Here is a 139,100-nt window from a genome sequence, read left to right as displayed (position 1 = left end):
AGACTTGCTCTTTGGGATACCTAGGCATTAAGGCATGTTGAATGAGCTTTAAAATATGCAGAAAGAAAACAGGTGAAATTTCTTGTTTAATTCTCTTATATCTCAGGAGGCAACTCTCCCCCCACCCACATACTCAATTTCCCATCCACCTTGAGATGGAGACGGTACTTCCATCCAACCTGATGACTTGGCCACATTTTTTTTAGAGAACTTTTATGAGTTTATTTTTAAATTTTATTTTGATTATGCTATTACAGTGGTCCCAATTTTTCCCCTTTTGCTCCCCTCAACCCAGCACCTCCCCTCAAGCAATCCCCACACCATTGTTCATATCCATGTGTCTGTCATCCATGTAAGTTCCTTGGCTACTCCATTTCCTTTACTGTACTTAACATCCCCATGGCCATTCTGTGCTTCTTAAACCCCTCACCTCTTTACCCATTTCCCCACATTCATCTCCAATCTGGCAACCATCAAAATTCTCTTTGTATCCATGATTCTGTCTCCTTGTTTTCTTAGTTTTGTTTTCTAGATTCAGTTGTTGACAGATATGTATTCTGCCATTTTATTGTTCATAGTTTTGATCTTCTTTTTCTTAAATAAGTCCCTTTAACATTTCTTACAATAATGGTTTGGTGATGATGAACTCGTTTAGTTTTCTCTTGTCTGAGAAGCTCTTTATCTGCCCTTTGATTCTAAATGATAGCTCTACTGGGTAGAGCAATGTTGGTTGTAGGTTCCTGCTTTTCATGACTTTGAATATTTCTTGCCAGTCTTTTCTAGCCTGCAATGTATCTTTTGAGAAATCAGCTGACAGTCTTATGAGAACTCTCCTGTAGGTAACTAACTTATTTTCTCTTGCCTTTAAGATTCTCTAATTATCTTTAACCTTTGGCATTTTAATTACAGTGTGTCTTGGAGTGGGCCTCTTTGCATCCATCTTGTTTGGGACTCTCTGTGCTTCCTGGACTTACATGTCTATTTCCTTCATCAAGTCAGGAAAGTTTCTTTCATTATTTCTTCAAACAGATTTCCAATTTCTTGTTTTTTCTCTTCTCCTTCTGACATCCCTATTATACTAGTGTTAGGATGCTTGAAGTTGTCCCAGAGGCTGCTTACACTATTCTTAGTTTATTTTGGATCCTTTTTTCTTCTTGTTCTGATTTGTTGGTTTTTGCTTCCTTAAGTTCCAAATTATTGATTTGATTCTTGGCTTCATCCACTTTACTGTTGTTTCTCTGTAAATTGTTCTTTATTTCGATTGATATATCCTTCATTCAGACTGGATCTCTTTATGCTGTTGCAGTCCTCACTAAGTTTCTTGAGCACCCTTATAACCAGTGTTTTGAACTCTGCATCTGATAAATTGCTTATCTCCATTTCACTTGGTTCTTTTTCTGGAGTTTTGATTTGTCCTTGCATTTGGGCCATGTTTCTTTGTCTCTTCATTTTGGCAATCTCCCTGTGTTTGTTTCTATGTATTAGGTGGAGCTGCTATGACTCCCTGTCTTGGTAGCATGGCCTAGTGTTATAGGGTTCCTGCAGGGCCCAGTGGCACAGGCTCCCCTATCACCCAAAGTGGATACTCGAAATACACCCTCCATGATAGCTGAGTACACCTTCCTCTTGTAGTTGATCCTTGATTGCTGTTGGCAGGTCAGTGAGAGGGATTTACCTTGGCCAGTCAGCTGCAAGGACTGGCTGTGACCACTGACCACCAACCTCCACCTTCTGTGGAGGATCAGCTGTGCAGGGGCAGAGTGGCGGTGCTCCAGTGTGGTCTATAACTGTCCACTGGGTGTGCAGGCTCTGGAGTTTCCCCAGTGGTGTAGACCAAGGTCAGCCCCCACCAGTGTTCTGCCATAGGCCACACTGCCTGAGCTATAAAGCAATCTGAGATGGATGCTACTTGAGCTGGGCTGGGAGACTCCCATAGGAAGCCAAGTTGTAAATCTAGGCTGGCTGCTGCTAGTGCCTGTCTTAAGGCCACTTAGCAAGAGGTATGGGGGTGGGGTGAGGGCTGGGGGTTTACTGAGGCCAGCTGTAGCTTGTTTGATGGATTTATGAAATTATGAAGCAGGAGCCAAGACCAGCCATTTACATGGAAAAGCTACTGTTAACAGTTAGGGTGGACTGGTAAGTTGGGTGGGACAAGCCTCAGGGGATCTCCAGGGCAGGGCAAACAGTGTTAGCCAGGTTGATGGAGTTTTAAATATGGCTCCTGTCTGTTGGTTCTGTGGCTCTGTTGGGGGAGGGTTCCGAAAAGGGACAGTGGCCTCTGCCTGCCTTTCTGTCTTGGGAAAAAGCTGTACCCCAGATCCTGTCTTGATACCAGATACTTCGGTTTCTCCCTGTTTGTTACTGGTGCCTTTCAAGCTGCTACCCTGGTGTTGGAGCTCAGAGGAAGTGAGTCTGAGTAAGTCTGTGTGTGGGTTCTTTAAAGGGAACTGCTTAGGACTCCAGAAGTTTTTTGTATTGACTCAATCCCCACTGGACTTTGCAACCAGAAGTTATGGGGACTTAGCCTCCTGTAACTGGAACGCTGGGCTGGGGGCCTGGTGAGGGGCTGAGACTCCTCACTCCCATGATATCCCTCCTAAATTTTTATCCACTACATGTGGATGTGGGAGCAGCGCATTTGGCATCTCTCCCCCCTCCCGGTTTGGATGGATGTGGTTTTTTAAATTCCATAGATGTCAGACTTCCATTCAACTCAATTTCTGATGGTTCTGAGTGATAGTTGTGCTATATTTTAGTTGTAATTTTGATGTGGGTATGAGAGGAGGCGAGCCATGTTTACCTATGCCACCATCTTGGCCAGAAGTCTTGGACATATATTGTACTGATAAACGTAGGAAGGATATTTAAATCATTTAGATGTTTTCTACATTTCTTTTGGGGTTTTTGTGGGGTCTTTTTTAAGACTTTATTTATTTATCTTTAGATGGGAAGGGGGGAAGGAGAGAGGGAGAGAAACATCAATGTATGGTTGCCTTTCGTGCGTCCCCTGCTGGGAACTGGCCTGCAGGGGACCAGCCTGCAACCCAGGCATGTGCCCTGACTGGGAATCGAACCGCAATCATGTGGTTTGCAGTCCGCGCTCAATCCACTGAGCTACACCAGCCAGGGCTCTTTGTTTGTTTTGATATATAACAGATCAGCATAAAAGTGCACATAATAGCTGTATACCTCAATTAATTATTTTAAGTGAACACTCATGTGATCATCATACAGGTCAAGAAACAGAACATTATTAACACCTCCAGAAGCTCCCATTGTGCTCCCTCCAAATCATTAATCCTTTCTCTTTATTAATTAATTAATTTATAACTCTATAATTTTACATGCTTTTGACTTTTATATAAATTGGGATACACCTAGGAGTAAAATTACTACTTTATGTAGAATACATACCATCAACATTAGTAATTATCAAACGATTTTTCCCAAAGTCACTGTATCAGTTTACGCAGTCACCAGCAGCTTATGAGACTTCCCATTGTGCCATATCCTTGTCAACACTTGGTTTTGTCAGTTTTTTAAAATTTTAGACATTAAGTAAATATTTTAGACCCTAAGATTTTAAGATGGCCAGTTCTGCAAGGAATTCCTCCCTTAAATTAAAAAAAAAAACTTTTAGTTTGAAATAATTTTAGACTTGAATAGGAGTTGCAAAAATAGCAGAGAAAGTGCCCATGTTCTCTTCACCCAATCTGCCCCATTGATAACATTTATAATTATCAAAACCAGGACATGGAAGTCCTGGTTGAGTAGCCCAGTTGGTTAGATCATCCCAATACTCCAAGGTTGTGGGTTGAAACAATCAATGAATACATAACTAAGTGGAACAACATATCAATGTTTCTCTGTTTCTGTCTTCCTCTCTCTCTAAAATCATTATGTTTAAAAAATTTTGGTTTTTAAAGATTTTATTTATTTATCTTTAGAGGGGAGGGAGAGAAATATCAATGTATGGTTGCTTCTCATGCGTCCCCTGCTGGGAACTGGCCTGCAACCCAGGCAAGTGCCCCAACTGGGAATTGAACTGCAATCTTTTGTTTTGCAGGCCCATGCTCCATCTACTGAGCTATGCCAGCCAGGGCTAAAAAAAACTTGTTTAAACCTAGGACATTGATATTGCTACAAAGCTATAACTAAACTATGGACCTTGTTCACAATTCACTGATTTTTACATGTATTCATGTGAGTGTTCATTAAAATTTTATTATGTACAGGTTTGTGTTATCATGAGGTGAGTAAATGGGTCTTATGAGATATAGGAAGATAAATGCTATGCTCATGTCAAGGGAAATGCTAGTAGAATCTATAAAACTAGACAAAATGTCATTTAATATATTGTATAAGCTGCTTTAAAAATTATCATCAAGCCCTGGCTGGTGTGGCTCAGTGGATTGAGCCTGTGAACCAAAGTCACTGATTCGGTTCCCAGTCAGGGCACATGCCTGGGTGCAATGCAGGCCAGGTCCCAAGTGCAGGGGGACGCATGAGAAGCAACCACACATTGATGTTTCTCTCCCTCTCTTTCTCCCTCCCTTCCTCTCTGGCTAAAAATAAATACATACATACATACATACATAAAAATTAAATTATCATCAAAAGCCAGTGAAGGGAAAGGAGGCTAGTTGTCATAGCTAAATACTCTCACACTTTTTCACACTCTACATCTATTTGTTAGGGTAGCTGTGGCCATGGGTAGAGTCCTAGGGTCACTGGTTGAAGTCCACTTGTCATTATGGCACACTCAGAAGTAAAGTGTGATGACAGTGATATTCTCCAAAGCAGCAGACTCTTCAGTCCCACCTTATGTCCACTTTTTACTTGAAGACAATTTTGTGTAGATGAAGCAGAAAATAATGAGGTAACCTTTTGCTGATAGTCCTACAGTGATTCCTCATTATTTTCACCTTTATTTTATATAATGTCAAGATGATTTCCACCCCAGGCCTCCCAGCCCAGAGTTCCAGGGCCAGGAAGGGAAGTCCCCATAACTTCTGGCTGTAAAAATTATCAGGGATGTGGCTGAGTGGGATGGAAGGGTTCGAAAGTCCCAGGCAGTTCCTTTTAAAAGGCCCACCTACAAACTTACTTGGACTCACTCCCTTTAAGCTCAATCACTGAGGCAGCAGCTTGAAAGGAACCGGGGACATACAGGGAAGAACTGAATAGTCTGGCATCAGAGCAAGAGCTTTCCACCAGACGAAAGTACTGACAGAGGCCATTGTTCCCCTTCTGAGACCTACCCTCCAGCAGAGCCTGTAGGTGGGCACCGAGTCTCCATCAGCCTGGCTCACACTATTCACCCCGCCCTGGTGATTCCCTTAGATCACACCCCACCCAGCTTGCAGGCTTACCCAAGCTGTTTCCAGTGGCTTTTCTGTACAAATGGCCTCTCTTGCCTCATGCTTTGGACTTTCCTAAAATTTCTAACAGAAAGCAGATAGCCTCTGCATATCCTGTACCTCTTTTTAAGTGGCCCTAGGATGAGCACTGTCACTAGTTCACAGCTTGGTGTCTCCAGGGCACCTCCAAGCCCAGCTCAATTATTAGCCATTTGCAGACTGCTCTGTAGCTCATGCCAGGTAGCCCCAGGCAGGGCACAGGTGTGGCTGACCTTGCACCTCCCAGGAGGCCCCTGAGCCAGTGCACCCTGTGGAAACTCTAGACCATGGCAGATTACAACCCAACCACCTCCATGAGTGATACACTTAAGGGACAGACTTGGTGAGCACTGAAGCCCCACTGAAGCAAGTCCTGCTTTGTAGGGATGAGCTCTGCATAGTAGCTTCTCACTCTAGTTGCAGCTGTCCTTGAAGCCCTTTATCCTAAGGGTCAGTCCCTCCCAGTGACACCAGCAGCAATCAAGGCTCAACTACAACAGTTCACAGAGCCCACACAGGGGCTTACCTGTAGCATCCAGCTTGGATGACTGGGGACGCTGCACCACTGGGCCCTACAGGACACCTACTATATGGCCACTTTACCAAGACCGGGAGACATAGCAGCTCTACCTAATACATAGAAACAAATGGGGAAGTAGCCAAAATGCAAAGACAAACAAACAGGTCTCAAATAAAAGAACAGGAGAAATCTCCAGAAAAAGAGTGAAATGAAATGGAGGCAAGCAAACTACCAGATACAGAGTTCAAAACAATGGTTATAAGGGTGCTCAAGGAACTTAGAACTTCAAGGAACTTAGCAAAAACTTCAACAGCATGAAAAAGGACATAATAATCATGCAAAAGAACCAGTCAGACATGAAGGATACGCTAACTGAAATGAAGAATAATTTAAGGGAATAAACAATAGAGTGGATGAAGCTAAGAATCAAATACGCATTTTGGAATATAAGGAGGACAAAACACCCAATTGGAAATGAAAAAAGAATTTAAAAAATACCCCACAAAGATTATGTAAGGAGCCTCTGAGACAACTTCAGGTGTACCAACATTTGCATCATGGGGGTGCCAGCAGGAGAAGAGAGAGAGCAAGAACTTGAAAACCTATGTGAAAAAATAATGACAGAAAATTTTCCTAACCTGCTGAAGGAAATAAACATACAAGTCCAGGAAGTGCAAAGAATACCAAACTAGGTGAACCCCAAAAGGCCCACACCATGATACATCATAATTAAAATGCAAAAGGTTAAAGATAAAGAGAGACTCTTAAAAGCAGGAAGAGAAAAGCAGATAGTTACCTACAAAGGTGTGCCCATAAGACTGTTGTCAACTGATATCTCATCAGAAGGCCAGGCCAGAAGAGAATTGGCAAGACATATTCAAAGGGATCCCCTGGCTGGTGTAGCTCAGTGGATTGAGCGTGGGCCTGCGAACCACATGATCGCGGTTCAATTCCCAGTCAGGGCACATGCCTGGGTTGCAGGCCAGTTCCCTGCAGGCCAGTTCCTAGCAGGGGACGCACAAAAGGCAACCATACATTGATGTTTCTCTCCCTCTCTCCTTCCCCGCTTCCCATCTAAAGATAAATAAATAAAATCTTAAAAAAACAAACAAACAAAGGGATGAAAAGCAAGGACCTACAACTAACATTACTCTACCCAGCGAAGCTATCATTTAGAATTGAAGGACAGATAAAGAGTTTCCCAGATAAGAAAAAAACTAGAGTTCATCACCACCAAACCAGTACTGCATGAAATGTTAAAGGCTCTTCTTTAAGGACAAGGGAAAAAAAGATAAAAAATATGAACAATAAAATGGCAATAAATACATATCTATCAACAAGTGAATCTAGAAAACAAAATAAATCAAGCAGAACAGAGGTTCATAGATATGGAGAACATTTTGACAGTTGCCAAATAGAAGAGGTGTTGGGGGGGAAGGGTGCAAAAGGTGAAAGGATTAAGAAGTACGAATTGTTATAACAGAATAGTCATGGGATGTGAAGTCCAGCATAGGGAATATAGTCAATAACATTCTAATAACTGTGTATAGTGTCAGATGGGTATGGCACTGATCAGGATAATCACTAAGTTATACAACGTCTAATCACTGGGGTGTACACCTGAAATAATATAATATTGTATGTGCACTGTAACTGAAAACATAAAAATGATTTAAAAACAACAACAACAACAAAGGGTCCTGGCTGGTGTGGCTCAGAGTATTGAGTGCGGGCCTTTGGCCTGTGAATCAACATGTCACTGGTTTGACTCCTGATCAGGACACATGCCTGGGTTGCAGGCTAGGTTTCTGGTTGGGGGCAAGTGAGAGGCAACCAGTCAATGTATCTCTCACACACTGATATTTCTATCCTTCTCTTTCTCCCTCCCTTCCCTTCTCTCCAAAACTTAAATAAGTAAATAAATAAAATCTTTAAAAAATTAGAGAGAGAGAGAAAGGGAATTAGAGAGGGAGAGGAACATCAACATGTGGTTGCCTCTCATGTGCCTCCTACTGGAGACCTGGCCCACAACCCAGGCACATGCCCTGGCTCGGAATGGAACCCTCGACACTTTAGTGTGCAGGCCGGCACTCAATCCACTTAGCCGTACCAGTCAGGGCAAATAAATAAAATCTTTTAAAAAACAAAAACATAAAAAGGAAAGGAGAGAGAATGATAAACTATGTAGAAATTAACAAAGAGAAAAAAGAGACTTCCGCCAAGATGGAGGTGTAGGTAGAAGCACTGTGCATTCTTGCACAACCAAGTTTAAAAACAACAAAGTTTTAGCGACAAAAACACAGCCAAAGCACAGAAAATTGAACTATATGGAAGTCTGACAACAATGAACCCTTCAGCCAAACCGGTAAGAGGGGCAGAGCCAGCACCAGAGCGGGGTCGAGCAGGAAAGATCCACTGGACCTACCCCAGTGCGCAGGCAGTGTGTGGATCCCAGGTGTAGAGTAGCAGCGGATGGACCCACTGAGGGCGCAAGGTGGTGGACTCACTGAGGGCTGACCATGGTCACACATTCGCGCACAGATAAACCGGTGAAGGAGAGAGCGATGAGACAGACCGTGCAGGCCCCACTGGTGGGAAGCAGCAGAGGGGACCGCCATTGTCCCTCTCTGACCCACCCCCCCATACAGCATCACAAACCAGCGACCTGGGTGGCCCGCCCTGGTGAACACCTAGGGCTCCACTCCTCATATGTAACAGGCAAGAACAGATCAAAACATGGCTCAAGAACAACTCAGAGCCCCAGAGCCAATAAATCTAAGCGATGAAGAAATAGCCAAACTTTCAGCACAGTTCAAAACACTGGTGATCAGGATGCTCACAGAACTGGTTGATTTTAGTCACAAATGAAGGCTAAACTAATTGAAATAAAGGGAAATGCACAGGAAACCAATAATAATGGAAAGGAAACTGGGACTCAAATCAAGGGAGTGGACCAGAAGGAAGAAAAAAAATGACCAAACAGAAAAATATGAAGAAACAAGAATTGAAAAAAAATGAGGAGAGGCTAAGGAACATCCAGGGCATCTTTAAACGCTTCAACATCCGAATTATAGGGGTACCAGAAGGGGAAGAGGAATAGCCACGAGTGGAAAACTTATTTGAACAAATAATAAAGGAGAACTTCCCCAATCTGTCAAAGGAAATAGACTTCCAGGAAATCCAGGAAGTTCAGAGAGTCCCAAAGAAGTTGGACCCAAGAAGGAACACACCAAGGCACATCATCATTATATTAGCCAAGATTAAAATGAAGGAGAGTATCCTAGAAGCAGCAAGAGATAAGGGGACAGTCACCTACAAAGGAGTTCCCATCAGACTGTCAGCGGATTTCTCAAAAGAGACCTTACAGGCAAGAAGGGGCTGGAAAAAGTATTCCAAGTCATGAAATCCAAAGACCTACATCCAGGATTGCTCTACCCAGCAAAGCTTTCATTTAGAGTGGAAGGGCAGATAAAGTGCTTCTCAGATAAGGTCAAATTCAAGGAGTTCATCATCACCAAGCCCTTATTATATGAAATGTTAAAGGGACTTACCTAAGAAAAAGAAGATAAAAAAGATGAACAGTGAAAGGACAGCAAACTCACAGTTATTAAGAACCACACCTAAAACGAAAGCAAACTAAGAGGACAGCTAGATCAGGAGCAGAACCATAGAAATGAAGATCACATGGAGGGTTAGCAACAGGGGAGTGGGAGAAGGAGAAGTGGGGAGAAGGTACAGAAAATAAGTAGCATAGATGGTAGGTAGAAAATAGGGGGGAGGGCAAGAATAGTGTGGGAAATATAGAATCTAAAGAACTTGAGACACGTGGTCATAAACTAAAGGGGGGAATGGTAGGGGAGGGGTGTGCAGGTGGAGGGGAATGAAGGGGGGAATAGAACAACTGTAATGGCATAATCAATAAATATATTTTTAAAAAGAGTAAATAATATGCAAATGAATAAGTAAAAAGAAAAGAAAAGGAAGAAAGAGCAAAAGAGAAAGAAAGGAAATAGAGCTTTAAATTAGGAGTTGAGATCTCCAGCGTCCTGGGACTTGACCGGCTGTCACAGAGCCCTCTCCAACATTTAGAGATTTTATTTATTTATTTATTTATTTATTTATAGAGAAAGGGGAAGGGAGGGAGAAGAGAGGGAGGGAGAGAAACATTGATGTGAGAAGGAAACATCAATTGGTTGCCTCGCCCATGTGCCCAGTTCATGAACTGAACCCACAACCAAAGTGGCTGCACTGTCAGGGAATTGAACTGGCAACTTTTCACTTTGCAGGACGATGCCCAACCAGCTGAGCCACACTGGCCAGGGCAGTAATATTTTATAAGAATTTGGATTTATCAGAAGAGAGAAGGCTGCCCTGAAAGGCTTTGTGCTTCAGTAGCTGCCAAGTCCAGCCGCTGTGGCAGCGTAGGCAGCAACTGTGTGGGGAGGCGGCTGAAAAGGCCCATGGTCTAGGAAGGGCCTCCTAGGAGAAGTTCTTGAACTCAGAATCCAGGCTTCCAGTCAGCTTTGCCAGCAGCCATGACACATCTGCACCTCAGTTCTCTGAGAAACAAGCGTGAATTCTGCCTTCAGACATGTTGTATTTAGTAGTGTTTTAAATTTTTTACTTAATTGACATTATTTAAATTGTGTGAAATTTTATAGAAAACATTCAGATTTGGGGGGCTAGAGTTATCAAGCCAGGATGTTCAGAGAGGCCTTGGGAACCACCCCCTCCCCTCCAGCTGCTTCTAGTGCTGAGATAGGAGGTGGGAAGTAAGAAAAGTTAGAGCTAATATCTAAGCTGCCGGTGCTACAAAATTTTCTTGATGAAAGAAAAGAAAAACCAGGAATCTGGTCTGCCTAGCAACAATTGAAGATGTGCTTGAAGCTGTTGTAGGCGGGGCTGGCCCTGTCCAGCTTACCACAGTTCTGACCTGGCCTCCTTCCCTCGTTTAGGGTTGCTGTCTGCTTCTGTAGCCTTTGAGCTTCTGACCCTTGAACTAGGTGATTCCTTCAGCTCTAACCGGCAGTAATAACAATAATAGCTACTACTAAACAAATGGTTTGTGTGTCAAGCACTGTGGCAAGCAGTTTACTCACATTATCTTATTTTAGACTTACAAAGTGAAGATTATGAGCCTTATTTTTTAAATGAGAAACTGAGGTTTGCCCCCGTCATACTCACCATTAAGCAACAGAGTCAAGATTTGCACCTGGGGCTGCCTAGGTCCCAGGCCTGAGTCTAATGAGTACACTATTCTAACACTATCCCTGTATCTTTGTCACCCTAACTTCAGCATAACTGGAGCCAGAACTTCAGCTCGTGTTTTATAAATTTTAATACCCAAGATTCAGGAGCCAAGCTCTGGAAATGCAGGTGTGTGTGTGCCCAGATAGGGCAGATCAGGGGGTGGGGGGGTGATGGGAACATCGTTGGTCACATCATCTGGGCACCCAAGGCCAAAGTGCTTCAGGGTTGACATCAAGAGAAGAGGAGAGATGTGTGTTGTGGGGACTAGCAGGGATTTAATCCCTGTGAAGCTGGGACCTTTGGAGGCCTCGGGGAGAACCTCCAGCTGCTCCTAGTGCTGAGACAGGCAGGTGGGAAGTGAGAGAAGTTAGGGCTAATATCGGCGGCTGGAGTTGACAGGAGCCCTCCTGGCTGTGGCTGATAAGGATAGGCAGAGTGGTGACTGGGAATCAGGAGGGTCTCTGAGCTGGAGTGGAGGGGGGGTGCGGTGTGATGCCAGGTGGCTCTCTGAGCCTCGGAGCCTAGGTGTCCCACTTCAGGCTTCCTCATTCTTGACCTTTCTTGCCTGAGGGTCTGAGGTGGCCAGACCGGTTCCTCTGCAGGAGGCAGCTAGGCTTCCTCACAGGGAAAAATATGATTGGAGCCTTTCTCAAGCTCAGAAACACAGCATTTACCTAAGGCCTCAGGGCCACCGCCCTGTGCAGTGCATGGAGGTGAGAAGGGAAAGGAGGAAAGGGCTTGTCCAGAGGCCCTTCACGTTGGCTAGGGGACTCAGACAGGACTTGCCTGATCCGATGGATGGCAGGGAGGGTGAGGCGCCATCGGGGCGAGGGCGCCACGCAGTTCCGAGGTCCGTTAGGTGACGATCCAGAGCCCGGAACCTGGAGCTTTGGCTGGAATCTCGCAACCAAGGCCTGGAGCGCCCCCGGCGGGAGCAGAGAACGCCTCGAGTAGGCGGCGGCCCCCCGCGAGGAGACGCGCGGACGGAGCTCCAGCCCCGCCCGGAAGCGTGGTGCGCCCCCATTCCACCTGCGTGAGGGCACCCCGCCCGGGGAAGAGGGGCGGGGGTCCGAGGCGGGTCGGATTCCCAGCCAGCTCTCTCCTCACAGGAGGCGGCCCATTATCCGGCGTCGTTAAAGAGCAATTAGATGGAAATTAAGCCGAGAACAAGTATTGATTATCTCATTAAGGCCGGGGGAGCCCGCTCTGTCGGTGAGAGTTTACCGCCGCTCACCCCATTATCTGCAAGGTGAAAGCCTGCGGTCATCAAAACCCAGTGAAGTATCGATCTTAACCTCATCCCCAAACCCAGGCCCGCCCCCCCCCCCCCGCTAGAAGAAGTGGGTTCTAGAGACGTGACACCAGGGTGTGATGAGGTGGAGGAAGAGTTCCTGCCCCCACTGCCTCGGTCTTACCACTTGCGCTGTAGTTCCTCACATTTTCTGTTCCCTAATCATTATCTCTTCCCGGTGCTACTCGTGGGGGAGGGTGGATAGTGGAGAGACATCAGGGACAGGTCACATCCCCTCCCTGGGGCTGAAGAGCTGGGGCTCCCCTAGGTTCACATCCAAGGAGAGCTGAGACTGAATGAAAAGGGTTCATCCCTGTGGATCCAGAGTGTAGGGCATCCCTGGGCCCCAAACTCCTGGAGAGGGGGAAAGGTTTAGTTCTGGGTGACCACCATCACCAAAGGAAGAGACTCCTGGGACTATTTCCCAAGATTTAGAAACCTCAGAATTCATAAGAGTCTTCTTCAGAGTCCCAGATGACGTGAACTTTGGAGGGAAATCACTGGGTGTTGGAGAGAAAAGTTATTTTCCTTCTGGCTTTGCTTCTAGCTGGCTGTGTGGCCTCAAGCAAGTCACTTGGTTTCTCCGGGCCCCAGAAGAATGGGGTGGAAGAGCTGCAGGGCTCCTGAGCCCTCACACAGCGCAGTCTGTTGGACTGAGTGCTGAATTCCCTGAGGGCAGGCTGAGTGCCGCTGTGTGCCCAGCTCGTGCCTGCCCTCCCGGAGCTTCTGTCTTTAAGGGGAAGGAGACATGGAACTGATCATCAGAGAAATAATAATAATTTACAAATACAATATGAATGCAGGTGCTAGGAGGGTGTTTAGGAAGGGGTTGGGGGAATCTAGCCCTGGAAGCAGATGTTTCCATAAAACAAAACAAAACAGGGAACAAGCCTGTTGCCCACTCATTCATGCAACTCACAATTATCGGAGGCGCTGCAGAGCCACGATAAGCAAAACAACTGTCCCCACCGCCTGGAGCCCACAGCCCAGTGGGGGAGACAGACATCACTGACACAACCACACAAATAAAGGTAAAAGCACGCACATGGTGCATGTACTAACAATATGACAGGGAGCAGTGAGTGAGAATAAGAGGAGAACTGGCTTGGGGAAGGGAGGTTAAGGGCGCTTCTCTGAGAGAGCCACCATCATTCCCGCATTCAGGATGTGAACTTCTTCCATCGAGCCTGTGGTGGGAAAAGTAGGAGAGTACCAGGGAGAGGGCACACCTTGCCTCGGAGCATGCCCGGGTCGGAGACTCAGCAGGGAGCGTCCGGGCTCTGACGCTCCAGACCCCTTTCTGGGGGTTCGCCTGAGAGCTTCGGGTGCGCCGCGCGGCGGGAAAAGGTGGCGGAGGGAGGCGTGGTGGCCGCAAGTGGTGCGCCGGGCCTGCACCAGGTTGGCCCGGGCAGAGCGAGCTGCGCTGCAGCGGTATCTGGGCTCGTCTCCCTGCCCCGGAGCCGGGCAACTATTAATCTTGGTTGACGGTTTCTAATGTCCTAATTGGGAGGTGGGGAGAGAGGCCCAGTCCGCCCTAAAGGTAGAAGCGGCTAATGGGCCTCTTCATCACCGCCAGGAGTCGGTCCCTGGCGGGGCGCGAGGGCCGCTGCAGCAGGTGAGACGCGGATCAGGCGGCGGCCCTTAATGAAGCCGAGGGGCTGGGGCGGACCGAGGGGCGACCTCGGGGGAGGGAGGCCGTTCCAGGGGCGAGAGGAGGGTTCGCCCATCCCCGGGCGGACAGCCCAGTTCAGGGCTCACCTGGGCGCCCTTTACCTGAGAAGGACTCCTGGGGGCGCAGTGCTGGGGGAGGCGGCGGAGAGGGGGTGGGTACTGGGTTAGACCTGCTTCAGTATGGAGGTAACAAGAGTTAGCGAAAAACGGGGGCCGGGGGTTGTCTGAGAGCCCGAGTCGCCCTGCAGTAAGCGAGGGCACAAAGCGGGCGCTCCGACGGTTGCTGAAGGCCATGTCTGTGCCCTCGCACAGGGGAAAGACATTGCCAGAGGGCAGACGTGGGAAGCAAAGTGAATTCGCTGGCCCCCAGGACTCCAGTGACTCCGAAGCGCCTTGTCTTTTCATGGCTGCGCCCCTTCCCTCTCCGTGACTTAGTTTTCCTCCTGGGGTGGGCTTGTGAGCCCCCAGCCCTCCAGCTCTTAAGCCCGTCCCCTTCCCCAGCAAATGCTAGCAGGACCAGTCGCCAACCCAGTTCCCTCAAGGCAACCCTCTCGCCCTCCATCCTGGCCCAAACCGCCGGGCCGCGGGAGGAGGGGCGCTGGGCTCACCCGGGAGGGTCGGCGCCGCTCCTCCGCCCTCCCCCGGGATCCACTGAGTCCGGGAGCCCCCGCTTCTCTGGGGGCTGCGCCGTCCTTTGCTCGCCGTCAGCCTCTCTCCCACCCCCTTCCTTTTCCAGCCGCATCAGAAATATATTGTATTCTTACCTAATCCTGTTCAATTACAGCATAATAAAACACATAATAAAAACCTAATTCATTTTTCTCCCGCGCCCCCCATCTCCCGGCATTTTCTTGCTCCGGATTAAAAATTTGTCTTCATGTTTGTGGCACAGTAGTCCCGACGCCTCCGCATCTTTAATGTATGAGCCGGGGAGCTAGGGACTCGCCTGTTCTGCCGTCTTAGTGTTGCGAAGGCGCCCGCCAGTCACCTGAGGATGCGGGTGGGGAAGGAGGGAGAAGTGCAGACCTGCCTGGGTCTCCAACGGCAGCCACCCCCTCACTTCCACGGGATGGGATCTCAAATGCCCCCAGATTTCCAGTGGCGGAGAGAAAGCCCTTCGGTCCATTCCAAGAGACCCAGTGTGGCCTCCAGGGGGCGCAGTGCGGGGCAGCTCTTTGGGGAAGGAGTTTCCTAAGGAGACTGGACTGGTACCTAGTGCAGTCTAGCCCCAACTGCAGAACAGAGCCAGGCAGGGAGGGGCCCCTCGGCCTCCATTCTCTCCCTCGCGTCTGATCTTTTGAGCTGGACCAGCCAACGGAGCTCTAGCTTCTGAGTTACCACCACCATCCTCAGTATCTAGGGAGTCTACCACCCTCTGATCACACTGTGAACACCTGAATCACTGAAGCAAGATTAGAACTTGCCAGAAGGAATTATTAAGAATTTAATAAGAGCCCTGGCCGGTGTAGCTCAGTGGGTTGAGCGCGGGCCTGTGAACCAAAGGGTCGAGGTTCTATTCCCAGCCAGGGGGTTGCAGGCCAGTTCCCAGCGGGGGACACACTAGAGGCGACCATACATTGATGTTTCTCTCCCTCTCTCCTTCCCTTCCCCTCTAAAGACAACTAAATAAAATCTTTTTAAGAAGTATTTAGTAAGAGAAATCTTTCTACAAAGGAATAGTCCCTGGTGAGTTTACAGAGGGCAGGTCTGAGACCCAAAGACAACCTGGTGCTATTTCCTCATTCCTTCATTTCTTTCTTCATTCACTTAGGGCAGGATACCTCAAAGTTTCCACCTTCATGGGACCCTTAGATTTCCAGTAATTTTATCCACAGTACTCCAGGACAATATATATATATGACAGTCTCTTTTAAGTTATCTTACCTAGGACCAACATTCAAGTGGGGTTTAGGGCACTTTTGGATTCCACACCCATTTATTCTGCAAATATGGATTGAGTATCTACTGTGGATCAGGCACTATTATAGGTGCTATGGGGACATAAAATTGATGCAAGTTGTTTAATGGGTATAAAATTTCAGGTGCACAAGATGAAAAAGTTACAGAGATCTGTAACTTTGTTTCACAACAATGTGAATACACTTAATACCACTGAACGCTACACTTAAGCATGGTTGAGATGGTAAATTTTATGTTATGTGTTTTTTTTTTAAATCACAATTTTAAAAGTGCCTGCCCTCAGGAGGGTTTCCATTTAAACTGGAGAGAATCATCTGTATAGGACCAATCATAACACATGTGGTAATAAATACCAATCGGGATGATTCCCAGCTCACAACAGTGACCCTACTTTGGAAACAGCCCCAACCACAGAGGTAGGCCTGAAGTAATGATGTTCAATGTCCTTGTAACTTGACCCTGACCTCTGGCCACCTTGGAGGAATAGACAATTGATCTAAGTTGTATCAGTTTTTGAATGGAGTTGTCAGAGCCTGGAGCTACTTGAAGCTGTACCTTAGTGGTAGTGCGCATTGTCTCTAGTTACTGAGGCCCCCAGAGCTTCCTGCCCTCTCCGAGGCCAAGCTGGTTAACTCCATCTTTGGTTCTCAGGGCTACTGACTGACAAACCTTTCCAATACCTTCCCCTGTTTACTGAAGTTAGCCACAATCATTGTCTGCTGTTTTCCACAGAATAACTTCAGTTAAAACCAAACCAGAAGTGCCCCTTCTGGGAAATAAAAGTTGTCATTTTCTTTTTATTGTCATTGTATTACAGTTACCCCAATATTTCTTTCTTTGCCCTTCTCTGCCCACCCTACCTCAAAAGCAGTCAATTTCCACAAAGTAAGTTTAAGTGTAATGAGAAAGAGTAAAATTGTTTTCATCATTATGCTCCCCCCAAAATAAATATTAATTACAATAGTCAGTTGAGGACTTGCTGGTGATAGAGGAGGGCAGGTTTTCAGTGGGAAAATAACATAGGTGGTTCATTGGTTAATTTATAGATTATCAGGGCAAACTCTTGGCCCATAGCAAACACTTCACCGTGAAGGAGCTGCTTGTTGCTTGTTATAGGCACGAGCTATTTTCCTCCTAGATGGATGAAGTGGGGGGGGGGGACGGGGAGAAAGGGGTAGTGTGTGTAGGCCTAGCTATGCAGGATTCCTCCCACATTCCCTGGTCGTTATTATGTTACAAAACCTCCCTTGTCTAAAAAGATTGAAAAAAAGAAGATGGAGGAGGCTGTGGCTGTAAGCGGAGGTTGCCACTGTCCCTCTGGCAGCCTGTGCTGGGGCTGACTGTGAGGAAAAAAGACGCTGTGCATATTGGATGAGAGAAGGCAGCAGCCCAGGAAGCTGCCTCTTGGGAAATGATGCAACTAGATCGAGATTGCACTACAATTTGTAGCAAAAGATGGCCCCAGCGTGGGGACCAGGGATCACTGCAACCTGAGGGGCGGTTGACCCAGAGGGGACAGGGAGAGGCGCCTTAATGACTGCGAGGTGCAGGCTGTGTCCCTGCAGATGGGAAGGGGAATCTGTTCACCCAGCAGGCCTTTTCTACCCAGCGCCAAGCACGGAACCACTCCTAACCGAGCTCAGTAAATGTTCTCCGAACATGGGATGCAAGGGCGGAGAGAAGGAGGAGGTCAGACGACGCAAAAGGCAGGGCCAAAGGCCCCAGAGGACGCTGAAAAAATTCAGGCTTGGGACCCAGGAGAGGCCTCGAAAACCTCGCGGATTTCCAGGCAGGAAGTCAAAGGGCAGGCGCTGAGTAGCTCGTGGGCTACGAAACTGGCAAGGACGAAGTGACCCTGACAGATTCAGCGGTCCAGGACCGAAGTTACCGGGGGAGCTGACCTGAGACGTAGGTTCCAGGCTCAGGTAGGGAGGATGAATTGTATTTCAGGCTTTCGGCTCTAAAGCCGTTGCCCGGGAGACGGGAAGGAGGTGGAGCCAAGCCTGACTGACAGAGACCACAGCAGGGGCAGAACTCTGCTTCTGATTGGCTATGTCCTAGAGGAGGGGCTTACCTTTGGCTGACAGAGTCCAGGGGCCGGACTGGCTTAAGACGGACAAGCTTGATTGGGAGGAAAGAGGCGCTTGGCTCTGACCGGCAGGGCTCTAGACCCCGTGGGGCTAGGGAGGTGCCCACAAGGCCCGAATGAAGCTATCCCTAACTAGTAGGGACTAACCTTAGAGACTAACCGGTCCCTTAAATACTGGCCTCATTAGTCCCAATGATCCTGGAAAAGAGCAGAATACATGGCCCCCTTCCTATGGCCAGGCTAAGCCAGGGCTCCAGAACCAAGCCATTTTCTCATTAGACCTTACGTAGGGAGATAAGGAGGTTTGTGGACTTTGTTAAAAATGGGCAGGGTGGGGGCTCTGAAGCATGAGAGGCCAGGAGAGGGAAAGAAGGCGGGGGAGGGAGGCCGAGGACACAGATGCAGACTCCCAGGGGAGGTTCCTGAGCATTATTAGGAAGATGAGGAGAGGCCCAAGAATGGGGCGGATTACTTTCCATTGCGAAAAGTGCTACCTCTGCTCAAATGCTCACTTCCAAGAAAAAGTCTAAGCACACGAAGGCAGTTTGGAAATTGTACCTGGCTAGGATTTACCCCTAGAGAGCCTGTGAAGTTCGCCTCAAGCTTATTTTTTGCTTTGAGGGGCTGGTGTGGACTTAGGAAAGCACTCCTTCCTAACGGGTCCACTGGTGCCCGGCCAGTCTTCCCTCTGACATGGTTTAGTGTTGTCTGCAGAAAACAGACAATTCTGTTATAAAATGTTCTCACAATTTTGTTTTACAGAGATTCCTGCCCTTCACCCCCCCCAGTGGGTTTATCTTGCATAGATTTTCCAATAAAAGTGCAAGGCCTATTTTTCAAGAGGACTGCCAAAGGCCAAAGTTGTAACTGCAGAAAGAGGCTTCAAGAATTGACCCAGGGCTCCAGAGGGCTTGGTGGGAGGCTCTGGTCCAGATCGGCAGAACAGGATGGAACTGAAACTGGTTCTCTAATCAAGAATGGGAACCTTTGCTTATACTCCTTCAGCTATAAAACCCTCAATCTTGGAAACTCCTCAGTGACTTTAGTAAGAAGATCCATGTGCACTTGTGGGCCTGTCAGTTTTGCTGTCTTGAAATGTCAAAGGGACTAGGAGGATGACTTCAAGTTTGGCTAGCAGCTGGCAGGTGAAGAAGCATACCACAGTGGCTTCGGTTACACAGCTTCGCTTTAAGTCTGCCTCCACCGCCTCCTAGCTGTGCAGCCGTGGGCAACTTTCTTAATGTCTTTAAGTCTGTGTCTTTTTTAAAGAATGGGCACATGTCTGGCCTCACAGGACTGCTTGTGAGAATCAAAAGGAATAATGGATTTAAAACACTTTGCCTCATTAAGCCTGGCACTACACAGCAGAACTCAGTGACCAGTGGCTGGTGTCACTCCCACTACCCAAACAGTAAACTTCTACACCCCAGGAGGACTGAGGGAGTCCAGGCCAAGGCAGCAGGTTTGCTTCAGGCTGCTGTGGGACCATTCAGCCCTAAAGGTTTCTCCCCACCACCTAGTGTGAGAGCTTTGAGTTGTAAAAAGGAAAATGAGAGGTATTTCCTGCAGGGAGTAGGAAATGGATTTTAATATAGATTCATTCATGTTTACTCTTTTGATTTTTCCAAAGCTGAGACAAAGGGTAAGACAAGTAACTATAAACTGTGTAGTAATAGCTCCTCTCACCAGCTGTACATTGGCATGAACTTTTGGTCTCATCTCTCCCAGAAAAAAAAGTGGGGGGAAAGGTTACCTAAGCAGGGAGGGAGTGGAGAGCCCTGGGATAGAGGGAGGGGCTGTTAAGTGGCAAATGGTCCCCGCCAGACTTGTTCCCCTGTTGTATCAGTAGGGGCATGGAGGGCAGTCCTTAGCTCTCTAACCTTTCCCTCTGCAGGGGACCTGATGCTACCACCCCATGCCAAGGGCTCGAAGGGAACCAAGAAGTCCAGAGGCTGGGTAGGTATGTAGGTGTGTGAATCAGCACCCCTAGTGAAAAAGGAAATGAAGACTCCATCTGCTCAGACAATTCAAGGTGGAGGCATCTACCTACCTACATTCCCTCTCCCTTAGTACTCAGGGTGCTGATGGACTGATTTTCTAATCTCAGAGCGCCCTCTGCTGGGGGCTGAGGCTCCCTACAGGAGGGGAAGGAAGAGACTAAGGCTTGGACTTGATGGAGAAAGAAGGAAAGGCCACAGGTAGGAGGCTCTTCCTGGGCACTCAAGACCTGGAATCAAGTAAAGATCAAGAAGTAGACAGGTTTTCAGTTTATTGAGTAACAATGGCATCATAGCTTTTATTATTGGTGGCAAGATGGTTGGGGGAGCAGGAAAGTGCTCGTGGGGGGCCCTGCTGGGACCTGCTCCCCGCTGCTTCAGCCCGAGGTCGTGGGAGCTGGAGTCAGGGTCCAACTGTGTACTCTTAGTTTACCAGCACACACTCCATCCCAAAGCCTGCCTCCCCTTTGGACCAGCCATGAACGCCTAGCCTCGCCTCCTCTTGAGGGCGTGGATGGGGGTGGGAGCAGGGCCAACCCTCTAGAAAGAAGAGCTAAAGTGGGATTCTGCTGAATGTCTAAGAAGAGTCCAAGGGACACAAAATTCCCTGTCTTAAGACTGTCCACTCAGGGCCGTAGTTGCCCTTGAGAGTATACTAGCTCCACCCATTCAGATGCCTGTGGAGTTGAAGCTCTGCTCCCACAGCTGCGTCCCTCCGTAAGAAGGTACGACGGGAGCTCTGAAAGAGGAATGGAATGTTTCTCTGCCTGTGTGGCTTTTGGGTGGAGGGAGAGGGTTGGGGTTGTAGGTTTAGATTTGAGGTTATCATGTCAGATGGACCAAGACTCCCAGGATTGTGCCTGAAGACACCCACACTACAGTGGAAGGGTGGATGGGGAGATTGCAAGAGCCGAACAGAATACTGACGTTCCTTTGTTCTAGTAGAGAAGCAGAGACAAAGTAATCTATTCTAGGATGTGGGGGATGACATAAGCCCCCTGCCTCCTTTAGCCTGGCATGTCTTTCTCTGCCAGCCCTGTTCTTGTGTCAGCTTTGGGAGCCAGGAGGCAGTAATCTGAAGGATTCAGGACAGTTTGGTTTGCGAGTATCCCTCAGTCTGTCCTGAGATCCCTGGGCTTCTATGTCCAGAAGGGGTGAGGTGCTGTCAGAAATGAGTTGGCCAGTGGAACTAAGTTCCATAGCCTGGGCTGGCTGGCAGGTGGCAGGAAGCCAAAAGGAGAAGCCAGATATCAGGACATTCCAGGACAGCATGTACACACACACATATCACATATGCATATATGAAAACGATAGCACAGGAGAAAGGGATTATGTGACCCTTCTCTTTGGAATCAAAGGGGAGAGAAAAAGGCTTATTGGGGTACCTCCCCCTGCCTAGCGGATTGCTGGTCTCAGTGGCTGCTCCCCACCAAGCCCGCAGCCCAACACCAGGCAGAAAGAAAGTGGCAGGACGGCAGGGCTCGACTAACGCAGCAGCCCAAGGAGGTGAGGGAGGGCCGGGGCTGACTCTCACTCACAGCCCTTTGTTGTAGTAAACCACTTCAGTGCTGGGGTTTTGCTGATGGATCTGAGCCCTCAGCTCTGGCTCCAGCCTGCTCACATGTATGGAGCTGCAACAAAACACAGGCAGGCTGAGCGTCCCCTGAAGCCAACCGCCCTCAGGCTAAGGGATCACCATCCCTCCTCTTCCCAAGCTGAAGACTCTCCATCTAAGAGCGAAGGCCCAGATCACTGTCACCCCAACCCCCACCCCCAGAATAAGCTGAACACCTGCCAGGCCGCTTCCTGGAACACAGTGGAGGATGCTAACGTCGGCTGGCCCCAGAGACATGGAAACCTGACCAGAGACTGCAGTCAGGCCTGAGGGGCCACACTTACCTTCTCTGCGGGAACAGGGCACAGCACAGCGGGGTGGCAAATACCAGGCTGGGGAGAAGAGTGTTGGAGAAGTTTGTGGAGCTGTGGCCTCAGGGTGTTCCCTCCCTGCATCCCACCCCATTTCTGGGCACTGCCCCTAGGGGTGGAGGTTGATTAAAACCTGACATTAGGTTTTGGCCGAGGGAAGAACCTCCAGAGCAGTGACCCGGAGTTCCACAGCAGTGAGAGAGAATCAGGAATTCAGTGTGCATGAAATTCTGGACAGTACCAAAAGGTACACTGCCATAGTGTCCCCTCACAGATGAAGCCTGGAATGCCTTCAACGAGACCCTTGACCTTCAAGGAAGGACAAGAGGGGTCAACCCCTCAAACACACAGTATGACCTGTGGGTGTCCAGGACCACTACCTTCTCAATGCATGAATGAATGTTTTTTATATATATAATCTTAAAAGCAATAAATGCCCACATGTCCACCATGGAAAGGGCACTCCCACACACCCTAACCCCCCACACACTTACCAGAAGCCCACTAGTCCCACTTGCAGGGGCGCCCCCAACCAGGGGCGGCGCTGTAGGGAGACAGAGACAACGGCATGGTGTGCGTCCCCTGCCTACCCGCCCCCTCCCCCTGGCACCCACCATGGCTCTATCCCATCAGTCCTACCTTCCAGCCTTGGTACATGGTCCTTTTCTTCCTCCCCAACCCATAGTGGGTCTGTACCTTTAAATCACCACCTTCCATGCCAGCCAGGCCCGTTTGCTGACACCCTCCCCAGTGTCCCCTTCCCCATTCTAGCCTCTCAGAACTGGATCCCCGGGCCCTCCCTGCCCCTCTTTCTCTTCTCCTACTCTATCCAGGAGCTGCCTTCTTCAGGAAGCCTCTGCTGACCCTCCACTTCCTCCCTCCCACCTCAGCGGCATGAATTTGTCCCTTCCCAGCACATCTCCCGCTCTGCACACCCTTCTCAGTTTGCTCCAGTCACAGGGACCCTGTTCTGCCACTCAGATGTGCACAGTCGGTGTTCAATAAACATTTGTGAATAAATGAGCCAGGGGATGCACCACAGCTTACACTCCTGGGTCTTGCTTCCCTGTCCTGTCCTGTATGCACGCAGAGGTGTGTCTCACTGCTGTTAACGGGTGACGACATGAGGGTGACAGTGAGCACGACTGCGATAGTCCATTCCTGGTGTGTGTCGGAGGCTCTGAGTGACACCAGTTTCCCCCCTTCCCTTATTTTCTCCTCCTGTTCCCTCAGTGTCCCTTCACTGTCCCTTCACTGCAGCTCAGTTCATTCTTCCTGAATGAATGGAGGTGGAGGTGGCAGCACAGGGGTGGGGCAAACAGGTGTCCAGACCTGAGTCTGGTCAGGCCAGAGAGGGGGTCAGGGACTGGTCACCTCTGCTCCCAGTCCCTACCACTTCCCAGTCTCTCTCCAGGACAGGAGAGGTGAGAGGGACCTACCTTCAGGAAGTCTTTCTTCTCCAAAGTGTCCATGATCACCGGGGGAATGGCTGAGGGGAGAGCAGGGCAGGGAGGGAGAGAGTAAGTAGAGTAAGTGGCAGGTGGGACCCTAAGGAAGGAGGTCTCCTTTCAGAGTTCGTCCCACTGCCTCCAGAGTCCCCAGAACCCCCTTTCTCTCAGAGCCCCCCGGGCCCCACCCAGCCACCCCTGCCTCACCCATGGCGGGAATTGCCATGCAGATTCTTGATATCACCACCTGGAAGATTCCCTGCTTGGCCGCGGTCACCGAGTGGCCAAGCCTCTGACCTGTCTCGTCAGTCACGGGGATTCCCACCTGCAGCTCCCTGATAAAGGAAGTGAGTCGGGGTCAGATCACAGGCCCCAAATCCCACCTGTACTGCCCTCAAGGGCAGCTACTCCCCAGGGGTCCTCTCAGGCATCCTAGGTTGAAAGGCCGGTTCTCTCACCCCAGATCCCAGCATCAGACTGGGACTGGGCCCAGCAGCTCATGCTCAGGGAGGGCGAGGACGGTCCCGACTCGGGCTGGTGTGCCCGCCAGGCATGCGCAGGCCAGGAGTCAGGGCTGCTTACCTCTGCCTCATCAGAGGGATGTTGATGCAGTTTGCAGCTGCCACGGCTGCAAAGGGCACGAATCTGCCGACCAGAGGGGGCAGGTGCTGGAGGAGGAAAGATTTCATTTAGTGGCCCCGAGGGCCGTGGGGTGGTGAGGACCTCTGGAAATAGATACATGAAGGCTGTAGGTTGGTGTGGAGGGGTGATGGGGAAGGAGGCAGATAAAGGATGACTGGCGATCCGTGGGCTGGGGGCGGCATTTACCTTAGTGAGGGATTTGAGTCCCAGGGCTGTAGCCACAGCTCCGGTGGTGGCACTCACGTAAGCTGTTCCCAGCTGCCTGTGGGTGGGGAAGCCAGGACACAAGCGGGGAGGTGAACAGTGCAGCACACGGTTTTTCTTTCAGGGACATGCCAAACTGTCAACCCAGGAGGCACAGGAGGGTGGCCTCACTGCAGAGGAACACCTCCGGTGCTCCAGTGCAGACTTGCCTGGAAGCCCAACCCCTCCCCTTGAAAAAGAGCAGCCCCCCAAAAACATGCACAAGAGGACCCCACACCCCCAGGCCAGGACAGTGGGGAGGAGGGCAGGCTGAGAGGAGGGCCTGGAACCCCTGGCTGCACGGTCCTCGGTGAGCAGCGTCAAACAGGAGAGAAGGCGCATTCTCACCCCACAGTAATGGGAGCATCGCCGCTGCGGTTGGAGTAGTTGACAACAGCGTTGAAGGACTGATTCACCCACTGCCAGAACACCACAGTTGGGGTCTTCCTGAGGGTACAAACATATTTACTTCTGTCCCCTCCACAGTGTTCCTCATCCTTGGACCCCAATAATGAAGCCTCAAAGGTTATTCCCAAGCCTTTAGGAGGGAGCCAGTTGATGACCCTAAATCCTGCTCTGGTGACCCCTGAGTGACCACCCCTTTATACCAGCACACCTACTGCCTCTGAGCTTGGAGGACCCCGAGGGTGAGTTCTCAGGAATGGAAGGGATTCTAACACAAGCTCTCGCCCACCCACCCATTTCTGCCCAGAGAGGAAGCACCTAGTCATCACGCTACACTCTAGCTTGGACAGAGTGGTCAGGGCAGGTGGGGGACACACAGGCAGGACCTGCCTGTAGAAGGTGAGCATGCAGCCGGTGATGGTCATGTTCATGGGCACCTGGGCTGACATGCGGCCGATCAGGACCACTTTCTCGCCCGTGTCTGGATGGAAGGCGGAGTCGTACACATACTTGGCCCTCCACAGTTGGTCTTCGGTGAGCCCTGGAGTCACCACGCCCGCCCTACAGAGGTTGGCAGGAAATAGGCAGGCCTGCTAGGGGGCAGGTGAGCCCTCCCAACCTGCCCGCCTGGCTCAGGAAAAGTCTGGGCAGAGGACCAGGCATTTTGGTCCCCAGTCTCGGAATAAAGGAGCTCCTGGTCTCTGGAGACAATCATATCTTCTGGGGGGTGAAGGTTCCTATTTCTATTTCCCTTCTAGCCACACAAAGAGGGGCATGCTTGTGTTTATGCCCCAATACTTTCCAATGGGTCAAAAATGGCTAGGTGTATTGCAAGGGTTTTCCTTCCCGGAGACAAAGCAGATGCCCTCCTACCTCCATTGCACTCAACTCTGAGCCCCCCTGTCCTTGCAGAGGGTGGCCCAGCAGTGGGACAGGTCCCCATAGGTAGTCTGTGAGGCATAAATATCAAGGCCATGTCTTTGATCCAAACACCCTACAACCTTTTAGGTTACAGTTCTGTGCCATAGCTTCTGTGATGCTAACACACAGGGCCAGGGAGCAAGGGGTGGGACAGGGGCACTCTCATGCTTGGGGAGACGGGCGCGAAGGATACCGCATTAATGGCAGGGCGTGAGGTCCTGGGGTACAGGGTGAGGTGGGGAAGTGGCATCACCTGTAGTTCTGCACAATGTTCCGGGAAGCTTCCAGCTGTGCCCCGGATAGCAGCAGATTTCGGGGGTCAGTAACAGTGAAGAAGTGCCGCGCTCTGCCGAGGAAAGTGCTTTGATCCCAGCGAGGTTCCTGGATGTTGATATCTAAGGGCAACTCACCCATTTTCTGCAGGGCAGGGACCAGGGTCAGAGGACTTCAAGGAAAGGGTCCAAAGCCTCCACCTGGGGAGACTTTGGTGGCCCTCCCTGCCCTGGTCCCTGGGCCTGTCTCCAATCCCTTCTAGCTCCAGGTGACTCCAGACAGGTAAGCAACGGGGGCGGGGGGGGGGAGCTGTTTTCTAGGCAACATCCTGGCCCAGGGACCTACCACCACTGGAGGAGGCTGGGGGTGCGGGAGGTGGGTGGGGACAGACCCAGGAAAACAGATCTCGTGCTTGGGCCTGGTGCAGATTTTCATGGGTGAGAATTTATATGTGTGTGGTTGATGTGTGAGCAGCAACCAATCCCATGCAGCTACTCTTGTGCTCTGCGTGCACAAAAATGCATGTTATATATGCCCTCCACATTTATGTTCATGTCGGCCTCAGGCCCCAGCTACCCTGGGACCTGGATACAAACTCCCAAGGCTGTTTTGGAAGGTGACGCAAGCCATCCCACACCACCGCCCCTGACCTAAGGAGAGCAGGAGCTCATTGGCCACCCCAGGGCTTGTCTATCTCAGATCTCAACTGGGCACTCTGATGCCAGCTGAGTGTGCATGTGCATGTGTTTCCAACCCACACTGAATGGCCCCAGGCTCTCCTAGTTCCCCAGCTGGGCAGGGCTGGTACAGAGAGCCATCCGCCTCTCCCCAGAGTCACCTGTCTCCAGAAAGGGGTGGGATTCTGTAAGTGCCCCTCCACCCGGCACAGAAAAGAAAGCTTGAAACAGCCATCTGGCTGCATTGGGCAAAATCCTGCAGAATGACTAATCCTCTTCCACCACACTTCCTCCCTCACAGACACCCTCCCCTCACACACACACACACACACACACACACACACACACACATCATACTCGCCCTACACAGACATACAAAGAGGGTGGGCACACCCTCCATGCACTGTCCCACAAAGCCCGTTACTTGCACGCACGCACACACTCCCCGCAGTCCGCATCCATCTGTTACAGACAGTTGAACGTGTAACCACACAGAGCCCCACCCTGAGATTTCCCCCCCAAAAACCTGTCCTCCTGCCCCAGGTAAAGACGAATATACCGAATCCGGAAAGGACGGAGACAGCAGCTGGTCTTCCTCTTCTGTCCCAGTCTTCGACCCCCTACTCGTCTGACCCCAGGACCCTTGCCCGAGCACTCACACTTTCCTGCGCTCTCGGCCTCTGCAGCCCTCGGACCCGCCCTACTCTCGGCGCGTCGCCCCCTCCTTCCCACCCACCACGTGTAACGTCAGTCGTGACGCTAACCATCGGGAGGGGGGACTCCCCCAGCGCGTCCGCTCGGCGTGCCTAGGGATTGGCAGAACCCGGGGCGGTGGGTATCATTTGGGGCGACGCCCCCAGCCCCGGCCACCCGGATTCCGCCCAACGCTACCTTCCAGAACCAATCCGGGCTCCGGATCGGTTCTGGCCCCGTCCTCCGGCAGAGAGAGTTGGGGAGGAGCCATGGGTGCTTGTAATCCCCTGGCTGGCCTCCGGAGGCTCCGGCCTAGGCAGCTAGAGCTCTAGGTGTCCAAGGCGAAGACTTGGAAGGGAGCTGGCGGGCGTCGTGGAGAGGCCATCCTCGGATGGTACGCCTGGAGGGGCTCGGGTTACCGTCCGACCTGTTTACTTGTCGGTTGCCTTGGCAGTGGCTTCTGCCTACGTGCCCGCCCCCCCCCCCCGCCCCCGGCCCGGCTCCTACCCCACTTCCCACACGCTCCTTCCTCGAAGCACCTTGGCTTTCACACCCCTGCACAGTCCCGTTCCGCTCGCGCCAGTGCCTCTTCTCTGTCCCTCGTCCTTTCCTTCTCCCCAGTCCCGTCCTTACTCCCCTCTGTAATCGCTAGCTCCACCGAGTCCACAGTTTCCTTGCGTCCCCAGTCCCTACCCCTGCACCACAGACCTTAGCTCTGGAATGTGAAGCGGCAGAAGTCTCAAGGTTCTCTCTGCATCAAGCAAGCGGGTCAGAAAGATTCTTCCTCCCCGTAGTGTCCTGGAACAAGCTTCCGGTCCCTGTGACCTTTCTATAAATGGGTGGCCAAAGAGACACTTGCTGACATGAACGGAGGATGCATGTGAAGAAGGCAGAGCGCGCACACACACACACACACACACAGAGTCACAGTACCAAGCAGGTCCGCTCCTGCCCAATGCAGGCTCACGCCCCGCTCTGCCCAGGTGACAGCCCTCACTAAGGCTGCGTGGAGGACCGCGGAGGGGTGGCAATTCCACGAGCCTCAGTACCTGGCTTGGCCTGGAGAAGACAGAGTTCTGGGCTCCCCCGAGCTGAACCGGTAGTGGGAGGAGGGCAAGCCAAGACCCACGCCCCAAATCTCGCTCGGGGAAGGCATTCGACCTCGAGCTGCAGTGAGAAGAACCCAGCGGCCCCAGCCCAGGTGACAAACGACTGTCTTGAGTGTCTAAGGAAGGTGGCGGAAGGGAGTGACTGGCGGCTCCCTCAGCCAATAGGAGCGCGGGGCTGCTGGGGCCAGCCCTGCTGCAGCCGCCTCCGCGAGGCGTGGGCGGGCCCCCCTGCTGCAGTCGCTGGCGCTTGCGGGCGGGCGAGCCCGCGGCTGCAGCGCGCACCAGCAGGTGAGGGGAGCTGGGGGTGCCGGAGGACCGAGGGGGTGGTGTGCTGGGGTCTGCTCTGGGGGACTTGGCCCCGGGTTTGCGCGGGATGTTGTGGGGTTCTCGCCATCAGATCCTGCCGCAAGCCTGGGCAAGGTTCACGCAACCCCCGTAGACGGGAGAAGAGGGGGGCCGGAGAAGGGATCTGGGGTGGGGAGGAATCTGGGGTCCAGGGAATCTTCAGTCCTTGGCTGCAGCTGTCCCAGGTCCTGAAGGGACCTGTCCCCCGAGGTCTGAGCATCAATCACTGGTCCCCCGTCCCCCTTGCACTGGAGGGGTGTGCAAGTGAACTGTCCTGGTCCCAGTTTCTCTCACACAACCTGAAGCCCAGGGTCTGCAATAATCCTATCTGCTCCACTCTTTCAGCCTCTAACGAGGGCTGGGGACCGAGTAGATGACTCAGCTGAGAGCAGGAATGAGATGAAGGAGAGCTTCCCACCCGCCTTGTGTGAATGGCTCCGAAGTCCATGATGGTGCCTGGACCGGACGCTTCTCTTGCCAGGGGTGGGAGAGAGAGGGGCCTAAGACATGAGAGAGCAGGATGCTCAAACCAGGGGAAGGGGTGGAAATTCTGGGAGGCAGCATTCACACGCACCTCACGTACCCCCCTCTTCTTGAACAGGCCTGGAGTGCACACCAGAGAGGCACTGGAGGTGGGGGCTCCCGTCCACTGGGACCCCAGTCGTGCCCAGAAGTCTCATGGTGCCCATAGCACGCAGGGCCCTCCTCTCAAGGGCTAGCAGGTTCCTCCCGGCCCTCTAGTCTAGCCGCGATGGCGCGCGGTTTTTCAGTGGGTTTCGACCCGCTGGGCCTTGGAGACCTAAGCTCCAGCTCTCTGAGCTCCCTCTCCTCCCGAGGCCACCTGGGCAGCGACTCAGGCTCCGCAACGCGATACCTGCTGAGGAAGCAACAGCGGCTGCTGAACGGGCCCCCGCGCGGAATCCGAGCCTCGTCGCCCATGGGCCGTGTCATCCTCATCAACTCCCCCATCGAAGGTGGGGGCGGGGCCCAGCCGGCGCCGTGACGTGATGGAGGGTGGGGGGAGAGGGCAGCGTCGCTAAGGAGAAAGAGGCAGAGCCCCATGTGGGTGGGGAGACTCAAGACATGCCAGTCTTAAAGATGCGGGGGCGTCTGGCAACCCGTACAGCTCCTCATCTACTTTCGTTCTCCTTCGGGCCATTCCTTCAGGGCTCCAAGATTGCAGCGAGGTCAGAGGTGGGAGACAGGGCATGGCCACGGGAAAAGCATTGTGTGTGTGCCTGTGCCTGTGTCTGTGCGTGTGTGCGTGGTATGTGAGCCCCCCAGTGAGGCAGGGTATTGGCCCCTCCATTTCATGGACTCCACCTCTTTCCGAATCCTTTTGTGTGTGCCTTTGGGGCGTGTGCAAGACAGCGGGCATCCTCCATCAACCAGCCCACTGCGTGACCAGCTCTGTGTTGAGCTGTGAGGAGCCAGTGCCCACATGGGCAGGCAGAGTGAAAGGCTTCACATGCGAAAGGAAGGAAATGAAGCTAGAGTAGCAGATGTTTAGAAGAGTGGGGAGAAAAGAAATGGGGAGGGTCAAGGAGGGAGCCCCAGGCCAGGGCGGATGGGCTAGTGAAGCTCGTAGATGCTTAATGCCATTTCATTGCACACAGACTGTACCAGCCCTAGGTAGATACTGCAGGGAATCTAGAGAGAAATAGGGCTCAATTTTCACTTTGAGAAGTTTACAGGGCAACAGGGCTTGGAGACATCAGTGAGAGCAGCTGGTGATGGAGCAGCGGTATGACAGACAAAGGATGCAAGTGAAAAGCATGGAGCACAATGGGGCAGGCACTTAAGAGACAGCCTGCCTGCAGTGACAGGTGTGAGGCAACAGAGAGCAGACGAGCAAAGCAGGACCTTGAATGGCAGCCAGGGAGCACGGAGCCCCAGCACCTGCGCTTCCAGTGGACAGGACCAGATAAACATCTCCAGCTCCCCTCCCCTCTATCAGCCTGCAGAATGCGCTGGCTGAGTCCCAGACCAGACTCTTCAGACCCTGCCCCTCCCCCTGGCCCAGCTGGGCATCCCTGGGGCAGGGGTGGAGCATGTTGCTCAGAGATCAGGCTTGAACTAGTGGTCCAGCAACTTGCCCCCATCATCCACACAGGGTGAGCAGCAGGGCACTGTTGAGGGTCGTTACTGTCATTCTGGTCATGAAGCAGAAGTCCCCAGAGGAGCTACGAGGCATGGAGGGGGAGGGAGCACTGTAAAACTGCCCTTGTGAGTCCTATTATATTAAAAGGACCATACTGTACCTCTCACACACCACATACACGCCCCTACACGCCGGACACGCTGTGCCCAAGGGGCTTTGCCCTGACCTGCTGGCCCTAAGTCTGTCTGGGCTGGGAGCCTCTGAACTCAAAATCTTCCCTTCTGCCTGAGCACAAATATCTCCCAACTCACTGCAGCCTAGAACTCCTCCCCCATGTTATTAATTAGGCCACTTCAGGGCCTAAAGTAACTGGTAAGGGAGACACAGTGGGAAAGGGTCACTGCCACTCACCTCATCCCCATGAAGTGCCACCAGCTGCTCAAACACAGCAGGTCCCAGAGGAATTGCATTATCTTTCATTCAGACCAGCCCCTTCTCCTCTCTCTGCTAGCTCATTCATTTATCCATCCATCCATCCATCCATCCATCCTTTCATTTAATCAAGAACTGCTTAGCGAATACCAGGTGCCGAGCAGCATGCGGGGGGCCCGTTGGTGGAGGGCTGTGAAGTCCCTACCGGGCTGAGCTTGCAGTCTAGTGAAAGGGGACAGAAGACGTATAATAGTCTACAAATGATGAGAAAGGAGGTAAGAATCTTGAAGGCACTAATCCAGATGATATGATAGGGTAGCGTTTCTCAAACTTTGGAATTGCCGGGGGGCGGGGGCTTGTTAAAGGACAGACAGTTGGGTCCTACACCCAGAGCTTCTGATTCTGTGAGTGTGAGGTAAAGGCAGAGAATTCGTATTTTTAGTAAGTTCCCAGGCACTGCTGCTGGTGCTGCTGGTCTAGGGTGTGCCTTGAGGAGCCCTAGGAAGGAGGCTCTCTGGGAGGAGGGGGAGACTTCCTTAGGGAGGGGACTCCAGCTTCCTGAAGAAGGTGGCATCTGAGTCAGCAGGGTCTGAGGCGGGGGAGCTGGCTTTGAAGGTCTGGGCAGGAGTATCTCAGGGGGGACACTGAAAAGATTGGCTCGAAGAGAAACAGGGAGGAGGTCGTGTGGCCAAAACCCCGGGAGGCCAGGGAAGGAGGCCAGCGGTGAGGGGAGAGTGCTAGGCAGAGAGGAAAGCCCAGGGAGGGAGAGGTGTGGGATTCCTTCTAGAAGGAGGGGCAGGCATTGAAAATTTTAATCAAGGGAAAGACACAATCTCTTATAAAAGCTGACTCTGGCCACTGTGTCGAGAATGGATTAAAGGAGACAGGAGCAGAAGTGGGGGAAAGAGAGGAGGCTGCATAGCGCCTGGAAGGAGAGGTTGACGACCTGGTCTAGGACAGTGGAGGGAGAGAAGGTTCCCACCTCAGATGCCCTAAGCTCTTAGGCTCAAATCCCCAAATCTGGCCAGGGGCCCTAGGGACACCCCGGGATGGGCTGAGGAGTAAGGGCGGTGAGGAGTGGCAGAGCAAAAGGCTCTTTGGGACACACCTGGGATGTAAAGGTCCCCAAACCTGCGGGCAGTCAGCAAGGAAGCCCCAGGATCTCCACGTCTCTGCTACGCACCACCCCTGCCACGGCTGCCCGTGGGGGTTCCTTCCTGAGCTGTCCCGGTCATGCACTGTGACCTGGCTTCCTCCTCGGATCAAACAGAAGTGTGTGTGTGAGTGCGCATGTGTGTGCGTGCGTGCGTGCGTGCGTGTGTGTGTGTGTGTGTGTGTGTGGAGAGACAGAGAGAGAAGGAAGTCTTACCACTTTTCTCCAACCAAAAGGTCTCCCCACCTCTGAGTCTTCCCTCCCTCCATTCCTTGGCCAGTGCCTCCCCTTTCCCCCCACCCGTCCAAATTCCACCCATCTTCGTCCTCCGAGAAACCTCCCCCCAGCAACTCCAGCACCCAGGGACCCTCCTCCCCTGGCTGTCGCTAGCACAGATGGAGAGCACCGTTCTGGGCTCCGCGCACCTGCTGTGACAGCGTGTTGTTTGAGCTTTCTTACAGTCAGGTAGCTCTTGGAGCCCTTACCTCTGAAATCTCGGAGTTTAAGAGCTAGAAACGCCTCTGGGATCCTCCCACAACCACCCAGACAGGGGTTTACCGAGGGTCAGCTTGTATGCCTCCAAAAGTGAGGAACCCACTCTTCCTCCTGGAAAACTCATTCCGTTGCCAGAGATGAAAGTTTTAGCAAGTGTGCCCTTGCTCAGTGGGCCCCCATCTAACTCCACTGCTTGGGCTTTGTTCTGCCCTCTGGGTTGCATAGCCACATACCTCTGACAGCTTCCACAGAACAGCTCTTCGGGGGGTTGAAGATAGAGCTAACACACTCATTCCCGCTGAGGAGCGTGGATTCCCTCAGCTGTGCCCCGTGGAACGGGTTCCTGAACCTCTTTCCTATCCATCTGGCCCTCAGAGCACCAAGAGTTTCAGGTGTTTGGCTTATCCCAGGCCAATGGGCACGGGAAGCTTACTAAGCACTAGACACACACACACATGCATGCATGCACATACACTTATATTATGAGTGAAAGAGAACAATGCCTTCCCACACGGAGCTCGGTCCGATCCGTTCTGAGACTAGCCCATAGTCTCAGAATCGCCTGGAAGAAACTCAGAAATTGGCTGCCCCGACCCCCTGCCATTTAGGTCCCTCGGTGCCTGTGCTCAGCAACCCCACTCTTTCAGGCCCAAGTTGGGGAACACAGGGGTCCACTGTGCCAAGAATAGGCATGGGGGTTATGCCTGTGTCCCCACCCCCACAGCCAACAGTGATGAGAGCGACATCATCCACTCAGTCCGGGTGGAGAAGAGCCCGGCAGGGAGGCTGGGCTTTAGTGTGCGGGGCGGCTCTGAGCACGGCCTGGGCATCTTCGTCAGCAAAGTGGAGGAGGGCAGCAGTGCAGGTGAGCGGGGCCCCAAGAGGTGAGGTCCTGGAGGCTGTATGTGACCTCACCTCGGTGGGGTGCAGAGGCGCTATTGTCAGGGATGGGAGGTAGGGCCTTTAGCTTTGGAGGACCTGATCTGATGGGGAGACAGGGCCCTCTCCCAGGGCAGGGCAGGCTACCGGACAGGTCCCTAGTCTAGTATGGGGCACTCAGACCCTACCAGGGGATCCCCAATCTCAGGGAAGAAGTTTTACCCCAGGGAGCCTGGTCTGATGGGGGCTCAGCCTCACAGTGGAGGACTTCTCCTGAGTGGCCCATGCCAGCCACCCCTGTCCCCTGGTGCAGAGCGCGCCGGCCTGTGTGTGGGGGACAAGATCACAGAGGTGAACGGGCTGAGCCTGGAGAGCACCACCATGGGCAGTGCTGTGAAGGTCCTGACCGGCAGCAGCCGCCTGCACATGATGGTGAGGCGCATGGGTCGTGTGCCGGGCATCAAATTCTCCAAGGAGAAGACCACGTGGTGAGAAGGCCTGCCCTGCCTGCCCCCGCGTCCCCACCCAAAGCCACAGCAGGAGAGGTTGAGGGCACAGGGCTCTGCTTGGGCCTGGCTAGCGCGGCTTCTGCTCCTCCCAACTCCTAGGGCTGGAAACAGGGATCCTAAGGGCCGACCTTGCGAGGAGAAAAGGCCATGTCTTTCCCCCAGCCCCCTCCCCCCAGCTCTGCTCTCCCGGACCCCAGAGGCCCGGCCCCTGTGCTGCCGCAGCTGTGAGTGTAACACAGTAACAGCGCCTCTGCCTGATGGGCCTCTGCCTGATGGGCCCGTGAGGGTTCCACATGGGTCTGGCCCATTGCAGCTGCTCAATGAAATGAGGAGAGTGGGTGGTGTCCCAGATTTGATTACTCTGTGTCCCACTGAAGATCTTAGGCCTGGGAAGTCCCCCGAAGGCAACCCCACCTTTCCCATGCAGTTGTGGGGCTGTGGGGAGGAGGGAGGCGGGTGGTGGCAGCTGGGGGCCCAGGCTGAGGGCCCCCTGCTGCTGCCCCAGGGTGGACGTGGTGAATCGGCGGCTGGTAGTGGAGAAGTGCAGTTCCACGCCGTCCGAGAGCAGTTCAGAGGATAGTGCGCGGCGCATCGTTCACCTCTACACGACCTCTGACGACTTCTGCCTGGGCTTCAACATCCGTGGGGGCAAGGAGTTTGGCCTGGGCATCTACGTGTCCAAGTGAGGTCTGGGCAGGGAAAGAAATGGGTGGGGTAGGGAATGGGGCTTGGATGGGGCCTGGCTGGGACCTGGGGACAGGTGAGCAAGTGAGGCCCAGCCAACTACACATTCAAATGAGGGTCTGGGTCAGGGGTGGGATCTGCCAAAGGGGGCGGGGGTCACCAAGAGGGTGGCCAAAGAGTTTTATTGGGGCCTCCACAGCGTGAGGGAGGACAGGCCAGGGGGCCCCGCCAGACTGCTGTCTGTCTGACTGCAGAGTGGACCATGGTGGGCTGGCCGAGGAGAACGGCATCAAGGTGGGAGACCAGGTCCTGGCGGCCAATGGTGTCAGGTTCGATGACATCAGCCACAGCCAGGCCGTGGAGGTGCTGAAGGGCCAAACACACATCATGCTGACCATCAAGGTGGGCAGAACTGTGGGAGGCAGGGAGAGGCCAGACTGCAGGAAGGACTTCCTAGCATTCCAGCACTTATGTTTGCCCATTGCTCCACAATTTGACTTTTTCACAGATACGTGAGAGGTAGAGCAGGCATTATTCTCATTTTGCAGAAGAAACTGAGGCTCAGAGAGGAAAAGTGGCCGAGGACCCGGCCAGTAGCAGGGCCTGGTTCCCGGCCTGCTCTTAGATGTCTAGGGCCGTGCCCCTTCACGTGAGTGGTGGCGGCCTAGGCCTAAAAGGAACATGTGTCCCTGTCGGAAGGACGGGCTGGAAGCTGCGGCCTTGGGCAGGACCCAGGGGTGGGTATCCTCAGGGTACAGGCAAGAAGAGCAGGCTGGGGCCAGAGACTGGGTTGCAGGGGAGGCGGCCAGATCCATTACTGATGCGGGCCTCACGCCGGCCCGGGGTCAGGCCTTTCTCACTCCGGCTGCTGAGGGGTGTGATGCTGGGCTCTCCCCGGTGTGTCCTCTCAACCCTCCTCCCTGCTCCCCGCTCCCAGCCTTTCACCCATTTTGCCTTTGGTGCCTCCTGCCCCACTCCCTGCCCTCCACCACCTGTCTCCCACCTCTCCCACATTCCATTTCTGCCTGTCCTCAGATGACCCCAGAGCCTCCTCCTTACTTCCACTCTGCCCTTCACTCATCTTTCATTCATTCATCCATGCATTCAACATTTTTTAAATACCTGCTACGTGATGGCCATTATGCCATGTACTGAGGTTACAACAGTGAACAAGACAAGGTCTCTGCTACTGGGGGCAGACAGATCAATAAACTAGACACCTACAGACTGTGACAAATACTATAAGGAAATTAACAGCGAGATGGGATGAGGTTATTTAGGTAGACCCTTGTAGCGGGGGGCGGGGGGGCGGTGTCAGAGCAGGCCTAAGGAAGTGACACCTGAAGAGGAAGAAGGAGTTAGCCACAGAGGAGCTGAAGAAAGAGAACTCAATCAGAGGGAACAGCAGCAAGTGCAAAGGCCCTGAGGTATAGAGGAACTTCATACATTCAGAAACAAAGTGGCCCTTGTGGCTAGAGCATGATGAAGGAGAGTGAGAGGGCTGAAAATTTACTCTTGTGCCATCACTCTCCCTTCTGACCCACTCCCATTCCCTCCTCTGCCCCCCATGCCCTCCCCCAGGAAACTGGCCGGTACCCTGCCTACAAGGAGATGGTTTCTGAGTACTGTTGGCTGGACCGATGTAAGTGGCTCAGGCCCCCAAGGCTGAAGAATGGATGGTCAGGGGCACCAATACCTTAAGGGGATTTCACAATGCCCAGACAGTGTCTGGGCTCTCCCCTGAGAAGCTGCAGATTCTGTTGCAGGCCCGCCTAGGGTCTGGAGTCCCAAGGGGGTAGGTGGAGGAGAAGTGACCAAGATCTTATCCTGCTGGCAGGATGCTCAACAGCCAGGTCCCCAGATCCCATGCTCCCAACCTTGGCTGCTGCTGGGTTCTCCCCAAACCCCCGAGCCCAGGGATGGTCTGCCAGCTGGCAGGGCCCTGAAGCAACCCGGCCAGGCCCCTGAGACATTCCTGCCTTCTCCCTGCCCACAGTGAGTAACGGGGTGCTGCAGCAGCTGTCCCAGGCCTCCGAGAGCAGCTCCAGCGTCTCCTCGTACACCTCCAGCGCCCCTTACAGCTCGGCTGAGGGCTCCGGCTCCCTGCCCTCTGACCACATGGATGTCTGCCTGGGGCCCGAGGAGCCAGGCAGCCGTGGGCCCGGCTGGGGTCGGGCAGACATGGCCATGCAGACAGACCCCGACGTGGGGGGCCGCGTGGAGACCTGGTGCAGCGTGCGGCCCACGGTCATCCTCAGGGACACGGCCATCCGCTCCGATGGACCCTCAACTGCCCGCCGCCTTGACTCTGCTCTCTCTGAGTCCCCCAAGACTGCCCTGCTGCTGGCCCTCAGCCGACCCCGGCCCCCCATCACTCGCTCCCAGAGCCACCTGACCTTGTGGGGTACGTGGGAGATAGGTGGCTGTTGTTCTCCCCAAAGCCCTGGGTCCAAAACCTCCCTTAGACCCTTTCCTGGTCCCAAACTTCCCTTTGCCCCAGGCCTTGACCCAGCCTCAGCCCCAGAACATACTCAGACTCTGCCCTGGTGCTTTTAAAATTAGTCCCAGACCTCAAACCCATTCTCAGTCTCAGCACCAGGTCCAGTCAGCTCTGGGCCCCAAAAAAGCTGGAGCCAAGCTCTCCCCAGCCCGGAGTTCCCAGACCTTTCTACACCCAGCCCCTATTTATTTCTCCATAGCTGAGGCTATGGGGTAAAGAACGGGTGGAAAATTGGAGGACACCCCCCCACCCCATCCCTACCTCCCCACACAGCTGCAGATCCTGTCTGCCCCCTACTCCCCCTTCTTTCTGCCCCTCCCCACACCCCTTCCCCGGTCCTTCCCTTCTGCCCACTCCTCCAGCCCCCCGGGTGCTTCCTCGTGTCTGCAGAGGAGAAGAAGCAGCGGAAGAAGGAGAAGTCGGGGTCCTCTGGGGAGAAGGGGGCCCTGCAGCGCTCCAAGACCCTGATGAACCTCTTCTTCAAGGGAGGGCGGCAGGGGCGGCTGGCAGGGGACAGGCATAGAGAGGCCTGGACGCTGGAGAGAGGGAGCCCGGCCAAGCCCCGTCCTCGCCTGGACATGGAGAAAGGTAAGGGCTGGGCTAGGGAGACAGGGAGGATGGAGGCCAAGTCCACTTTGGCATCCAGCCCCACACTGCCTCGTACTAGCTGTGAGTGACCATCCCACCCTGTGAGCCTCAGTTTCCCCATGAGTGGAATTGGAGTAATAATACCTATATCTTTATGAATAGTGAGCAATAAGTGAATTAGTATGTGCTCATCACTTAGGGCATTGTCTACCACACATCAGGTGCCCAGAAAATGTAGTGGCCATTGCTGTACTGCCTCATCCACCCATTGTACAGGATGGAAAACTGACAGAGTCCCCGCACGGCAGGAAGTGGAAGACCTTGGGTCTCATCCCTACGCTCCCGGTGCTGAGGAGAGGGAAGGACACTCTTTTCCTAGAATATTCGGCTTCATCTCCCTTGGCCAGAATTCTCAAGCCCTACCCAGTTCTAGAACCATCCTTGAGCAAGGCCATTTCTAGATCTGGGCGCAGGCAGAAGGGCCTAGGCGGCGGGCCTCACCCAGGTCAGGGGCTTCCCAAGCACCCTCACATGGGGCCTCACCTCCCCCAGCTGAGGTTCAGAGACTGGAGCAAGATTAGATGAGTTGACTCTTGGGGTTGCCTGTGACAGAAACTCAACCCAAACTAGCTTAGAAAAGCACTTCTTGGCTCAGCTCCTGATTTAAACTGGATCCAAAGATTTAAACAATCTCATCAGACATCCGCCCCCTCATCTTTTGGTTCCCTTTCCCTGGGTTGGCTTCACTATCAAGCAGGCTTTACCCACTGGAGCTAAGATGGCCACTGTTGCTTAGCAACACAAGGACAAGAGAGCTTTTCCTTAACTAGTCCCAGCTGAAGTCTCAGGCGCTCATTGGCCCAGCTGGGACCACATGTCCAACAAATCACCGTGATGTAGTAGAATGTCTTTCATCAACCAGCTAGGGTAGGGGCGCACCCTGGGGTACGTGCACTGAGAATGGGGGTCCCTGGGTGAACTCAAGGTACTGTTTCAGAAGGGAGAGTGGATGTTGGGTAGGCGAAATTAACCAGAGGATGAGGAACTGGGTCCTACCCCTTCCTGGGGTCTCAAGGCGACAGTCCCCTGTCAGAGACAATCCCTCAGATAAGGGCTGGCCAGCTTCCTTTTCTCAACCCATCTCTCTTTCCACAGCCCCTGGGGCCCTGCTCTCTCCCGCTTCTCCTCCCATCTCTCTGGCCGCTCCTCTCTCCTTCAAAGGCTCTTTTTTCTCTTTGTCCACTGAAGGTAGGTGCTCCCCCAAACTGTCCCTAGGGTCCTCGTCTCCATGCATTTTCTTCCAACTGAATCTCTACAAGCAGAGCCCAGACTGCACCCTCTCTTGATCCAAAACCTTCGCTGGCTCACCATTGCCCATACACAAAGCCCTTAGCCTGAGCACGGCCTGGCCTCTTGCCTCCTCATCTCACCTCCTTTCAACTTGAACTCTGCATCCCAGCCAGCGATCCAGCCAGCTCTAAAAGGCCTTGACCCCGTTTTCAGGTTGGGGCCAGGGCCTGCTGCTGAGCCTTCTTCTTCTTAGCAGGGGGAGTGGGACCTGTGCAGAAGTTTGTCACCTGGAGGCTGCGACGCGGTAATTCGTGCATCTCTTTACTGAGGCCTGGTTTACAGCAGGACTGCTGATGGGGTGCATGTTGGGGGCAGCTCAGGGGCTTTGGGATTAACTCAGCTGAGACCAAGCATGGGGAATCAGGCAGATACGGTGGTGCATACTGGGGGCAGGTAAAAGAACTGGACTAGTAAAATACAGTTGTAGGCAGATATTGGGGTATATGTTTGAGGACTGAGGAGCTTGACTCCCAAAGACAGATCTGGGGGAGGTGAAAAAGCCAGTGTGAGAACTTCAATGGGGACCAGACTGGCATGACAGTGTATGTTGGGGGACCCAGGGACCCCAAGACCAGGAATAGACTGTATAGGCGTCTGTATTGGGGGGCACAGGGGCTGGGGGGAGCTCCACTGGTGGGCAGATCTCTATGGAAGACCACGGTGGGGAGCATCCGGGCTTGGCCGGAACTCCATCAGGCGCATATAGGCCTCTCAGCTAGCCTGTCCTGGAGTCTGATCCCCCTTTAGGGAAGCCCCTATCTCCTCTCCTGGTGGCTCCAGGCTCCTTCATCATATCCCTTTGCTCCTGCCCTGCAGACAGGGAGAGGGGCCGGGCCCTGCTCTCTACGAGGTCTGGGAGCCCCTCCAACCAGCTGCCCAATGTGGATGAGCAGGTGCAGGCCTGGGAGAGCCGACGGCCCCTCATCCAGGACCTGGCCCGGCGGTTGCTGACTGACGACGAGGTGCTGGCCATCACCCGCCACTGCTCCCGGGTGAGCCTCCAGCCCGCCCCCGTCCCTAGCACATGGTCACTCGCTCACCCAGACCCTCATTCATTCATACTGTTGTCTGCGTACCGGTTTCTGGATTCAGTACTCTGAGGCCAGTGGTCACTAAAAGAAGAAGTCACCCCTGTCACACGTACACACTGGCACATACACACTGAGCTCACAACCAAGAAGGGGAGTCAGATAATAACCTAAACAACCACAGTGAGAAATCACATGAAGTCCTGTGAAGGAAAAGAACACGGGAAAATAATCCAAGAGGCACAAATTAGATGTGGTCTGGAAGGGCCTCCCTGAGGAGGTGGCATTTAAGCTGAGGAAAGAAGAAGTCACTCAGATGATGAGTTGGGGACATGAGTCCCTGCAGTCACCTACTCCTTTCTCTTTTAAACCCCAGCCCATCCCCATCCCTCCTTGTGCTCCTGCGTCAGCCAACAGGCCTGGCACGAGTAAATAATCCCTTGCTCTCTCCCGGAGCACACGCACTGACACACTCAGCCCAAACCTCCCCAACACCCACACTGTTGGTCTCTGTTCCCTTCCACTTCGGACAGACCAGAGGGCCCTGGGAGAAGTAGAGGTTAGATTTAAGGAAGCCTGAACGTTGGGGGGGCTGCAGAAAGCACAGGTCACCCCCTCCGGGAGGACGGGAAGGCCCTCTCTGGTACCCAGGGCTTCCCACTGTCTCAAGAACCTCCAGGTTTCTGGGGTGGGTTCCTTGCGAGCCTGTGTGCAAGGGCGATCTGAGAGTCAGGAAATCGTTTGTGGATGCCCCACTCCCTCACCTTGGTCAGGGTGGGGCTGTGTTGTATGTCTGTGTGATGTGAGCATTTGTCTGTCTGTGGGCTACCTGGCTTTGTGTCAACTGTATGGTTGTACTTGTGTGCGAATGTGCTTGTGTCTGGCTAAAGCATGTATGTGTCACCTGGAGACTGAGACGTGGTAATGCATGCATCCCTTTACCAAGGCCTGATTTGCAGCAGGGGGCCCTGTGACGGGGTGCATGTTGGGGGCAGCTAAGGGCCTTTGGGTTAAATTCAGTGTGGTGGTCAGCTCACAGTCTCAGTGGGGAGGTGTGCACCAGCCTCCATAGGCCTGTAACTCTGAGATATGGCCACTAGGTGGGGCTCTGTGTTTGTTTCTTTATTGGCTCTTTTCCTCTTGCCCTCAGCTCCTCCTACCCCACCCAAGCCAGGCCTCTCAGTGGGTCCCCACAACACGTGGGGAACTCGGAATACCACCCAAAGCTGACCCAAGCCCTACCCACACCAAGAGATCAGACCATCAGGGGTGGCCCACAAGATGAGTAAAGCTCCCCTAGTGATTCTGATGTATGGCCCTGGGCCCCTTTTCTGTCCTTTTCTTAGCCACTGCACCCCAGTCACCAGACCAGGCATTATAAACCATCTCTCTGATCACTTTATACTCCCCAACCCCTCTGTAACCTCTTTGACAGAACGGAGTGCAAGTCCCTTACTCTCATATCCAAGGCCCTCCCTGGTTTGACCCCTAACCCCTAACCTCAGCTTTCCCACAGTCATCATGTTACCACACCATCATCGTCCCCAGGCCACCGCATCGGTTTATGCAGGCTGGGAGCTGCACAGCTTTAGGGGCACTACTCACACTGTCGTCACAGCCTGGGCAGCCTACATGGAGGCCCTTTGTGTAACCCACGGTCAAGTTAAACTTTTATCTACCGGTTATTCCACATCACCCTCAGAGCCCCTTTCTCCTAGCTTTTGCTGATCCCTGAATTTATCCTTAAGAGTCAATGTATAAAAAAAAGTCAGTGTAAATGCCACCGCTTCCGTGAAGCCTACCCTGATCTTCCCACCCTCCTCTGAGACTCCCTCTGTCAGTGATTTGTAGTCAATTGGGGCACATGGCTCATTCTGCCCCTCATTCCCACTAGACTGAGTTCCTGAAGATCTGGAACAGAGTCTTCATTATTGTGTCCCCATTGTGACCCTCCAGTACCCAGCCTGACACTCAGTGGGTGCTGAATGCAGGTTTGTGAACTTGGAGTATGTGCACATATATGACTATCTGGGGGTGAATTGTTGATATGTGTATGTGGGAGTCCCTATAACTTTGTGTGTGGTTTAGGACCACACACATACGTTTATCTTTTATTTCCAGATATTTTTTACTGTCTCACTCTGACCACCAGGGCATGCTCTTTCTCCATGTCTATGCCCCTACAGGATGCTCTGTGTTTGTGTCCCTGAATCAGGACGTGTCTCCCTTTCACCACCAGGGGGCGGTATGCTGTCCATTATGGTAGCTCCCAGTGTTCAGTTTGCCAATTTGCGTAGGTGGCGTTTGCCTGGTGGCCAGGCATCCTGGCAGTGCCAGGCAGAAGGGCCTCCATCGCCCTGAGTACTGACTGGAGAGGCTTTCTGTAGGGCTACCTCTTCCCCAAGGTCCCCATTCCAGCCCTGAACAAAGCCTAATTTGTAGGTCTATGTACAGACAAATGTGGGCCCTGCAGACTAGTGTTTGGCTCAAATTCCTTCCTTCTGCTTGGAAGGTGGGGGTGGGGAGAAGAGTCCACTCCCTGCACATCCTTTTCCGGTACAGAGTAGGCAAGAGCCAGACCTCTCAGGTTTCAGCCCCTCTTCGTACCTCCTTATCTGTGTGGCCTTGGCAAAGTCCTTTTCGGTGAGCCTCAGTTTCTTCACCGGCAAAGCAGTAATAAATAATGTTATCTCTTGGGAGGTTACTAAAGGTGAGACATATGTAAAAGGCTTAGAAAAGTGCGTGTCCCAAAGCCTCCCTTGCTGTGTTGGCTGTTACGAGTCTGTTATTCTTGTTGCAGGCTGCCACCTAGTTACCAAGATAAGACATCCTGTGGACAGCTTGGGGACCGGGAGAGCCTTTCCTAAACACCGGGGGGGGGGGGGGGGGTGGCATACCTGGGCTTTCCCTCTCGCCCAGTCCTGGGAGCCTCTGCCACTGCCTGACTGTGGTGCCTCTCTCCGCAGTACGTGCACGAGGGTGGAGTGGAGGACCTGGTGAGGCCCTTGCTGGCCATTCTGGACAAGCCTGCAAAACTGCTGCTGCTGAGGGACATCAGGTGGGAGGGGGGAGGAGGGAGGGATTTGGGCAGGAAGGGCACCCCCGTACCTCCCCCAACCTTCTCAGGACTGAAGTCCTCCAGCAACTCCAGAACTGAGCCCTTGCCCACCCCCATCTGGTCCTCCCCCAGGAGTGTGGTGGCCCCCACGGACCTGGGCCGCTTCGACAGCATGGTGATGCCTGTGGAGCTGGAGGCTTTTGAGGCCCTCAAGAGCCGGGCAGGTCAGTAGGCAGGGGGCGGGGCTTGCGGATCCTGAACCCCAGGTGGGGGTGCGGGTGGCATGTCCCACTGGAAAGGGGGCAAAGCCCTCTCAGCTGTGTCCATCAGGGAGCCTGGCAGTAGGGCCCTGCTGCTGACCGCTTCTTTCCAACCAGTACGGCCTCCAGCTCTGCGGCCGGCTCGGCAAGACACACCACCCAAGCGTCACCTCATCACCCCTGTGCCTGGTCAGTCAGAGTCCCAGAGACCAGGGAGGGGGCACACCCATGGGGGCACTGGGGCTGGGAGAGCAGGCCTTCAGGGGTGTGTGGTCCCCTAAAGGGAAGCTCTCATCCATCAGAACCATTCCTGTCACATCCACTCATCACCGTTATTTGTCTAATTGGTTTTAAACCCACTCACTTTTTAAATCTAGTCTCATTCTCTGTAATAATCTCCAAGAAATCATCAGTTTGATGTGTGAGTCATATTTTTTCTTAGATACATTGAAATGAAACTAACTCTTACAACAGAAAGTATTAAACTACTATTACACCGGAACATGGGCAGTGTCCCTACAGGCCTGAGCAACCTGGGCCTGGGTCTCCTAGGCCCTACAGGGACAAAGGCAAGGACTGGGGTCTGGCAAGGTGGTCTGGGCTAGTGAGGAGAGGGCAGCCTGACTGACCTTGGCACTCTTCCCCAGACAGCCGTGGAGGCTTCTACCTGCTGCCTGTGAATGGCTTCTCTGAGGAGGAAGATGGTGGGGAGCTGAGGGAGCGGCTGGGGGACCTCCAGGTCTCTCTGGATGCCTCTGCCCCCTGCCACCCTCATAAAGGGATACCCCCCCTCCAAGATGTGCCAGTTGATGCCTTTGCCCCACGCCGAAGCACCTGCACACCCCCTCCCCAGCCACCCCCCGTTGCTCCCCGGCCCCCGAGGCCTAACTGGCTGCTGACAGAACCCCTGTCCCGAGAAGACCCTCTCCAGAGCCAGAGCCAGGGCCAGGGCCCAGCTCAGAGCCGCAGCCGCAGCCGCAGCCGCAGCCGGGGCCGAGGCAAGTCCCCCGGACGCAGGCGCTCCCCGTCCCCGGTGCCTATCCCCAACCCCAGCACAGCCAACGGGCGCTGCCACAAGCCTCGGAAGGCCAGGCCCCCTCTGCCACGACCTCTGGATGGGCAGGCAGCCAAGGCAGGGGGCAGTCAAGGCCCCTCTGAGAATGGAACTGGCAGGACAGCTCAGCAAGCAGCCACGAAGGCCCCTCGTGGGGAGTTGAGGACAGTCACGCTGTCCAAGATGAAACAGTCCTTGGGTGAGTCCAAGGGGGACTGGGCCTGGCAGGGGCTGTGGGGTTTGGATAAAGCTGGTGGGCTCGATTTGGGGATGTGTCTAGGTGAACTAGGCTTAGGAAAAGAACCTGGGTATTAGAGAATAGTTGGGGGCGGGTTTAGATTTTGGGACTTAGGGATCCAGAGAATTTTTGGAGCAAGTTGAGGACTGAGTAGTGACAGAATTGCGTTTGGAAAAGGTCGGGGGCCCCAGATTTGGTGACTGGGTCCTGGGTCTGCCCCGGAACCTCTGGGACTCAGGGGTGTGGTGCACTCTTGCCGTTCCTCACTCTCACCAGGCATCAGCATCTCGGGGGGCATCGAGTCCAAGGTGCAGCCCATGGTGAAGATAGAAAAGATATTCCCCGGGGGCGCCGCCTTCCTCAGTGGGGCCCTGCAGGTGGGTGAGGCGCACCCAGGTCCCCTCCCCCAGCCCAGAGTTAATGCTGGCGTGAGCAGGCTGTTACGTGCTCATCTGCTGGCCAGGCATGTTTAGGCCAGGTTGTGGGAGGAGGGGGTCAGGCCTGCGGAATGAGCAAGCCCAGGGAAGAATCTGTCCCCTCATGCTAGCCTGGGCCTGAGGGCGGCCCATCCTGTTCCACCCCTTGACCCGAGGGACAAAGGACCATTGTCTGGCCCCACCCAGCCCCCAGTAGCTCCAGGCACAAAAGTCCCATTGTCCATCCTCTCCATCCAGACGGGGAGGAGTGTCCCAGCTGGTGGAGGTGAGAAGCTGGATGCTGGAGTGGGGGGTGACCCAAGGAGGGAGGGCTGTGATTCTCCCCCTCCCACCCTAGGCTGGCTTCGAGCTGGTGGCAGTGGATGGAGAGAGCCTGGAGCAGGTGACGCACCAGCGAGCTGTGGACACCATCCGCCGAGCTTATCGAAACAAGGCTCGGGAGCCCATGGAGCTCGTGGTCAGGGTCCCCGGGCCTGGCCCGCCACCCCTGCCCTCTGACTCATCAGCCCCCTCTGACTCATCAGCCCTCGCTGACCAACCCCTTCCTACTGACCACACCCCTGCCCGCTGACCCCTTGATGCTACTCCCATGTGCTTCCAGAACCTCTCAAGGCCCTTCCCAGTGGGACCCAGACCACTCCCACTGACATTGGCTTCTTGCTGATGCCCAGCCCAGTCCCCTCTCCAACCCTCCAGTGTCCTGGTTCTAACCCCAGACTCATCCCACCTACCCCACAATTCGCCCCGCTGACCACAGACCTCCCCGCTGACCCCTGTATCCTCCCGCCCTCTCCCAGACCCCACCTACTTACCTTCCAACTCAGGAACTCCCCGCTCCTGCTCGTCTTGCCTCCTCCCGAAGCTCCACACTGGTGGCTCAGGTCTCCTTGCTTTCTTTCCTCCCCAGTTGTCACTAAGGCTCTGCCCTTTCCAGACAAACTTAGTGTCAAGAACAAGGTGCTACTGGGCAGGCAGCCTGTCACCCATTCACTGCTTCTCACCTCTCAAGACAGGAAGGGGGAGGAGAAACCCAAGGTCTGGAACTTGGGACTGGTGGGCACTCCCTCCCGATCCCCCCTTGATTCTCCGAAGCACTGAGGGACTCGGACTCTGCCAGTCACTGCATCCACCACCCAGCCCCGGGCAGTGTTCTGTGCAGGGAACACAAATCTCTGCTAGTTTCTCAAACCCTGAGAGGCCACTTCACATCATGGCCCACTAGCCTCAGACTTCCGGCCAGGTCTGTCCTTTCCCCGTCCCCCTCTCTCCCACGACGGCAGACAAAGAGGGGGTGGGGGGAGGGTTCCCACAATCTCTATCCAGCACACTCACCTTTTTTTTAAAAACAAAACAAAAATTTTTAATTTTTTTCTTTGGGTTTGTACAACAAATTTACAGTGTAAAAAATATACAAGTGAAAGCGAGGCCATAAACCAGGTTGTGGGGAGGGGCCATCCAGTCACATTAAACAAGACATTTCTGAGTTCTTCCTTTGGTCTGACTACAGCCCCCTCACCACCAGGGGGGAAGCTGCAGAGCTAGAAGCTGGGGGTCAGACCCCAGTCCCAGCCCTGTCCCCCACACAGGCAGGGTGGGGGCAGGCACATCTGGAGCAGCTGGTGCTGCCTGGCTCTCTCCGGCTTCGGAGTGGGGGAGCAGCCCCTTCCTCTCCCCAGGCCCTGGCTGGCTGACCTGGTGAGCGGTGAATGGAGTTGGCGGAGTGGCACTGGCAACAGGTGGGGAGTGAAACAGGTCAAGTGTGTAGGAGCCTCTGGGTGACAGTGAACACAGGGACCTCCAAGGCGTCTGATCTTGCTCATCCAAGTCATAGGACAGCCCTGGGTTCTTGATAGAGGCCCAGAGTCCTATATGCCAGGGGACAAGAGGCTCTGGGGACCTCAGTGGACCTGAGGCTACTGTTCCCTTTCAGTAGAGCTCCCTGCAGAGCTGGGACACCAAGGACCCTAGATTTCGGTGGCAGTGATTTCCTCTAGGCAGATACAGGGGGCTGGCTCGGCCAGGCCCAGGTCAGCGAGCTCCCGGGCCTCCAGCTCCAGGCTGAGCTGCTGCAGCTCCTGCTCCAGCTGCCGGTTCCGCCGGTACATCTGGATATAGTTGTGCTGCAGCTGCTTCTGGTAGCGGATCACCTGCTCTTTCTCTGCCTGCCAGGCCAGCCGTTCCCCCTCAAAACTGTCCCTCTGTTCCTCACCCCGCCGCCGCTCCTGCTGCAGCTCAGCCCGCAGCCGCTCCACCTGTGCCCGCAGGCTGCCTCCAAACCCGGCTGCCACACGCTGTGCCTTGGCCTCATCACTCTCTGCCAGGAGGAATGGGTCAGCAGTGGCAGGTGGCACAGGAGGTTCTCGGAGTCCAGCCGCCTCAGTGTCCAACTGCCCAGCTTTCTCCCGCAGCTGCTCAGCCTCCTGGCGGTGCCGCTGCAGTTCCTGGGAACAGGCCTCCAGCTCCAGCTCCCGTGCTCGGGCTGCCTCCTGCAGACCCCGTGCCCAACCCTCACTGACCCGCAGGGCGGCCCGTGCCTCTCGCAGGGCCACACGAAGGGCCACCAGCTCACTGCCCTTCTGCACCAGCTCTGCCTGAGACTCCTTCAGTTGCTGCTTCAGCAGGGAGATCTCGCCTGACTTCTGGCACACCTGGTGGTGGGAGGGGAAGATGGTGAGAAGGGTTCTCCCAGGGGGCCAGGCCCTGACATCATGCTGGACATTCAGTGGAGAGGAAGGTTGATCCTATACCCATTTTACAGATGGGAGACACTGAGGCAAGCCCAGTGACATGTTCAAGGGCAGCTAAACTGGACCTCAGACCTGGATCTTTTTCCTTCAAAATGCTGTCTTTAAACCCCAAAACTCTGGGGACTAGGTGATAGTGGGTTTTGCAGGAGCAGAAGCAACGCACGCAGGGCAGTGGCCACATTTCCAGTTGAGAGGCCCTCCAGTATTTGAGTAAAAGGCATAAACAAAGGAGTCCGATTGCCTGGGCTCAAATCTCAATTCTGCCACAGACTGTATTGTAGTAGACCGCTCTGCCTAGTTTTAGGAATTGTATCTCTACCCATTGTGGCTAAGGGCGAGAGACGACCTTTAAAAGGCTATGGAAGAGGGTGCTCGGGGCCTTTTTCTCCTCGGAGAAACTGGCCACAGCCCACTCCTCCTCCCCAAACAGATCTCAGCATGTCTCGGTCATTATTCACTCACTCGTGTCCGTGGCACCAGGGGGACTTGAGAGAGAGAAGTCGCCCCCACACTATAGTATAATTTTGGGCTCCGGCCTTTCTGGGCCTGTTTCTGCATATCTAAAATGGGGGCATTAACAGCACCCACCTCACAGGGCTGATAATGAAGATCAGAGGATTCACAGTCTATGCAACTTGCCTAGAATAGTGCCTGGTGCTCAGCAAGCACCTCGTTCTAATTACCGGCTGGAAGGCAGTGGACGGGAATGCCACTGGCTACGGGCACTAGACCAGACTGATGAGGAGACCAGACATGAAGGCACAAGGAGGCTCCATCCCAGGAAGGGAGGTCAGAGGGGGATTCTCATCTCACAAAGGTGAGGAAGCGGAGGCCCTCTGGGGGTGGCGGGCTCAGCGGGTATGGCTGGGCCCCTCTTTCTGGGGGTTGTTCCTCCAGGACCCTGCCACTTGCCCATCCGAGTCTGACTTACCTCCCACTTGGTCTCCTCAAGCCTGGGCCCAAGCTCCCGCTGCTCCCGCTCAAAGGTGGCGCAGCGCCGCTCCAGCTGTTCACGTTCCTGCAGCAGCTGTGCAAAGTCGTCCTGCAGCTGCCGCTTCTCCTGCTGCAGCTGGAACACCTGCAGCTGCAGCAGCTGCTGTGCCCGCTGTGCCCGCTGCGCCTGGGCTGCACCATCCTCACGCTGGGCCTCACGCTCCCGCTGCCAGTGCCGCTGCCGGTCCTCGTACACCTGTGGGCGAGAAGGCAGACTTGGGTCTTGGCAGCTCTGTAAACCTCGAGCCCTAGCCTCCTGCTATCACTGACGACTCTGCCGGCCCACTGGGGGCTTTGGGAAGCTAGAGTCTACTATACTATGATAACAGTACGACAATAGCAACAACTACTTCTACAATACTAAAAACAACAGCAAGCACTTACGTAGATGTTCTTAGGTGCCAGGCATTATTCTAAACACTTTACACACTTTGCCTTACTTAATCTGTGTAACTCTAAAGAGACAAAAATATCCCCATTTATAGATGAGGCTCAATACAAATAAGTAAATGGCAGTAGGTTTCAATCCTCATCTCTCTGCAGCTAAGCCAGACAGCTGGGTGGGAATGGACAAGTGCTCTGCCTGCCACCTGCCCCCACCCTGGCACGACGGGAAATGCTCTCTGAATCCCCAGCACCTCTGGATGTCCTGCCATGCCACCCCCATTATTGCCACTGACCACACCTGGCACATGGTCACCTCGCTCTCGTCCAGACTGTCTCGCAGCTGCTGCAGCTCTGCCTCCCGGTCGCGGAGCTTCCCTTCCAGGACACAGTGCAGCAGGGCCTCATCCGAAGGGGGTGGAGGGGGTGGTGGTGGTGGTGGGGAGCGCTCCCCACAGGAGCTGTTGTCCGGGGAGGCCCGGGGACCGCTGCCCAAGGGGCCCCCAGCCACGCGGCCCCCCAGGGAGCCTGTGCTCTTGCTGGAGGAAGACCGGCCACTGTCCGAGTGGGAGGGCCCAGTAGGGGCTCCTCGGGCTGGCCCCGGCAGTGCCCCCCGCCCAGGGCCATGGGAGGGCAGGTGCCCACCTGGGGAGTTGGTAGCCGGCTCGGCACCCCCAGTGCTGTAAGTGGGCAGGCTGGACAGTGAGTTTCGGCCGGAGTCGGACAGCGTCCCCGATGGGCAGCCACTGGCCCAGCCACTCAGTGCCAAAGGTTTGTCGGCAGCTGAGGAGGAGGAGGAAGAGGAGGAAGAGGCAGGGCCCCCAAACAGCTGCGTTAGGCTGCCCTGGCTCCCAGACAGTCCGGCGGCCCGAGGACCCAGGAAGCTGGGGAGAGACGGTGCCCCTCGAGGTTTGGGCAGCACTGGCTTGAAGGCCGTTGGGCGGATCAGGATTTTCTCCATGTTCTGAAACGAGGTGCCATGTGACACAGGGGGTGAGCTGCCCAGTCTTTCAAAGCCCGTATCACACTCCCTGTCTTCCCACCTGGGGTCTCCCATCCCCACGTGTCGGCAACAACTGCCACCACTAACCGGAGGCCTTCTGAGTGTCAGCTTTACGTCAGGCAATTTAACAGGCTCATCACTATTCATGCCAACAGCCCTGTGAGCAAAACCATGATGACTGTCCCCGCATTTCAGATGAAACAGTGGAGGCCAAGCAGAGTTACAGGCCCTGCTCGGGGTCGCACTTGTTGCTGTGGGACAACGGCAGTGTTTTCAAGCAGCTGACGTTTACTGAGCGCACTGTACGTGCCGAGCACTAGGCTAAGCACTTTTCGTATATTATTTCATTCTCACGACAAACTTGTAGGGGCTGACCTATCACCTCCATGTCACAGATATTGAAACAGGCTCAGGAGAGTTAAGTGACTTCCTTGAGGTCATAGGGCCAGAATGAGAAGGAGCTGGGATTAGAACTCATGTCTAGCGAAGCTTGAGCCTGCACTCCTTTCTCTAAATAGATCTCCAAATTCCTCCAGCTTCTCCAGGAGCTCCCGATTCCACCCAGGGCCCAAAGGAAGGGCTGGTCCTCACCTTCTCCAGCTTTCCAGAGACAGGGATGAGTTTCGGTGGGGGGCCACGGAGGTGGGCATTTCGTGCTCGTTGCTCCCGCATATCCTCAATGTCGCTGCTGGGGCTGGAGGGCGACTCTGCCCGGAAGTCCTCGTTGGTGTAGGTGAAGGTGGTGCCAGGAACCGTCTTCCTGGGGGGCACAGCTGGGCACAGTGGCTCCTGTGCTTCGTAGCCACCCCGCAGCAGCCCGTCCTGCTGGCGGAAGAAGGCGGGCCCAGGGGGGCCATGGTGGCGGGAAGGAACCGGCCCCCCCGGGCAGGGCCGGCCTGAGATGAGGCTGCTCACACTGCCCATGGCTGGAGCTTGTGCGGTAGTGGCGGTCTCAGGAGCGGGTTCCAGTGGCACTGGCAGAGTCTGCACAATGGCCATAGTGGCAGAAGCTCTGGCCTGGCCGGGGGCCTCCAGGGGAACCTGTGAGCAGGGCAATGGTGTCAGAGTCCCTCCACCTTGAGCTCCCTATACAAGGTCCCCAGTCCCTCCCCTGACCCCTGATCCCAGGTCAACCCCCCCACCCGACATTGGTAACAAGCCCTGCTGTTCCCAGAGCTCCCCCTCTGAGCACTGGCACGAACCGGGATTCTCCCTGGGCCCAGACCACTGACCAGCTTGGGTCTGACCAGGGCAGAGGACCGAATCTACTGAGCAGGGAGGACGAGGGGAGGGGAGGCCTGGAGGTTACAGAGGACCCAGCCCCATTCAGCATCCCCCCCAGAAGCCAGGACTCAAGCTAAGGAGGGAACCTCGTCTATCAGCTCCCGGCACAGGGCCCTGGTCCCCTGGGACAGGTGGCCTCGTTAGAGGGCAGTGTGGGCAGGAGCAACCTCAGGGACGAAGTCAGCAACTCAGATGGTAATTAGGGAACAAAGAGCCAAGGCCAGGCAGTGCCCAGCCTCCCCCAGCTGGGCCTCAGTTTCTCCCAGACAGAGTGGCGGCAAGGGTAGAACTGGCCAAACAAGAAACTCGGAGCTCTCAGGGAGCCCACAGGTGCCCTCTGGGGTCTCCTGACTCCACGCAGGCTCATGCTTGTTGCCATGACAACTCCTAGCCTCACTATACCCACTCAGTTGAGCCTAAAGGAATCTACATAGGCCTACAGTCAAGTTCTATGAAACCTTCCAGCTTTAGATATTCCCCAGCGCAATCCCAATGGGATAAGGGTAGAAGCCCTACCATCACTCTGGCAGCTTCCTCAAGATCCCAGTTCCCCGGAGCCCAGGGCTCCGCCTCCCCAGGCCCTCCTCCTTCCTGGAAGGGGACAGCAAGTCCGCCCGGAACTCCCTCCGTTGGGGAAGACCAGGACTCGGGCATCTGCTGAAGTCATCAGGCAGAGTGAGGAGGCCAGGGAGTGGACAAAGAATTGCGTAGGAGCAGGGGTATATGCATTTCTCATTTGTGTGTGTGGAACTGTATGCACGAGCGTGAAAATGGGCACCGTGTGTAGGAAAATTTGTGTGGTGACATCATAAATAAGTGATGTGAGTAGATGTGTTTGGATATATTCATACATACATGAGTATACATGTGAATTCGTATGGGCATATCTTACAAGAGTGTGTGTGTAGAAGTTTAGGGTCACTCTTAGAAAGTATGTGAAAGTTACTAATGCATACTGGGTGAATTTGTGGTGTATGAGAGTGACTACATGAGGGAATATGTGTGGGTAGATGTCCACTCATATCATAAATACCTGAGTTTCCATGCAGACTCACATTATTTTATCCAAGTGTATAAACAGGAAAGTGAGTGTGCACAAGTGTGTACCAAGGACTATGTGTGAATAGGAGCATGTACGAGACAGGGAGGGAGCCTGGGTGGCATACAGGGCCAACTGGATGAGTGGGAGCCTGGTTTTCATCACTCACCGGAGCGTGGGAGAGGAGAGACGTTGTCTGACTCCTTTGCCTGATCTGCTCCCCTTCTTTCTTGCTTGAGTTCCACAAGCCCACCCCTACCGCCCCACTCACGTCAGAAAACCCTGAGATGCAGGAAGATGTCCAGACAGAGGGAGGAGGCGCTGGGAGTCGGGGTGGGGTGAGCAGTGTCCACCACACAAGTGCCAGCCCTGAGCAAAGTGGAGGGAACATCCCTTCCTCTGCCCTCTCTAAGACCATGAGCATGAAAGAAAGTGAGGAAGGGGTTTCTTAGGGGGTAGTGGGGGCTGGCACTTCTGTCTGCATTTCCCCACTTCAGCGAGCACAGAGAAAGTGAAAACTAAGGGGAGGAGACAGACTCAGAGAGACAGGGACCCAAGAGACAAAGACTCAGAGGCCCCAGGGTGTCAGGTAGACAAGGCAGACCCAGTGAGCCCAGGGCCTGGAACCACATGAAGCCAGGGGCCCCTGAATCCAGAAGAGACATCAGCTGGCCCTGTGAACCAGACACCCAGGGAACTGGAGCCAGAGCCAGGCGTCTGGAAAGCCAGGCCTGGCCAGCCCGACTCCCGCTCCTGAAGCCTGAGAGAGAAGGAGGGGCAAGTAGAGGCTCCATTTTGAGAAATGCGTCTGTGGCTGTAGGGATGGGAATCCCCACTCTCCCCGGCTCTCCCCAAGAGACCCCTCTGGCACAGCAACCCACCTTAATGGGCTGGAGAGAGCAGAGGGCAGCGCTCAGCCAGGACCCGAGAGAGGTCTGGACAAGGTCTGAGGGCCCACAGGCCTGTTTAGGGGGCTCGAGAGTTGGGGAAAGTCTCCCCTCACCCCGTTCCAAGGACCGGTCAAGTGGGCTAGAGTCTGGGATCACGAGTTCCCATCTGCGACAGGAAGCCGGGAGCCCCCATTCCACCCTCCGTCAGACCCCCCCCCCCCCCCCCCCCCCGACGCTTCCATAAAGTGGGAGCCGCTGTGGAATGCCCTTTCCCCAGTGGCCCTCCACCGCGCAGAAGTTGGGGGTGCCCCTAGGTTGCCTCCCCGCCCCGGCCCCCCTCACCTCCACCGCTCTGCTCCATGCTCAGCCCTGGGCCGCCCCCCAGCGCTTCACCGGCAAGCTGCCCGGCTTCAGCCCGCGCAGGGCCACTTGGAGCCGCCAGGCCCGACCCGGCCCCGCCTCCACGGCGCCCCCAGCCGGGCAGCCCCCGCCCTACCCGAGTAGGCGGTGCAGCGTGGGGGAGGGGTCCCAGGGGCGTCCCGCCCCCGGGGCGCGGCCACGCGCAAGCACCCCGCGTCACGCGTGTCCTGCAGAGCCCGCGGGGGCTGTACAGTCGGACTTAGTATTCCTCCCTCACAAGCTGGGTGGTTGTGAGTCTGGGGGCTTGGTCGGCTCAGGACTCGCAGTGGCAGCGACAGCAGGTCACCCTCAACCCCAACTCGGGGCCCCGGGGCCAGCGGCAGCTGGTCATTGTTCAAGCACAAAGGGCCAGGCACCGTGGCGGCTGCCCTGCCCCCTCGGCTCCTCTAGTCAAAGCCTCTCTGTCCCAGACACACTCTCCGACTTCGGAGTCCAGAGGAAGAGGCTGAGGGTCAGTTTCTACCCACTCTCACCAGTGGCCCAGACCCTACCTCGCAGTACAAGGCAAGGGCCCAGGCTCTGTCCCTACCTGCCCCACCCCCAGCAGCTAGGTGGCTTCAACACTTGGAGTTGTGGAGGTGGCGCCATCTGGTGGCGCATTCGGAAAACATATCTAATAACCCCGCCCCCCGACCTCTGGGGTGGGGGCCCCGCCCCTACCCTACCCTATCCTACCCTACCCTACCCAACTTCACAGCAGTGTACCCTCTTCCCCCTGAGCCCAGGCCTGCCCCAGTGGCGGCTCTGTGTCCCAACCTTCCCTCAGAGTCATTTGCTAGGAAAGTCATTGCTCGGAGAAGCTGCTCTTGGCCCTTCAACAATCACTGGGGGGAGCATGTTCACACCCACACCAGCCTCACAGCAGACCACATTCCACTGTCTTCTCGGGAAGTCACGAATATTCCTACCCTCTGACAAAGAACACAAAGTTAATACCCACACGACCTTTCCCACCTTCAGACTCACACGGCCACAAGTCAGCCTCATTCATCACGTGGTTCCATGTTCCTTCGTTAGTAATCTTTCAGGCCATCTTGCACAGAGACACACTTGGAGTCACACAGCTACTTATTTTTGGGCTCTCACAACTCGCAGTCTTTCCCACCCAGTCACAATCTTAAACACAGTCTCCTAAGCATCTTTCACACTGACTGTCTTATTCACAGTCACAACTTCCTACACGTACACATACTTCTCAAACATTCTACCACACATACTTTCCTGTAGGGGTCTCTGTGACCTGGTCAGGTCAGTTGATGCCAGCACCCCTGGGCAAGGACAGCCTCCTGTCCCCTAACAGACACCTCCCCACCGTGCCCAACCAGGGCCAGGCCTGCCTGAGCTCCTCTGCCCCAGGAAGGAGCATTCCCCCCACACACCCCCTACCCCCCCTTCCAGGCCACAGCCCTGGCCGGCTCTCAGCTCTATTTTTAGCTCTATGGAAAGGGTTGTTTTTCTTTCTTTTTCCCTGGAAAGGGAAACACAGCCCAGCCACCCTCAGGCTCACCCCAGACCCTCAGCCTCACAGGAACAGAGGAAGGCCCTCTCTCCAGTAGAGACCCCCTCCTCTGGCCTTGCCCTGATCCCAGCCTCCTGGGGTACCAGGAGCCTCCTCCCCCTTTCTGGCAGCCTGCCCAGAAGCTCCAGCAGCAGCTGGGCTCAGCATGTGTGTAGGGGTGGGGGGTGGGGCGGGGAGGGAGGCTGATTGCCTCTGCCCACTCCCTCATGGTATTGGTGGGGGGGCGTTGGTCCTTTCTGTACCTGAGGGGTAGAGGCCGACTGCAGTTCTGAGAGGAGGGTTATGCTGCTGCATTCTCTGCGGGAGAGGGTCTCCCACGCTAGCATGAGTGCGTTTTCTGCTCCTACCTTGGCGGGGAGGAGTTCCCAGTTCTGCAAGGAGGGGGTCTTAATACGAAGGGGACCCAACAGGCGTTCGGGCAGCAGCTCCCAGGCCGGAGGTATGGGGTGGGCAGGGGGAGGCCTTCTGTCCACCGCCATCAAGTATAGCGCCTCCCTCCGATACCTTCAGGGACGAAGGCACCATGAAGGTGTTCTCGAAAAGGAAGGCAAGGAGCACAGGTAACCCCACCCCGGTTCAACAGTCTCCTGTCCTCCTGCACTACCCGAACTCCAGGGGGCGTTGCGCTCCCATTTCTGGAGGAGGGCTTATCACCTCTCTAGGCGGAGAATGGAAGGTAGCCCCACGAACAACCCCCAAAACTTGCCCTGGGCTGGGGAGAGTCGTCCTCGTGCAGATGCTGGGGTGGGGGGAAGCACAGCCCACCTGTCTGTGAAGCGATCACGTGCTCGGGGCCTGTTTACGTCGTAGTCTTCACCGGCTGGCAGCCGGGAACCACGCGAGGTGTCCCACCCGCCCGCCGCCAACTGCGATAACCAGTTGGCCTTTTTCTCCTACCCCCATCAAATACGGGACAGCAGAGCTCCCCACCCGCTGGAGTCCAAGCAGGCCAGTGGCGCTGCTCCAAGGACTGCAAGAGTAACCCACTGGGCGCGTCCTTTCCTGAGTGCACGTGTGTCCCAAGTGCGTGCGTGGGTCTGTGTGCACGCATGTGTGGGTCCGTCCATGTGAGTTTCCGTGTCGGTTCCCAGTTCAGATCATTTGCCTGCGCCCCGGAGTGGGGATTCCCCCCTTCTCATCCCAGCACCCAGCTTTGCCAGACAGGAAAGTTTACTCCGGAGCCTGGATGGAAAGGAGGCGCGAGTTCCTACACCTCCGCCAGTCCCACCACTCACCCAGCGCCACCTGCGCCGCCGCTCCAGCTCCTGCCGGGCTCTTGCTCCAGTGCGTGCACCTCCTTGCCGAGGATCCGCGGGCCCTCAAGCGGACTCTTAAGCGGACTCTCAAGGCAGCTCTTGGCTCCGGGCGCCCGCCAGGTCCAGCCTGGTGGAGTGGGGCGGGGCTGCTGAAGCCGCGCCCCCGACCCAAGGAAGGGAGTGGTCTGCCCAGCACCCCCTCAGTAACCAACACTGTACCCAGCCCAGCAGTAACGCGACAGTGGCACAACGCTGCCCTCTGGCCTCTGACTTCACAGCCTACTGGATTTGGCTTTCAACCTGGGGAAGGGGCAAGCTGCACACGATCCGGAGCTAAGCTACCTTCCTGGCTGGCCTAATCAAACTGGCTGTAGGGCTTTCCTGTCACCAAATGCTGCTCTATGGGAAGCCGAAACTGGTCCACTCTAGGCCCACTCCCCAGACACAGGGAAAACCCCTGGGAAGCGGACAAAGAAAGCTCGGGTTTCACCCAAACAGACCCACCTCTCCTTCCCCAGCACCTCGGGTTGGGGCTGCCCAAGCAGAGCCAGCACCTAGCACTCCCTTGGAGTTGATGTCTGCCCAGGTGAGCAAGCCTGCCAATTCTGGCCCCTGTACAGAGTCTGGCTTCCCTTAAACTCATAAAGTTCCACCCACAGGCACAAACAGGAAGTTGGCCTGTATTGCAGGGAGGCACCTAGGGCTCCCTCCCTCCATGGTACCTAAGGCAGCCTGTGGGAAGGCGGACTGATGTCTACAGGTATCTGGGCCTTATTTTCAGATTTAGTACTTGGGCAGCAGGAGTTGGGTGAGCTTAGTCCCTTCCCAGACCCATTCACCATAAAGACGCTGCTGGAGGACCAAAGCAGCCCCTTCAAGTATGATGCTGAGTCACAGGTCAGGCTGCAGGCTGAGCCCTCAGGGAGATTCTTAACATTTGGACACAGAGCACTTTGCCTCATGCCACTTTCCCTGGGTACAGGGTCAGTGGCTCTCAGAGATTCCCCACCGCTGTCTAGTCTCCAGGGACTCCTGAACACACTTTGGGCTCGCCTTCGTGTGAGGAGTTTGACAGGTATGGGGTGGAATGCTTGTGTAAGGTGTGGGACTGGGGGAGCATCAGCTTCCCCTCCCTCCCCATCATTCTGGTTTGTGTTGTGTGGGGGTGTCTGCTAGGAGGGTGGGGCAAGACAAACAGGCAAGTCCTCTATCCCCAATTCACAGAGACCTCAGAAAGTTCCCCTAGTGGAACCTCTTAAGAATTTCCTAGAACACACCTGGCATTCTAGGGAGACCTAACGTGGAACCCACATCCTTATTGGTAGGACTGACATGGTGGTGCACATCTGGAAGGCATGGCTGACGTTCGGTGTTACAGACCTTGGATGAAGCCTAGATCAGCCAGCGGCTGGGAATGATTACCACGGGACTAGGAGGCCTGGCTCCAGCCAGTCTGGGAGGGACCCCCAAGAAGGGAGGCCCTGGAGGAGCTCTCTTCCCTCCCCCACCAGGTTCTTCCCCAACGAACAGCTTTGCTGCAGGTCTGTTTCAGGAGACAATTGTAGCCATATAGTTCTAAGACATTAGAAAACAAAGACCCCAGACCCTTCTACAGGGTCCCAGAAGCCCCTTCTTAGGTTAACAGGGAGACCTTGATAAGACAGCCCTTCTTCAGAGGAAGACACCAACCCCTCACCCAACCTTACAAAAGACTTCCCTGCAGGGCCCTCGGAACACCTTGCATTCTCACAAGGCTTGCAGGCAAATCTAAAGGGAAACTGGGACTTAAGGTTATCAGAGAAAGTGAGATGTGTGTCATCATTTAGGAATTTTTCTGACAGGGTCTCTTTTCTATTTCCTCCAGGGCTTGTTAAAAACTAGAAATCCTATACCTCCAACTTCTAGAATTACCAGTATCCGTGTGTGTGTGTGTGTGTGTGTGTGTGTGTGTGTGTGTGTGTGTGTGTGAAAGAGAGAGAGAGAGAGAGAGTGGAGAGAAGGGCCTAGGTTTTGTTTTTTCAAGAGGGAGCCCCAGGAGTCCTGACACACACTAAAGAGGAACATGGAGAAGGTACAGGAGGTTGGAGATGGTTGGGGGCCAGATGAGAACATGCTGAGCCTGAGTCCACACTGAGAGGTCAGCGGGTGGCTCGTATCACAGAGGGACAGCTGGTTAGGCAGAGTCTAGGCATGTGGCCCGGTGACCCACACCTCTGCCAGGGATCACATTAAGATCCTTAAGGAAAACGGGGATAAAGAGGCACCGTCCTGTCTTCCCTAGGCTAAGAAGAGGTGTAAAGGTGTCTGTGTGAAGGCCCTTTAATGCTCCTGCTTCCTTGGGAGCACACAGCTCAAAAACTGGGGGTGGGGGACGGGACCCACCCATTCCCAATTCAAAGTGCAAAAACCCAGTTATAGACTTGGGAGACACCTGGTGGACAAATAAGAGGAAGCACGGAAACAAAGGCAACGGAAAAAAAAATATATATATATATATTTTTTTTTTTCAGTAAAACTGGGAAGACTGCAAAAAGGGATGACTGCATCCAGCTGAAGCGGTTGGAGGCGGCGGGCACTGCCGACTTCATTCCACAGCTGTCTGGGCAAGCCGCCACCTTTATCACAGGGCGAAGCACCTAGGACCTACTCATGTTGAGTGGCACCACACAGCAGGCTCCGGAGTGGGGAACAGGGGAGCTTGGTATCTGCCACGTCACCCTTTAGTCTAGTCCCGTCACCCTTTAGCCCCGAAAGCCCGGGCTGGGATTTTGGCAAGAAAGCCCCTATTCTCCAGATTGAGGGGACCCGACCCCACTGCTTTGGACTCAGCTTGCTCATTCCTGCCTCAGGGCCTCTGTCTCTACCTTCCTTCTGCCTGCGTTCCCCTTCCTCCAGGTGTTCCCACAGGTATTAGTTCTTTAGGTCCCAGCTCAAACGTCCTCTGCTCAGAACACCTTTTCAGACCTTCATCTAAACTAGCCTGGAAGCACTATGGCATCATTTTATTTTTCAAATAGCACTTTTCACTATCTGAAATTGTTTTGTGTTTGTCCATTAGGTTACCCTGTCCCCCCACCCAAATGTATTTTCTACGGAGGCAGGAAACTCGTCTGTCTCATCTGTGCTACACTCCCAGGACCTAGAACAAAGCCTGGCACAAAGTAGGTTCTCCACTATCTGCTAAACTGAATTTTCTCACTATGGGACCCTGCCCTAGGCCAGGCCCCTGGGACTAAGAAGGGGCCTGTAGCTGAGGACCACAGATCAGAGGCAGTCCTAGCAGAGGGCCAAGGAAGAGTCTATGCCCCAGCCTATTCTGTCAGATTCGTTCTATGATCTGTACCTCCTTCACCTTGAAAGCTTGGAGGGGTCTGGCTGGTAAGGGTTGGGGGTCTCATTCGAGCAAGTCTCAGAGTTCTTGGGGACGGCCGCCCCCTTTTTGCCAGAAGAGGGCTTTTTGGCCACAAGCCCATTGTCATCCTTGATCTTCTTGAGCCGGGCCTTGCTCTTTGGTGGTATGGAGAAGGTGAGGGAGCTCTTGTTGAACTCGAGTGGGAAGACACCTACGTCTCCATCAAAACGGTTCTTGGACACCTGCAGATAGCGTTTCCCTGGCCCAGTTACCAGCTTCCTGTCCTGCAGGATCAGAACATTGTCCGCTTCCTGGCTTGCCTGAAGGACAGGGCAAAGGATGACGGAGCAATGAAAAGACACATGAGAGAAGCAGAAAGGAAGGTTGAGGGTGCAGGGAGAAGTGGTAAGAATGGGGAACGGAAGTACTTCCCCTGTTTATCAAAGCTCACTGAACTACTCACCATGATGCTGGGGTCACCTGCATTTTTCAGTCCCTTAGCAACCCTGCTGTCACCCCCAGATTCTGTACCTGCTGTTCTCACTGGTTAGAACATTCCTCCTGCACAGCTGACCACCCCACTCAACCCCAGCTTCTTATCACTGAGGTCTCGGTCTAAATCTCACACTTTATCAGAGACCATACTTGACCCCTGTAAATACAGAAGGCACCATCTTTCCTTCTGTGTTAGTCTCTTCCCCAGCTCCATGCCTGTTTCGCTGTGGCACACAGTCTGTGCCCAGCCCAGGCCTGGGATATAACAGGCATTCAGTGTACCACTGGGAGCTCCAGGATCAGGCTGGTCCTGGCCCTCCCATTTAGTTACTAAATACCTACTTTTAGCCCAAAGACAAAAACTCAACCCAAAGGTTGCTGACACCTCCTCTAGGAAATCTCTCCAGATGCCCCAGGCTGACTTGGATGTCTTCTCTTTGCTCCCCAAATACCTGAGCTGCCTATCACAGCTTTGTCACAAGAGCTGTAATCATTGTCTCATTGTTTTCCAGGCTAAAGAATGTGCGCTCTTGGAGGGCAAGGAGGGCAAAGGACCAAAACTTATCAGCCTTTGTATTCCTCATGCCAATGGCCCCAACTGCCTCTTCTAGACAGAGTCCAGATGATTTAAGGCTGACTGAGGGCTGCCCCGGGTGATGCCTCCCCCCTCTACTTTCCAAAGCTTGGACCCTGCCAAAGGTCACTTACTTTGGCTGAGCCAAAAATGGATGCTGTTTGCAGTTCCTTATCATCATCCTCCTTCCGGGGATGAATGACCAGTGTCACATGGCAGCTACTCTCTGTCGCAAACTTCCGAAAGGCCCCAACGATGTAGTCTTGGGCTGCAATCCTATCCCCACCCCAACAAAACAAGAGGTTATCAGACTCAGTCAAAAGGACAATATACTCTTGATTCATTTGCGTCTCTACCAAGCACCACAACCTCACTCTACTTCCCTTTACTCAAGAACTCACACTTAGGTCCCTGTCCACACTTCCTGCTGCCACACACCACACCTCTATAGACAGAAATATACAGGGGGTGGGGTATGTCTGCACATATGTCAGAAAACAAGAGTGCAGTGTGTGTGCCTAGGGCCAGCTGCCCAAGAAGACATCTGTGTTCAAGTGGATTACAGCTAGACAAGAGGATGTCACCTGTCTGTGGACAGCTGCTCGTGACCCATCATGAATTGCAGATTATCGATGACAACGTGGCAAATGTCATAGACGTAGACTGCATGCTGCATTGTGTCTATTACAGTCCTGGGAAGAGGAAGAAGCAATGAATTCAGGAGTCAATTACAAGTAGTCTCCAGCCCATCCCAGGCAGAAAGCCAGCATCCCTAAAAACTCTCATTAGGGGGTCTGTTCTCCTGCCCTCATATTCTTTGAAAACCCTAAGCCTGAAAATCTCACCTGATGCTCTGTTGCCCATGGAAAGTCATAAAGTAGAGGGGCAGGTCCTCAAACCGATCAGCCCACTCATCATATCTTTCCAGTTGGTCTTCCAGCCGCCCCACGGCGAACTGTGTTAGCATGATCCGAGCTAGTCTCACGTTGCTGATCTCAAAGCTGCCCCAGAGCGTGTTCACCCCCTGTGTACATAAATCCAGGGCATACTCACTGATGAATGTCGTCTTTCCACTGCCTGTCGGCCCTGCAGGGGAGTTGAACACAGATCCAGGTAAGGGAGGAAAGTCCTACCCTTGAAACCAAGACCTGGAGCAGGGCCTTGAAGTTAGAAGGGACAGCCTCCTTGTTAACATTTATAGTGGCCCAAACCCACATGCTTTTGTCACCTGATCCTCTCCCACCATTCCAAGTAGTGATTTCCCAAAGGGTCACCTGTAAAAACTGTCAGCTCGCCCTTCCGATGTCCCTTCAAGAAACGATTGAGATCTGGGAAGCGGCTCCAGCGCACGCCTGCTACCTGTTCCACATTTGACAACTCTCCTAGCACCTCCTCCCGAAGCTGCCGGAAAGACACAATGGACTTGTGCCAAGCAGGCAGGGTAGAACGTAGAATTCGAGAGAGATTTAAGCCTTGGTTCAGGGCCTCCAGGGGACGGGGATGCTGGTCCCCAGGCCGCACCAAGGAGCATCGCTTGGGATTCAGTTTTCGGGCAAACAACTTGGCAGCTTCCCAGGATCGAAGGTCATCCCCCAGCCAGAGCACAATACGTCGGAACTGTTCGAGGTAAGGGAGCAAGGCAGGTGGTAAGCAAGACGTTCCTCGGGGAAGGGCAAGAGTGGGCAGCCCTGTGGATTGGTTTAAGGCCAGGCTGTCCAGCTCACTACCTGTCAGTACCACCTCAGTATCTCGACGACTTATCAGTGACAATCCAAACAGATTGTGGTAGGCACCAGGCCGGGGTATGGTGGTCTCCACATAGTGCACTCTATCCCCCTGGCTTTCAGCCTGCAGGAGCTTCAGGCCTCGTAATCCTGAACTTCCTGGGGAGAACCAAGGGAAGACGAGGCTTCGAGCAGGCCGCAGATACCGCACGCTGAAACGCCTGAGTGTATCGTCTGTCACTTTGGTAAGGCCAAACATCACACGAGTCAGCTGGGCCTCCTCCTGATCAGGCAGCTCCCAGAGAGGTACTGCTCGGTCCCAGATCCTCCTGATCTCCTCAATGTCCTCAGCTTCTGGGGCTTCACCAAGCAGGATCCCCTCTCTATCTCCATCCCCACGTCCTTCCACACTGGCCTGGAAGTCTTCCCAGCTCCCCTCTGCTAGACTGGTCATGCAGAGAAAGCGGCCTGTGGTCTTGTCAATGAAGAGGCTGAGGGAAGTGGTTTTAGCAGTCTGGTCCTTGAGCTGGGAGGCCCCCAGAAAAGGACTGGGTGCCCGAAGGCAGCTGTGGCCGTCCTGGAAGGGGATCCCACGTGTCCGCAAATATTGGCGGATCTCAGTTGCAGTCACAGGCAGCACTGGTACCTCCGTGGCAGGGAGAGCCTCCTTCCTGTACCGTCTGCGAGGGGGGCCTGGGGCCAAGCTTCTAGGCAGGCCCCTCCGACCCACCCACTCCCCACGCAGGGACAACAGGACACGAAGGGGGTGCCCACTTCGGAGAAGGACCCACATCCCTAGTCAAATGGAGGAAGTCCCTACTTGTAATGCCTTAGGTGCCCTGGTTCAGGTGCCTTCAATAGGCCAGACCCTAGCTATCCTCCCCACCGCACTCTTAAGAGCTCACTCTAGGTGGCTTCTTTTTTCAAACTTCTCCCTCATAAACATCTTTCGGAATCTTCTTGGGCCCTTCTACATTACTCATTACTACCTCCATCCAAGCCCATCTCCACGACCCTTTCACGCCTCTGTCCTATCTGGCTCCCCTTACAGATCTCTGCTCTTTTACAGATTCTCCCATGGCAGTCCCTCACTGATTATGGTCGCTCCAGATCATCTCGCCTACACTACTGCCCTCCACGGAGTCTGCTCATCGTCCTCATCTCCACAGCCGTCGGCATCCTTACTGTAGCCTCCGCTCTAGATCCCCACTAGTTGTCCTCTTCGCTCCTCCTCCCCTCAAAGGGGTCCAGACACGACTAGGGCGCCACTATGCGGCTCCCGCCCCTCTCGGTGCCTCCTCTCTACAGCCCGCGCGGCTTCCCTCCGCTCCACCCGCGGGATCTCTGCCGCTCTAATCCCGGCCCCGTGCCACCACTCTCGTCTCACTCCTTTCGTTCGCAGCGTGGGTTTTTCGAACGCGCCACTCAACAGACCTCGGAATTAAAACTCCCCGGGACCCGATGTCCCCGGAACCGGAAGCCTGGGTGTTAGTCCCGCCCCATCGCTTCCTAGCCAGGCTCGGTTACTGGGGAGCTGGAGCTATGACTGCGCGTGGGACCCCGAGTCGCTTTCTGACCAGCGTGCTCCACAATGGGCTGGGTCGCTACGTGCAGCAGCTGCAGCGTCTTAGCTTCAGCCTCAGCCGAGACGCGCCCTCGTCGCGCGGCGCCAGGTGAGCGGGCGGGGGGGTGCGACTCCGGGCAGAGGTTGCCGGGGTCATGGGTCACGGTGCTCACCCTTCTCGGGTTCCTCAGGGAGTTCGTGGAACAGGAGGTGGCCAACTTCGCCCGACGGAACCCGGGGGTCGTAATATACGTGAACCCGCGGCCGTGCTATGTGCCCAGAGTCGTGGCCGAATACCGTGAGTGGATCCGGGCGGTGGCCGGAGGGCGGCGTGAGGGGGCGCTCGGCCCGCCTCTACTGACGCCTGACCGGTCCGCTTCCTATTACCCTCCACCTCCCTTCTGCCAGTTAACGGAGCTGTGCGCGAGGAGAGCATCCACTGCAAGTCGGTCGAGGAGATCACGAGGCTGGTGCAGAAGCTGGCGAATCAGTCCGGCTTGGACGTGATCCGCATCCGCAAGCCCTTCCACACGGACAGCCCTAGCATACAGGGCCAGTGGCACCCCTTCACCAACAAAGCGACAGTGTGCGGTGGGCTGCGCCCGCGAGAGGTCCAGGAATCTGCGGCAGCACAGGTGCCCGCGCAGTGAAGAGTTACTTAGACTCCATTCCCCCTGACGGTGGTTCTTCCACCTTGGGTTCTGGGGATTCCAAGCCTAGGAAGACAGATGGAGCCCACGAAAGGGAACGTTGGTACCAGACCTTTTGCTTGGGATGAAGAAGAGCTGCCTGCCTCTTTCTATCTGGTGCCCACTGTGATGGGCAGTGGCTTTGAGTCTCTTTAATTCTTGTCCAGTTGACACTACTGAAACAGGAGTCTTCAAGGATGTTAACTGAATTCTCATTTCTGAAATCAAAATCAGTAGTAATACACTCACGTCGCAGTGAGGAATTTCAAGGCTGGCTTCTGAAGAGTCCCTGATGTCCTCTTTCTGCAGTCATTGAGCTAGGGAGCTAGCACCACCTGCTGTGCCGTGAACCTGGCTTTGGGCTAAGCTGTGTGAATGTTAGTGTACAAATCAGAAAACTGAGGTTAATAAACTTGTTACTTCAAAATATGTTCATATTTTACATATAACCCCATTTTTCATTATCATAAAACCAGAGCAGGGCATATAATGACCCTTTAGGATGCCTAACATCGAAGGCTGTGTAATTAATTCAGGCCTGACCCTTGGAGAAAATGATTCTCAGGCCAGCTGATAATGGGCAGCATTTTGTAGAGGCTTGGCTGAAAAAGTGGTGGTGGGGGATGGTGAGGAAGAGCCAGGAGGTTAAAACCTAGAAACCTTTGTAGGAATCCTTGAGCCATTGTACTTTTGTCGTGCTTTCGCCATAATCACTGAGTAGTGAAACCTTAACAAAGGCTTGTTGTGTACCTGTTCAGGGCAGCCAAGATGGAAGTTTTCTCTGAAATGGTTTTATAGGGATCAGAGCCAACCCTGCAGCACCTTTTCCATAGGTTCAGAAGCCTATCCCTTGGCGATCAGGAGGGTCCAGTTGAGACCAAGCAGCACAGCCGTGGGGAAAAGAGGGTATTTATTAACCAACAGGGTGGAGGAGCTGAGCCCAGGCTCCCCGCCATCACATGTCCATTCCGCCCACCTGGGTGGTGAGTGGGGGCATTCCTAAAGTAGAGTAGCCATCTCACAATAAATACATTCGTTGTAGGGAAGAGGTGGGAGAGGATAGGTGAAGGGCAGTAAAAATCCGTGGGATTCCACGTTCTCAGCTACAAAAATAACAGTCATCCTCACCCAAGGGAATGAGGGAGCTCAGTCAGGATTTGATTGTCCCATATGGGCCTGGAGACTTCAGAGGCCCCTGGACCCTGAAAGTGCCCCGGTGAGGTAGGACAGGGGTGGGAGCCAAGCATCCAAACTCCCAGCCTCTGCCCTTTGCATAGTTCCAAGAACGGGCTCCATGTGCCAGGTGAGAGAGCAGATCTTTCCTCCTCGTGCTCTGGTCTAGGGGTAGCAAATGCTTGGTCCCCGAAAGGGAGGCTGGCTCATTGAGTGCAGTGTGGGTCACCCATCCTAGGGAAGTGTCTGTAAGGACAGCTAAACCGGAGAGGGCTCTCTGAAATGTCCGTGGACCAAACCTGATAGGTCCAAGGCAGCAAGAGGAGGCTCATAAGGTGCATGTAAGTGGAAATGTGAGCATGTGTATGTGAAGGACATGCCTAGAACTCTGTCACTCTTGAGAGTGACCAAGGGGATGGGGGTGCTGACTCAAGGGCTGCACATTAAGGGAAAAAAGGGGAATGATGCAGTCTTACCTCCCCACGCTGGCCTGTTCCCAAGTTCTTGACAAAGAGGTCACCTCAGGGGGCTGGGACTAGGGGAGAGGGCTAAATATATAGGATGGGATATGGCATTTGGGAGTGTACCCAAAGTCCAGAAGGGATGTAACAAGAATGCAGCAGAAGGGGGGGCGGGGGTGAGGGGCCTGCAGCCCAGCTGATGGACATTCTTCCTTGTGGGCATGTGAATGTACGCAGGGCTCAGGTGGCTCTTTTGCTGACAGAGGTCTTGTCTGGTGTCAGGACCATCCAGCACAGAGGGCCATGCAGAGGATGGTGACATTGAGGCCATCCAGACCTGCAAGCCCTGCCTGGGAGAAAGAGGAAGGCTTTAAGCAGATGAATGGGGCAGGAGGACAGGGTCCTCTCCCGAGTGATTAGGTTAAGGGAATAGGGGCTTGGGCTGAAGAACCTGAGGGAGCACCTACCTCTGAGGAGAACCAGTTGGCCTGGGCTGCTCACAGATGGGTCTGTGGAGGTTAGAGAGGGGACCTTGGCTGGGCCTGACTCTGGCTAGCCTTACAGGGACATTAAAGTTGGAAGGGCCTGGAGTTTGGGGTGGGGAGGGGACAGCCCAGCCTGGGGCAGACAGGCTGGCTTGGAAGAGCCTTTGTCCTGGGAGGCTGGGCTCAGACAGAGCTCTCATCCAGGTGCTCTACGAGCTGCGTGTGCTTCCTCTTCTCCAGAATGCGGCTGAGCTCCTCAGCGAAGGAGCAGGGCCCTGTGGGCACTCCATTGTTGCTCTGCCTCAGGAGCACGTAGCTGTTGCCATTCATCCTGCGCAGCCGGCTGGGCAGTGCCACCAGCCCGTTGGTCAGCTCAGCGGGTGGCGGTGGGGGGGGTGGAGGAGGCGGGGCTGGGGCTCCTTCCCCAGGGATGATCTGGAGACAGCTGCCCTCCAGGCCCCCAGCCCCCTCCCCATCGTCACCCTCATCTTCCTCTCCAGGACACTGGCCCGAGACTGTCTGCAGCTGCACGGCAGAGCCCCCTGCCCTGCCAGCCCGACCCAGCGAGTATTTCCGTCTGTGCCCTCGTCTGCCTCCCTGAAGACAGGCCACATAGAGGAGGGAGGAAGCCAGGATGAGGCAGAGGCCACCGAGTGCAGCAATGGCTAGCACATAGAGCAGCCTCACATCAGGTGCCAGTTGTGCCCCAGGCATGGCAGGGGCTTGTGGAGCCGGGGCAGGAGTGGCCGGCCGCACTGTGAGGCTGTAGGAGGTCAGCAGGGTTCGAAGGCCGTTCTCCTCAGCGTAGCAGCCATAGTGGCCACTGTGCTCAGGCTGTGTGTCTGTCACCAGCAGCCCATCCACACCTACACGGTAGCCGCCCTGCCCATCGCTCAGGCCCATGCTCCCATTGAAAAGCCACAAGGCCCGGGCCAGGTTGGATGGCTGGTCACAGGGCAGGAGGACATCGTCACCCCGGAGCACAGAGCGGGTCTTCATTGGTGGTGGTGGCCCTGGAGGAAGTGGGGGACAGGAAGAGCAGTCAATGTCTGCCAATCCCAGGGAAGGCTTTGGAGATGGTAAGCCAGATGGCTCACTGCTGTGTCCCCAGCACCAAGCACAGAATCTGGAATCACGGTGACAACTGGCCAACTCTCTGTGCTTATGCTCCCACAGAAGGTTCACATTGGCCCTTGCCTGTGGTTTCAGTTCCTGCCATCTGCCATTGGTGCCTGATCTCTACCTCCAGCACGGACTGCTCTCCTGGGCGTCAGACTTGAATATCTTCCACATTCTGGGCATCAAACATGAGGTCTCTTAGACACGGGAACTAAGGCCAGAGCCTCCCTCCCACAACAGGCCTTTTCCTACAACTGCCAGGTGCTTAAGTCAGAAAGCTGGGAGTCTTCCTTGCCTCTCACTCCCCCTCACCTTTGCATGAAACCCTCACCAAGATTCTGCTTCCAGAATATGTCTCAGACCTGTTCCCTTCTCTCCTGCCCCGACTGCTGGCCCACTCTGGTCCCCATCTAACGCTCTCCATGCAGCAGTGGGTGCTTTTTAAAAACACTCAGCTGATCATGCCACTCCCCTGCCTTAGCATGGTCCCCGCCCACTTCTCCAGCCTCTTCTCTTGTTGCTCAAGCACACCAAGCTTGCTCTGCCTGCTGCTCCCTCTGTTTGGGTGTCATCTCCCTCCCCGTGGCCCTCACCTGGGTAACTTGTGGGGAGAAAGCAGAGCAGTGATCAACAGCATGAACTCCAGTCTGACTGCTGGGGGCAGGTTCGAATTCTGACCCTCCCACTTAATAGCTGATTAACTTTGGGCAGTTCACTTATTCTCCCTGTGCCTCAGAGAGGCTATCTGTCATGGGGATGACGATAATGGCATCTCTGTCATAGGAATGCTGTGTTTGATCAGTGCCTGGCACACAGTAAGCACTCAGTACATATTAGCTATGATTATTAACTTTTGCTCTAGATATTAGTGCGGTCCCCTGGTCTTCCTTGAGGAAGTACCTATTATCCTTCAAACCCTTGTCATTGTTGTAATTATTTCTTTTGTAACAAAACCCAATGGAAAGAATTATAATTAATTGTGTGATCATGTCATTGCCAACCTCCCTCCTACCACTTGGCTGTAAGCTCCGGAAGTGAGCATGTTTCCACATTCATAATTCTTTTGGGCAACAAATATTTGTCGAGCACTCACTTCGTGTGCTCTGGAAGCACAGACAGCCATTCGGATACACACACGTGGATCCAAAGGACAGTAAAAGGTGAGGAGGATGGGCTATACAGCCAGGCCTGCTCACAGCCACGAAGGGCGCTTACCTGTGTCCCTGTTGTTCTCACAGCCTCGGTTTCCTCTCTCTATGTCCTGTATCAGTGCTGTCCTGGAGACAGAAGACCGGGACTCATGAGCAAGGGCGACTGGGCTTCTGTTTCCCCAGTGGAAGGGTCAGCAGGGCTGTTACCAACAACTGACTCCCACTCCCCCTTCAGCTGGCAGGCCTTCCTCCTCCCCTCAGGCTCTGAGTCCTTGGGCACGTGGGACTCACACCCCACCACCACTTCCCACCTGCGACCCTGGGACCTGTTCACTGCAGTGGTGGCCTCCAGGCAGGCATGGGTGCTGGGGTCCCAGCCGCAGTAAGGGTCCCTGGCCAGGATGCAGTCATAGCAGGAGCGGTAGCGAGAGCAGCTGGACAGCGGTAACTGGATGACTCCACTGGAGGCGCCCACGTAGAGGCTATGCTGGGAGCCGGAAGGGGCAGCTGGTCAGCAACTCCCCCGTACAGACACGTGCACAGTCCACACCCGACCTCCCCAACCCCTTTCCCCTTTCTGGCAAGGCCATATGGAGGGTCACGACTCAGGCGTTACCTGCATCGGAGAGATGACCAGGTTCTCCACAGACTGGGGCTCCCTGAACACTTGTGTCTCTTCGATAATGTGCATCCCAGAGCCCAGGACCACAGCCTTGTGGATCCAGCCATCAGCTAGTGTGAAAAGAGCGGAGGGTCAGATCTCAGCAATGGAATCGCTCTGGGCCCCCTGCAATAGCCTAGTAGGACCAGCTTGGGAGTCATGAGGCCAGGGACAAGATTCATTCAGTAGCAGTGGGCCCTCAGGACATTGGGACCTCTGGGTTCTTTGTGGCAGGAATTACTGAGTTCAGAAGCATTAGCGACTGGGGTCAATTGTGATTGGTGGTTGGTGACAGGAGTCAGCAGTCACCAAGAGCCAGGGTTCACTGGGGACCAATAGTGTTCATTGAAGAATCAACATCAGCAGTCACCAGGGTTTTGTGACCAAAGGTCACAAGGGGGCCGCAGGTCAACAGGCACCAAAGGACAGGCCCAGTAGTCACCAGAGGGTTCTGGCCAGGGGTCAGGAATACCTGTGCCCAGAAAGAGCAGGTCATAGGTGGGTCCGGCAGGTGTGGCGACAGGTGTCCCTGTGAGGTGTGTGTAGCGCACGCTGCGCTTGAGCAGCAGGGGCCGCCCACGCGTGGGCACCACGGGCCGGGCCATCAGTGGGTGCAGCTTCACAAAGTCCAGGACCAGCGACGGCAAGTCCTGGGAGGAGTTGTAGCCTTGGCTGCGCAACGAGTCTGTGATGCACTGGGGTGGGGAGCAGGAGTGGTGAACCTCAGGACTACCCTCCCGGGGGTTCTGTCCCGCCTGTCCTCCCTGCAAGGCCAGCCCTCCTGTCCCTCCTAAGGGCTCTGTCTACTGAGCACTGACCCCAGGTCTGCGCACTCACCGAGCCGGGCCGGGGCTCTGGCACCCCACCCTCGTAGCGGCCCCAGCGCCGGACACCATCCTGGTATTCCATGTAGGGGCCTGCAAAGACAGCTTGCACCTCGGTCAGGTCATAGCGGCAGATGGCTGAGGCCTCCAGGGTCTTCCTGGGGATGATACATAGGGGCGAGGGTGAGTCACACTGAGTGGAGCCTGCCTGTCCGCCGCCTCCCCAGCCTGGAGCCCGCTGTTGTCCTGGAAAGTCCCAGTTCTAGGCCCACGGGGATGCCTGAGGGTCAGTAGGCCACTGTGGCCTCTGGCCCCAAGCATAGCTGGATATGCTTGAAATTCTCTCTGTGCAGCCAGCCCTCCCCACAGAGGATCCTGACTCATCCTCACTGACCTCTGCTCCAGCCCTTATGCTGTCCCGTTTCTTGCCTCCCCACCGTCCCTGCACTGACCACTGTGTGGTCAGCGTGAAGGCCGCATAGAAGTGCGTGCGGGCTGAGGTGTCAACGTCCACGCTGCAGACACCACGTAGTGTCTCGTACTGTGGAATGTGGCAGATGAGACGCGCCTTTAAGAAGGAGGTCCACTTCTTCTGCAGGATCTTCTTCCCTCCCAGGTCTCCCTGGGGAGGTAGGGGCATGGGGTCAGGAGCCAGGGTCACGCTGCAGCCTCTACACACTGGCCCCAACCTCAGTCCTAGTTACCTTGCACACACGGGCCACACGGGCCACACGGTGGCTGCTGCGGCTCTGAGCAAAGTTGCCAGAGCCCTCCTCAGAGGCGCGCTCCGTGAAGAAGTAGTAAACCTTGTCATCATCGCCCACCGCGCTGGCCTTGCTCTCCCGCACGAGGACGGAGAACACAAACTCAGCATCTGTGAGCCGGGCAGTTCAGGTGGCTCCTGAGACAGGCTGGGTGTCTCTCCTCACCCCAACTCCTACCCCTCACTCAACCACAGCCAGGAATGGGCAGCCTCCCCTGGGGGTGTGGGGATAGGATGGTCAACTGTCCAAGGGAGTCCAGATGAAGAAACAGTCCCCTGCCCCCCTCAGCCTGTGCCCCACCCTCCTAACCATTGAGCCAGTGCATGGGTGCCTCCTCAGTCCTCAGGGAGTGCGGGTGGCGGCTCCGGCGGATGTCAGGAATGCTCCGGAATTCATACCGTGTGGCTGTGTAGAGGCCTCCATCTGGAGCAGGCAGGAGACATGTAACACACAGCAAGGCACATAATACATATGGTGGCAAGTTCTAGCAATGGCATCTATGCCCCTCAAACAACATGCTTGTGGTTGAGGGACTGGAGAGGGGAGGAGGGCACGCTCACCGATGACAAGGCCTGTGAAGCCACGGGCTGGGTCATAAGGACACTTCTCTTTTCCTTCCTCAAAGCTGCTTGGTAAGGTGAAGTCCTCAGCATCCTGGGGGAATGAGGGTTCAGAAATGAGTGGTTCCAAGGACAGGCAGGAGCCCAAGGTCAGACCAGTCTGGGGCCTGGGACCAGTGACTAGGGCTAGGGCAGGCGTACTCACAATGGCTGCACAGAGGGGCTGGAAAGCGTGAGTCCCACATGTATAGAGGTGGGTGGCATTGAGCCGCTGCAGGAATCGCACGTGGTTGAAGCACTCCGTCTGTGGGGTGGGTGGGGGAGGGCTGTGAGCCCTGGGGCCTCCCAAGGACCTCTTCCATTAGTCCAGCTTGGTAGTCTGGCTCTTATCCCCACTCATGGGACACACAGTTCTTTCCAGTATCCCAGTGGGACTGCTTCCTGTCCAGAATGTAGAGCACTCCCTGGAACTCCCTGTCCTTTGGCCTCCGAGGGGCATGACTCCCCTCCTCTGTGTCTTGGGTTACACGGAGCTTCCCCCACATCTTCCCCCAGCTTCCCCCACATCTCCTGCACCCTCAGCGCAGGTACTCTCAGGCCCTCACCACCCTTCAATGCCTCTCACACATCTTCTCAGCAATGTCCCCAAACCCTGGGGCTCCCGCAGCCCCTTTGGGGTGACACTACCAGATCTATCCTTGGGCTCCAGCCCCCTCTCCACCCGATATCCCAGACACATCAGACTGTCCGTGTCAGGAAGCAGATTCGTCCCCTCTTCCCTAACCTGCTCTTCCCTCCTAAACCTGTTCATCTAGTCTTTCCCTCCCCTCTTCCTCTCTGCATCCTACTCGGTCCAAAAACCAGGAGTCATCATCGCCGCTTCCCACTCCCTCACCCCTACATTCAGTCCTGCTTCCGGATTAAATGTCTCTTTGTCCTCAACGTCTCTGGACTTGGTCCCCTTCCCTCCGTGCCCCCACCCTAGTCCAAATCAGTGCCACCATCCCCTCTTCCCCGAACCACTGCAGCAACCACCTGACAGCTCTCCCAAGCCTCTGCCACTGTTTATAAAAACTGACTTATTTATTCAATGAGTAAGGAATACATGCACTCGGTGTACAATTCAGAAGGTACAGAAGGACATGTTGTAAACAAAGTATCCTTTTTATCCCTGTTGCCTCCCAAAGAGACAGCTGTTACCACTGTCTGGAGTTTCCTTCCGGAGATAGTCTACCAGCCTGCACACTCTCGCAACCCACTTTCTAAGGCATAGTTTAAAAAATGTAAACCAGATCATGTTGCTGCTATATTTAAAAACCCTTCAGTGGCTCACCAGAGTCCTGAGCACCTGAACATAGGGTCCAACATGCTCCTGGCCCTGCCCCTTACCCTGGGCTCACGCTACTCCATCCACACTGGCTTTCTCTGCTCATCAAATGCTTCAAGCTGGTACCCTCTTGACTTCTTTGCCTTGTTAAATATTCCTCCTCCTGACAGTTTCCCAGGGTTTGGATTCATGCAGGGCTCTTTGGCTCCTCCTGCTTCCTCCCTGGGTGCCGGGTGGCTCCATCCCTCCCCTCCACCAGCCTGTTCAGGCCTCCCTCCACTGACCCATGCGATGCCACCTGGCCACTGGCTGTCCTGCCTGCAGACTCCCTGTGTTTTAGTCCATCCAGTGCCCGGGGCTGGGTAGATATTCCTACAGTAAATAATGTTTCCTCAAGGTGTTTACATTAATAAGGGGCAGGGGGAGAGGCATTGTGCAGTTAAATAAGTTTTACCAGTTAAAACTTACTTAACTACAGGTAAAATCTTCCTTTACTGGGGACTTCTCAGAGCCCTGCGGGTACTGCTGTGCATCGTGGGATCGAGCCTGCGGCATCTCTCAAACTCATCTGACCATTACATCCCTCTTTTGAAAACTGATGTTCCTCAGAACCCACTTTGGGAAATGTCCTGTCTACCCAAAGTGTGGCCCAGGGACTAGCAGTGTCAGCGTCACCTAGGAGTGTTAGAATTGCAGAGTCTTGAGACTTTCCCAGACCGACTGAGTTAGCATCTGCGTTTATAATATCCCCAGGTGATTCACGTGCACATTACAGTTTGAGTATCTAAAGTATCAAGCGGTGAGGATGCTCTTTGTCACAGAATAAAATCCAAATCCTCCGTGACCTGGGCGCCACCTGCCTCCCAGCCCCATTTTCTATCCATGCTGCACCAGGAGGCAGCCTTCGATGGAAGCCCCGAGAGGCACGTCTTTAAACACGCCTGTTTCAACACCACGCCTGACTCACTGAATCAGAATTCACGGGCCAGTGGACCCTGGGAATGTGCATTTTTATTAAGTTTTTGAGATTTTATTGATTTATTTTAGAGAGAGGAGAAGGGAGGGAGAAAGAAAGGGAAACATTGATATATGGTTGCCTCTCGGGCGCCCCCTACCAGAGACTTGGCCACAACCCAGGCATGTGCCCTGCCTGGAAATCAAACTGGCAACCCTTTGATTTGAAGGCTGGAGCTCAGTCCACGGAGCCACACCAGGCAGGGCAGGAACGTGTATTTTTAAAAAGCGTTGCAGATGGATCTGTTCCATAGCCAGACATGGGACCTCTGTAGATACCCTGTTTCTTTTTCCAGGACAGGCTGACCCCTCACCAACACCCTCCATGGAACACTGGGTACTTGAGCTATTCCTTGACCAAGCCTCATTTTTCTTCACATAAAATGGGAATAATACCATTTCACAGGGTTAGTTTAGAATTAGGCGAGATAATATCTAGGTCAGCACTTACTAGAGATTAATTACTGTTACTGTGATTGTTATTTGGGAGCCCAGAGGAAATTAAGATGCCATCACAGACCAAGCTAATAGGTCGCCAGATGTCTGGATGAGAAGTGCGGCGCCTGGGGCTCGCCACGCCAGCAGCACGTACAGTGTTTGTGGTGGTTGCTGCAACCAACTGGCTGATCATTACCTCCCCATCTGTGCTCCCAACCCTGACGACCGCCACTGAGGAGGAGGAGGAAAGGAGCTGGGGACAGGGCAGACAACATACCTGATTGTTTTTTCCTTTTTGATGACATTTGCTTTGCGTCTCTGGGGAGGCCTCCCAGTGGATCTGGAGTGGAGGAGAGGGGAGAAAGGCTGATGCACTGGCCCCAATACCCTTGCTTTTCCCGCTGCCTGTGGGACCAGGTGGTAGGACCCCAGGGAACTGGGGAAACTGGGGTGGGGGTCAGTTTCAGGAGCTTTGGGTGTAAGCGAGACCCGGGCTGGGAAGGGCAACACTGTCTGACCAGGGGCCTATGGAAGGAAGGGTGGCAGGGTTCCCAGGAAGCTGAGGTTCTGGGAGGTGGATGAAGCAGGAGACCCTCTGGGTGGCCTAGGTTGCAGGGGCTGACCTCTTTGTGAGACCCATCTCCTATGTCGTGGGCATTGAGAGAGAACAGGGCGCCCCGGGCTCCCACCAGCAGCCTTGCCGAGGCTTCCTCCAGCAGCAGTGTTGAGTAGTTCTGGGCTGGGCCTTTGAAGTACCGTGTCCCAGAGAGCTCTGGGGAGAGCAGGAGCTGTGAGCCCAGTTCTGGGGCTGCCTCCCACCCCCAGCCTTGGTTCCTGCTGTCTTTTGAGGTTGGGATGGGGGGCAGTCAGTCTAACCTTCGTAGGGGATAGTCATCCGAGGAGTGGCATCAAGTTCTCTGGATGGTCTCCGTGGTGAGGGTCCAGGGACTGCGGTCGCTGTGAGGAAGCTCAAGAGGAGGGGCCAGAGCCTCCCCCACATCTTCCTGGGGAAGCCCCGACCACCAAGACCCCAAGGGGGAGCCAGGGCCAGAGTCAAGGGGATGATGGGAAGAACTGTCACAGGGGTCAAGGTCCAGGGAGGTCACTTGGAAGGTCAGGTATCATGGGGCCAGGGAGGGTCCTGGAATTGGGGGGACATGGAATCATAGGGTTGTGTGGCCATGGAACCCCAGGTTAAGAGGTCAGAGGATCACACACTGCCTGTGTGCATCAAAAACAGACTCCATGGTGAGAGGGAATTGTGGGGTCATTGGAGGGGTTGTAGGTCACTGATGGGGTTACCCTGCCTCGAAAGCAGGGCTAGTGCTGGTTCTCTGAGGTCTGGTTTCTGAAGAAAAAAAAACAAGGAAAAAAAGTCCTTTGATCTCTGTGTGGGTGGAAGGTAGATGACACTACCCCCAGACTTCAGGGGGCACGGAAGGGAGGAGGCCAAGCGTCTGCAGGAGGGCGGGGTCAGGATCAGCTCCTGCTGATGCAGGAGGTTGGGTGGGACTTGCCCTCTTTACAAAAGCCCATGACTCCTCCCCTCCTAAACCCAAGGTAATAGTCCTTCTCTGACCAAGGGAGAAGCTTAGGTAGGCCTCCGTCTTGGTGGAGCTTGGGTTCTCAGGGAGAACCCTTCTCCTCCCAACAAGGAGGCCCAGCTGGGCTGCAGCTGCCCTTGCTGCCTGCGGGGGTGCCTGAGGCAGGAAGGCCTGGGCAGAGACAATTAATGGGCCTTTGTTGATTCTGCCCTGTTTTCCCTTTGTTTTTTCTTTTCCCTGGCCTGAGAGCTCCTTCTGGAATTTCTTTTTAATTAGATACTTCCCAGCATTCCTCTCTGAGGGGGTGCACATATCCGCCCTCCCCATTTGAGTCTGTATTGCACCCTCTGGCTACGCACGTATACATGCCCTTACCTGCAAACAGGCCCTTGCATGCACTGGGGGGGGGGGGGAGTATTATCTGCCCCCCCCCAGCGGCACCAGTGTCATGTCTGTGCAGGAGGCTATAATGCACAAGTCCAGTTAACTGAGACATGAGCAACATGGAAAAGGTGAATGATGGGATCCCTGAGCTCTTGGTCACCTTCCCTAGCATATCTTGATTATTCCCACATCTGGGCCCTCCTTCAAGCCAACTGGGTTCGAACAGGCTGCGGGGCAGGCGGCAGGCCTCTGAGCACTGGAACAGGCCTGATCTCTGAGGCGGCTCCTCGGCTGGGCTCAGTGTGGAGGAAGGATGACCCGCCCATTCCCATCAGATGCCCTCAGACAGGGCTAGAGGGGTCACTGGCCTCTCCCCAACCTTCCAAGTCAAAGATTAACTATGTGGCCTTGAAGAGAGGGGAGGGATGAGGAGCTAGCCAGAGGGAGAACAGGACTTTAGAGCATTTATTTAAGAGATAAAGTTCACCACTGCAGTGGACAGAGCCCAGAGGGGGAGAATGGAGTATGAATAGAGGGAAGGGGGTCCCTGACCCACAGAAAGGGCATCAATTACTGGTTTAGGGGCCGGGGCAGCTGGAGGCTCCAGGCAAACTGCCCATGCTCCACCCCTTACTGTGGAGGCACACCTGTTTACCTTTGGGTCCTCTTGTTTGCTCATGCAGGAGCATGGGGGGGGGCCCTATGGCTAGGAGGAGTGAGTCCCTAGGATTGGGCAGGAGGAACACACCCCAGGTCAGAGGAACCACTCAGAGTGTTGTACATGGCACACTCACACAGATTTACACAAGTCACATGTGTCCAGAGAAGGGTGGTGTGTATGCAGACAGGTGCACACACACACATACGCACAGGAGGGCTGTGAACACATGTACTCACAGGAGATTCATGGACATGCACTCACAGGGAGGTTTGTACATACATATGCTCACATAAAGGGCCTACCACATGTGTTCATATATATTCACATGTAAGGTTATATTCATATGCCTATTCATTCAGCAGGTCACATAGCCTCAGAGGTTGACAAGGAGGGTTATAAACCCACACATGTGCCTATGAAGGATCACATACCTATTCACAGGGGGGTCCTGCACATGTACACATATATGAAGGGACATGCACACAATCTTACTGATACAGTGGGTCAGATGAAGAAGGGTCAAGTACATGTGTGTTCACAGCCCTCAAACACACAATTACATTTATGCAGACACAAGCATATTTACATACAGGGGTCCAGTTCTCATTGCAGACTTGGAGGTTGCTGGTGTCCACCAAGGGTGAGATAAAGAGCAGAACCCTCCTCCCTCCCCTATGTCCCGATTCTAAGGCCAGATTCCAAGTGTGTGTGTGTGTGTGTGTGTGTGTGTGTGTGTGTGTTTGACGGGGGAAGCTTCTGACCTCCGATGCTCCAGTGGGATGGGTGCAGGGGTCAAGGCTGCTCTGCAGGAAAGGAAGAAGGCCCCTAGTTCTAGCAAAGGAAAGATGGAATGGATCACTTGGCACTCTCTGCTCTCATGCACACTGCAGTTCTAGTTATGGGAATTGGGCCTGAGCTCTGAGCCCCTGTTTAAAACCTGTTGGGAGAGAAGGTGAGGCTGAGGGGCACCTAGGCTTCATGGTCTCCGGTCCACACCCCTCATCCCACCCTTGGTTCCATAGTTTGGGTTCCTCCCCAGGGCCAGCTCCCTAACCTTTGGTCACCTTCCCACTGGGCAGACCCTAGGCCAGAGGGAACTGAGGAGGGGAGACCCATCCCCCCCCAACAAGATCCGTGTAGGATCAGCAGACTCTCAACCTTCATTCTAGAGGTCCACCTGCTTAATGTAAGAGGTGTTTCTCTCTGCTCAGTAGGATGGTGGTCCCTCCTGGCCTGTGAGCCCCTCCCCCGCTACCTCCCTCCTCCACCATCTCCTCCTTGGTTCTCTTGTTTTCTCGGGTCTAACCTCAGTTTCTACTGCTGTAGCTCGAGGACAAGGTCTTCTTCTATCCAACTGGACGCCAGGAGACGTGACCCAGATCCCGGGGAACACTGCTCGCCACGCGGCCCCGGTTCTGCGCTCTGGTCCCCGACTCCACATTGGTGGGTTTGCGCCCAGCGCGGCCAGAGGCCTTGCCCGCGCCCCTTTACATCGTTTATGAGGGACGGGGGACTTGGCGGTGATAAAGGCCTGGCCCAGCTAGGAGGGTGGAATGAATGTGGGGAAGGCCTGGCCTGGTCCCCGCCCCCCCCTCCCCCCCGCCCCCAGCCCAAGCACTGCCACCACCCGCACCCCTTGCCTCTCTCACCTTTGCGCTCGGATCCCGGGCCATAGAGACAGCTACGTACAGCTCTGGGCCCCAAAGCACCAGCTGCAGGATGAAGGGGCCGCGGTCAGAGGCGGGGCGGGGTGGAGGTGGAGCCACCGGTGGGGCGGGGCCTGGAAGGTGGGACAAGGAGGCCGGGCGGACTGGGTGGGGTGCCGAGAAAGGTGCAGCTCTCTCCTTTGCTCCTGCCCCCCATACAATAGAGATGGTTTAAGGGCGATGGTGTTCCCCGCCCACAAGGTCGGAGGCCCTGGTATTGCCCCCTGGTGGTGGTCTCACTACACTGAATTTCCTCAACGGCTCATAGCCCACCTTCTGTCCCCTCTTGCCCAAGGACCCCTCCGTCTTTCCTCCTGCTAGAGACACACAAACCTGTCCTCTGGGGGCTACAAATTCTCCCAAAGCCCGTGGGCCTGAAAGCCTGTCCTCACTTCTTGAGTTTCTGCCACCCCTTGTGCTCTCTGCCTAGGGTACGGAGAGCTACAGTTACGTGGAGACCAAGTGTCGGGGCAGCTCTGAACACAGAACACGATCTTCTCAGCTCAAGATCCCTGTGGTGGCCTGGTCCTTCCGCCTGAGGTCTGGGTGGGTGAGGGGGTGGGGGTCAGACCTGAAGGGAGGAAGTGACAGCCCGACCAGAAGTGCACACAGAAAATGCTGTTTTTCTGGACAGATAAGCCACAGCCATTCGTACCTGTGCACTCAAGCAAACCTTCAACATAACTGGGGTACACCTCCTCGGGGACTGGGTCACTCACACACCTGCCTTCCCTTCCAGCTCACCTTGGACATCTTTCTTACTCCAGATCTTTCGGTGAACTCCTCCTAGGTGATAAAACACCCTGACCTTCCTTGGCTCAATCGCCTCACTCAGTAGCACTCTAGAACGCCTCCCCAGCACCAACCCCCCAACTCCTGTGACTCAGCTAGGATGGGCCTCCCACGCCAACTCTGGCTCTTCAGTTTCCCTTCGCTTTGCACGGTGCCTCCTTCCCACTGCCCATTAAAGACCCCTCTAGGGTTTGCCTCAAACCCGGGCTCTAGACATGACCTGGCCCAATCCTCCTTCTCTCATCCATGACAGCATTGATAGGTCCCAACAGCGGGACTGAAATGATGAAGGCCACAGGGGCACAGGTAACTAATTCATGTGCCTACTGAGTCTCCACTCTGGGGGGACAGAGGGTAGGGGAACAGGTGGATGAGCCCTGGCCTGAGAGCTGGTGAATGAGATTCAAAAGGCTCTGTCATTTGAAGGGACCAGGGAAAGACACATCATCCTTCTTTGGCTGAAGTTCCCAAAGCTCAGTTACACAGTCTCGTAGTTTGGGCTGCCGTGTGTGACGAGGCGAGGCGGCAGGGCCCACGTCGCACTTCCACCGCCCCCGGCACTCTGCAAATAGGATGTGTGTACATGGAGGGGGAGGCAGCCGGGGAGAAATGCTTCGAGTGTGCACACATAGCTACGATGAATGCCAGCCTCATTTTTTTAGAAAAAGTTTTTATTGTATCTTCATTCCAATCTGGAGGGATTAACAACCTTATTTTATAGATGGGAAAAGAAGCTCCAAGACGTTAAATAACCTGCATTGAAATTATTCTTGTGTTTACAGAGAGGATAATCAGGACTGGGAAAGCCTGAGAAGAGGGTAGCAAGGTGAGCCTGGAGTATCATCAGAGCAAAGGCAGAAGCGCTGGGGAGTAGGATGAAGGGAAAGAGCAGGGGAGAGGAAGGTGCGTTTGATTTGATGAGATGGGAGGATTCCCAGTGGGTAATAGAAGGGAAAGTCAGCTAGTAGTTTGGAAAAGACCACAGAAGAAAATTCTGAAAGAGCTGACCAAGAAAGGAAGTCCAAGCTGGAAGACTGGGAAAGATGTGGCTAAGAAAAAAAAAAATCTACTGTCCTTGTGGGCAAGTGTGTTGGGGGGGCAGTGGAGGAGGGATAGGAAAACTGCTAGCCCCATAGTACCAGATAGGAGAGAAATTAACTGCAGGGGGCCCCAGCAGGCTAAGGGACTTAGCTCCCCATGAACTCACACTGGCAATTTTATATATACCTCAGGAGGTGGCAAGTAGGCCCAAGTGATTTGGTGGTAGGTCCAGCATCTCACTCACCTAGTCTCTGAGGCATGCCTTTGCTCCTCTAAGGTGCTCTGGTGGCAGACTCAGAACCTCACACATTTTCAAATGAGCAAAATGTCTCAATCCCAGTGCAGACTTCCAGCACAGCACTTGCCACACTGTAGTTGGGCAGTTAACTTTTGTGCCTCTGATAATATAGATTCAGACAATACATTTCTCTCTGCTATCTTTCCACTTCAATCTCTGACCCTAATGAAATGATCACATGTGACGGCAATTAATGAAACTTCCTATAGGAAGCCCTTTGATAATATTCCTCTTTGCAAATCAAGCTGATAAGATATGAATAAAGAGAAGATGGACAGTACAGGAGACTCAAAAGCAAACCAAGAAATTAACCTTAACGTAGCCATGAATGTGTGTCCTGGGACACAGGCAGGCCATTCTTTGAGAAGGTTGTTACTCATCCTTAGTCACTACCTTGGCTGTCTCACAGGGTGGCTGTGAAAGGACCCCGTTTGAAAACCTGTCAGTGGATACACTGACAGAACCCCGTGTAGGTCTTGGTTTTGCCAGGCTATCCTCCCCGGCTCTTTTGTAGGAAAGTGGCTGCTGGTTGAGTTCAGCCATCCACACACCAGGTTTGGCGCCAGGCTTTGCAGAGTAGTTACTCACTGTCGCAGTGATCCTAGGTGTAGGGGTAGGTATGAACTCCTGAAACTTGAGCAGAGGCTCCCTGAGGCAAAGGAACTCTGGCCTAGTCAAGTTGTCCTGCTGGCTGTGCACTGTAGCAGCCTTTGCTCCTGCTTTGCCATCTCCACCTCTGGTTTGCCCAGCACTCTCCCTTTGGGTGGTGTGATCTGTATTTTGGCCACATTACAGCTGAGGTGCTTCTTCAGCTGGGACTGTCACCAGTGCAATAGTGCTGTAGTCTCACTGTTCCACTGTGCCTCAGAAGCCTGTTTTGCCTGTTAAGTTTTCCTCCCAGCCAGTCTTCTTGGAGTCAGACCCAGAGCTGGGCCTTCCGGTTTGACCTCTCTTGACTCCAGCCTAGGGAATTGTTAGCAAGAAGGGAGTGTCAGGACATGTCCACAAATGTTGGAAAGTCACCACCCACCACCCCCTTCTCAGCTTCAGCATGCTGGGTTTTATAGTCACAAACTTAATTTTTTACCAGCAGAGACAGCTAAACAGAGGTCTCTGGGGCTCTCTGTGGCAGAAGGAATAAAACCCAAATAATTTTAAGAAATACTGTTTGCTCAGGTGTCAGTGGAAGCCCAAGTACCTTAAGATTTTGTGATCTGAGAAGAGCCTGAACTTAGGAGCTAAATAATAATAGTTAGCATTTATTGAGTTCTTGCTACATGCCAGGAACTTTGCTCAACACTTATCATGCACTAGTTCATTTAGCCCTCACAAACACCTCAGGTAGACACCGTTATTATTCCTTTTGGCCGATGAAGAAACTAAGACTCAGAAGTTAATAACTTGCCAAGGATCAAACAACGGTTATGGTAACCTGAGGTCAGGACGAAGAGCAAGGTCAAGGCCCATAACTTGTACAAAGCTGTGATGCCTGCCTCCCAGTGAGTTCTTAGGCAATGCCTCTGCATTTGCCTGGGCTTTCACACCCAGACCTCTCCACCCTAATGCTGGAGAAAAATGCTTAGTCTTCTTTCAAGTAGCACGTCAGAGGGAGAAATACTGAGTCCTGGAACCCGAGGCCTGTGGCAACCACGCCTAGCCCTTCTATGACCTGGTAAGAGCAGCTCCAGTGAGGGCGTGTCGACCTACGTCTCCCATCTTTCCTTCCCGGCATATCCAGAGCTGTATCTGCCTGGAGGGTTGGAGGTCATCCTGAGCCCTGCCTCCACACCGTAGGGCTTCTCCTAGACCCTAGAACAAGGGGGCTAGGTCAAGGGTACTGTTTTCAAGTCTTCTTTTCCGAATAACAGAAAGTCTTTTCACCTAGATAACAGCAGGTAAGATTCACGAGAACTCTGTTGTACACCACTGAATCCTAGAGTGCCTAGCAGGTAGTAGGGACTCAAGAGTCATTGAACATAGTGGATGAGATGAGGTAAGAATGAGGTTATTGAATTCCTGACTGCAAAGTTTACAGCAAATTATTTTAACTGGGTTATACAAAAGTGAACTGTGTACAACTATGGCTTTAAGTATGCCAGAAAGAGGAGACATCAAACTGAACAATCAATAGGAGGATCGAGAGCAAGAGGAAGAAAGGAAGAAATTGGTTTAAAAAGCAGAGGATGGGGCAGGGGAAGACACAGGACATTCCAGATACTTCACCATCCCCACCCCCAAACAAATACTACCAAACACATGTTCGAACTGAGAAAAAGCCATTTTAATAACACACACATACATTCATAGGACTTTAAACAAGATGTAGTATAAAATCCTAAAAAATAAAAAAACAAAGAAAGGAAAACAAAGAAAAAAGAAACCTGCCTCTACTTGTAAACTGCCTAAGAGCTGGTGGGTTGACCGGCTGACAGGACTGCCCCGGGAGAAGAAACACAGATAGTGAGGTGTGCCCGCACCATCAGTGAGCAAGAAACAACTGCGGGCACGCTCTACATGCCCGGCCACCTGAACTTGTGCCTCCTTAGAGGCCCGCCAGGACAGTCCTTCCCTAATCCTCAACTCAGCCACTTATGGGTCACCTCTTAGATTTTTACTTTTAAAGTTTAAAAATTATTCTTGGTTTAAAGACTCCACACATTATTACTGGCCAGTCCCCACCAACTACACTTGTTTTGACAGAGACAGAAAAGCAAATGTTCCACTGAGCCTGGATGATGACACACCATTTTCTATCTTTTGTATCTGGTGAGATTTTTGTGAAGTCAAAAGCAAGCTATTACTTGTATCTCAAAACAAAAACGAAACGCCAACCTTCCAAAAGGCGTCAAAGGCACCACTGCCATCAGGAGATAGACAGAAAATGTACAAATGCTGTTACTTTACTGCTACACAGATGCATTTTGTGCATGGAGCACATCTTCACTTAACATGGTATAACTAATAGAATTGTGTTTTTGGATAACAAGAAAAGCAGTTTATAAAAGGCAAACAGTTACACACAAAAGCATAAACACTTAAAAGTATCTTAAATTTCAGCTTGCAATAAGGGTAATAAGTCTGACATACATATCCAGAAAATTAGACAAGGTGATTTTTGGCACAGTAATACTGCCAAACACACCACCACTCAGTGCAAGCTTTGTTTGCCAAGTCTCAAAAGTGGCCTGACATTTTCTGTGCAATGAACATTTTCTCCCCCACAACCATCCCTTTTCACTGGGTGGGCGGCAACAGCAGGAGGGAGACAAGCAAGGGGACTCAAGAGGGAGAGGGGTAACACTTGATTTGGGAGAAAAAACATGGGCTACTTGTGCTAAAAGAGAATCACACAACTTTTATGAGAACCCGAATGCAAATACTAACTGGAACATGACCTGGAGACTGAAGACATCTACCAGAGTCATAAATGCAAAGGTCCAAACAGATGTTTGGCCATTTATTTTAAAGGGACACATGAAGTATTTTTCTCTAATGGGGAAAGATAATTAAAAATAGAGACTTTTCTTACTGGAACTGCTAAATAAAAATGTATCAAAGTGGTTTTAAATTTGATGAGCAGTTACTTGTTACAACTGCAATACAAAAGGGTCACTTAAAAAAAACCTGAATAACCCACTTGTCCCCCCCTCAATGTACACGATTAGAAAATATTTACACACTGTAATTACAAGCAATATAAGCAGTATTTTATACTTTTGAAACTTTTTACACTTTACACAATGCAAAATGAGAAAAATATGAACACTTATAAAATTACACACAAATAATGTATCTACAAATTATTAAATTACAGAGTGAAAGCCCCCATTGTTGGGCAGATAGATGCCAGAGTTTCAAGCTTCTGTCAAATATAACTCTTTGTATCTTTGTATTTATCTCATTAACCGTAAGTGGCATTTTCTAACAATACCCTTGAGAGGTAGTATCAAGATAATAATATTCTTACCAGTAAACTCAACACAGAATAAAACTTTTGTTGGCCTGACAGGGTTCTCAGGAACTGGATTTACTTATCTTCCCTAGAAAAATCTCTAACTGCTCAATGCTTGAAATGGGCTCAAAAATTACTTACACTACTTTAAACGATACATTTAAGATAAAATGTGTTTTACTCTTAAGCCTCAATTTAGAGGTAGAAAGCTATTTTCAAAACTTATTTTTTCCATTCTCAAACTACAAACATCAAATCCAAGTCCCTTCCTCGCCACCACCTTTCCCTACACAACTAGGGACCTCAGATGCTCAGGATAGCTACTAGCAATGTCGTCCAAGTCAACACTGGAAAAAAGAGCTGGCATTTTCTTTTTAGAAATTCTCCTAGACGGGACACTCAGTCAACAAAATAATTTTTCAGTTAGCTAATAAGAGTTTATTACTACCAAAGGCTTCATTCAAAGCGCCCTTGGGCTAAGACCAGCACGTGCACTTTTACTAACCCTCCACCATTTAAACCAAAGGCTGGCTTTCCAGTGTTTAAGAATTTAGAGCAGCTGTGGTTTTCAAGTGCAACTTTAAAATACAAGCACAAACACGTGTGTGTGTGCCCACATGCGTGCAGTGTCATAAAGAATAACACCATCCAGGTCTCTGCCAAGGTTATACACTCATGAAAATAAGGTTTCTGGAAACTTGTCCGGATTTTTAAGCTTTTACCATACAGACTTCTGTAATATGGCTACTAAGGGGCCAGAATTCTATGATTTAACCAGTATTTTAAAAAATGCACTGGAAATTAAAAACAAACTGCATATTTTGGCATTAAAACAGAGCCACTATTTTGTAGCTTAACCTCTTCCCCTTAAGGGGATCTGACAATATACCTTCTGTTTCTCAACTGTTTGTTTAAATGTATTTTAAAAACCTAACATTTATAATCTTGAATAGTGAAGGAAATACATGGATTGAACCCTCCCTGTGGTTTACAGGAGTTACAGAAGAGATTTATCCTTTTTGTTACTAAACTCAATTGTGAGTTTTTCCATTGAGTCTTAAAATAACTAAAAAGGAAAATTAAAACCAACTGGAACTTGGTCCTGGTTTCCATGTTTAACTCCTCACATTGGTCCAAATCTTTCCTCACATATTTTCTGTGATTATCCAAGTGCTACAAATACAAAGGAAAAAAGGTAACAGGCTTACAATTGACAGCGGAGTTAATAGGAGCAGGTTAGACACGCAACTATTAGCTGCTTCTACACCTCCTGTCTGTTATAGGATTCTGCTCTTTAAAAGGCCAATTACTCTAATTAAGCAGATTGTGTTTCATATCTGCTTCAGAAATGGCAATTTCTTTTTTCTTTTTAAAAAAGATTTTATTTATTTACCTTTAGAGAGTGGGAAGGGAGGGAGAAAGAGAGGGAGAAAAATATCAACGTGCGAGAACTGGGGCCCTGGCCCCCTACCCAGGCATGGGCTCTGACTGGGAATCAAATTAGTGACCTTTCGGTTTGCAGGCCGGCGCTCAATCCACTGAGCCACATGAGCCAGGGTGGCAATTTCTTTATTACCAGCTTCATACTAGATACTCAAGTGGCACAGTTGCTGCACATGTTCTTAGCATTCCACTGGTTTTTATAGTAATCCCTTCTACTCCTCTAGTCTTATTGAACTTTTCTTGGTTTTGATTTTTGCTATTGCAACTCCTGTTAAGAATCTGGCACCCAGAAGTCATGAAGCTGCCCCTAGAAAACAGAAGAGAGAAAAAAACAGAATAAAGAAAATCCAAAATATGAATAATCTTTATCAAATGTCTCTTTATCAGACAATAGACTTTGATAATGAAAAGAAAAAATCTATATTTGATATTTCTCTCAAAATTTATGGTAATCAGATTCAAGTTTCACATTTTGTTGTCTAACGATTAAAAAGTATAAAATACAAGATGTTTTCTCTTCATCAACAAACACATAGAGAATCATATTTAAGAAGATTTAAGTAAAAAACTGTTAGGCTAATAGAAAGTTTTAGTTGTCAATTCTTTTCTACTTTAATGCCACATCAGCTAAGATGGCCAGCCTGGAAAAAGGCCGACGGAGGTTAGAAACAACAACAAAACATAACCTTCAGACGCCCTACAGACAGACGTCTCTAAAACGGCCTGGCGCGCACATCTTAGGAAGGACACCAACAGCAAGAGTTAAAATGTCATAGAATAGTGTGACTGCTGTTGTAATTAATACTCAGTGTTCCTGTTACTTTGATTAAAGAAAAAAAAAAAGCAACTTCTAGGTCCTATCGACTGCAAGTATGCTTCCTGGATCAGCATTAATTAATCTGAGAACCTGGTAGAAATGCAGATTGTCTCAGGTCCTATTCCAGACCTACTGAATAAAAACCTGCATTTAAACAAGTTCCTTGTTGGTGCTTATGCAGATTAAAATTTGAGAAGCATTATTTTAGACAATCCCAGATCAGTTCGCTTGTAAACAAGCAGGATGGCAAACTTAACAGTATGTATTTAAACAATGCCCCTCTTAAGCAAAGTCTCCTTAGACATGATACCAAAAGTATGGCAAAAGAAAAAAAATAAACTGACTTCATCATAATTAAAAACTTTTTTTCTACAAATACCATCAAGACAATAAAAAGACAACATACAGAATAGGAGAAAATATTTGCAAATTAAACCTAATAAGAGACTCGTATTTAGAGCATTTGGGAATTCTTACAAATCAATAATAAAAATAAAAACCTAAGTTTAAAAAATGGACAAAGAATATGAATGGACATTTCTCCAAAGAAGCTATATGAATGGCTAATAAATACACAAAAAGTGCTTATTAGTCATTAAGGAAATGCAAATTAAAATCACAGTGAGATTCTACTTCCAACCCCCTGCTATGGCTTTAATCAAAAACAAAAACAAAAACCCAGTTAAGAAGTTGACAAGAATGTAGAAAAATTAGAAAACTCAAATATTCTGCTGGGAATGTAAAACAGTGCAGCCACTGTGGAAAACAGTCTGGTGGTTCCTCAAAATATTTAACATAGAATTACCATATGACCCAGTAATTGTACTCCCAGGTATATGCCCGAGATATTTTCACTTGAAAACATGTATATTCACATAAAAACCTGTATACAAATGTTCATGAAAGCATTATTCATAGTAGCCAGGATGTGGTAACAACTCGAATGTCTATCTAATAAGTGGATAAATCAAATGTGATATATCCATACAATGGAATATTATTTGGCAATAAAATGGACATACATGCCACAACATGGATTCAGTTAGCACTGTTATGTGAAAGAAACCAGTGATAAAATACTACATGCTATATGATTTCATCTACATGAAATATAAAGAACAAGCAATCTACATAGACAGAAAGTCTGTAGTTGCCTGGGACTCGGTGGAAGGAGGATAGGAGTGCAGGGAGTTGGGGAATAGGGACTAACTACTAATGAGTGTGGGATTTTTTCTTTTTTTGTAGTGCCAAAAATGTTCTAAAATTAGATTGTGGTGATGGCTGCACGAGCCTGTATATACAAAAAAATCACTGTATAAATGGGTGAAATGTATAATATGTGGATTTTATCTCAATTAAGCTGTTAAGAAAAATGATTCTTGTGAAATAACCTCTACTTGATGCAACTTAACATTTTAAAATGAACTTTAAAATGAGCTTTTAACATTTTAAAATTTATGTTAACAGGTTTAACCACCTGTTAACATAAATGAATGAATATGAAGCCAACAAAAACTAAAAAAGAAAAATTATACTGGACAATCTATAGTAGTGCAAACTATTACACTGGAGTTTTCAGTTTATCTTAAGATCTAGAAGCAAGTACTCTGTCATACTTTTTTCAAACAATATGAAGAAACACCATTCAGCAAAACTTTTAAGAATAAATGAAACTGTTCGATAAAATGACACCTGAATAGGCCGACAGTTCTGAATTATTTCCTGCCATTTTCCATGTATCCTGGCAACCAAGTCTTTTACCTTAAAAATATCAAACAGGGAAAAAGTGATCAGATTAAAACATCCTCACTTAACATCAATTTAAGGCTTTCTATAAAAGATCTGGTAATTATGACAGGCCCACACCCACAACTCAATTTCATTTTTGTCAAGAAACAGAAAATAACTAATCATTTTCTGGAGAGGCTTTAAAATCATAGTGACTAATACAACTTTTCTTTATCACCATAATCTAAAATACTGAATGCTTAGGACTCCATTAGTTACTAAACTAATGGGAGTTTCCCATTAGTTACTAAAGATCATCCAGAAAAACATACTCCCACCCTGGCTGGTGTGGCTCAGTAGATTGAGCACTGGCCTGCCAACCAAAAGGTTGCTGGTCTGAGTCCCAGTCAGGGCACATGCCTGGTTGCAGGCCAAGTTCCCAGTCGGGGGCATGAGAGAGGCAACCAATCAATGTTTCTCTTCCTCTCTTTCTCCCTCCTTTCCTTTCTCTCTAAAAATAAATAAGTAAAATACTTTAAAAAATCCCAGTATCTTTCCCACTTCAAGGCACATATATTTTCACCTTGCTGGCTTTTGAACACTCAGTTACAGAAGGTAAAGGCCTTTGTTACAGGGCCCAAAGCACAGGCTGTTACCCGCCTTCCTAGCTTCTATTTGAAAGACTCAAGGCCACAAAGAATGGCTTTCATTAGTTCCTTTCCACATTATCGAAAGATCCAAAATTCACTGTTATACCTCTCTAGGTTTTTGTAGAGTACAACAAATCTTCTTTAAATACCTGGTACATTCTGAGATTTGGAGGTTTAATAAATCTTTGTGTAAAATTAAAACTTTCCTACCACTCTAGAGATTCTCAATTAGCTCTTGAATATAACTAACTGCCTGAGAAAAATGTTTTAAACAAGTCAGGAATTTTAGAACTACTTTAAGTTAATAAAGTAAGCTGCAAGGTCTGCCTTTTTCTCCATTTAGAGTTCAGCAGATTCAGTTTCTTCAAACAATTACCACCTTTCTACTAGAGGCCTATGGAGAGAGGCAGGCAACTCAACTATTTCAGCAGGGCCATCCCCTAAGCAATTTCCATAGACCTCTATGTTGTTCTCCACTCTAAGTAAGGGGAACCCTGACACCAATCTATCTATGCCCAGCTCCTGGCTTTAAGAAACAAAAACCTTGAGTGGTCTCCTTTCAGCACGTCTGTCAACAGTAGCCACCACCACCAAGTTCTACAGGCCAATAACTCTAATTAGTGTTCAAAAGAATGTGCTTCTGAAACTATAGTTTCCACTCTAAGGCAAAGAGCTATCCTCTACATGTATTTGAAAATCTGCAACCAGATACTTCATTAGTTGCTCGTTTTTGAATTTAACTTAAATGTACTAAAATAAATGTAGATACTAAACCCAAATGGGCTAACCTTTACAGCCAATTAATGTAAAATATAAAGTTACAAAGTTGATTATTTACATTCAATGACTATCCAAACACAGGGGGCAAAACAAATCAGCTTTACATTACAAAAGCTAAAAGATAATTTGGAATAATTAAATCCTTAGAAGAAAATCTTTTAAAAAAAGTATTAAGTTAGCATTTTCAGGAAAAACTGCAATATCATTTTATTAATACTAAAATTGTTTTCCTAACTCTATACTCAGACATTGTACTTACCTTTTCTATTGTTCGAATACACTAAACCCTTAGGAAAAAAGCCGAGCCAACTTATTGCTGAATCATTTCTGTCTGTGAGCTCAGACTAGAGGACTCAGGGATTTAAAGAATGCTTCCTCTAACACATTCTCTAGTGGAATATTTAGAGAATAACACCTTGCCTACTTCTTCTCTAAGAACAAAACAAATTTTTAACTATCACAAAATTTTATAACCATTGTTTTAAAATTTATATATATTTATTTAAACAATGCTTTAATTCTTGAAGCTAATTTAAGCTTGAAGGTCTTAACTTGTACGTAAGTTTCATTAGTAGTGGAAGAATTTTTCTCCTTAGATGTCAAGAGTTTCAGAATAGAAAGCATAAAATTTAAAAATGTATCTGCTTTAAGATGTTTTTCCTTTCACTTTCAATCTAGCTATAAGTACTTAGTAGAAACTGATTTCTGTTATTGAAGGAGAAAGTCATGTTTCTAATCTTACTTGTTCTTTTTTCTAAAGAGAGCCTTATATACTTCTCTTCCTCAAATATTAATGTAACCAATGTTAAAAACAAACAAAAAAAAGGAAAACACACACTTACCTTAGTTCTATAAAACAGTCTTGCATCTTCCCTAATATCACACTTAACATGCTTTTCCAAAGCCCCACAGAGGTGCACGAAGTGTTTCTATGCAAAACAAATGCAAGGAATGAAAACCACTCTGAAGCCCTACAAACTACTAGACCTAAAAAGCATTTAAAAATCTACCATTCTCCAGTTAGCAATTTCTAACTTAACTATCCAACATAACAGTAGTCATACTGTTGAAAGCAGTAACTGCCAGGACAATAAGACTGCTATGTCTTATTGTTAGTATAAAAAGTATATACAAAAAATAAAAGCTATTTTTTGCTATGTATTGAAGCACATTAATCGAAATTAACCCTGGGGCTTAGACTATGATATAATGCCCCCAAATTTAAAGAGGTCTTTCTTTAACACATTTTCTCACGGAATATTCAAATAACAGCTAACCTATTTTTCTCTATAAACTACTTTAATACTAGTTCCTTAAAAAATTCAGTTTTAAGTTTTAAGTGTCTAGTCCAAAAGAGTCAATCTCATACATATACCAAGATTGCATATATTAAGGTAAGAATGTAAATGGGTACTTTTGGGGAAAGAAATGTGGTAACAGCCATTTTTAATTAATTAAAAAAAATTTTAATCCTTGCCAGGGGATACATTAATTGATTTTAAAGAGAGAAGATGGGGTGGGGGGAGGGAAAAAGAGAGAGAAATAATAATTAAAATTTATAAATTTTATAACCTTTGATCTAACAATTCTACTTCTAAGAATTTACCCTATAGAAATGTTTACATGAGTTGACAGAGATAAAAATAACAATATTCATGTTAGTACTGTCAGTAATCACAAAAATGTAATGTTCATCAACAAAGGTTTTAAAATAATACAGTTTTTAAGACAAAAGGGCTAATATCTTAAAGCAGTGATTTCAACTGGTGTGCTGCAAATTTTTAAAACGTGCGATACCTGACTGTTGAGTCAGGGGCACTGACCTCCATTCCTTTAGACTGTCAAATTAAATAATGACAACAGCCAACACCACAACAGCTGTCCTATGTGAATGAATCAAAACTGTACATTTCTTTTTTTGCCAGATTGGCAAAAAATATGTTTTTTGATATGCCACAGAATTTTAGTTAGTTTATGTGTGCCATGAGATAAAAAAGGTTGAAAATTGCTGCTGTATAACAAATTCAAAGTTAACTTTTATTAAATTTTCCCCTATATAAAGAATGTTCATAAATTAGTTCAGACACTGTGGAAAACAGTATGGAGGTTCCTCAAAAAGTCAAAATAGAGTTACCATATGACCAAGCAATCCCTCTTTTTGGCATCTACCCGAAATATCTGAGAACATATACTTGTAAAGATATATGCAGCCCTAATACACTGAAGCATTATTCACAGAGATCAAGACATGGGGACAACCTAAGCATCCTAAATCTGGTACATATACACAGTGAAATACTACTTGGCCATAAGAAAAGATGAAATACTGCTATTTGTGACAACACAGATAGATCTTGAGAGTATATGCCAAGTGAAGTAAGTTAGACAGAAAAAGACAAGAACCATATTATTTCATTCATATGAGATATAAAACAAAAAGCAACAAATAAATAAACAAAACAAAAAACTCATACAGACACAGACAACAGTATGGTGGCTACCAGAGGGGGAGGAAGGTAGAAGGAGGTAGAAGAAGGTAAAGAGGGTCAAATACATGGTGAGAGGAGGAGACTTGACTTTGGGTGGGTGAACACACAATGCAATATGCAGATGATGTGTTATAGAACTGTACACTTAAAACTTCTGTGACACACACTTGTTAACCAATGTCACTCAATAAATTTAATAGAATTAAAAAAGAATGTTCATTCATTCCATCAATAGTGATACTAAAAACAAAAACCACTAAAAACTACTTACCCGTTGTCCAGAAGAAAAAGAATGAGAACAACTAACTTCACCAACTAAATGAAGAAGAATGTAGGTCAGGTAATATGCCTATTGAGAAACAAGTAAAATGAACACCCATGAAATTAACTAGCATAGACATTATCCTAGTATATACCAGGAAAGCCCAGGAAGGATTAAGGGTTTGCTAAAGTTAACCAAGTTAATAAGTACGAAAAGACATGCATTTAACCTAGGCTTTTGGATTTCTAACTCAAGGATCACTTCTTTTACCTCATGACTGCTCAAAGAAAGGGCTACAAAAATATACTCCCAGTATTAAATTACCAATAACAATCTTTTTACCTCAAATTTCAACTCTTAAGTTTACTAAAGAATTTTATGATAGCAATTAAAAAAACATGAACTTTATAATTGCCTCTAAATGCCTATACTATAATAGCAGCTGATGAGAAAGGTGGCATCAGTTATGCTCTTACACACTCTTTTGAGATGACCTAGCTTTGGGTACCTGCTTTTCAAGTTCCAAATGAAGACTGTCATCAATGGTGCCATTTGGTTGTTCAGCTCTTTTCTTCAAGACCATTTTCTTCAACAAATCAGAAGGCTTCATTTGCACAAGATAACGATATAAGACTGATATCTACCAAAAGAAAGACATTGAATAATACCAAGCAATACAGTTGTTCTTTTTAGGCCACTTTTCTTCAGTGTGTTCTCTGTTCCTTTTGCCTTCTCTAATTTTGCCCCTTTGTAGCTTTCCTTATAGGCCAGTGATACTCATTTCTCCTTTACTTCAAAGTCTTCAATTGCTTAAAAGGGATTTTAAACATTTAGTACTTGTAATTGAGGATAAAAGCTTAAGGACGAGACCAAATGGCATTATAATAGAGGTCAAAGAGAGTGCTTTTTCTTTGAAATTATTTGGAAGTCAGCAATCTCCCTGTGAATAGAAGTCATTGAATTCTGAAAAGAATACTCTTTCGATGGTAGTAAACATCACTGAAAGGATTGAGAGCTATTTGATAATGAGCCTGGTGACTCAGTAGTGGGTCCCCATTAATCTGGCATCAAATCTATCTCAACTCCACTAATGCAGAAACCAGCTGTCTCTTTCAATCTCTGTCCCACAGCACCTCGTGCATACTTTTATCACTGCTCTTACTACATGGTACCACAATGGATGATTTACTTTGTTTCAACCACTAGGTTATGTTTTCAAGAACAGAGTCTCCAATTCATTTTTTAAAAATCCCTAGCTGAGTATCTTGTACTAAACCCCAATTCAAACAAGAATACTACATGTAGATTACATTCTATGTCAAGTTTCCAAATGCAACTATAAATAGCCCCATTAGTGCTATTAATGTTTGAAAAAAGCCTTCAGAACTTCTTGGAGTGGCACTTGCATAGCACATGTTTATACACACTCATATATATACCTGATATATTTACTACTGGACAAGTACTGAATGGCAACTGCATTTTAGGCTATACAATATAAAGACTATTTAATATTAAAACAGGCAGAAGATGCTATTAATGTACAATAGTTTTGTAATTTCTAATCTTTTAAAAATGTTTTTCTTTTATTGATTCTGGAGAGAGAAGGGAGAGTTTCTCCTCTTCTCTGATCATACTGATTTACTGAGAGGGAGAGAAACATCAGTGAGACAGAAACTTTGATTGGTTGCCTCATGCCCTGAATAGGGAACAAACCTGCAACCTGGGCATGTACCCGGACCGGGAATCAAACTGATGATCTTCAGCTTTGCAGGATGATGCCTAACCAACTGACCAGGTGCTCTTATCTTGTGATAAAATTGCGAATCTTGATAATGTGAACTAATTTTATAAATGATGTCACATTTAGCATATTATGAGTTCCCATTTTTATACATTAGTTCATCTAAATGTCCATACCAATCCTTGGGAGATGGTAGAGGATGTGTGATACCATCTCTATTTCATAAATGAAGTAACTGAATATCATTAGTTCAGTATCATTCTAAAGATTACATGAATAGTATTATGTCTGAGAGTCATGATCTAACCTCAGGACTTCTGACTCAGAATCCATCAATTTCCCTAACCTGACTACCTCTTCCATTTATTAAAAGAAACTAAAAACATTTATATATACCTGCAGATTACTGGTGTTAGGGATATCTTCATGTTTCTCATCCAAAAGCTTTGAAATAATCACTAGGCTGAGGCACTGTCTCAGTTGCCTGGAATTAGAATATTAGAATGTATTTTAATCAACTTTGCTTGAGAAGCAGATGAATGAGCCAAAAAGAGTTCTTCTAGTCCTGCTAGTTGAAAATATAGCTAATGTTCTAAGAGATGGCTGTACATAAATATATAAGGTTTAACAGAAGAGTAAAATTTCCTTTTCGCTTTTTAAAATATATATTTTATTGATTACGCTATTATGACTGTCCCATTTTTTCCCTCTCCTTTATTCCTGTCTGCCTTGCAGCCCCCTTCCCACCAGCATTACCCCCACTTAGTTCATGCCTGTGGGTCATACATATAAGTTTTTTGGCTTCGCCATTTCCTATACTAGAATAGTAAAATTTTCATGTAAAGAGTTGCTGTGAGGTTCAGGCAAATTGTTGAAAGCATTTATCTTTGATCATACTGATTTATTGCTAGAAAATGTATTTTACTGCCATAATTTCTTTTTACAAAAAACCCCCCCCCCAAAACCCAACTTAGTTATTTTTATGGCATATGCCATCTAGATTAAGTTATTAGATAAAATTAAAAATCAAGAATATAAAATGATCTGAATTAAGCATCAGAATCAGGCTGTCAGTGTCTTTTCCCACAGCTGAATATGAAATAAAAGACTAATCTAACACTCAAGGAGTGATGAAAGGAAATAAAGGAACCAAAAGCATTTAATTAATGTAAACATTGTATATTTTTCTTAATGTTTAATTCTCACTTTTCAATACCTTCCACGTGATGTCCAGTTAGGGACTAGCTGTACCAACCACAGAAGGTTGTGGGGATGACTGGAGAGTTCATTTATGGCCAGACAGAGTTCAGGCACCTGAAAACAAAAAACAAGTAAGATTTTTCAGACAGGTGAGTGAAATCAAACATCCAACAGATGATCCACAATGATCTTGCCATGAGAGCATTCTTATGAAAAGAACACTTATTTTCAGAAACAGCATGGATTCTAGTACCTATTAAAACATACACGGTGTACAGACTCAATTTTATTTTAAACTCTAGAACAGACTGAACAGGTATATTTATCAGAATTTCACTTGGCTTTCATGTTTTGTGCTACATCTATATATACTTAAATATTAATACTCCTTCTAGGAAGAATAAAGTGGCTTAAATACAAATACCAGTTTCCAAAGGTGTATAATGAGAGCTGCACAAGACCATGTGTCTTCCTGGGCCTGAGATTTTTCACATTTTAAGGATCTTTAGCTATTCCAGTATTTAAAGTCTAACAGAATTGCTTCAAAATAACCTCTGAGTAGAGGAAAGAGGTATGGGATGAGGGTAACAGATTATGTCTTGATAATTATGAAGCTGAGTGATAGGTAGGTAGGGGTTCATTACAGTCTTTCCTCTATTTTTGCTGTTATTTGAATTTTTTCTAAAAAAGGTTGAAAAATATAACTTAAAAATTTTAAAAAAGGAGGGAAGAGGAGGAAAAGCAAATCTAAAAAAAAATATACATGTTTAGCCTCGATATGGTTGCAGAAGTTCAACTTAAATTCTTGCATGTGTGACGTGCTCCATCATTTCTTTTAGGTCCCTGTTCAAAGGTCACTTGAGAAAGGCCTTCCTTGATTGCCTCACTTGAGATCGGGAGTGTTCAGGGTGGTATGGCTGTAGATCCTCATATGAACTAGAGCATCCTTTGCCTTGCTACTCTCCTTACCCATGCCCTGTTTTATTTTTTATTTCTAGCCTTATTATACTTGACATAATATTATAATTTATATTTACTTCATTATATAACCCCCTGACTAGGGTAAAATTGCGATGAGGATAAGGCCTTTTTTCCCCAGATGTATTTCTAGCCTCTACATTAATGCTTGGCCCACAATAACTCTCCAATAAATAATTTTTTGTGTGTGTGGAATAAATGGTTGTAGTTTTAGAGAAGATTCTATCTTAATGAATTTAAATAGTTCCAGCAAAGACACTCTTTCCCTCAGTTTACTTTTCATCTGCCGAAGATCTTTTTTTTTTTTTTTTAAGATTTTATTTATTTATCCTTAGAGGGGAAGGGAAGGAGAGAGGGAGAGAAATATCAATGTATGGTTGCTTCTCGTGCGTCCCCTGCTGAGAACTGACGTGCAGCCCAGGCATGTGCCCTGACTGGGAATCGAACCACGATCCTCTGGTTCGTAGGCCCCTGCTCAATCCACTGAGCTACACCAGTCAGGGCCCGAAGATCTTAGTTGAGCTTAGAAACTGTCTTGCATGCACTATGAAAGTCAAACTGTAATGCTATATTAAGAAACCAATACTAAAGTTTTAAGTAATATTTACCTTTGTGTTCCAATCTCTGATGTTTTTCATCAGGTTTATCAGGAGACTTTGAAAGTCCACTAGAGGAATCTGCTTCAGCTGTTTTTCCAAACTCATTTTAAACAACATTAAAATCAGCAACATTATTTCACGATCCTGGTACCCTTCTGGATGTATAGATGTACATAAGCCTAGAAACTTTGACACAAATGCAGAGACAAAGCAACCTGAAATATATTTTATTTGAAGAGTTTAAAATACAAACTGTTAAATGAAAAATGCAAAGGAAAATTATGTAAGAAACATAAATCATCTAGAAAAAGGCAAAAGATACTCATCAAATAAGCATGTTATTCTAGTTTTCATTTTCAAGACTTTCTTCTTTTAGTATTTTGATTATGGTATTACAGGTGTCCCATTTCCCCTTCTTTCTCCCCCTCCACCCAGCACACGTCCTCCCACCCACATTTCCCCTCCTTTAGTTCATGTCTGTGGCAGTTCTTTGGCTTCTACATTTCCTATACGATTCTTAACCTACCCCTATTTTCTACCTACCATTTATGCTACTTATTCTCTGTACCTTTCCCTCTCTTCCCCTCCACTCTGATAACTTTCCCTGTGATCTCCATTTCTGTGATTCCGTTTCTGTTTTAGTTGTTTGCTTTGTTTTTGTTTTAGATGTGGTTGTAAGTAACTATGAGTTGGTTGTCATTTTACTGTTCATATTTTTATATATTCTTTTTCTTCGATAAGTCCCTTCGACATTTCATATAATAAGGGCTTGGTGATGATGAACTCTTTTAACTTGACCTTATCTGAGAAACACTTTATCTGCCCTTCCACTCTAAATGAAAGCTTTGCTGGATAGAGCAATCTTGGATGTAGGTCCTTGCCTTTCATGACTTGGAATACTTCTTTCCAGCTCCTTCTTGCCTGTAAGGTCTCTTTTGAGAAACCAGCTGACAGTCTTATGTGTACTCCTTTGTAGGTAACTGTCTCCTTTTCTCTTGCTGCTTTTGAGATTCTCTCCTTCTCTTTAATCTTAGCTCATGTAATTATGATGTGCCTTGGTGTGGTCCTCCTTGGGTCCAACTTCTTTGGGACTCTGAGCTTCCTGGATTTCCTGCAAGTCTATTTCCTTTTCCAGATTGGGAACCTCTCCATTATTTGTTCCAGTAAGTTTTCAATTTCTTGCTCTTCCTCCTCTCCTTCTGGAACCCCTATGATTTGGATGTTGGAACATTATTAAAGATATTCTAGAGGTTCCTAAGCCTCTCCTTATATTTTTGAATTCTTGTTTCTTCATTCTGTTCTGGTTGAATGTTTCTTTTGTCCTTCTGGTCCACCCTATTGATTCAAGTCCCAGTTTCCTTCCTGTCACTGTTGGTTCCCTGTACATTTTCCTTTATTTCACTTAGCATAGCTTTCATTTTTTTCACCTTAAATTTGTGACCATATTCAACCAAATTCTGTGAGCGTCCTGATCACCAGTGTTTTGGACTGTGTATCTTATAGGTTGGCTATCTCTTCGTTGCTTAGTTGTATTTTTTCTGCAGCTTTCAACTTGGGCCATTTTTTTTTCTCGGCATGCCTGTTACGTAGTAAGGGGCAGAGCCTTAAGTGTTTCCCAGGGCAGGGCAACCCATGTGGCTGGGCTGTGACACTGTACATGGGGGAGGGGTCTGAGGGAGAACAGTGCCACTTGCTTTGCTCCTGCCAGTTTTTAGTAACTTCCTCTGCTACCCACAATCAAATCAGGAAGTCCTTCTGGTGCTGATTTGCAGGTGAATGGGTTTGTATATATTCTAGGACGCTGTGCATCTCTGCAACAAATTTTCCTGTGAGGCTGGGAGTTTCTCCCACTGCCACCTCAACCCTCACAGGTGTTTTCAATCAGAGGTTTGAGGCTTATTTCCCCGCACTGAAACTCTGGGTTGAGAGGTCTGTCTCGCTCCCCAGTTGTTCCTTCCAGTTTACCTGCACGACAACGTGGGACCGCTTGTTCTGCCAGCTGCTGCCTTGCCACAATTCTTCTCTGCCCAGCTACCTGTCTCCGCCTCTCCTGCTGGTTTGGATGAATATTTCTTCTTTAACCCCTTGGCTGTTGGACTTCCATACAGTTCAATTTTTTGTCAGTTCTGGTTGTTTTTTGCTTTTAAGTTTGTTGTTGTCCTTTTGGTTGTGCAAGGAGGCACAGTGTGTCTACCTACGCCTCTACCTTGGCTGGAAGACTCTCAAGATTTTCTTCCTAACAGCTCAATATCATTAATTTGATCTAGCCACTAAAAATGTTTTAACAGTTATTCTTAGTCACTGAGTTGTACTGTAATATTTTTTCATACATATTAATGCTAAAAAATTATTGGCTTGAAAAATATTAGTTTCAAAAAGCTTCTTTGTAAAATATTCCTACAACTATTTTAAATATATACTCTGATCTAAAGATCTTTTACTCCTAATACTAAAACAAAAATAAAAACAGTAAACATAACCTTTATTTTAATTTTCTTGAAGATTATTTATTTATTTTTAGGGAGAGGGGACGGGAGGGAGAAAAAGAGGGAGAGAAACATCAGTGTGTGGTTGCCTCTCATGTGGCCCACAATGACGACCTGGTCTGAAACCCAGGCGTGTGCCCTGACTGGGATAGAAGCAACAACCCTTTGGTTTAGAGGTTGGCACACATTCAATCCACTGAGCCACACCAGTCAGGGCTAAACATAATCTTTAAAACAAGATTATTGTTAAGAAATTTCAGAGACTGGTAATCACATAGTAAAACACTAGTGGTTTTATTTTAAAACCATTAAACACAAAACTAAATAGTTCCGGCTCTGAGCTAAAGACATAAAAAAGAGTTTCTACTGGCTGGTGTAGCTCAGTGGATTGAGCAGGGGCCTGTGAACCAGAGGATCGTGGTTCGATTCCCATTCAGGCAGGGCACATGGCTGAGTTGCAGGCCAGTTCCCAGCAGGGGACGCACGAGAGGCAACCATACATTGATATTTCTCTCCCTTTCTCCTTCCCTTCCCCTCTAAAGATAAATAAATAAAATCTTAAAAAAAAAAAGTTTCTTCCTACCTTAACCACATTTAAAATGTTGGTTTCAGGAAGAGTTGAAAAAATTGGCTTACAAGATGAATCCTCACTTCCATTCCCCCCCAATGTCATCTGTGTCTCAGAACTATTGAAAAGTAAATAAAAAAAACATGAAATTAGGCACAATATTATTATTTTAAGAAATAATGAACAAAAATGTATATTTTACTGAGGTGTAATTTACATACAATAAAAGAAGTATATCCATTTTAAGTTTTGATAAATATGTATAGAATAACTACCATATGAATTAAAAAAATAGAGTATTTTCATTACCCCTAAAAGTTCCTTCACGCCAAATGGAAGCCTTCCCACTATCTCTCACTCCAGGTAAATACTATTTTGATCTCTATTTCTATGCATTAGTTTTTCCTTGAACAAATACTTCTTATAAGGAACTATCCTCAATGCTCCTGGTGTCAGAGAGCTATGGTAAAAGGGGGCTTTGACTACAAAGAATACATAATATTTAAAGGCCTCTTGAGCAGCCTAAAGAAACCACCACAGGAATATGAAGAAACAATTCTAAGTACCTCAATTTTGATTGAGGTATGTGAAGGTTCATGAAAGAGGAGACACATGAACTTGGCCTTCATAAACTAGATAATATTTTCATGTTTAACTTCTTTAAAAAAGGGTTTTATTTATTTTTGGTTTATTTATTTGTTTGTTTGTTTGTTTATAGAAGGGAAGAGAGAGAGAAGGAGAGGGAGAGAAATGTCAGTGTGTGGTTCCTTCTTACGCACTCCCTACTAGGGACCCGGCCTGCAACCCAGGCATGTGCCCTGACTGGGAACTGAATTGGTAACTCTTTGGGTTTGCAGGCTGGCACTCAATCCACTGAGGCACACCAGCCAGGGAACTTTAATTCTAAAACAAAATCTTTAAAAAAATTTATTGATTTGAGGTGGGGAGAGGGGGAGAGAGAGAGTTTAACTTCTTTTACTTATTTATGCATTCATAGGTTGATTCTTGTATATGCCCTGACCTGGGATTGAACATGCAACCTTGGCATATTGGGATGATGTTCTTAACTAACTGAGCTACCTGGTTAGGGCCTTTATGGGTAACTTCTTAAATAAATACTTTCATGTGGTTAAAAAGTCAAGATATATCAAGGTACAGTATGCTGTGAAGAACTGTTCTCCCAATCTAGACCTTCAGCCATTCACTTCCCCTCCCCACAATCACTACTAGGTTTAGTCCTTCATTCCATGTTTTATGTATATACAAATACAAATATTCCCCTCCTCCACACACCTTTATTTAAATACAAATGGTAGCATACTATATACTGTTGTGTACATCTTTCTTTTTACTTAATGTATATCATGCAGATACTTCAAAATGTGAAAAACTTTATTGTTTAAATGTCTGCCTGGTAGTCTTGTGTCCCTTCCTAGCAGAACAACCCCAGGCAATTTACTTAATAGCTTTTTCTTCCTGACTCACCTTCCTATACCTGACTTGCCAGTAAAATGGGAATGAAAATACTATCTAATAGCTGCAGTGACTATTAAATGAAGTAATATATATATTATGCCCTTTGATGATTATTACTAATGTCCCCAATACATGGACTAGCTTTTGTTCTTGTAGATAATGTTTCAATAAGTGAAACAGGTAACATTCTGGCATGTAAACACTAAGAATGGGGATGAGGAATCAGCATGAGGAACAGCCAATGCAACAATGTCTAATGGGGAGAAACAGCAAGCAGATCAATTTGTTTAGAACAAAGAGAGAGCAAAACAGAAAGTAGTTAATATTAACTGTTTTTATATAAAAATTGTTTAAAAGAGTATCTTTGGCATTAACTATGAAAAGAAAACTTACACTAGATTGTCTTCATTAAAGTCAGGCTGAAGATTCTCCAAAGGAAACAAAAATCTAAAGTCAATCCCCATATTGAAAAACACAGCTGCTATGTCAGACAATGATGGGATCCAGGGCCAAACTGGTGAATCACTGAAGGTATCTGGTTAATAGAAGAAACATTTTTTAAAAAATTGTATTTATTTGTTTTTAGAGAGAGGGGAAGGGAAAGAGAGGGGAAGGGAAAGAGAGTGAGAAAAACATCAATGTGTGGCCTGGCCTCTCTTGTGCCCCCTACTGGGGACCTGGCCAGCAACCTGGGCATGGGCCCTGACTGGGAATCAAACTGGAGACCTTTCGGTTCGCAGGCCAGGACTCGACCCACTGAGCCACACAAGCCAGGGCAGAAGAAAATATTTTATCTCAACTTCTGAGTTCACAAACCCATAGTTGCAAGGTGATAGCCTGCATCTGAAACATGATTATAATCATTTTATAGAAATGACAGCTGGTATTGGTATGTTAACAATATAGTTATTTAGAATGATTATAATATAAATCACAAATTTGCAAATAAATATGAAAGAACTGACATTTAGGAACAAAATAATCTGAGAGTGATGGATAAAAGGGTGTGACTCAGGAGGAAGAAACACATTTTGAAAAAATTGGAAATAACAATCATAAAGTATCAACTACTGTTAATAAACACAGGAAGATTTTACCATCTCCAGTGTCTATTTCTTCCAATCGTCAAAACAACTAAGACAGCTAGATCACGATGCTTTTTTCACTATAAGGGATTTCAAAGGAGAGAAAGCAACTGTTATAATTTTGCAGTGGACACTTTCAATCTCCTCAGTGCAAAATCAGTGTAATACTGTTGCTCATCAAGAGCCAATTAAAATTAATTGACTAAATAAATACACTTGCAACTATTTCTACTTACCCAGAACAGTAAACCACGACTTGGTAAATATTAGGTAAAGGCTGCCACTTGCAAAATCTTATACCCTTTTTCTCAATGCAACTAGAAAAATGCAGATACTCATTTTTGATCAGAGATTCATTTCATTATTAAAGAATTTAGATTACAAAAATAATTTATCCTATATTCCCAAATATATTAATTTTTAGCAATATGAAAGATACCATGTACATAGCAACCAATAATTCACACTGCTAACTACCATTATATACTCACCATTTCTAATTGTTATTTCCATCAATGTACTTAAAATCTGCACGGACACAATACAGTCTGTATGAACTGACATCATCTAAATAGATAAATGATAGAGTATTGAGAGAGAGAAAAAAGGAAACATGAGCATTTACTATTTGCCAGGCACATACACAGGTATTTTATGGGCATTTCATTTAATATGTATAATAACCTTATGAAGTGGTCACATATCACACATAGGAGCAAACAGGCTCAGACCCAACTACTCATTTATTACATTAAATACTCATTTATTACATTAAATACTCATTTATTACATCCAACTACTCATTTATTACATTAAATGAGTAGTTGGAATTTAAATCAAGGTCTGATTCTGAAATCAGGGCCTTTTCCATTCTAACATGTTTGTTTTTACAATTCCATTTATAATAAGACAAATATAACACTTGAAACAATAAAAATTTTTTGCTAATTCATACCATGTCATGAAATCCCAAAATCAAAAAGGAAAAGGCTACTAGCTTGATTACTTCATAGGCCAAAAGTTGTCTCCATTTCCCCCCTACTACCCCCCCTTTCAATATACTTGTAAAAAGATGCTCAATATCACCACTAATCAAAGAAATACAAAGAAAAGTGATTAAGACATCATTAGTTGACTTCGATATTGGTGAAGATTGAGACTATTGATAACACAGTGTTCACAAGTATAGTAGGAAAGAGGTAGTATGCCCAGTGTGAGTATAATTTAGTAAAATTAAAAAAATAGTTTGGTGCCCTGGCTGATGTGGCCCAGTGGACTGAGCACCAACCTGTAAACCAAAAGGCTGCTGGTTCAATTCCCAGTCAGGGCACATGCCTGGGTTGCAGGCCAGGTCCTCAATAGGGAGAGTGCAAGAGGCAACTGGTTGATGTATCTCTCACACATCAATGTTTCTCTCTTTCTCCCTCTCTCTATAAAAAAATAAATAAAATCTTAAAAAATAATTTGGTAATATTTATGCAAAGTTATTATCCTTGTACTTTGACCTAGTCAGCCTTTTTACATAGGAATATATAAATTACACAGGAATATATAAATTATGCAGAGGCATAATTAATATAATTTTATATGATAATTCTTTGGGAATAAAAGCTTGAGTTTAAAAATGTTTTTTTAAAGTCATACTGAAAGTAATTTTTAAGTGGTTTTATGGAGAAAAATATAGTTTATTTCTATCTCTTTCTCTTTTGCTTTGGAGCCATGGATTATAATACACTTAAATCTAAAATATAAGAAGGAATAACCCAAACTCTGGCTTCAATCAGGCAAACAGCTTGTATCATTTCAAAATAATCCTACGTGAATAAATCTTTGCTATGATGTTTGTGTTGTAATACTCTGCCACTAGGGGGCAGCACTATGCAAAGGCATGTTGGACACTGGACAAGTTTTGAATAACAATTTTGTTGTGGAGGTGATGAATTCTGAGGTGGGCAACTGGAAATAATTAAATAAGTGTATAAAGAAGTGTATACAACATAAAATATCTACCAATTAAGACTGAGTTACATAAATCATGGTACAGCACTACAAAGGAATACTATAAAAGCCATTAAAAAGGATAACATCTATACTGAGATAAAAATACTCAATAATTTATTGCCATCTGAAATGAAGTTATAAAAGAGCATATATTTTATTTATATTGTTATACTGCAATCTATATATACAGAGAACAAACCAGAAAACACTAACAGCCCCTGGGAACTGAGAGTTCAGCCTTCTTTTTAATTTTAATACCCTTTCCATTTTACTTGAACTCCTCACAATCAAACGTGAATTCCCTCTGAAAATGGTAAGACAAAAACAAACCAAAAAACCCCCCCAAAAACCTGTCTTTCTGGTCTACTACATTCAGACCGCAAGGATGCAAAACATTTTAACAATTAAATTTATGAAATATTAATTAGGACTATAGCATTAAAGTCAATTTTGACATTTATACAAAAAAGTAATTATAAGTGGGTCTCCCCATCATGAAAAACAAATTTGGAATTGAAAAGGAGAAATGAGACGAAGTATTTTAAAAAGAGAAAGTGTTTAACATGTAATTATTAGTTTGGTTTTCAAAGAGTAAATATGAAAAGTATGTAAAATTTAACAAATGGGTTATATATTAGGGGGATAAATGGTAGTGAAAAAATACAATAAAAAGTAAACTGTTTACACAAAGATATGCTTGAATGCCATCATTAGGGCTTTTTAAAAAAGATTTTATTTTTAGAGAGAGGAGAAGGAAGGGAGAGAGGAGGAGAAACATTGATGTGTGAGAGAAACAAACTGGTTGCCTCTCACATGCCCCCAATTGGGGACCTGGCCCCAACCCAGGCGTGTCCCTTGACTAGGAATGAAACTGGTAACCTTTCGGTTCACAAGCTGGCACTCAAACCACTGAGCTACACCAGCCAGGCCATCATTAGGGGTTTAAAGGTCATAATCATGGGCTCACATCAAGAAGATGAAACTTAATACAGATGATTGCAAAGTCTTACTTGTAAATTTAAGAAAAGGTATTAGAGAATAATGAGCCCTGTCATGAGAGCAAATGAAATTCTGAATCGTAATAAACAGAAATATGTGGGTGGAGTAGATAGGTTAAGAATCTTGCTAGAAACTGCTGGTAAGAAAGACCTATGAAGCATTTGTAGGGAGGGAAAAACACTTTAGGAATGACGCAAGCTAAAGATCTATCAGAAGGATGGTCAATAAAGAGACTAGAAATTTAATGACTACAGAATGTTTAGTGTGGGAAGAGATGAGGGTCATGGTAGTTGTTTAAAAATAACTATTTTTAAGGGCCCTGGTCAGATAGCTCAGTTGGTTAGAGTGTTGTCCCTAGTACACCAATGTTGTGGGTTCAATCCCCAGTCAGGGCACATACAAGAATCAACCAATGAATGCATAAATAAGTGGAACAACAAACTGGTGTTTCTCTCTCTTCTTTCTTCTCTCTAAAAATCAATAAATAAAAATAAAAATAATCTGTCTTTATAGTGAGATGAGGCATATTCTGGGAAGCTATAGAAAAGATAATTAGTATCACTAGATTAAAAACTGTAGGGAGGCCACTTTTTACTTAATTAGGACTGTTAAAAAATTACAAGTAGTCAGCCACTGGAAGCAAATGCTCCTGCCCCACAGCCTACACCACCTGTTATTTCTCTTTGCCTAAAATGTTCTTCTCCCACACAGTGGCAAAGCTCATTCCATCACTTTCTTCAGGTCTTTTCTCAAATCTTATCAGTAAGGCCTTACTAATACCATATATATAAAGCAAACTTTCTCTCCCACCCTGATATTCTCTATATCTACCTTAGCTTACTTTTTCTTCATAGCACAACATCTCATCTAATATATGTATAAATGTGCACACATTTATTGTCTGTCTCTTCTGTACTAGAATGTGGGATTCATGAGATCAGAGACACTGATTTTTTTTCATTGCTCTTCTCTCCAGCGTCTGGCATAGCTGGCACTCAGAATTGCCAGGTTTATAAAAAAAATAAAAGGGTACACTGGAAGAGCTAGTTCTTGCCAAATATAAGATTCTTTGAAATGCTATCTTAAAACCCAGAATAGAAACTCGATGTTTGTCCCACTTCTCACTTCACATATAATAGTTACAATCTCTGATACCACTGATATTTATAAAGATACCATATAAATAATAAAAAATTAAGATAATTATTTTAAGTAGATTTAACAGTTAAATATGAATGAGGAGAAACATTCTATTAGAGTTGCATAAAAAATATATGAATAGCCCTGGCTGATGTAGTTCAGTGAATTGAGCGTGGGCCTATAAATCAAAGGGTGGCTGGTTTGATTCCCAGTCAGGGCACATGCCTGGATTGCAAGCCAGGTCCCCAGTAGGGGGTGCTCAAGAGGCAACCCCATATTGATGTTTCTCTCCCTCTCTTTCTCCTTCTCTTCCCCTCTCTCTTAAAATAAACAAATAAAATCTTAAAAAATAGATATGAACAGTTAAATATCAGTATACAAGTCAAATTCTAAAAATGTATGCAGGCACCTCCATAAAATAGGGGGGAAAGGGCAACCCCTACAACGTATGTAAGCATTAGAAGACCTCTTCTGAAACTAAGTGTAACAGTGACTTACCAACATGATGAAATGTTTCAGGTACAACTAACATTACTGACTATCCTGCACACTACCTGAATTAGTATTTTCTTTAAAACTTCTATAAACCAAAACAAACAAACAAACAAAAAAAAACCAAAAAAAACTTCTATAAACCTATTCTTTTTTCCTTAAAAAAAGAAAAAAAAAAGATTCTACTTATTCACCTTTAGAAGGGAAGAGAGGGAGAAAGAGAGAGAGAGACAGAGAGAGAAAAACAAACACTGATGTGAGAAACATCAATCCAAAGGTTTGTATCTAAACCAAGGACCAAACCTGCAATCTAGGCATGTGCCCTGACTGGGAACCAAACCAATGACCTTTTGCTTTGCGGGACGATGCCCAACTGAGCCACACTGGTCAGAGCTACATTGATTCTTTTGCCTCATTTGTATCCATTTGAAATCATGGGTTTGATGTGCTATATTAGCATTTTTCTCTAGTAATGTACACATAAGATTATATTTTACGTTTGCTTTTGACTGGGAAATACAGGAGGAGGCAACATAATCCCCACACATTTCTCTTACCCGAAACAGCCACTTTAACACAGGTACAGGACACTGCACATAGTGATAAGCAGAGGTAAGGAAGCCTTGTGTTGTTAAAAAAATCTGATCTGTCTTCCCTGATCTGAAAAAAATGAAGTAGAATCAGTGTGACTGTTGACAAGAAACTTCTACCACCACATTCTGACATAATCTAGGAAATGAACAAGCAAATCATCCAAAATCCATTCTTAGGTGGATTCTACCCCAATAAGGATGGGTTACTTATAAAAGAAATTCAATGAAGGGCCTAAAGCTGTCTACTGGCAGTGATGCTAAGGAGGAGAGCCTGTCAAGTCTCAGGGCACTGTCTGTTTTTGTCAGCTGGGGTCTGTACTTCAATAAAACTCAGAATTAATGTGATTTCTCTGGACCTGAGATATCATGCACTGAGAGAAATTAGCTCTGAAGTAATGTGAGAGACTGCTAATTACCTATCCCAATATCTATGTTTGCTGCATTTGCTGCCTGAAATTAAAATCACTATGCCCTGGCTGGTGTGGCTCAGTGGATTGAGCGCCGGCCTTCAAACCAAAGGATTGGTGGTTCAATTCCCAGTCAGGGCACATGCCCAGTTGTGGGCCAGGCCCCTAGCAGGGGGCTCAAGAGAGACAACCACACATTGATGTTTCTCTCCCTGTCTCCCCCTGTGTCTAAAAAGAAAATTGGAAAAAAAAAAGAAAACCAAAAACCCCCGAATTCTTAAAAAAAAAAAATCACTCTACAGCCTTCCTTGTAGTAGGTATGGCCATGGTGACTAAGTTCTACACAACCAACCCTAAGCAGAAATGTTGTGTGAGATTCCTGGAAACTTGAATATAAAAGCTGGAACTCCAGTACCAACTAAAGCAACAAAGTGCTAAGGATGGTGGAGAAAAAAGATTACATGGTGAAACAGCAGACCTGGACTTCCTACCTCTAAATTCTTTTGCATAAGAAAGAAATATATTTCTTATTTAAGCCCCTGATATTTTGACATTGTTTAGTCATTGTTATTATATACTGATCTTAATCCTAACTAATATAGGTATATGATGTACCAAACAACTATCTCACAGTGCTTTCTATAATTAATTAATATAGCACAAAGGGCAATAGTAGTAAGAAAGAGGATTAAGAAACTGAATTGGTCATAGCAGAAATTAACCTTTTAGAAGATTACATCCGTCAAAATCTTAATTTTTATATGTGAAAAAGTAAAATGCTTTTTTACTTACTTAAGAATAAGCTTCTCTACAGCACTTTGTCCAATAAAACCAGAGTCTCTTAAATCCAAGGTATACTGATTGAAAATTTTTCCAGAATTGAAGAAATTAAATATTTCTTCACCTGGATGATGATCAGGAATGGCATCAATTGTAATTGAAAATTTCTTTAGAAATTCCCTGAAATTAGAAAAGGCCATTAAATAACAAACAGTTATTTTGTATCTAATATTATGCTTAAAACTTGGGTGTAAAGCAAACTTTTCTCAGGACCTATGTCAATCCCAGATTAGAACTCTAACATGAGAACATGTGTTTTGCTCCTCACACTTTTTGCTAGTCATCAGTCCAAAGCCACTAAATGTGTGTGAAAAGAAACAACCAGGAGAAAAGACAAATGATGTTAACTTGGCCTTAATGTTTATCTTTCAAATCCATCACAGATGGATTAGAAACCCATCGTGGATTATCCGCTAATAACCATCAACTGCCCATTTTATGAAAACAAAATTTAAAAATATATAAACTTAATAGGGTATACGTCATGAAAAAAGGGTGTACCTGTGCTCTTCTAAGAGGCCATCTTCATCATCTGTACTGTCTTGATCTCCAATTCTGATTGGGGATTTAATGCCTCGGCCCTGCCTTATGTCTTCCTGTAGTTGCTTCTGCAGTTCATCTAGCCTGAGAATTAAGACAGTATTACAATAAATGGTTGGCTCTAAAAATAAAAACAATCTTTAGTTTATGCCTAAAGATAGCACCAAGAAAAACTCTTATTAAGAATACTGTTATAAGCCCTGGCTGGTGTAGCTCAGTGGATTGAGAATGATTTTCTCTCTTTCCTTCCCCCCCTCTAGATAATTATAAAAATTAAGAGCAAACTTTGTTTATACTTTAGGTCAAATCATGTCTCTCAAGTACATCATAACGTATGTTATAGGATATACTATTATCATTAGTCACAAAAAATCTATCTTAGGTCTTAAGTCTTTTACCCGGCTATCAGTATGGTATTAGAATAGTATTCCATCATAGCCCTGGCTGGCTTTCTCAGTTGGTTGGAGCATCATCCTGTGCACCAAAAGGTAGTGGGTTCAACCTCTCGTCAGAGTACCTACCTAGGTTGTGAGTTCGACCCCCTAGCTGGGGTGCATACAAGAAGCAACCAATCAATGTCTTTCTCTCTCAAATAAACAAACATATCCTTGTGTGAGGATTAAATAAAGAAAAAGAACAGTATTCCATAACACAAAAAACTTGAATGTTACTTTATAGCTAGGACTTCAAGAATGATGTCCAAATCTTTAGAAAAGGGGAAGGGAAATGGCAAAAATAAATATTACTAGTTTAATGTTTAATCTCTCATGCTCATTTTTCTCTTTTTTAATTTTCATCTGAGGATATGTTCATAGATTTTAGAGAAAGGGAAAGAGAGAGCGAGGAAGAGAAACATTGATCGTTTGCCTCCTGCACGTGCCCTGAATGGGGATGGAACCCGCAACCTAGGTATGTGCCCTGACCAGGAATTGAAGCCACAATCATCTGGTATATTGGGCAATGTTCCAAACCAACGGAGCCACCTGGATAGGCATCTAATGTTCATTTGACTTCCAGTAGACCAACAACCTGATATTGTTAACTAGGCTTTCTAGCAACAGTAGTCATCATTGTTATCATCATTACTGTCACACCTAACCCTTACTAAGCACTTGCTGTGTGACATAGAGTGTACTAAGAACTTCACATATTAACTTTTTTAACCCTCACAACAACCCCATGTGGTAGTTTATGATTACTCATTTTATACATGAGGAAAAAGACATTAGAAAAACTAACTTACTCAAGCTTACAATGCGAGGAGCTGGGGTTCAAAGTCAGAGTCTAGCTCTGGAGTCCTTCTTTGCTTACATAACTCACCAAGATTAAGTTGTTTTAACTGAGGTCCTTATCCCCAACTCCAGCCCCACAGTAGATGAGTGTAATACAACAGTAAATGACAGGTAAATGTACTGCTCTATTACAACAAGAAACAGTCAATTATCAAATCAAACTAGCATCTCTGCCTTTGGTCTGTGCAATGTTTGATTTTAAATAAGCAACACCATATTTGATATATCATAAATCACATGAATTCACACATTTAAAGAACTTTATAATAGAAATAATTTCCCTAATTATATTCAGAAAGGGAAATGCTTCTGACCTAGTAAGATCTGCAAATCCTGCATCTAGCTCAGTAATCAAGTTTAAGACACATATACAAAAACTTCAAGCCAGCTGAGATTTCAGTAAAGGTCTCTAGGCTGTTTCAAGGATATTCCTTCAACTATGAGGAATATATTTTTCCTGTCTCATTAGCAAAAGTATTTTGCAACTAGTTACATAAATTTCATCAGGGTCATTGTGACCCTCAAACTTTTTTATTTCTCTGTGTGTGAATGTCTGAGGTGTCATTCATAACTCAAAAGAGTACCGTATTTTTTGGACTATAAGATGCACTTTCCCTAAATTTAAAGGGGGAAGAGGGGCGTGAGTCTTACAGTCCTAATGTAGCTTACCTGGCTCACTGTGGGGAGGGGGTGGTGGTGGAGCGGGGTCACAGGTTATTAAATATTTTACCACATTTTTTTGCTTCAAAAAGTTTTTTCCTATTTTTCTCCTCTAAAACCTAGGTGCTTCTTATGGTTCGGTGTGTCTGATAGTCCTAAAAATATGGCAGCTTAATGTGGAAATAACATGCCTGGTTATGCTGGTGTCAAAACTTGGGACTAAGCAGGCATATGAACATGTAAAAAAAAAAACTGTACCCATGCTAACACAAAACCCCAGACAACCTAATTTAAAAAATCAGCAAAGGACCTTGAATAGACATTTCTCCAGATAAGCTATACAAATGCCAATAAGAACATAAGAAGGTGCTCAACATCATTGGCGAAATGCAAATCAAAACCACTTCATACTCCTTAGGATAGTTAATATCAAAAATAACAAAAATACCAAATCTTGCTAAGGACATGGAGAAACTGGTACCCTTGTGTACTGCTAGTGGAAATGCACAATGGTGTAGCCACTATGTTAAACCATATGGCAGTCCCTCAAAAAATGATGCACAGAATTACCATATGATCCAGCAACTGCACTTCTGGGTATATATCCCAAATTGAAAGTGGATACTTGAAGGCATATTTGTACAGCCATGATCATAACAGCAATATTTACAATAGCCAGAAAGTAGAAGCAACTCAAGTATCCAATGATGAATAAACAAAATGTGGTGTCTATATATGATAGACTATTATTCAGCCTTAAAAAGGGGATTCTGACACATGCTATTACATGGATGAACCCTGAAGACATGCTAAGTGAAATAAGTCAATCACAAAAGGACAAATGCTTATAATCCCATTTACATAAGGTATCCAGAATAGTCAATTTTATATAGAAAGCACTGATAGAATGACTGTTGTACCAGGGATGGGAGAAGAGGGGAGAATGGGGAGTTATAGGTTAATGGATATGAAATTTCAGTAAGGGAGGATGAAAAAAAATGTTCTGGAGCTAGATGGAAGTGATGGTTGCACAACAATGTAAACGTACTTAGTGCCAGTGAACCATACATTTAAAAGTGATTAAAATGCTAAATTTTATATCTATTTTATCATAATAAAAACCCAAAAATTCTACTAAGGCTTTTGATCAGGAATTTCAGCTATCAGATCACAGGTGACAAACACAAGGCCTGCAGGCCAAATGTGGCCCTCCACACCTTGTTTTATCTGGCCCAGGACCTTGTTCCTACCTGGAGGCAGCGCCGAGCTCCTTACACCTAGTTAAGGAGTAGTTACATTTATACAGTCCTAAAATTACATTTGGTCCTTTGAAGGCAACCATGAGGCTGATGTGGCCCCTGGTGAAAATGAGTTTGACACCCCTGAGTTAGATACTAGTTGTTATAAGCAGACAAAAATGTATATTATTAATACAGTATACCATAAAAACCTGGAACCCCTGATCCAGCCTATGAACAAGAATATCTTATTTCTAAAACCATATTTAAATTTAGCCAGGTAGTCATAATACTAACTAACCTTTGTGTGTCTTCCATTTCCTTCACTAGACGCTCTAGAGTATTTGTGTAAGTTCCACTATGAACATGTTCCTAAAACAAAAAGAAAATTTAGGAATACTTTATAACATATCTTAGTAAAAGAACTGGGATGTTTTAAGTTACTCAGAATACTAAGTAATATTTTCTATTTCAATAACCTGGGCCAGAAGGATACCTTTCTTAAAAAAGAATTTTCACCATCATGCTTTAAATCTAGTATTTTATACTACAGGCAATTTGATTTTACCATCTATAAGAAAAGGCACTACTTATAAAAAACCCTGCCAGTCTTAGAAACTGACTGTAAACACCCGAGGGTTCCATGGCTACCCTGTGTTTATTTTTAAATTCTATTTTAGTGGAATTAAACTATTAATTTTTAGGTGTTACCATGAACATTAACACCTTCCCCACCAAATTTTACAGACATATTAGAATTTAATTCAGCTTATTCCCAAGATAGAATGAAGCACTTTATAAATAAAATTGCACACCACAATTAACAACATTCTACACTCTACCTTCATTTACAGCAGTGGTCTCCAAAGCAGAGGGTGTGCAAGGTGATCCATTGGGGTGCAGAAAGAAAATAATAGAACTTCTATTTATATGGAACTTCTATAGAAACTCTGTAGAACTTAGTCTATAGTAACTTCTACATAAATTCTATAGGAAAATACTTTTTTCTTCTTCCTTTAAATTGTTTTTGCATATTCTTTAGAAAGTACATAGTGATACATGTATTCATCTATAAGTATACAAATATATTGGGGTGCATGCTCAAAATTTTTTTTTACTAATAGAAGTGTGTGTGATCAAAAAAGTTTGGAGACCACTGATTTACAGTAATAATACTAAAGAGAGGGGAAACCCATTAATTAAACAAAAACTGTACCAGTTGCAGACCAATTATGAGTCATAACAAATACTAGATTTTAAAGTAAGTTCTAACATTCTATTCCTTTCACTAATCAGTCCGTCTTTCCCTCTTCAAGTAAAGGTAAATGTTATAGAACTACTTACTGTATAGTCTGATGACTGAGATCCAAGCCCCTTCGAAGGAACAGGAGGCTTTCCTGTAGATGCAGGAGTCTGATTGAAGTTCCAAGGCATTATTTCTTCCAGTGGTTTTAATGTTTCCTCTTCCTCATCACTGTCTAGGTTGTAACCTAAACTTTCTTCATCACTATCAAAATCACCCCTTAGTTTTCTTTTCAGTGCATTGCTACCTGCATTGGAATTTCCTGAACTCTCTTTTTCTGAAGGGGTTTTATCTGAAGGTGCTGTAGGACTTGGGATACATGGCACAACTTCCAAAGCAGCTGGGGGAGACTTTGTAGGAGTGCCATTTTCTGAATGCAAAGATCCCCCAGAAATTTTCCCTGAAGGTACATTAGAATCAGCCTTATTAGTCTTTGCTTTGTGTTCCTTGTGTTTGGAGAACTCTGCAGAGTGCCCAGAACATTCTTTAGATGAGGACCGCTCTTTATCTTTTTTAGGAACAGAAAGAGTGCAATTTTTAGAATTTAATGGTACCCGAGAGGAACCAGCACTTGGAACATGGGAAAGTAAAGGTAGAAGTTTTGTCTCCTTCGATGCCACAGTGCTAGCAGTTTTATTTTTCTGAAGGTTGCTAGATTTTTTAACTGTAGACTTTTCCTGAGGTAAAGATAAGTGAGGTTTCTGCATCTTAGTCTCTTTGGTACTTGCCACATGGACTTGGTCACTATTCCTGGAAGAATGGTGGCCAGAATTTGAAGGTGCCAAGCCTGCAGAGGAACAATCTGCTTCTTCATTCGGTTCCTTGGATATGTCTTCCAAGCGCAGTACATCACCAGGTGTCTTCAGTGCAATGTGTTTTATAAATTTCTCTCTCTGATGTGCTCCATCAGGACGCTTCTCAAGGAAAGACTCTTTAGCTTTTGGCATTATAGAGTCTCTTGTGCTTTTCAGGTCTGAGTCCGCAGAATTCCTTTTTCTTTTGTCAGGAAATTTATTCTGCTTGGAGCCTGCTAAAATTTAATTTTTGCCAAATTAGTAAAAATATATTTTCCTATCTTAATTAGATTTATTCAATTAATGTCTAGAATGCTCTGACAAAATGTTTAAATTCTAAAAGTTTAGGCTGAGATTATTCATCACATATGGAATTTGGGAAAAGAGTTAATACTACCACTTATTTTTTTAACTGATAAATATTGGTCAGTTGAAGAAATTTAAAGCCAATGACAAATGCTGATTTTCATTCCAGAACTATTAAATTTACTACCTAAATAAAATTAAAGGTGTAACCCCCACCCCCAAATATAAAAAACTACATATCTATATCAAGGAAAGGAAATTCCAAAGGCACTTTGCCTCCAAGTGCACACACGCTCTTTCTTAGACCAAGGACTACATGGTCCCAGAAATGTAACACTTCTATACCTAAATTTATATTACCTTAAAACACATATATGGTAACTAGTTGAAGGCAGACACATTTTAATTTCTCAGTGAAAAAAATTTATCCAAGTTTTTCCCCTAGTACTTAATTGTTTATCCTTTCCCATGCATCCCCCTAGTCTTCAGCTACATTATGGGTTAAATTGTGGTTCTCAAAGTGGTATGTCAAATCCTAACTCCCAGAACCTCAGAATGTGATGTTCATTAGAAATAGTGTTTCTTACAACAGGTAATCAAATTAAAATGAGGCCATTAAAGCAGATCCTAATTCAGTATGACTAGTGTCCTTGTAAAAAGAGAAATTTGGACATGAAGACATACATGGAGATGGAGGGTGATGTGAAGATACACATGGGGCCCTAACTGGTGTAGCTCAGTGGATTTAGCTCCGGCCTGCGAACCAAAGGATCGCGGTTCGATTCCCAGTCAGGGCACATGCCTGGGTTGCAGGCCAGTTCCCAGCAGGGGACACACGAGACGCAACCATACATTGATGTTTCTCTCCCTCTCTCCTTCCTTTCCCCTCTAAATATAAATAAATAAAATCTTAAAAAAAAAAAAAAAGATACACATGGGGAATGTGCTATGATTGGACTGATGCATCTACAAGTCAAGGAACGCCAAGGATTGTCGCAAGGATTGTCAGCAAACACCAGAAGCTGTAAGAGGCATGGAAGAGGCAACTCTAAGGATCCTCCCTTAGAGTTGTTAGAGAAACCACGGCCCTGCTGATAACCTTAATTTTGGATTTCTAGCTTCCAGAACCATAAGGTAATAAACTTCTGTTGTTTTAAACCACCAAGGTTTTGGCAATTGTTATGGCAGCCCTAGACAACTAATACAAGCTGTGTTAGCAGCTCCATCCAGAAGCACTTTAATAAACACAAAAATTTGAGTTAACCAGTTTTTAAAATTTTCTTGTTTAAAAATGTGGTTTCATTAATTCACTCTTAAAATTAATTCATTAAAAATTTACTATATAATCAGTATTCTCAAAAGTCAATTTCCCTAAATCAACTTACTTTCTATACATGGCAGATCCTCCATGTTTCCCCATCCCCCAAATCCTCAACAGATTAAAAAGAAAAAGACAGCCCTGGCTGCTGTAGCTCAGTGGATTGAGCAGGGGCCTGCGAACCAAAGGATAGCGGTTCGATTCCCAGTCAGGGCACATGCCTGGGTTCTAGGCCAGTTCCCAGCAGGGGACACAAGAGAGGCAACCATACATTGATGTTTCTCTCCCTCTGTCCTTCCCTTCCCCTCTAAAGATAAATAAATAAAAATTTAAAAAAAGAAGAAGAAGACACGAACAAAAAATCCTCAAGAGTCAAGCAATTTGGATACCTTGATGAATACATATTCTGGAAAATTCATCTTATTAAAAATAAATTATAAACAAATGCCCCATCTCCATTCTTCTATACGTATCTCCTATTATCTGAAGAAACCATTCATGACCACTCAGTTTTCTGGGACTAAATGTCTTGTTAAAAAAAATAGGGGTCCCTTATAGTGCAGGATGAGAAATCAAGTTAACTAACAAAAAGGGAAGACTTAGGGCACACTTACACTATTGTCTTAAGTTTGAAGGTTACAAAAAAGATAGCTACAGAACTGCCAATTTGAGTTTCGTTCCATTTCCCTAGAGAAGTCAGACATTTATATACAGCTAGTAATAAGAAGAAATTCCTGCTTTGTTTGGGAACCAAAGACACGTCCAGGAGGAGTGAAAAACTATTTGTGGGCAAAGTTTAGGGAAAATCATCTTTTTTTTTTTTTCCCCCAGAGAGAGGGGAAAGGAAGGAGAGAGGGAGAGAAACATCAATGTGTGGTTGCCTCTCATGTGTCCCTCACTGGGAACTGGCCTGCAACCCAGGCACGTGCCCTGACTGGGAATTGAACCATGATCCTTTGCTTCACAGGCCCGCGCTCAATCCACTGAGACACACCAGCCAGGGCAGGGAAAATCATCTTATTAAGAACTTTTAACATCTCCAATTAGAGGAAGGTAGACTGGTACTATAGGTAGGCTGCCTTTTTGCAAGCTCTCTAGGGCAATGGATTACCTGTAAAAATTTCATGATTCTTTTTGCACCCCTTGTATAACCTTTAGAGTGAATGTTTTATAACATTTCAAATATGTATTAGTTGGGGGAGGGAGGTTTAAGGGGACTAAATGGTAATGGAAAAAATATAATTAAGATTAAATTAAAAAATATATATTAGTATATAAAATACTTGGATAAGCCAGTGATTGAGTCTGTAAAGAAAGAAAAGGAAAAATCTAAATGCTCCTTAATAGGGAATTGGCTATTAATAAATTATGGAATAAACTAGGGATGGATTAAGTTGGACCTCAGAATTCAGCCAAAGGACAGAGCTCTGGAAGACCACAGAGCCAAATGTCTACACTACCAACATTTGTGAAATTCTCAGATTTGTATGTGAATAATCAATGTCTGATGATGCATCACATCATCACAATGGATAACGGTAATAGTAATATAAACAAGATATAACATTTAGATTATTAATATCTACTCAGATGAAGTAAGCATTCTTCATGTTATCTAGAATGAAGAAAAATCCCCTTATATCCCATATATCCTGTTGACAGTCAACTGAAGTATAAATGTATAAAGAGTACAGTACCATAATTAGGAGGATTATGAAAAACATGCAAAAATATTAGAAATAAAAATAAAAGTCCCTGGCCAGGTTGCTCAGTTGGTTAGAGTGTCATCCTGATATGCCAAGGTTGCAGGTTCAATCCCTGGTCAGGGCACATACAAGAACCAATGAATGCATAAACAAGTGGAACAACAAATCGATGTTTCTCTCTCCCCCTCTCTCTCTAAAACCAATAAACATTATAAGTGAAGGCATCCACCTTAAGCCTGCCTCTGAAAATATGTAGGAAGCATCTTTTTCAAGCAGTGTTCAAAAACTTCAGTATGTAGAATTATATAAATAAAACTACTTTGGTTACTATAGATGAAATCTGTAAACCCATGAACTAAAAATAATTTTTATCTTATCTTAGTCATTATCAAAGGAGGGAAAAAAGCCGAACAGCTTGGTGGCAACATGGCCAGCAACCCCTTATACTTGCAAAACTAGCCTAAAAATACTTTGTTCTTCAATTCACCTCAGTGCAAAGTGATCATTTATTTAATATTATAAACATGTAATACAAGTGAGTGCAGGAGCAATCTCATGACTGAGCAATTACTATTCTTATGCTCTTAATGTCAAAATTCACTAACATTTGATTATCAAAATCAACATTACAAAAATTAAATACATTTTTTAAAACACATAAAACTTCAGACTTATTCTTGTATCCTGGAAGCTCCTTCTATGATACTAAGTATGATTTCAGCCTTGGCTGAAGGTTGATTATAACACTTGAGGTCACTTGGGTCAAAATGCAATATACTTCTAGAATATATAAAAAATAGAATTTTACATAAAACCTAAAGAGTAATAAGTCAGAACTGTCTCTATACCTCCATTTTTTTAAGTTTCTAAAAGCAACCTCCTTATATGGATGGAAGGCTCCAATGAATTAAAAGGACATAGAACAGGGCATGTCACACAGTAAGGGCTTAATAAATGCTTGCTATTATCATTGAGAGCGTGGAAATTTGTAAGGTCCGTTTTTCAAAGTTTGCAGTCATAAATGAAAAAGGTTCTGATATACCAAACTATTAAGTTGTTATTTCTGGGGGCCTTCCATTTTTTGTGTTATAAATTTCTACAGTGTTTAAATTTTATACTGTTCTATTTTTCTAGTTAAAAAAAAAGACATTTGAATTAACTGCATCTGAGTTAACAGTAGCTGTTTGCTATTATATACTTTCTCAACCAATAGATAATAAAAGTACAAACTAGTACCATGTAAGTGTCCTTGAAATTTGATTCTAAAAAGAGATCTTTATATTTACGATACAAGAAAGACCGCAGAGGATCAAGGTAACAGTTTCAATTTTAAACAAAGCATCTTTAATACCAAGTCAGATAGTCCACAATTCCAGGAATATAGATTAAATTGTAGTCAAGGATTTAGAAGTGGGGCACTGAATGCCACCAGTATGAGAAACACATTGTAAGGAATTATTGAAAAATGTAGAGACTTCTGCCAAGATGGAGGCGTAGGTGGAAGCACTGTGCCTTCTCACAAAACCAAGTTTAAAAACAATAAAGTTTTAGCAACAAAAACACAGCCAAACCACAGAAAATTGAACTATACGGAAGTCTGACAACAACGAACTCTTCAGCCAAACCTGTACGAGGGGCAGAGCCAGCAGCAGAGCGGGGTCAGGCAGGAAAGATCAACCAGACTGATCCGGGCATGCGACCCAGGTGCACTAGCAGCCGTGGGCAGATCCCAGGTGTGGTGTAGCAGGCAAACCCACTGAGGGTGCAAGGCAGTGGACCCACTGAGGGCTGACTGTGGTCACACATTCCCACGAAGATAAACCGGTGAAGGAGCGAGCAGTGAGAAGACTGCGCAGGCCCCAGCGACAGGAAGTGGCAGGAAGCAACAGGAAGTGGCAGGAAGCAGCAGGAAGCGGCAGAGGGGACCGTCATTGTCCTTCTCTGACCTGCCCCCACATACGGCATCACAAACCAGAGACCTGGGTGGCCCGGCCCTGATGAACAACTAAGGCTCCGCTCCTCATACCTAACAGGCATGAACAGATCAAAATATGGCTCAAGAACAACGTAGAGCCCCAGAGCCAATAAATCTACGCGATGAAGAAATAGCCAAACTTTCAGATGCATAGTTCAAAACACTGGTTTGGTGATCAGGATGCTCACAGAACTGGTTGATCACTGTTGGTTGATTTTAGTCACAAATTACAGGAACATATGAAGGCTATACTAATTGAAATGCAGGGAAATGCACAGGAAACCAACAGTGATGGAAAGGAAACTGGGACCCAGATCAAAGGAGTGGACCAGAAGGAGGAAAAAAATGACCAAACAGAAAAGGATGAAGAAACAAGAATTCAAAAAAAAAGGAGGAGAGGCTTAGGAACATACAAGACATCTTTAAACGTTCCAACATCTGAATTATAGGGGTACCAGAAGGGGAAGAGGAACAGCTACCAGTGGAAAACTTATTTGAACAAATAATAAAGGAGAACTTCCCCAATCTGGTAAAGGAAAGAGACTTCCAGGAAATCCAGGAAGCTCAGAGAGTCCCAAAGATATTGGACCCAAGGCACATCATCATTACCTTAGCTAAGATTAAAATGAAAGAGAGAATCCTAGAAGCAGCAAGAGATAAGGGGACAGTCACCTACAAAGGAGTTCCCATCAGACTGTCAGTGGATTTCTCAAAAGAGACCTTACAGGCAAGAAGGGGCTGGAAAGAAGTATTCCAAGTCATGAAATCCAAAGACCTACATCCAGGATTGCTCTATTCAACAAAGCTTTCATTTAGAATGGAAGGGCAGATAAAGTGCTTCTCAGATAAGATCAAATTCAAGGAGTTCCTCATCACCAAGCCCTTATTACAGGAAATGTTAAAGGGACTTACCTAAGAAAAAGAAGATAAAAAAGATGAACAGTGAAAGGACAGTAAACTCACAGTTATTAACAACCACACCTAAAACAAAAGCAAACTAAGGACAGCTAGATCAGGAGCAGAACCATAGAAATGAAGATCACATGGAGGGCTAGCAACAGGGGAGTGGGAGAAGGAGAAGGTACAGAAAATAAGTAGCACAGACGGTAGGTAGAAAATAGACGGAGGGGAGGGCAAGAATAGTAGGGGAAATATAGAATCTAAAGAACTTGAGACACGTGGTCATAAACTAAAGGGGGGAACGGTGGGGGAGGGCGTATGCAGGGTGGAGGGGAATGAAGGGGGGAACAGAACAACTGTAATGACATAATCAATAAAATATATTAAAAAAAAAGAAAAATGTAGAGAAGAGTCAAGACAAACCACAAATTACATGTGCTAAATTCAAGGAATATTTGTTTTGAATACATATTACCAAACTCTAAAGTGAGATATTCAATTCACCTCTAGAAAGGAAACTGCATTTTTAAACAAATTGGCTTAAGTGCCATTAAAATGTAAATGTATTTTCAAATTCATAAATTTAATTATTTTGATTCTACCTGAAGCAGTTTCCCATGAATCAGAAGATGATCTTTTTCTTGAGAGATGTCCATTTTCCTATTAGCAAAATGAAAAAAAAATTCATTAGGAGTTGGATTAAGTCAGGAATATAAATTTTTCTTCAACACAGATTTAAACAGATTTCCAGACTGAGTAAAGCACAAATATATATTTAGAGGTAAATTCCCTATAATAAAATACTTTAAATTCTTAAGTTTTATCATAAAACAAAGGGCATATATAGTATAAAAATATAAAAACACCGTAAAGTCAGTTTTCATACACAAATTCAGATTTAATATTAACTCAGGATTAAGATTCTATTAGAGCAGTGCAGTTATTTTGATAAATAGTAAGCCTAATATTTGCTAATCAAATGGACTCTTCAATACTTATGTTTAAATATCAATGTAACACCAAACACTGAAATCTTATAGCAATAAACCAAATGTTACTAACCTCTATTTTTTTTAAAGAATTTATTTATTTATTTTTAGGGAAAGAAGAAAGGAGGGAGGAAGAGAGGGAGAAAAACATTAACATGTGAGAGAACCCTCTTGCGCAATCTGGTCTGTGACCCACACATGTGCCCTGACTGGGAATCAAACCAGCAACCCTTCAGTTTGTAAGCCTGCACTCAGTCCACTGAGCCGCACCAGCCAGGGCCAAAACTCTATTGATCACTAGCAATTTAATCACTGGTAAAGGCACCAATTATATTTTCCAGTAACATACAGTGCAACAATCTCGATCTACTCCCAGAATGTCATAGTTGGGTTTATTTTTGGTTTACCAGGTTTACAAATTTTATAGCAACTTTTCCACATAGCACTTCCTTGCTACCTAATCTTCCCGTATTTCCTCTGTATGTAGAAAAGCTCTTTGCAACAGATACACTTAACAATTTGACTTCCCAGGGAAGAGGGACAGCTTTTATGCTAAATTTGGTTTAGTTTCAAAAGATAAATATAATGAAATTAAGATGTATTTAGATAGTTTTCTAAAACCCATATTCCATTATTTAAGATTTATATTTAATCTAAACCAGTGATTCTCAAACTTTAAAGTGCATCAGAATCATCTTAAAGGCTTGTTAATAATCACAGATTACTGGACTCTATCTGCAGTTTCTGTTTTAATGGGTCTGGGGTGGGGCTGGAGATTTGTATTTTTAACAAGTTCCAAGGTGGTGATGCTGTTGCTAGTCCAGGAACCACATTTTGAGAACTTCTGTTCTAAACCACCTCCTGCTGTTTTTGATTGTCCATTCCACACACATCTCCCTTCAGCACAGCCTAATTTAAAAATGACTATACTTGCTTAAAAAAAGAATGTTTACTTTTCTGATTAAGATCTTTGTTCCTAGTATGAAAAAATTAAGGGCAAGAAACACTAGTTTACTGAGTTTGATTGACAACTGGAGAAAACCTAATGGAAGTAACTTCTACAGAATGTATGTATCATTATTTTCTTAATAAAAGGTACCAGCATGATGTTAACAATTATTAAGTTATTTTTAGATTTAACATCTAAATATGATAAAGCAGTAGTCAAGCTAATTCAGTAATTATTGCACATACCAGGTTTGAAAGATTACTTTTTCCAGGTCTGACATCATTCTGTTTACTTTGTTCTTGCCTTGGTTGATCGTTTCTTGCTATGCTAGAGGATTTTAAGGAAAGATTGCTTGCTTCTGAGAAAGAATTTTCTGAGTGGGTTCTCTGCTCCATTTGCTCCTTTCTCAACTTCTTCAGTTGTCTTTCTCTGCAGTAAGAAGCTAGTGATGATTGGAACTTAGCTCCCAATGGGCTTTCTCCTGGATGATGCCTGGATAGGCTGCTCCTGCTGCTAAGACTTCTGGAGGTGTTCTTGAATATGTCAGCTTCTGTCACTGTGGCCTGCTTGTTGGTATCTACACTGGTCTTGCCTTGATCTCTATCATTCTTCTCCCTACTATTTTCATGAGGAAGTAGTGACTTCCTTCTCTCTGGAGATCGATGTTTTTTCTTTAGTGTTTTCATCTCTTTAGACAGGTGACATGGAGGAACATAGACCATCTTTGTAACTGTCTTTGGACATTTAGTAGTTAGTGACACACAAGGCCGGCATGACTCATGTACACCACGATCTTTAGGGTGTTCTTTAACACTTCTCACTAAAGCCGCTATAGTAATAGGGCTCTTTTCTGATGGCAGTCTTTTGGGTTTAGATTTTTTTGGTGAGGTTGGTTTCCTTTCAAACTGCTCTGTGCCATTGATGGACAAACCACTTTCTCCATATTTGATGTTTGATTTTTGTGGAGAATCCAACATATGTCTGTCTAAGTAGCCAATTAAAACAATACAAACTGCATGTTATTAAAAATATATAAACTATTACATCTTGTATATTTATAAAGTATTGATATTAAAAATACCAATCTAACACAAATAATTTCAAGTTGTTTAGTTAGAATGATGATACGCACTTTATGGGGATTAAAAAATGGTTTATTTGTTAACAGCCTTACTTCCATAAGCCTCCCTTTTGCTATATCATGTAAGCTCTTAATGACTCTATGAAATAAGTGTTACAGAAATGAAAATAGTATGTATTATGAAAATTATTTACTAGACTAATTTTAAAAGTATAGCAGCAAAAAGTTTCTTTATAATGTTTAGAAACTACATTTTCATTATATTTTCAATTTTGAACATTATTTAATCAAACTGAATTCAGATTTAAAAATTGATCTATTTCCCTCTCAAAAAATCCCACAAAAAATTCATTAATAGTTTACATACCTTGTTTGGAAGCTGCTTTGAAGAAATCTATAATTGACTGCTTCCTGAAAATAAAAGCATAACTAATATGGAGTCATACAAGCAAATATTAAAACATCAATAATTCAGCATAAGTGGAGAATACTAGTAGATTTATAGAATATAAGCTGATTTCACTATCCAGTTTAATCAAATTCTGACAATGGCAATAATACTTCACTCAGCTGATTATAAAAATTGAAAACATAATTCAAAAATTCCTGAAGAAAATTTGTAAAAGTACAACTGAGGTTTATATAATCTATAGTACTAAAATGGTAAGATTGAAGTGTGAATCCTTAGAATTGGTAGACTGCTTTCTAGGACTGAAAAGCTCACTGCTACGTAAAGTAAAAGATCTTGAGGGGATCTGATCCTATTCTTTGATAACTTCACTGACTGATACAAAATAATGCTTAGTAGATGTCTGCTGAATGAATAATGAAGGATGTAAGAACTGAATAAAATCTGAACAGATTTGTAACAAGAACAGATGGTAGTAGAATGGCAATATGGGTGATCTGGCTGGTCTGAGAAGGCAACTGAAGAGTGTGCTGGGAAAAGACAGAAAGGATCAAGTATTAACCTTATACTACCCTCTTATACACCACGGTAAGATAGTAATATAAATAACAGCAGAAATTGGAATGAGTTCACAACTAGTGTTTCAAAAATCTTATCTAAGAATTCTTAAGATATTTACAAAAACATACTACCTGGGAAAAACACAAACAAAACAAAAAGGAAGCTAACGAGAACAACAAAAACCATATTGTTTTCATTTTTTAGGATTTCTGTACCCTACAGTGGACACAGAATGAAACAGGACCATATCACCAGATTTTGTATTCTGCTTTGTTCATGTCTTTTGAGTTTTTTATCAGCTGCATAGAGGGATATGTAGAGCAAAAAATCAACTTTTTGGCAAATTTTGCTAAAATGTATTTATTTTATTGAAAGAAAATAAGCAGTGGTGTATGAGTATTCCTAAACATTTATCCTCTAAGTGGTTGGAATGCTCAGAGAAAACGAACAATTATGGCCCCTTGAAGGTTAAGTTTCTTCATCTTGTACACTTTACTGTTCACATTAAAAAACAATGTCTTTCTTTAACAGTTTACTGACAGTCTAGTGTTTGAGACAGTGGTAGAAAAGCCAAGAGGTTATAAAATGAATGAGCGATGGAAGGAAGAATCTATGCATGTATTTTCATAAAATAAATTATATCGGGCAAATTCACCACACAACAGTTAAGAAAGAAATGCTGGAGGTTCTGTAAAGGGGAGAAAAATGATGTAAAGGATGATGATACCTTCAGTTATTGGCTGAGGAGAGAGAAATGAGACAGTATTAAGAAGCAGTTAATTCATAACAAGATAATGTTTTTATAGGAATTATTAAAAGTAACACTATAGCTTTTCCCTAAAATATTTGATCCCTGCCTTTTTTTATTAATACAGCAGGGAGAAAAATGATTTTGTAAGACATTTGTAAAAACACTATGTAACTTTCAAGAATGAAGAGTTCCCTAAGTTCACACGCACAGAAATGTCTATTATTTTTAACTAGATAAAAAAATTGTAACAGCTCACAAACCCTTATGTGAAACATTTGGGGCCAAATATATTTTAGAATTCTGAATGTACTGGATTTTAGAAAGGTGGTAACTTTAGAAAGGTGGTAACTTAGGTGCAGTATGTAAAGCCCCCGAGTGGGGTCTGATATTGCACCCTGTAAGCAAATTAGTATTTTTCCAGCAAAACTTATGAATACTTACACGTAATGGGATAAAGGCCATATACAGCCTTCCATTAGTTCTAGTCAGGTTTGGCTGCCAAGTAAGATGTGGTGCCAAAACCTACCGAAAACTTTTGGTTTTCATAGCTTTCTGGTTTTCAGATTTAAGATAAAGGATTGTGGACCTGTACTGCAATAGCAGAAGATAGATTTACTGTAAAACTTATATTACAAGCTTTTAAACTTAAAATAAAAAAGACAGTACCAAGTGTATAGAGAATTTAAACATGTTTTATTGTCAGAGGATGTCACTTGAGGAAACTCCGCGTCTCATTACATAGCTCCCACAAAATCTTTACATAAAAACTGACCTCTTGGCAAGAAGTTTCTGGAGAAAACATATCACATTCCAAATCTGCATTTTCTTCTAAGTATGCATTATCGTTTATACTGAACTACAAAGTAATTCGTGGGTTTCCCTCATCATATCTTACATAATTTCACCCACAATATAGAAAAAAGGCTTATCTAATATATGTCTATATATTAGACAGTAGGACTGACAAAGTAGAGAAAACCACCTATATATGCACTAACCGGTTAGGGACCCGGGTCCAGCTATCTATCATAAAGGACGAAAATCACGTCTACCTAAGGCGGGATCTCCGAAGCCTCCCAGGCTGTGGTCATTAGACCGAAAACAGCGTCCCAACTACAGAAAAGGAAACTCGAATTCCCAGATGTCCCCGCGCGGAGGCGGGGCGGAGGTTTGCCAGGCCCCCAAACGCCGAGGCCTGAGCTCGCGAAGGGTGGCGGGAACTGGAAGAGCAGCCGTCCGCAGTCCTCCCTCATACCCTTGCCCCCGCGACCCGGCCCCTTCTCAAGCCCTCTGCACGGTACCTGTCCCCAGGACTCTCTGTTCTTTTTCCCGCTGCAGCAGGGACGGTACTACCGGGTCTCAGATGGCAGCGCGGGGGCGACAACCCCGGGGCTGGGGATGAGGGGAAACCTGGCCTAGCGAGCATGTAGCGCCTTGTCATGTCGGCGCCGCTGGCGACGGCGGCATGAGCTGTGGCTGGAGAAGCTGGGTGCGTGGTTGCCGTCTTGCTGCTGGGACTCAGGGAAGCTGTGGGAGCAGAGGTGGGCGGCACCCCCTTCTCTCTTCATGGCGGTTCTCTCTCTTCGGAAGTGACTCCTAAGTGAGCGGGAAGGAACCTGAGGACCACCAGGGGGCGGGCCTTACTTGAAGAGTAGGGTTCTGATTGGTCGCTACGGCGGTCGTTCCAGTATTGGCGCAATAGAAAGCCGCAGCCTCCCAGGAGAAGGAGGGGTTTCGGGAAGGGGGAGGGGAGAAGGAAAACTGGCCCACCGTCACGTGCGCGCGCAGGGGGCGGGGCGCGCCGCGCTGCGGAGTCCTATTCGCGTCAGCCCAGGCACACTCGCGGGGGCGGGAAGGAGCGGCCCGCGGTGGGCGCTGCGGCAGCCGGCTAGACCCGTCTGGTCGGAAGCGAGGGGCGACGTTTGCGAAAAGCAAACGCAAGCGGCAGCTGCTCAATGTTGAGGGTGGCTAGCCGTTTGGCTTTCTGTGTCACAATGGTGTGTGTCAGAAATCCCCAGCTATTCATTACATGTTTGTAGCATCTTAGGCCAAAGTGCACTAATGCTGTCACCATTTCCTCTGTATTCTACACAGCCGGATCTGAAGACTTGTCCATTCTGTGAGGGTTCTTTTTTTTTTTTTCCTCAAGAAGGAAAAAAAAATCCATGAAATAAAGACTTTTTATTGCACAAAAACCTTTTGTTTCTGAGCTGCTGAAAGAAGTCTCGGCAGCCAGATTCCTTGCAGATTTCTTTTTTTAAATCATCACCAGAGGATATTTTTTATTAGAGAGAGGGAAAGAAACACTGATGTGAGAGAGAAACATGGATAGGTGGCCTCCCTATGCAGCTGCCCTGCCCCACCGGGGAGAGAACACCTGCCCGCCATCCTTGCAGATTTTTTAAAAGAACGTGGGGTCAGGTTTCAATTAGCACATGTTAAGTGTGGACAGCATAGGTTAGTGAAAGCAGTCAGCAGTCTCCAGTCCCCCTTTGTAAATGGCCCGTACTCCGGAGACTGTGAGCTGGAGCTTTTCTTACAAACTGAGAGATCGAATAGAGTATCTGAACCTCAGTTTCCACATCTATGAAATAGATGTTCTACTTTTCTGGGTAATTGTAAACCATAAACTAGATAAGTAATGTAAACTGAACAGTTCAGAGTCATACGGAGCAAATTAGAGTTCCTTTGTTCTTTTTTTAAAAAAGATTTATTTATTTTTAGAGAGAGGGGAAGGGAGGGATAGAAAACATCAGGGTGTGGTTGCCTCTTGTGTACCCTAAGTGGGGACCTGGCCTGCAACCCAAGCATGTGCCCTGACTGGAAATCAAACTGGTGACCCTTTGATTCTCAGGCTGGCACTCAATCACTGAGCCACCCCAGCCAGGGCTTTCTTTAGACAGACTTTAATTTACTAAATATTTCAAAGACAGGTCACATACTGTTATAACTACTAACCAAAATATCAATCTCAAGGATGTTCACCTTTAATTGGCAGCCTTATTCAATTAGTTGGATGGAATGAATTCTTAAATGACACAAAAGAATTTAGACAGGTCTTAGGTTTATTTGCACTGAGATTTAACTGCTTTGGTAGCTGAGCATGCCTGACCGACCTGAAGTTCACTGCCTTCCTTTCCAGTTTGCTCTCAAGAGGAAGAATTAATTAGGAATAAGGTGGAAAAGTAGAAGGTAGAAGTTAAACAGTGAGGGTACAGGTTTTGCATTTATCCAAAAAGCTCATATACACAGCTATGTATGTACTAGGTAGTAGTGATGCAAGAAAGGAAATACTAAAAGGAGGGGCATTTCTCCTAATAACCGAGAAGTTACTATACCTAGCATTTTCCTTACATAACAAAGAGCATATTAGATGCTCAAAATGTGTAGATGAATAATGACATGTTGTTTACTAAGGGCTTTTTACATGCATTATAGCCCATCTCTTGTATTAATGCTTTCCGTTGGACGTTTCTATACTGGTAAATTCCTGCTTCTATAACAGCACATCTACAAAACATTTAATCTGATTTGTTTCATTTCATGCTCAGGTCATAAAAAAAGGGTAATGCATAAAAACACGTTCTACATGATCAATTAGTTGCTTATCTTTGGATTATAATATTTGAATCTCGCACCCTCAAAGGTATCACTTTAAAGTCTATACTCATACTACCAAACAATAGTTTTCACATTTTCTTAATCTGAGCAGCAGATTATGAAGTTTAGTGAGGCAAGAAATCCCTTAATCAATAAATGGAGAAGGAATCATAATGAAAACACAATTAAAGAAATCTCTTCTTAACAGGGAAGTCGTTATCTAAATCTGAAATAAGCATCAAGGCTCGTCTTTGTTTAAGCTGTGTTTGAAAGTGCTACAAATTTGAGTTGCAGAGTGATACATGTTCAACATACTAACCAGAACTGCTGGGAATCTCTAAGGCGCATTCCCTCTCTTCCCCCCACCCCCAAATAGTGTTAGACAATCTATTTTGTGTTTATATACCTTTTCCACTCTGTGTATACGTATATACACTGTGTGTACGTGCGTACTCACACACAGTTACTGTAAGGGCTTTTTGCACATTAATTTGTAGTGGGCCAGAAATAGATGGCCAGGAAGCTGTACCCTATGTGAAAATGAAGTTAAAGAGCTCAGGTATTTGCACTTGGGGAAACCAGGGGAGAGAAAACTTGGGGTAGGGCTAGGAGGAGAAGGTGATGAATAAAGTAGACAAGACTGAATTAGAGACTTAAGACAAAACTTCAGCCAGGCTTGAAAAAAATGATTTGGAGAAATTAGTCCAGATGACCGCAAAAAGCTAGTTTGAGAGGATTTGGGGGTATGGGGATGAGAAAGCAAAGACCACAGGAATTGAGTGGCTTCTATGCATGAAGCTTCTATGGAGTAAACAGCTCAGTTTAGCACCCTGAGTTGTTCAAGACAATAGAAGGAGCTCTGACTTTGGCCTTGATGAGTAGGGATGGGGCAACAGCAGAAACAATGTTGCATGAACGAGAGCTCCAGTGTGCTGAGAGCGGCAAGCCCACTGTGGGAGTCCTGAGGAGTGGAGGTATAACTGATGCCAGAGATCCCAAGCAGTCACAGAGAGAGAAAACAACTTGGGCAGATTGTCTCCCACAGTACCTTATCCGGCAGGCAGGGAGTAGGAGAACCAAAGTTAGGTTACAAAGAAGTCACTAAAAAGCAAGGAACTCTAAAAGTAACTTCTAATTTTACAATAATGACCTATTTTTGCTCTAAGGTTGCTACACTCTGGAATAAACTCCAAGGCTCTTGGAGCGTGGGCTGGGGCAGACTGAGAGATAAGGGTGGGTTTGCTGCAGGGCTGCCTGCTGGTGGTCAAGAGAATGTGTGGAGGGGAGGGTAGAGGTCACCTGGGGAGGGGGATAAGGACTAGACTCAGAGAAACAGGAAATAATTAACTTGAGAGCCTGACAGAGAAAGACCATACGACGATCTGAAGAAGGGAAGGCACCAGCAGCTGAAGATCTACACAAACCACTTTGCAAATGGGTGCTGAACTGAAAACTGCCTAAGTGCATGGGAAAAGCCCTGGCTTGCTTTTAATGAGCTGCTGGGGAAAAGTCAAATGTAATCTAATGTCATATCATGTAACCTAAACTTCCTGGGAGTAATTAGTAAAATTCTGCAAAAGCAGATCTGATGTTTGGGGAAGTAGGTTTCTTGTGAGTTCATTGTGGCAATGGTGCAAGATAGTGTTTCCCACACTTAAGAACATGAGTAACGTGTGTGAGACTTTTGACATACCCATTTCCTATACCATTATTTATGTAATATTTATCTTTAAATCACTTTCTAAAACTTAAAAAAACATTTACTTTGGAATAGAACTTAAAATCATTTCCATAAGTGGAAAATCATATCACTTGGAAAGTGATAACTTTCCACATGGAAGCTAACTGTAAAAACTAGTAACTAAATAACAAGTAGAAAAAATATATATCCCCATGTTTCTTCTAGAGTCATCTTGTTTACTAGTGGTGGTAGGCATCAATATCATTCATATGTTTGGAATAAGCCTTTTTGGGAAATACTGGTTTTAGGGACTCCAACCTGCAATTAGGTGTTTTTCAGACCTAGTTAGCAGCCTGCTAGAGGGTTTCGAAATTGATGTAATGGTCATAGACACATCAAAAAAAAAAAAGAGAGAGAGAGAGAGAATATCAATGCAATGCACATAGTATTTGGATATGTGTTGTTTTGCAAAACTTACTTCTTCAGGTGTATGTATATTTTATATGGCAGTGATGTAAAAAGTATTTGTGGCCCCAACTGTAGGCAGTGGTGGATACATTTGAAAGTTGTTGCTATAACCTGTATTAGTATTTCATGCTTCTGTGTAATAGTGGCACTGAACAGCAGAAGCTGCTTCAAGGAAAACAAGATGGGCTTCCTTTGGCCACTCCTGCTGGTGGGGAGGATGGGGGCGGGTACATAACTAGGGCTCTCTTTGTGCCCTTTTAAGGCCATACTCCCAGGAGTGGGGAGGGTCTTATAGAGGGAGGCAGATGTCTCTGGAAGAAGAAGCTTGCTGTTACCCTTCCTGTGCTGTAAATAGCTTCAAGATGGGGAGAAGTGGCTAAGGTGGCCCTATCAGGTCCTGCCTTGTCCTCAGTAATCTAGGGGCTTCAGATGAGGAATGAGAGAGAAGGGGAAATAGTGCAAAAGATGAAGAAAGATCTGTATCCCTTATTCAACCTGCCCCTCATGTTAAACCGCATTGTCCTGGAACTGGAAACAATCTCTAAGGGATGTTAAATTTGATCTCACGCCTTCACAATGCTCTTTCCAGAATTCAACACACCTGTCATTACCCGCAGGGCCTTTCTTCACCAGGCTCTGATCTGCCTCTTCAGAGTCATTACCTGTCAATACTATCCTTAAGTTGTAACCTTCTACAACACCAAAATACCAAACCCTTTATGCCATGCACGGTAAGATGGACTCCTGAAGATGTTCTTCTTTTAGCTCCCAGAGGTTTTGTAAAGGTGAGGGTCAACATTTAAAAAGATCAAGAGATTTCTCAGAAAATTCGAAACTTCTGGCATTAAGAAGTACAAAGAGGGGTCTCACACGTATGCCTACAGGGGCTAGCTAGGTGATATAAGTATGTGAATCAAGCCCATTTCCTTACTTGTGGAGAGAGTTGGGATCAGAGAAATAGTTCTTAACAACGATGAGGACACTGATGGCAAACACCCTTTGGGCCTCACTGGGTCAGGCACTATTCCAAGCACTTTATAGTTACTGACCTGTTTAATCTTCAACACATTCCCAGGAATTAGGAAACGGTGGTGTTTGCCCAGTGCGTGCAGAGCATGCTGATGAGTGGCACCTGGAACTCAGCCTCCGCGAGTAGCAAGGTGGGACCATGGGAGAACCGGAGGGCACACTCCCCACTCCGTGGGGACAGCCCCTCCAGGCCACAGTTTCCATGTGGGTGTGTTGGCCCAATGTTCCCTCCTCCTCCCGCAGCATCAGAACCTGGGAGTGGGGGCGACAAGACATGGACCGGCAGTGAAAGCTTGCAGCCCCCTATTTGAGCTGGCTTAGGGGCCTTGATAAACACCCTAACATTTCTTTTTGTAGTTCTATGAAATCATGCTCTCTTAAAGCAAATATTTCTTGAGGACAAAAGAGCAGGAAATAGTACTTTTGGTGATCAGGGGCGTGTAAAAGGGGGTTGGCAGGATTCTCACTCAGGGATTCTTACTTAAAGAAATTGCCATATGTTACCATGACAATACCTAGCAACGTTTAAATGCCAATATCTAGCAAAAAAAATGCATATGCCTTTTGATCCAGCAATTCCCCTTTCTTATGGATTTTTGAAATATATTTGCACGAGGGTAAATGTATAAAGGTATTTATTGCAGCACTGCCAGTAACAATAGACCTAAAGAGAACTAGCTAGTCTAGCAATAGGGGAATCGTTAAACAAATTATGGTACATTCTTTTTTTTTTAAGATTTTATTTTTTTTAAAGAGATGGGAAGGGAGGGAGAAAGAGAGGGAGAGAAACACTAATGTGTGAGAGATAGATGCTTGACTGGTTGCCTCCCACACACTCCCAACAAAGGACCTGGCCCGCAACCCAGACATGTGCCCTGACTGGGATTCAAACTGGTGACCCTTTGGTTTGCAGGCCGGCACTCAATCCACTGAGCCACACTAGCCAGGACATGGTACATTCTTATAGTGGAATAGTATGCTGCAGTTAGGAAGTCTGAGTTAGGTATACAGGATACGTTGGGGTTAAATGTGTAAGCCCTAGGGTTTGACTTCCTGGATTCGCATCCCAGCTCTGCCACTTAACAGAACTGTGACCTTGAGCAAGTTACCTAACCCCTCTGTGCTACTGTCCTCATCTATAAAAGGAAATGACGATAGTACCTGCCTCATAAGCTTTTGTGAGTTTTAAGTAAGTTAATGCAAGTAAAGCACTTAGGACAGTGCCTAGCCATTGTTATTTGTTGTTGTGACTTTGTTAAATTAACATTTGTTAAGTGGAACCCTGAGGTGCCAAGTGGTGAGCCCATCATCAACAAAAGACCACAAGGAAAAATGAGATAGAGTGTATCACTCCCAGACCCTAGAGAAAGTACACAGCACACCTGGGAAGTCAAGGCAGGCTGCAGGCAGAGCGAGAACAGGAGGACCTGGGTGCATGCCTTTGTTGGAGTCCGGGGTGGAGAGTTTTGAGGTTCCTGAGCTAAGGATGCATTGGTCAATTCAAACCTAAACTAGCTGGGTTTTGGTAAGCTTCACAGGGGCCTTATTAAGGGGTGCATGAAGGGAAGGCTCTGGGAGGCAGGAAAGACTTTATTACAAGGGCCATTGGGAAGTCACATCAGGAGCTTACGTTTACTTGTGACTGCACTGAGTGTTATCTAGGCATGTGCGTGGGAGGGCAAGTCTCAAGTTCAAGGCCTCTGCAGGCTACTGGGCCACACAAAATGGATGCAGCAATATTAGGGAGTGGTTAAGCTGAATTCTCAACACTTTTAAAATAATATCAACTGGTATGAAACAATCTCTAAGATATACTAAGTGAAAAAATGAAGTTGCAGAGCAGTATATGTTACAATGTATACATAAGCTATGTTACTGCTTATATAAATAAAAGGGGTTATTTGTGTGTGTATGCCAAGACTATCGAAGGATGCCAGCAACTTCCTAACCGCAGAGTAGCATGTATGATACTGTATGGCTGTGACATCATTTACTTAACTAGTCCTCTACTGCTGGGCTAATTAGTTCCCTTTCAGCCTTATTCTACTGATCATGACTAAACAAATACCTTTATACATCCATCTTTGTGAACGTAGAAGTAGATCTATAAGATACATTGGGAGGGAAATTGCTGGGTCAGAGGACATGTATGTTTTATATTTTTGATCCTTAAGTGTCCAACTTGATCATAGGTAAAGAAGCTCCTAACAGTGGTTGCCTCTGGAGAGAGGTTTCCCCCTATTTGTGAAATTTATATTTTGTCAGGTGCATATGTTATTTTTCCAAAAAAACACCTCTCTCTCTCTCTCTCATCTACCATCATCATCTGTCTACCTTAAACTAAAAGGACCAATGGCTTTAGATGAAAAGTTACACTAAGTGTTACTTACACTAATTGCTTTCAGTGAAGACCTTGTCTCCCTTCCATAGGACCTCAACACTGACACCCCTGCTTCTACTTGTTCTTTGGGGACAATGTGGAGGCCACTAAGTCACGCTGCCTGACAGGGATTTGGTAGCACAACATTTGTTGCTGGGTTCTCAAACTGTATGTGTCTTAAGCATAACCCACATTGTCTTTGCTCCCTATCCTCCAAATTTGGTGCCCTCTTTTCCTGCCTTTCCCATCTCAGTGAATCTTCCCTTGCCTGTAACCCAAGCCTGAAACCTGAGAGTCCCACTAACCCCTCCCCTCTGTTACCCTTAGCCCCCACCTGTTATAAGTCACCAAGTCTTGGTGATTTTTACACCCTAAATATCATTACTTATCCTCTCTTAAAAATTCATACATACACATTTGAATCTTTTTAAAAATGTAAAAGATATAGATGAATACAAAGACTAGTGTTACAAACATAGATTCACTGTTCTGAACTCATAAGTGTTAACATTTTGTCCAGGTACTTCTTTCTCTTTTTCTGTTTTTTTTTTTTAAAGATTTTATTTATCTTTAGAGGGGAAGGGAAGGAGAGAAGGAGAGAAATATCAATGTATGGTTGCCTCTCGTGAGTCCCCTGCTGGGAACTGGCCTGCAACCCAGGCATGTGTTCTGACTGGAAATCGAACCGCGGTTGTTTGGTTCGCAGGCCCACACTCAATCCACTGAACTACACCAGCCAGGGCTCTTTTCTGGTCTTTTTGTTTGTTTTTTATTTCTAAGATTTTATTTATATCTTTAGAGGGGAAGGAAAGGAGAGAGGGAGAGAAACATCAATGTATGGTTGCCATTTGCACATCCCCTGCTGGGAACTGGCCTGAAGGGAACCAGCCTGCAACCCAGGCATGCGCCCCGACTGGGAATCGAACCGCGATTGTCTGGTTCGCAGGCCCGAGCTCAATCCACTGAGCCACACCAGCCAGGGCAGTCAGGTGGTCTTTTTGTTTTTATGATAAAACATCACAGAAGTAGCTTAGTCCTTTTTAACTGACACCTGTAGTTTAATTCCCCTCCCCCTACTATTGTAGTTTCCAAGTCTACAAGTTATCCATGCCTCAGATTCCTTATTCTTTTTACATGCACATCTATTTAGATATGAAGAATATATAGCCCTGGCTGGTGTAGCTCAGTGGATTGAGCACAGGCCTGTGAAGCCTGGGGTTGCCAGTTCAGTTCCCAGTCAGGGCACAAGCCTGGGTTGCAGGCCGGGTCCCCAGCTCGGGGGACACATGAAGGACAACCACACATTGATGTTTCTCTTCCACTCTTTCTCCTTCTCTTCCTTTCTCTCTAAAATGAAATAAATAAAATATTTTAAAAAAAGAATATATAGGATTATTTTGTACATATTTTTAAAGATATGCACACGTGTACAGTTTATTTATGTACATGTGGCAGTTAAAATGCAGCAGTTCATGTGCCACATTTTAATTGTCCATTACAAAAATGCTGTCATGAACATCTCGGTACATGTTTCTTTGTGCTCATGTGCAAGAATTTCTGTGGGTTATATAATCAGAAGGGAAGTTGCTGGGTCATAGGGTATTCACATTATCAAGTTTATTGTATGCTGACAAATTGTTTTCCATAAATGGCTAAATTAATTTATGGTCTCACTAGCAATATATGGAACACTGTTTTCCTCATGTCTACTCCAATGTTTAATGTTATCATCCTTTTTATTTTTGCTAATCTGAAGCATAAAAATGGTTTCTCATTTAAAAAAATATTTGCATTCCCTTCAGTATTAGGTTGAATATCTCTTCATACATTTTGGGGGGACAGTATACAGTGATCCCTCACCTATAGTGGGAGTTCTGCGATAGGTGAAAATCCAGAAGTAGTGGCGTTATATTTACTTTATTATTTATATATATTTTAAGGCTTTATAAACCCTTTCCACACTCCTATAAACCTTTCCCATTCTCTTATTAACCTTTCCCACGCTCTTATAAACACTTCATATGCTCTTAAACACTTTCTACACTCTTAAACCTATGTAATTTTAACAACATATAAAATTCTATATGGGTACAGTATACAGCAAAATCCCACAATATAGCGAAAACTCTACAATACAGAATTAGACATATATTTTTAAAAACCTGTGATACAGTGAAGCCTCAGTGAGTGAACCGCGATACAGTGAGGGACCACTGTACAAAAGTTAATTACCTGTTTGTATATTTTACCCACTTCCTAAGTTGTTCATATTTTCTTATAGGTTCGTAGAATTTTAAACAGCACATATTTTGCATACTCAGAAATCCTTTCCATCCTTCCTACTGCATACCAGTACAGATTTTAATCATCCCTTACAAAGTCTCTTTCAACAGTTTCCAAACTGGTCTCTCCACCTTCACTTCACTTCTCCTCTTCAATTCATCTTCCACACTGTAGCCTGAGTTATCTTGCTAGCATGCCATTCCCAAATTCATTACTATCAGGGAAGCAAAATAAATT

The 139,100-nt window shown here is 47.5% G+C and overlaps 7 protein-coding genes across 26 annotated transcripts; 2 read left to right on the top strand and 5 right to left on the bottom strand.

The window, feature by feature from the left end:
* Positions 1–20,392: 20,392 nt before the first annotated feature.
* SFXN3 (sideroflexin 3) lies at positions 20,393–29,769 on the bottom strand. 5 transcript variants are annotated; one of them, XM_053668475.1, is made up of 12 exons: positions 29,694–29,769; positions 28,074–28,194; positions 25,976–26,139; positions 25,188–25,362; positions 24,745–24,839; positions 24,340–24,415; positions 24,094–24,179; positions 23,719–23,846; positions 23,503–23,552; positions 22,558–22,607; positions 22,037–22,084; positions 20,393–21,768 (listed from the first exon to the last, which is right to left on the bottom strand). In XM_053668475.1, the coding sequence occupies exons 3-12, from the start codon at positions 26,134–26,136 to the stop codon at positions 21,672–21,674; spliced, it is 966 nt and encodes a 321-aa protein (XP_053524450.1). In that variant the 5' UTR covers positions 26,137–26,139; positions 28,074–28,194; positions 29,694–29,769; the 3' UTR covers positions 20,393–21,671. The 5 variants fall into 5 exon arrangements, with proteins under 5 accessions (XP_053524450.1, XP_053524449.1, XP_037015364.2 ...); XM_053668474.1 differs by lacking the exon at positions 29,694–29,769 and adding an exon at positions 28,415–28,593; XM_037159469.2 differs by lacking the exons at positions 28,074–28,194; positions 29,694–29,769 and adding an exon at positions 27,332–27,416 and having other exon boundaries at positions 24,745–24,843; positions 25,312–25,362.
* PDZD7 (PDZ domain containing 7) lies at positions 29,571–46,678 on the top strand. The gene is made up of 17 exons (XM_053668464.1): positions 29,571–29,793; positions 33,725–33,865; positions 34,193–34,367; positions 34,894–35,070; positions 35,327–35,474; positions 36,654–36,714; positions 37,069–37,476; positions 37,963–38,160; positions 39,704–39,754; positions 40,327–40,502; positions 43,505–43,596; positions 43,729–43,820; positions 43,974–44,045; positions 44,504–45,109; positions 45,425–45,525; positions 45,923–46,048; positions 46,383–46,678. Exons 1-17 carry the CDS (start codon positions 29,571–29,573, stop codon positions 46,500–46,502), a joined length of 2,967 nt encoding a protein of 988 aa, XP_053524439.1. The 3' UTR covers positions 46,503–46,678.
* Positions 46,679–46,928: 250 nt separating this feature from the next.
* LZTS2 (leucine zipper tumor suppressor 2) lies at positions 46,929–57,255 on the bottom strand. 8 transcript variants are annotated; one of them, XM_053668465.1, is made up of 6 exons: positions 54,268–54,404; positions 53,205–53,795; positions 51,304–51,753; positions 50,011–50,673; positions 49,264–49,521; positions 46,931–48,233 (listed from the first exon to the last, which is right to left on the bottom strand). In XM_053668465.1, exons 2-6 carry the CDS (start codon positions 53,457–53,459, stop codon positions 47,550–47,552), a joined length of 2,310 nt encoding a protein of 769 aa, XP_053524440.1. In that variant the 5' UTR covers positions 53,460–53,795; positions 54,268–54,404; the 3' UTR covers positions 46,931–47,549. The 8 variants fall into 8 exon arrangements, with proteins under 8 accessions (XP_053524445.1, XP_053524440.1, XP_053524441.1 ...); XM_053668466.1 differs by having other exon boundaries at positions 50,026–50,673; XM_053668470.1 differs by lacking the exons at positions 53,205–53,795; positions 54,268–54,404 and adding an exon at positions 50,800–50,869 and having other exon boundaries at positions 46,929–48,233; positions 51,304–51,655.
* Positions 57,256–59,643: 2,388 nt separating this feature from the next.
* Positions 59,644–64,765, bottom strand: TWNK (twinkle mtDNA helicase). The gene is made up of 5 exons (XM_037159389.2): positions 62,816–64,765; positions 62,387–62,627; positions 62,126–62,233; positions 61,676–61,817; positions 59,644–60,792 (listed from the first exon to the last, which is right to left on the bottom strand). Exons 1-5 carry the CDS (start codon positions 64,056–64,058, stop codon positions 60,469–60,471), a joined length of 2,058 nt encoding a protein of 685 aa, XP_037015284.2. The 5' UTR covers positions 64,059–64,765; the 3' UTR covers positions 59,644–60,468.
* Positions 64,757–65,947, top strand: MRPL43 (mitochondrial ribosomal protein L43). The gene is made up of 3 exons (XM_037159391.2): positions 64,757–64,938; positions 65,021–65,127; positions 65,238–65,947. The coding sequence occupies exons 1-3, from the start codon at positions 64,808–64,810 to the stop codon at positions 65,477–65,479; spliced, it is 480 nt and encodes a 159-aa protein (XP_037015286.2). The 5' UTR covers positions 64,757–64,807; the 3' UTR covers positions 65,480–65,947.
* A 464-nt stretch (positions 65,948–66,411) lies between these two features.
* Positions 66,412–79,883, bottom strand: SEMA4G (semaphorin 4G). Of its 6 annotated transcripts, none has more exons than XM_037159386.2 (17): positions 79,734–79,883; positions 78,846–79,021; positions 76,372–76,843; positions 76,119–76,267; positions 75,773–75,835; positions 72,922–73,020; positions 72,717–72,810; positions 72,466–72,579; positions 72,097–72,266; positions 71,845–72,014; positions 71,406–71,550; positions 71,041–71,263; positions 70,524–70,639; positions 70,219–70,394; positions 69,972–70,033; positions 67,620–68,650; positions 66,412–67,502 (listed from the first exon to the last, which is right to left on the bottom strand). In XM_037159386.2, the coding sequence occupies exons 3-16, from the start codon at positions 76,493–76,495 to the stop codon at positions 67,821–67,823; spliced, it is 2,535 nt and encodes an 844-aa protein (XP_037015281.2). In that variant the 5' UTR covers positions 76,496–76,843; positions 78,846–79,021; positions 79,734–79,883; the 3' UTR covers positions 66,412–67,502; positions 67,620–67,820. The 6 variants fall into 6 exon arrangements, with proteins under 6 accessions (XP_037015281.2, XP_037015282.2, XP_053524437.1 ...); XM_037159387.2 differs by lacking the exon at positions 79,734–79,883 and adding an exon at positions 79,391–79,674; XM_053668462.1 differs by lacking the exon at positions 79,734–79,883 and adding an exon at positions 79,391–79,674 and having other exon boundaries at positions 78,846–78,915.
* Positions 79,884–84,184: 4,301 nt separating this feature from the next.
* On the bottom strand, positions 84,185–129,016 carry SLF2 (SMC5-SMC6 complex localization factor 2). 4 transcript variants are annotated; one of them, XM_037159397.2, is made up of 20 exons: positions 128,724–129,016; positions 126,069–126,112; positions 124,866–125,605; positions 123,285–123,342; positions 115,725–116,713; positions 114,682–114,752; positions 111,152–111,274; positions 110,603–110,770; positions 109,368–109,470; positions 104,670–104,745; positions 103,487–103,628; positions 101,633–101,735; positions 98,573–98,749; positions 97,003–97,100; positions 96,183–96,270; positions 94,551–94,682; positions 94,052–94,129; positions 92,134–92,220; positions 89,826–89,894; positions 84,185–87,623 (listed from the first exon to the last, which is right to left on the bottom strand). In XM_037159397.2, the coding sequence occupies exons 1-20, from the start codon at positions 128,861–128,863 to the stop codon at positions 87,588–87,590; spliced, it is 3,522 nt and encodes a 1,173-aa protein (XP_037015292.2). In that variant the 5' UTR covers positions 128,864–129,016; the 3' UTR covers positions 84,185–87,587. The 4 variants fall into 4 exon arrangements, with proteins under 4 accessions (XP_037015292.2, XP_037015293.2, XP_037015294.1 ...); XM_037159398.2 differs by having other exon boundaries at positions 115,725–116,710; XM_037159395.2 differs by lacking the exon at positions 84,185–87,623 and having other exon boundaries at positions 87,643–89,894.
* Between the last annotated feature and the right edge of the window lie 10,084 nt (positions 129,017–139,100).

The sequence above is a fragment of the Artibeus jamaicensis genome, unplaced genomic scaffold, assembly GCF_021234435.1.
Source record: "Artibeus jamaicensis isolate MK-2021 breed Jamaican fruit bat unplaced genomic scaffold, CSHL_Jam_final contig_490, whole genome shotgun sequence".
NCBI classification, from domain to species: Eukaryota; Metazoa; Chordata; class Mammalia; order Chiroptera; family Phyllostomidae; genus Artibeus; species Artibeus jamaicensis.
Note: the sequence above shows the minus strand (reverse complement) of the source record. Positions and strands in the feature narration are given on the sequence as shown.

Coding starts and splice junctions, on each gene's coding strand:
- SEMA4G (XM_037159386.2), bottom strand. CDS start 76,495: ATGTGGGGGAGGCTCTGGCCCCTCCTCTTGAGCTTCCTCACAGCGACC. Junction 72,811..72,921: donor AGCCCCTCTGTGCAGCCATT/GTGAGTACGCCT, acceptor TCATTCCCCCAG/GATGCTGAGGACTTCACCTT. Junction 71,551..71,844: donor TTCACGCTGACCACACAGTG/GTCAGTGCAGGG, acceptor TATCATCCCCAG/GAAGACCCTGGAGGCCTCAG.
- TWNK (XM_037159389.2), bottom strand. CDS start 64,058: ATGTGGGTCCTTCTCCGAAGTGGGCACCCCCTTCGTGTCCTGTTGTCC. Junction 62,628..62,815: donor CGAGCTGACAGTTTTTACAG/GTGACCCTTTGG, acceptor ACTCCCCTGCAG/GGCCGACAGGCAGTGGAAAG. Junction 61,818..62,125: donor GAGCAGCTGTCCACAGACAG/GTGACATCCTCT, acceptor GGGTGGGGATAG/GATTGCAGCCCAAGACTACA.
- SFXN3 (XM_053668475.1), bottom strand. CDS start 26,136: ATGGGTGAGTTGCCCTTAGATATCAACATCCAGGAACCTCGCTGGGAT. Junction 24,840..25,187: donor TGCTCACCTTCTACAGGCAG/GTCCTGCCTGTG, acceptor ACCCTCAGGAAG/ACCCCAACTGTGGTGTTCTG. Junction 24,180..24,339: donor GACTCAAATCCCTCACTAAG/GTAAATGCCGCC, acceptor TTCCTCCTCCAG/CACCTGCCCCCTCTGGTCGG.
- SLF2 (XM_037159395.2), bottom strand. CDS start 128,863: ATGACAAGGCGCTACATGCTCGCTAGGCCAGGTTTCCCCTCATCCCCA. Junction 109,471..110,602: donor GTAGAGAAGCTTATTCTTAA/GTAAGTAAAAAA, acceptor CATTTTTTTCAG/ATCAGGGAAGACAGATCAGA. Junction 97,101..98,572: donor TCAGAGATTGGAACACAAAG/GTAAATATTACT, acceptor TTTTGTTTTCAG/GTGCCTGAACTCTGTCTGGC.
- LZTS2 (XM_053668465.1), bottom strand. CDS start 53,459: ATGCTCATGGTCTTAGAGAGGGCAGAGGAAGGGATGTTCCCTCCACTT. Junction 51,754..53,204: donor CTCTCCTCTCCCACGCTCCG/GTGAGTGATGAA, acceptor CCCTGCTCACAG/GTTCCCCTGGAGGCCCCCGG. Junction 48,234..49,263: donor TTGAGGAGACCAAGTGGGAG/GTAAGTCAGACT, acceptor TCCCACCACCAG/GTGTGCCAGAAGTCAGGCGA.
- MRPL43 (XM_037159391.2), top strand. CDS start 64,808: ATGACTGCGCGTGGGACCCCGAGTCGCTTTCTGACCAGCGTGCTCCAC. Junction 64,939..65,020: donor CCCTCGTCGCGCGGCGCCAG/GTGAGCGGGCGG, acceptor CGGGTTCCTCAG/GGAGTTCGTGGAACAGGAGG. Junction 65,128..65,237: donor CAGAGTCGTGGCCGAATACC/GTGAGTGGATCC, acceptor CCCTTCTGCCAG/TTAACGGAGCTGTGCGCGAG.
- PDZD7 (XM_053668464.1), top strand. CDS start 29,571: ATGGCGCGCGGTTTTTCAGTGGGTTTCGACCCGCTGGGCCTTGGAGAC. Junction 38,161..39,703: donor TCGCCTGGACATGGAGAAAG/GTAAGGGCTGGG, acceptor TCTTCTTCTTAG/CAGGGGGAGTGGGACCTGTG. Junction 45,110..45,424: donor CAAGATGAAACAGTCCTTGG/GTGAGTCCAAGG, acceptor CACTCTCACCAG/GCATCAGCATCTCGGGGGGC.